The sequence below is a fragment of the Hylaeus anthracinus genome, unplaced genomic scaffold (assembly GCF_026225885.1).
Source record: "Hylaeus anthracinus isolate JK02 unplaced genomic scaffold, UHH_iyHylAnth1.0_haploid 11982, whole genome shotgun sequence".
Classification (NCBI taxonomy): domain Eukaryota; kingdom Metazoa; phylum Arthropoda; class Insecta; order Hymenoptera; family Colletidae; genus Hylaeus; species Hylaeus anthracinus.
In genome coordinates, this window is record NW_026534330.1 from 10,176,773 (window position 1) to 10,298,668 (window position 121,896).

Sequence of the window (121,896 nt, forward strand, 5' to 3'; positions counted from 1 at the left end):
TGAGTTAATGTCTTCTCAAAATCATATTTGGGTAGAATGAATAATCAATTCAAATTTAATTCTAATTGTCCGACTACAGTGGAATAACTGTAGCGAGCCAACAATGAAATATTTTAATGCATGTTTCTTGTTGGTTTATGTTTGAAACAATACAAATTCATGTGTTTAAAAAACGGATTATAAATACATTTAGATGTAGACACAAATACATAATTCCTTTTGATAACAACAATTCCTCGTTTACATGGTGCGTGAATTTCTCCTGAATTACGAGATATATTGCATATACATACAATGTAAATTGAAGAGGACGATAAAGTACGCTATCACAGGAATTCCAGGCTAATAATTAGGGGCCATTAAACAATCCGGCTGGAATGAGCAAAGCGATCTCATTTTCCAGTGTAATTGTAATAAACATTTCTCGATCACGGTTTGAAATTTAGGTAAATATGAAGTGGAAATTTAGAACAACGATTATATTAAACATTACATGATCATATTTCACTTGAAATGATTTGATATTAATTATAGTCTGACTACTATTCTTATTCTTGAAAATCAACCTTGTCTCTGAATTATAACGTAATTTGTAGGATGATCTTAAAAAAGAACTCAAGAATATATTGTTCAAAATATTAAATGGCATTGTCTATTTTCAGAGGTGCTAAATGTAGTTCAACACTATTTTCGAAGCACCTTATCTAAAAATGGATGCAGATACTACATCACGACAAAAAGGATAGCACGTTGTCTCTGGGAAATTTATAATCCATACAATTTTCCGTGTAATTATGTTGCTAGTTGCTCTGTTTTGTGCGAATAACGAACAAGCACGGTGAAATTAGTTTCCCCTTCGCTGTAGACGGGAAAATATCGAAAATATAATTAGTGACGTCGAAATAATCCTGCTACCTCCATGATTGTTATCTTTTCCTCATCTTCCTGTCTTAGTCTAATTAGCATTCCACAGAGTTTCTTTCAACACGAACAAAGTACAACAAATTAGTTATTTAACCATCTTGAAACCTATTTATATATATTTTTAATTAAAGATTATTTCAAATAAAATAGTTCAGGTGAAGTATAAGTATGTAGATAATTACTATAAAACATTTCTTTCTTTTCTGCAGAAAAATAATAATATATGAATAATATTTGAAATATTATTGGTGGAAAAAATAAATGTTCAGATTTTAATATGTGGGAAGCGTCTTCCTTTTCGTTAATATCTCATATTAAACTTCAAAGGTTAATTGTCTAAAGCAAATAAACTGTGAAAATAAAATAACTTTGGTTACTTGTCAGCATTCCTTCGTATTATAATTAAAGTGGTTTAGACCACACATGCATTCATTTGCACGTGTGACGACTGATAAATAAATAGCATACTCGTATAATTTATACGAGTATGCTATTATACTTAAATCCATACACCACGGTAATTATAATCGAATAATTGATCTGAAACAGAATAGGAAGTTTTTATACGATATGTTTAGTGTACTTAAACATCCATTACTTAATAAATATTTACAATTAAATTACTATCCAGTATATTACATCGAAATATGAATTAACTTTAAAATATATAGATAAGACTAAAATTTCAAAAAACAATTAATTAACTCATTTCAACAATTAATGATTTAGAATGCAAAACATTTAAGAACTATAGCGAAAATTCACTTTCTATGTCAAAATTTGATTTAGTTATTCCATTAAACATCAATTTTAATTCAAATTGAAAGTAAATAATTACACAACTTCTTACTTTTATTTTTATCTAATTACGCTCTTGAATAAATATACGAAGAATGATTTACTTTCTTCTGGGTCGAAACTTTTGAACCATAAGTTCTCCTTACAGAGGATAATGTAATATTCGAAACATATGGAAGAGTTATAGTGCTTTAAAGCAAGAATGAATGTTCCACGAGGCATTGTAAAACTTTCAAGACTTGGAATTTAATACTATGCTGGGAACAGTAAGCGTAGGCATTAGAAAGCATTAACAAACACATGGTTATAGTTCGAACCAATTATTATATTTACCACTGTGCCACGCGTAACAAACATTTAGCGTTATCCTATGCAATTTCGTGTCTGCTTAGTTTAGCCAGCAAGTTAATATTTCGCAATTGCAAATTCGGTTTATGTGTGAAATTTACTATTCCGGGAGTAGTTATTCATTTCTTTAAAAATTCGTATAGTTAAAAAAATGAAAACGTGCAATGAAGAGATGTTGATGCATATGAAAAAAGTGTCATATAAATTTGATTACTTTTGGCAACATCGTATTGCTTTTTATATTTCACGTTTTTACAGAGCACACTGCGTTGAAAATATTGTGCAATTTGGTTAGAAAGACCAATTCGTCTCGGCTACAAAAAAAAACTTTGCGCACTGGCTTTTTAGAGATAAAAGTTAATTGGAGTAGCTCGTTTTAACGAAAAGTGTGAAAAATAGTAAACATCAACCTATCGCACTTTTGATATAAAACCACAAGTGAATGAATGATGATTTAAGCATTCCTCAATTTAGTCACAATTCAAAACATAACTCATTTGAGGTAGAATTATTCTGACTTTGCTTAAATTATTTTTACTCCAAATAGATTTTCTACCTTCGTACTGGTACGTTTTCCTGTCACTTTTATTCGGTCCATACTGGCACTTTAAACTTGCAAATGGCTATGCCAATCGTTTGAGATTGCCTTTTCTTACTTGTGAACATCATTAAATTCCAGGTTCCTTTTTCTTAAGTATCGTTTTTCTACCACAGTTCCTTTCCTCCGAAAGTACGTACTCCTCTGACCTATTCTGCATTTAAACACGTTACTAGAACCACTATCCATCAGTTCCTTGTCCAAACTTTTCTACTTCCCTCATTTTCTTTAGTTTCCATCACTCTGTCTTATATTTCTTTTTGTTAAACCTCGTGGGTGGGGTTGAAAGTAGTTTTCCCATACTAAATTTTTCAAGCCACTCTGTATGTACATTGAAACGTAAGTACATGTACTTTAATATTATCGTTTTAACCAGTTTATTTAATAGAAAATTATGTTAAATGCAACTTGTGTAAATTTAACATTTTAAAACTAATGAAAAATCTCATAGTAACCTATATCTCCAAAATTTGAATTCAACATAATTTAAATAACATAATTGTAAATATTAAGCTACATTTATATAGCAATTTGATTTCAACATAAAATATGTAGATACATTCTTTATTTTGAATACCAATTTTTATTTAAGAAACAACGGACGTAAATTTGTCACACTTTCATTCGGTCATCTATATTTTTTCCTACACCAGAATTTTCCTAATCTATAATCTTTGTCTCCGCGAAATATATTCACGTGAAATTTGGCCCAAGAGTTTATGGGCGTACTGTGCTTACAGATCACGTTATCGTTAGCAGTGAGTCTAATTTATTCTGGCATCATTCCGAACCAGCCATTCGCTCGCATGAAATTAATTTCCTGCGTAAAGCACATCGATCCCCTTATCCCTTCCAGAAAGAACGTTGCATAGCACACGAGGGAAAAGATCTGATCGCCCGTTAACTCTTGAATGACTTTTGTCGATTATGAGTCTGACTCCAGGGGACATTTGAAATTCTCAATATCGTATCTTTGAAACTGGAAAGAAAAGTCCTTATGTTTGACGTAGGTGATCGAAGTTGACGATCGTAAACGTGGATGGTATGAGATCCAAAAGTTGGTGTAACATTATTCTTAAAATGTATTCTAATACCATGGAATTTAAAAGCAAGATTTAACTTTGGATCATTTAAAAGAACAATATCAGAGGTCAGTGGTAAGTAGACCTTGGTGGTCATCTGCAGTTATCTTTAATCCGCAAAATCATATTCACCATTATTGTTTAAACAATAAATATTGTTAATTAATTCAACTATCGTCAGAAATTAATTTTTAGCTATCACAACCAATAGATATAAAAAAATAGAAAATTTTTCATGATTAGTACAGTAATATTTCCAAACATGAAAAATATTAAATTTTAATTGAACTAATTAAGTATTATAAAGCCTTGTACTTTTAATAGTAATACGTCATATTCTGCTACAAAGAGAAAGACTGTGCTTTTCATTTTGAATCTACTAATTGGATTCATTAGTAAGATTTGTCGAGTACTTCTTGTCTTGGACGTGACGCGATTAATTGTTTGAACAATCTCCAATATTAAGAGAATTCAGACTAAAGTTACCATAAAAGAAAAAAACCTTAATGGTAGCTTCTTAACGACAAACATTTAGAATGGAATAAGAAAACGTTGAAATTGAATTTATAACTAAGTGAGGAAGCAATTGAAGAGGTGGGATCTTAGTGAGACACTGCTTGAAGAGAAAAGTAAGAAATGAAGCAAAAAGTAATAATGATAAGGAAGAAATAGTTTCAGCCAACAAAGTTTGGGGAATTCAAGAGAAAAGTAATATTGATATAGAAAGGACAAGGTCTGTATAATAAACAATGAGTTTGTTATAACAAAATTTGCCGCCTAATTTCAAGGGGTTGCGTGGGTGCGAGAGTTAACGAGTTTCGTTCGTTCAGAATTAGTCTAAGAGAGTTCGGCGTCAAACAACGCCAGTTTTCCCGGAGTTGACCGAGGGGTTACCTTTTCACGGTGTGAAATTCAATTTCGAAGTGGGAAAAAAAACGACGAATCCAATCCGCTTAGACGCCCATCGGGAATGTTGTTCGGTCCAGGGACAAGTTGCATGTCATTTAGAGGGTCGCTCAAGGCCGCCCCTTGCGAGCGAGTAGGTTGTATCCTTGTGCCTCGCACAAAGGCGCCAATTCGAAACCAATTTATCAATAACATCAATAGGTATTGATACTCCAGTAGATATTTCATGACTCTAAAAGCTGGGAGAAAAAACACTTAATAAATGATATATCATAAGTCTTGGAATCCATCGGGTTATTGTATTGTGAATGTTTTTTCTTCTTTAGAAATATTCTATATGGTATCTGTAATGTCTGGGTACACATCTTCTTTCGACAAAGCCATATTTAATCTGTGCAGGAAAAATAATTATATTTATTTCGTGCGTTCAGGCTTCGATGACACCCTGCATATATATATATATATATAATTTTACAGTTCAAGTATCGAAGTTAATAAATCGATTAAAAAATTAAGATTTATCCTTGTATTGTAAAATTACGCTTTGTTTTCTTTTTTATTGAAATATGTATTTATGTAAATATTTAAAAATGATTGTTGAATTTTGGCTGCGACGATTACGTGTACCCCTTAACATGCAAATTCTATTTTATGGGAACGTTGAAATCTGTCTTCGTCTAAAGGCGCCTCTTGTACACGTAGCGGCACTGGGGACGTTTCTCGACGACGTGGTGGCGAAAGAACGCTTTCAGGGTGAAAGCTTCGAGCACGAACGTCGTCGTGGGGATTAGCGAGATTAGCTGAAATCTGAACGGCATGTGTTCTCTCTCTTATCCGTCACGTTGCGTTGGACAGACAAATATGGAAATGGAACACGGAACGGAATAATGGTTTAAGTCATCAGAAAGAAAAGCGAAATGGTTGCTTCCACCAATCTGGAATCGTTACATATGGATGATGTCTACATCAAGCACTTCATAGCACGTGTCAAATTAGTTGGTCGAAAATCAGAGTCGAACAAATCGTAATCGTGGAAATGGTTACATTTATATGGTTGCATTTCTACGATTGAGACAGCAGGGTAATTACACAGTAATTTTCAATGATTTCAGCTAATTATACAATTATTACACGGCAAACATGTGGTCCAATGATTTATGAATATAATTAGATCACAATTACATTGTTTTGTGACTACAACGCGTGTAATGTAAACATATTACATTTTAACCAACTTTATTGAAAATGGTAGATTGTTAGGATGTTATTATTAATATTTACTATCTTATGTTTTCAATAGTGACAGCCTTGGCGTTTATTTATTTGTTACATTTTATATTACAGCTATGACTTTAATCAATTTTTACTTATTTATATTCCTCTGTAATACACAATTAATTATTTATTACACTTCATAGTACATCTACCTGATCTACCACTACATTCAAGTTTTATTTACTTATATCCTTCTGTAACACTCGATTAATGTTTACTACTTCGTGTTTCGAGCATTGATAGCTTCCCTAGAAATGCAAAAATAAATCATACTCAACTCTTTACCGAATTATCCTAATTGAAGCAACGGGTAAAGTTATAATCCCCCGGTCGCACGTGACTTGCGTCGATGGTGAATGAGTTCACGGAGTCGTAAATAGCAAATGAAGATGGTGGGTCTGGTGGTCGCGGAGGTGACAGACCTATTGAAAAATTGGCGGTACGAGGAAATTCGAGCGTAGGAGAAACAAAGAGAGTGAAAGATAAGAAGACGAGCAACTGGAAAGGGAGCGAAAAGAAAATTCAAAGAGATCAGTTTTGCCCGACCGCTGGGAAAACATGCTTGCGTACGGGGTGAGAAAGTTTCCAAGTATCCAGAAGTTCGAGCTTTCCGAGATTTCGCGAGGTTTGACCGGAATTTTGATTTTGCCAGGAGTACTGCTCGTCGGAAGAAGGGAGTCCCCTTCCGCGTTAATGACAAGGGTAGAATAAACAATAAAAAAAAAAGGAAATTAAAGAATGGTGAAGCCATACTCTGTCCAACTTAACTACAATAAATATTACCTATTCTTTTCTTGATGTACACTAGTGGGCCCTGTTGAAAATATGATTCAAAAGCCATTTGTCTCAGAATTTAATTCAAATTACTTAACCACAGCTTTTGTCATTGCTGATCTGAAAAATTGACTTTTTTAAAATTGTTTTGAAGCTATTTAGTTTTACATGAATTATCTCCAATAAACAAGGTCCTAAAGATTGGTAAGTAATATTAAATGTAATATACAGGGTGTCTCAGCTTTAGTGATACAGCGATCTAACTCCAAAACTATCGGCTGAATGCAACATTTCAAATACGGAGATTGCATGGTAAAGTGAGGCTCATGTTACAACGAGAAGGAATTTTTGTTAACTTTGTTATTTAACGAGATATGATGGTCAAGTTTCGTTTTTCAAATGGAACTATATATTTTCTTTTATACCATGCGATGGTACTTTTCAAGACGAATTCATTAAGCTTTAATGTATTTACCTGATTTTTATTAGTTTTCAAGCTATAACGCTTCAAAGTTTACTAATTTTCAAAGAAAAAACTCGGTTCGACCCCGGGCGGTCCCATTGATGCAGTAAGCATCATGGGGTTCTTGAAATCAAGGAAGGAAAACGGGAAAGGTATAAACCTGTAGCGTCGAGAATTTTCTAGGTAGGTAATACTTTGTAATACTTTGTATGTAAATGAGATGGATGAATGAGAAACAGAATTTATTTATCAGGAAAAATAAATAAAGTATAAGGTACTAATTGCACTGAATATGTTTACAAATACTGGGCCAAATCTAAAGCAAAATGTTTGCAATGACCACGTTAATTAATTCTTGAATAAATTCTTCAGGAAATATCAAATTGTAACAACAAATAATTAATTTACTGTTCTGTATCATAGCGTGTAATTTATTGAACGTGATAACTTCTGATATGTGAAGCTCCATAGATAATAGCGTACACGCATCCCTATATAAATATCTTTGTTCATTAATTCGTTCTACCTGTCTAGGAAACGCGTCATATTTACCGGGACAATTAGTCACACGAATGACGGTATTTCTAAACTGTTCCCATGCACTTGGTCGATATTTTGTTTTCTTAGATATGGGAACTATGTAGAGCAAGGAGGCAGAATTTATGGCCCCCTAAAGTATCGACGCGACCTTTCAGAACATTTTATCAATTACCGTGAGAGATAAAATTAAGTGGACATGTGAAGGGTATGGTTGTTATTCAAGGTTCACGGAAATTTACTCTTCGTTTAAATGAAAATTTTAATTGTTACATGACTATTGAACGAAATTTTATTTGACAATTATGTAAATAATGTTTTCAATTACAAATATTTCAGATCCCTTGAGAATATGTAATGAATATAATTTGAATTTGAATCAGACATGGTATTTCGATTAAATAATCATTTCCACTAATTGTTCAATTAATTATGTTCACAAACGTGTGTATAGTTTTCATTTATAAATTTAATTACACGGCGTTCATTCCCGTTAAATGAAATTAAAACCTCGCTTTGAAGAATGATGGTGTTAAAATGAACCATGCTAAAATAAAATGTCTAAGATTCAGCTTTAAGTAAAGAAAGACAACATGAGTCAAAAATTTGTACACTCATTTATGGGTTTTGAAAAAGTTATACTTAAAAATATTACTAAAACATGGAAGAACCCAAATGCAGTCTAGTATTTTCGAGTAAATTACAACACTCTTTGCAAAGTGCTTAAAAATACTCTGTACAGAAACTCTACTTAGAACATTAGACACATATCTTCATGCCCTGTCAACTGCAATGTTTGTTAGCAGTGAGAACTCGCCAATTATTAACCAGGAATGCATTTTGAATTTCAAGAGGCACTTGGGGTTCAAACTTCTTAACCAGCGAAGTAAAAGTCGCGCAATAATGAACCCCTGAAAATGTTCTCAATTAATTCATCGAACTTCCTGAATACGTTTCTAACTTTGAGAATTCGTCGATCTCGGTGGCCGCACTTTGTCCCCATTGCACTGCTTGAGCGTCAGATTGGCATCGCGGAAATTCTTGTTGAATAATTACCGCCTGCCTCGACGTCATATTAAGAATAGAATTTAGAGACGCGATAATAGAATATCGCGAATATTCTAATTTCATTTCATTTCCGTAATGGAATTCCGTCGGTATGGAGTGTAAGAGAGGTTCGAGAATGAACGTAATATATAAATACAATAAGACAAAGAAGAACAACGAAGCATCCAAAAATGAAGGAAAATAAATATTTGTGTACAAAAAGAAAGTTATGAATGAAGTAAATAAAAAATCAGAGGAGAAAAATGATAAAAGAACTGCCATCACAAAACATTCGAAACAATAACATTTAAGCAATAGAATTCGCAATACATAATTTTATGTTTAATTAGGTCATCTTGCGACGAAATTAGAAGAATTTTAAGAAACAGAGCTATAAGTTTTGACAATTGAAGTCTTAAAGTAAGCTTTCAATGCATCGACATTTTCCGAAAAAAAGTGAAACAACTAGTACATTGTGCATTAACTTGTCACGTAATAATTCCAAGAAAGCTCTGAATTTCCATATGAATATTTCGAGAAGCAATTTCATTTGCAAGGTTCCGTGAAGGATTACGTGAAGAGACATGCAATATTTAATAGCTAGAACATACGTTATCAAAGCACGAATATTGCAGTATATTTCAAATGTGTTCATTTTCATTCAGAATTCATAATCAGGCATACGTGGATATTCATGATTAAATGGAAAAAAGCGAGGATGGTATTATATTTTCGAACAGGAACCGAAATATGGAAATAAGCATCTGAAACAGATGGAGAATAATTATATGGTTCCCATTGTTAAAAAAATTTTTAATTGTAATTCGATAATTCCCTTACAAAGTATGAAAATAATGGATGTCTTGTCATTAATTAAATGCATGTATTTGAAAACAAATATCCAGGTTTATACAGGTTATCTATATTAAATTAGTAATACAGCCATTTTAGAAAAGATTGAATAATATACTAATGGCTTAACATGTACGGTTATTAAGATATTAAATTTAATATTTCGTGTAAAGTAATATCGAAATTATTTATTAAAGTGTTATATTTAATTCTTTAATTTATTGAGTTTCTCAACAATTAAAATAAATTCGTGATGCATTTCATTATTTTAAAACCTACTTACCCAAAAGAATATTAAAAATCAGTATTCTTGTCAAATAAAATGGAAATGATAAATAAGATTACACTTTTGTAAAACCAATTCGTTTCTTAAAAATGATTGCCAGTAGAAAATAAAAATAGCTGTATACGAGTCAAACTAAAAGAAATACTATGTGGAAAGATAATCGCATTAATATACGTTATTCGATCGCGTTGATGAAATAAAGTTTGATTGAGAAACGCTGATCGTAAAAAATAAATCAACGTAAAGAACTTCGGTAAGGGTCAAAGGTCACGAATGAAGTTCAGTTTACGGTCTTCGATAACTCGAGCAGAAAGCCAGTAAAATAAAATCTGGCGCCACGATGCGACGGATGTTGTGCAAAAAGTTTGACTTCTCCAACGTGATTAACATATTTCTAAACAGAAGAGAAATGCTAATATCGTATTTCATAAAATCTCATTTTGAGGACGTGTTATTATTTAAACATCCACAAAGAGAGAAAGTCCAATGTAGGATAATGTAATCAATAGTTGAGTATCTTTCAGTAAAGGAGTTACGTAAAAGAGATAACTAGTTACACTCGTTTAAATTTTAATTTTCATTCAATGTGTTTGTAGGGATTCGTAAAAACCTTTTTTATTGTTCAGTATAAAGTTTCGTTTAAATTGGCGCAATTGGTTTTTTTTCAGTTCTTTGCTTCGCTTATATATCAATTTTAAAAACTGAGCTCATCGCGCCATGTTTTCGAAAATATTCTATTTCAATATTCAGTGTTGAACGAGTCGTTTTGAATGCAAAGTTGTTCAAAAGCACGTCATCGATGAAAAAAATAACGGAATACACAAATAATAAAACTCAACCCTTTAATTTCTTTTTATTCTCTTTCGTCACAGAGTAATTACTCCTCTTGCTCTACATGCTGCATGTAATCACACGGTTAATATTTATATACAATTATTTTTTTATTTTTGTTACCCTATAAAGTCTAGAAGTGGTTGAAATAGAATTAGAATATTTGAATATAAGACTACTTTGGTCCTCGGTAAAGTATAAACGATTCTCTCGCCACTGTTCATGAACTTTCACAGTGATAAATTATTACCTCGTATTTAATATCGCACTTGAAGTAACTGCGCATTAAACTGAAATAATAGAATTTTCGAACGTTCAGGGGAACTATAAATCATGCGAGTCCTTAAATCCGAATTGTCTGTCGAAATTAGCGAAGTGGTCCGTGCATTTAAGGCGCGTTGCTTTAATTGAGATTTATAGACGCAAGAGGTAGTTTATTACGTCGCTTGTATTTGAGCTGGGAAAGGTCAGTGTAAACAGTGGAAAGTTGTTGGTTGTTTAACATGAAATATATTGAAATTTCGTCCTCGTGAAGTGTAGAAATCACTATAGGTACATACATACATGTGCATATTCGAAGCTGCTCTCTTTCTGTTTCCAGCTTCATCTTTTTCTATAAGCTATTTATAACGATTCTTTATTAAAAGTATGTATTAGTAAAACCAAAAAAATGTCTGAAATTTTATTTTATGTTTAAAATTTGAACATAAAATGACATCGATGTTTCTAATAGAACCATTAATTTTTTGCGTAAATCCCTCGTTTTTATAATTCCGGATATACAAATTTGTCATGAATAAAAACGTAGTTCTTTCTGAGCTACTTTATATTTTATGTTAGGAAGTTTATTCCAGGAAGTATTCCAATGTTTTATTACGAACGTTTAAACATTGTATTACCCGATTTTTTATTTCCTAGAGGATGAAGCAGCTGCAACCGATTAATTATTTTCCATTTTAGAAATCATTATTATAAATATAAGTATAAATTAATTTTTTGTATATTTTTTTTTTAGAAGTAGTGTAATTATTTTGTATTTAAATTTGATAATTCATTATTATGATTAAATATAAATCAATCTTTCATACATTCTCTTAGCAAAAATATAAAGCAGGTCCAAGTTTTTAGAATCACCGTGTATATTTGCAGTCAAACTTGCACACGAATGAACTTTAAAGCGAATGAAACAATCCATCGTTATCGATGCTGAAATATCCAAAATGTCATGAATAATGAGTATGAATAATATCTTCGAAAAAGTAACATCCACAAGTAAGCACTCCTGGACGTCATTTCAAAAGATTAAATTTTCCATGTTCGATTTTTTTCAATGTGCTGGGTGTTTCACCATTTTTCTACAGATACAGATTTTGTCGAGGAAGTTTCAAAGAATGGGGTGATATTTTTTTATTATAGAGCGCTATGTCGTTTTATTTTGTACGTTACCAGCAGTCTACGAAGCCTGCATTTGTACGTGACCTGCACGATACATTAATTTTGTAGCCTTATATTTTTTTATACTGTAGTTTTATATTCTCTACAGCAGGGATTCTCTACGGGCGCCATTTCCTCCTTCAGTGGCCCATGCTGTATTCCTTGGGAGCCACGAGCAGAAAATGCAAATGAATTGAAAACCACAATTACTAAAGAGGCCATAAAAATATACGTTTTCCAATTGCTGGAAAAGTATTATATTTGTAAGTAGTTCGTTTAACTTTTTGATTACCTTTATCATTCTAATGTAATTAATTTTCATTCTTCTATGAATTCTTTTTATCATTGTATTTTGCTTGAAAGAGACTTGCAAATAGAGAACGTTTTTCTTTTCAATTTAAACAAAAATTCTATTCATGATTTCCACAACTTGGTTGTAAATGAATTCTTCATTAAAAACAAATTGAAATTCCTTCTTTTTCTTTGATTTCTATCGTGTAAATACATTAGATGTTAGTGATATTATGAATATTAATTTTTACCTTTCATTCATGAACAAAGAAACTTGGACTTAAGAAAGACTGGTCCCCGTTCCAGTTTCAAATAAAATTCTTGTCTCATTCTTAGCGATGTACGTCGAGTGACTTTGCCAGTGTTGGTCCGATATGCCAGAACACGTGGAAGTACAGTAATGGGAAACGTCTTCTGTGCCGAGAAGCTACTTCCAAAAAAGGTTGAGAAGTAAGGCCTATCATTATCATTTCCTGTTCTAACACGACATCCCAAAGCCGTTTAAATGCAAATGCGTTATAAAGCCGACAAGCTTTTGAAAGCCTCGCTATTAGTACGTGAACATCGTTCTAGTTTCAATCCCGATTATAGTACAGTCTTCTCTACTGCGGACATTACTGCATTAGGAGATATTTTGGTGTAAAAGGTGCAAGAAATTCACTTTTGATTTTCTTGGGGATTTATTGCCTTAGAAATGTGAGCCTAAAGTATCGAGAAACGATTAATAAAAGTAACATAATTGACATAATAATTGACATTTCATAACATAACATTTTTCTTCAATTATTTGAAGCACAATGTTTGTAATGGTTTGTATTTAGGGGGCACTCTTCACTTAGCACAAATCATTTAGAAAATATTCGTTCAGAAATTTTGTTAAAAAACCTGAGTTTTCTTTTAAAAAAGAAAACTGTAACTGTATTCTGCAAATATGTTACATGTATACATGTAAGTAAAGAATGATAATGTAGGAAGGTAGAGCATTAAGGATAATTCAATTTTGCTTGAACGTTTTCCGATATCTCTAATCATTTCAACGATGCAACTCAGCCTTCTGACACTATACATAGTCGAGCAAAACAGTCAGATGATCGACTATCGATTCTGTAGTATGCTGTATTATACTGTAATATTTTATGTTATACGAATATTAAATACGAATTAAAAACAAGGGTATGCACTGAAAGACTGTCATTTTGTTATGAACTACTGAACAAACAACCACATGCAATTTCAATAAAAAATTTTTATCTGAAATCTTAAAATGTACAGTTGTACTTCATATAAATCAAAATATTTTCTGGACTATTGTACTATTTTAACAAAATATCAAATTGCAAAGTGGTATTATATGATGAATATACAAAATAATTAAACAAAGTCACATTTTACAAACAAAGTTACATCTTAAGAATGCAATACAGAATTTTCTATTAGAATTAAAATACCAAAAATCTAAATACGGAGGATGGAGGTATGTACAAAGAAACGTTTGATGAATGGCATATCACAAACTGGATGTCTCGAAACACTATATTCGACGAAAATGTCAGTTAATTAGTAGCCCTCTTGCTAATACTACCTCTAGGCCTGATCCATCAGCTTTATGAATCAACTGTTGCGTTGCAACGCACTGCAAATGATCATCAAGCTAATACCTCAGAGGCGGTCTAGTGTTGACACGAAACACGAGATTCCTTTGCTAATTAATCATGCAAAGGAGCATTCCATCGACACCTTTAATCTTCGATTAAACCTGCCTTTCACTCAACTGAACATTCCCCCTTCAGTTCTAGGTTCAGATTATGGTCACGCTTCGCGTCGGTGAGGGTTGTTCGAAGGGAGGGGTTCGATGGCTTTAAGAAAATCTCATTAAAACTGTAATTACAATTTCGCTGGGGTTGCCATTGCAATAATAAAGTACTTCTCCGCAACGCGAAACATGGCAGTGCGCTTTCCACTTCTTCGCCTCGTCCAGCCTTTTTCCACCACCTTTCCGTGCTTTCTCGCGCACTTGGGAAGTTTCCGACTCCCTGTTTCTCATCGTTCATTGTTTTGCTCTCCATAGTAGTTTTTCCCGGCTCGTTTCAGCCCCTGTTGGCAGCTTTGTCGAGCGAAATGACTCGTGCTCCTCCGATATTTGTAGTTAAACGATCACGCTCGCGCTCCGACCGGCAGACGACGGAATAAATAAATTACAATTTGCTAGAGCGTTACTGGCGCAGAGCACTGACGCGGAAATGAAAAGCCTCGTTCATATTTCGCGCGAACACCAAATACGATAGGGGGAGAAGATCGCAGAGAGCCAAATGGAATAAACAACGGATATTTAGAGGACTTTAATGAGTTTATATCATCATCTAGCGTTATTTGGGTGATATTTTACTTGAATGAAGATAAGGAATTATTTATCGATCGTTGTTTGTTTGGCATTTGAGTTGTTCGTTACATTAGTGAATCATAATCCATGCGAGGTACCCTATTCTGTTATTAATTATTCATAATTTGTTGTACGTGATGATCAATCGACAAGATAATGTTATTTACGAAATGTATTGTACACACGTGTGTAGACAATATCGGGTGTGCACGATGAAACTATGTATAATGACTTCGAATCAGCATCAAACCTTATTTGAATAAAATTTTATTTGAATAATTATACCTAATAAATTAATTGTTGAAGTCTTGATAGGTTATTCGTTATTTATGTTATTATATCTGTGCACGTAACATTAGGATGAAAATTGACATTTGAGTACTTACACCAAAGACCTATGAAATAAAAGTTACCCAAGGATGTATTCACTTTTAATTAAAATTAATTTTACCGATTCGAATAGTCAACGACAGTTCGATCACTATTTTATTTACATTTTGAATTATGTCTGTAGCTCAAGTACTTTTTTAAGAATAATATTATGTGATATTACGTACTTATGGCATAATACTTGACCCATATCTTGTACAGTTCAAGAAGCGGTATTATCGATAGTTTCATCGATCAGGCATCTCTTGAAATATGCTCCTATTGTTCGGTTTTCTACATATTCTACTTATACATGAAGTAATGCTGAAAAGTGTATAACATAAATTTTGTAGGATTTGCAATTTATTATAAAATACAGAATAGTAGTCCAGTTTAGATCATATCTATACTCCAACATTAATCATGTTTGAAAATCATAAATGAAGAGATCAGATGTTTATATAAAGCATGTTTAAATTTGAATTAGGCATCGAAATAAATAAATACAGAAATACAATAGATCATTCTAGATCCGGTGAGGATAATTCTTAATCACAAGATAAACTTTTAACTTACAATGCTATTGTAATAAATTCTAAATTCAACAATTTTAAATATTACAAATGTCTGCAATATCAGCAATTTGAAAATTCAGAATTATACAAATTGATACTCATAACGGTTGATTTCCAAGCTTCCTATCCTTATTCCCAGACACAATAACACTTTTTATCCAGCTTGAAGATCGTGTACTTCATTGTATCGTAACAGACACGTACCATTTGTGAGAACTATTGCGAGCTTCGTTCCGAAAGTACACGAGAGCGGAAATTTCTACAAGTAGGCCACGATGACAGAATCTTCAGGCTGTCAACAATGAAATGCAACAAATTCTGGTGTTAGGAGCACCGACAGCTTCGCATCAGCGCGAGATAAATTGTCCGAGATATAGGAAGCTACCCATGTAAAGCATATACGTATGTAATTCCTTATCACTTCCATTTGACACATGATCAGCACGGTGAAGATTTTACAACTAGAACGTGTATGTATAGACGGGCACGGGAGAAAACGTTACTCAGCCACGAAGCGACTTTTAAAAGCGACAGCAGTGTCAACCGTCACAGCATGCATTATTGAGCTGAAAATAAACCAGACACACTGGGCGAGGCAAGTAGATCACGAAGAGGTATGGAACCTCGATATTTGGTGAGAAATTCTAGACTGATTATTTATCTATATTTACACTCTACTATATTCATGAATGCATGCAGCATTCTTACGAAACTAATTACCAAATCTTTCAACACTAACCTTGGACAATTCTGAATTTTATAATTTTGAATATTGTGGACTTCAGTGATATTCAGTGAACTAACTACAGTTAGTTACTATTTGAACAAGAGTACAAATTAAAATTTTGAAATGAAGTAAACAAGTAAATATTGAATTGATTAGTTGGATGAACCACGGATTATTCAAATAAAATTTTGCCTATCTCTGATTTCAAGGAAATAACTTAGTTACGAGAGAGACGTGTGTCTGTTTGATTAAAGGATATATCGAGTTAAAAACTTTGAAATTTAATTTCAACTAGAAATGGTATAGTTAACCACTGACTGATCCTTTGAGAAGATTTGAATAATTAATAATTATAATGGATGGAATAGATCCGCATTATGTGGAATTTATAGACAAGATGTTCTGAAGGTGAAATTCTTTTTCGTTGTTTATTTAATTCATCTAAAATTAACGAGAGAATGACGTACGTCATTATATCCAATGTGCTCTGAACTGATGGCTTAACTTGTCTCGGCGCTAACTACAACGTCACGGCATCAAAAGCATATGGCACACAATGGAAAAACGTTAATGGCTGTGAAATAAACTTGAGAATGACTTTAGAGGAAATCGATAAGTAATTTTATTTTCTGATGGTAGCAGCAAATTTAATTCACTGTGCAACTTCTTCCTTCCTGAATATAATATTTATTCGACGTTTCAAACTCCTGACAGGACCATTTCACAATAAATTAATTCTAAACTTCGTGTCTACGGTGTAATTTACTGAATAATAAAAGATTCATTATTCAGTAAAGATTTAGATTCATCTTTAGAATTCTATAAAAAAATTCGAAATTAACATACAAAGAGAAATATATACATTTAACAAATTGAGTTTGCTGTTATTGATACGAAATAAATAAAATTACTTATGAAACAGTCTAATTTCCTGTAAAGCTAATTAATTCATACGAATAAATAAAATCGATAATTGTGGAGTTTTGGCGATATGATCGTCCAAAAATTTCGTGATCCACCTACACCACGGCAGAAGTTTTGACTGTATAATTGAAAGGATAATTTCAAGCGATGATTTTAGACGAGTTCGGAGTGAGAATAGTTTGTTTCGGATTGCGATAAATTTGTATTTAAACTCAGTTTCGTCTCTGTGCTCTATGATTAGGGAGTTGCAAGGAAGTTGGGGTTTACTTAGATAACAAAGGATTCGGATCACGTCTTCCAAGGATACTTTCTACGTTTCCCCGCTTCTACTAAAAATTTACAAACTTCAAAGTTTCCTGTAAATCTAACACTACTGATCTCAAATTTCAACACGTAGTTATTCTAACGAATACATAAGGATTATAAAATAATATAAACCTAAAAAATGAAGATATAAATATTCTATTACTTTAATTTTTATATTATTATTAACTATATGTGGTTACCACCAGTAATTTATTTTTCAATATATTTTGCGCTAATCGCGAGAAACCATTGACTTTTTGAAAATAAACAGTTGATGCAAATGTTTGTCACAGATTAGTTACATAAAATTACATTTTCATGACGGAGCACGTAACAGCTTGAATATAGCTGATAATAAGGATTACGTACTGCACTTCTATCTATTACAGGGATGATCATGGCGACAAGCTTCAGGATTAACGAACCGAATTTCGCAGAGGTGCATTGAATATTCAAGGAGATTATTCAAAACTTGGCGTTCAATCTACCTACGAAACACGTTCATTAACAATGATAAATTCTTCCCATATCAAACATCAATTGCGTGACATAACGTGAGATATTATTCATAACTTCGAGACAAATTAAACGAGACAATTGTAAATTCAACAAAATCGTGTTCATACATGTACAAATTATAAAAATTCATGTCAAGAACTATGACTACAAATAAATCATGAAAATTGCCTGGAAACTGGTAAAAAAGAAGATTATCCCTTAAATAAAAAAATGGTGACTCTGAAGGACCACGAGAATCACTGTACACCCACCTCCGAATGATTCATTCGCGTTTCACGATTGTATTTCATGTAAAAATTGATTTTATGGAGATAACACGAGCACGAGTAAATTTCGCGAGACTATATCCAGAGCGCATAAAATTTGGATTTCATGAAAGCGTTCATCGCAAGAAGCGAGTTGAATCGCACAATCTCCTATGTAACATTTCCAATTTAAGTCTATCTTTCCCCCTTTACCGTCGGTCTATCTGACGATAAATTTAGTTGGCAAACGTCGGACGCGGGGAATGCGAGCCACGTACGTCGTAAAATTACAGCATCCGACGAAGGCCACGACAGAGAAAGGGGAGAGCAATCGCTAGGGGTACGAGTGAGGCTTCAATGATAACATCCTATTGTGATGTTTAGTCCTTCTGGGAGACGTTCCGCCGCGCAAGCGGAAAAATTTCATCACGCTCTCTACTGTTTGTACACCATCGTGTATAAAATAGGAGCATCGATATTTTTGTTTGTTTTATTTCTAAACTTAGAACTATAATGGATTTGACACCATCAGGGTAGAATCTTGGTTATTGTAAGATGATCTATTGCAAACTCGATTCAGTATCAGTATTTATTTTAAATGCCCCTCGTTTCCCCGTTTATTGCATGGTATTCTGAGTAGGGTCACTAGTTATTGAATTGGTTATTTGATTAATAAAAGAACCTTGATATTTGCAACATGAACTACTGGAAGTACGAATATTGCAATCTTAATTATGGGATAGATCTCCACTTCTTACAACATGTTTAACTACTTCGACCTCAGCTACAGCAACTTCGGTTATTATAATGTTAACTATGAAATGAATCCTCGCTTATTGCAAGTTTATGTTGGAGTTAGTAATGAGGCTACGCTGTGAATGACTAGACATCGAATTGGGTACATTGATTATTGAAAGAACCTCGATATTTGTGAGAATAACTCTTGATTTCTGTATATCAATAGTCAGACCATATCATTTTTTTTAATATGGATTATAGCTGTTGTAATTATATATAGTCTTCTCATCCCTTAATAAGATGTAATATTATATATCAGTAGTAATCAAACATTTTCCACATTAAATCTCCGTTTAGGTTTCCATAATTCCATTCATGGAACGTACAAATTTAATTTAAAGTCATCAATGAAATATTCAAAATGGATATTACTACAGGACGAAAGCTTGATTAATGAGTTTTAACCGGAAACACGTTAAATCGAGCGTTATCATAATTTAGATCATCGGTGGTTGATCATTGTGGAGCTGTTTATGATGTTCATTCGAACGGAGATTTATGATTTCATTAAAAGGTCGATTATTCGATCAAGAATTTGACACACTTCCGCCGATAGTACCAACGTATTCCCTGGTGTACAGCAGTGGTTAGAAAGTATTGATCGGCCCCCTTTTACGAAATACCAATTACTTGATTAACTCGATCGTCCTTGGTGTCCATCATCGTTTCGGGAACTGCTTATGCCCGAAAACGAAGCGACTCTTGACAGGGAGTTCCATAAACAACATGTATTCCCGTTTCAGGCGATTTTCTTAATGAAATTGGCACATCGAAAATATAAATCCGAAGCACATACATCCAGTTTCGCTGAAGATGTTTATAGAAAAAGTATTTGAGTGTCCGAAAGGCACGAGAACAAAGAACCAAAATTTCAAGGTCGAGAACAATCTGATAATAAACTTAACGATTGGAGAGTCGTGGATTACTTTGGTTATGATTCCAAGGCATGTCAGAGCTTTTAAATTACGAAGCGCCTCATCCATCGTCAATATCGTGTACACGGAAAAGCGAGTGTCCTTCTGAATTCTTCAGCACTTCCGATAAAAATAAAATCGTCCTTATTATCAAATATGCAAGCAACTCATCCTGAAATATGGAACTTCCTGGTATATTGCTTCGCTCCACTTTTATTTCTCCCTAGATCCGAGAACTGTTCCACAGCATCGTTGGAATTTAATTAATACTCCGACATCTATGGCGGTTCGACTATGCACAACGACGTATTTATTGTTCAAATTACAAACAAACAGAAAAAGTAACATATAAAACACAGCAAGGAACGGAAAAGAAGAGATGACGCTAAAGGGACTGGTCTTTACGACAACAGAAGGAAACCATTTTAATAATTCTGCGCTCATCAAATGTCCAGGGACACGAAACAGGTTTCATATTTCTTTGGAATATTTTCAAAACAGTTGCCTTTTTTTAAAAAAACGTGGAACGTCTGCACCAGTATAAAAATAATATTACGAAACAAAAATTAATTTCTACTTCTCAGTGCACTTTATAAACAGAAGCATTTTTTTTTAAGTTTTCTAAATATATTTTTGGACTTTGCATTCCTAATTTTATGAAAGTTTCATGAAAACATCAATTATGCAATAAATAACGACTAACAGAGTTCTTTTGTTACTCGATATTACTAGACAATATATAACAAAATGTTAAAGAAGAAAAGAGAAACGAAAATTAATATACACAAATAAAAATGAATAGATAAAAGTAACTATTTGGAGATGAGGTATATTTGTACGTTGTTATTAACCTAAATTTTAACGTTAACGTGTTAGGAAAAATTCCTTAGGCCTTAGCAATCTCAGAATTTACTTGCTTTGTCCAATGAGGAGAATTCCAATCTCGTTCGAGAAAAATGTCTTTTAATTAAATAGGCCGTACGAATCTTGCGCTGAAAACGTTCTAGAAGCTGTGATAAGCTCCACGCGACACGTTCACGATGAAACAGGGGAAGATACCCCTGCCTCGTGGCTTTTAAATATTTTACGCAAACGAGTAACACGAGAACAAGGGGGGAAAATAGCTACGAACGTCGTATGATTTTCTTCTCCGGAGAAACGTCTGAATTTAGCGTTGTCGTGGAGTAGGGCAACCTCAATTTGCGAGAAGCTCTTATAAAACACTGTGTCTGCAAACCATAAGTCTCGAGTCTCCGACTATAGGGGCGGTTCTTGCGAAACGCCCGTTTAAGTTTCTGCTAGAAAATACAGAAAGGAATGCGACGGTAAATTCGTCATAGTCTTCTGGATAAAGCTAGTATCATCCTTGGCCGCGTCGTTCAGAGATTATTCGAATCAATAAAGTGATTTTTAACTATACAGTAAACTTGAAAATATTAATTTTCTGGCTACGTTTCCCGAATTTCGAGCGAAAAGCAATTCAGTTGCATACTGTCGGCTATTAGTTTCATTCGTTCAAGTTGTGAATTAAAATTAATTACGCGTTAATTGCCCAGCAAAAACATTGACCTAAATAAAGACAGTGGCCATTAAGCACTCTGAATCCTGGTTCACATTTGGTGAAAATATGGGTGTGCACGCGGTAAAGATGGAGAGGTGTCATTTATTATAAACTCCTATCGGAAACTGGGATATTTAATAGAGAAAACGTTTTCCGTGGAAAATTATTTCTGATAAAGGGAAGCTTTTACGCTATCGAAATATTTTGAGGAACGACGAAGATTTTTAAAAGGTAATCGTGTATGGATGGTTGTTTGTATTATTTATATTTACATTTGTACGATCGCAATATTTGATATTCTGCGAAACAATCAGATAGAGTTTAAACTTCGCTTCAAATGTTTTATAATGAAGAATGTCCAAGTAAATATGTTTTTGTTTATTACAAGAGCAAATATTTGCAATTCAGTTGCTACCAATATGTAGATATTGCAGCCAATAACATACGATTCCCCTCAGGTGTATATGAAAATACAAAAAATTCCTCAAAAATAAACAAAGCGCAGTTGTGTTTCGAGGAATTTTTAGAAATTGAAAAAGGAAAAACTAAGTCGTACAATAATAAATGGTTAATATTGAATTGCTAGAATATTAATAGAATATTCACAAGCTGACATTCACAAATTTTTGTTCACCTTTAAATATAAAATCATTTATTATTGCACGACTTATAGTTATTCTTTTTCCAATTCGTGAAGAAGCTTCTCTTTTTAAACGTTTACTCCAGAATTTATAATAGAAAAAAGATATACAAGAACACATAAGAATTTTAGAAAAAATTTAATGAGCAGTGCTTCATAAAAATAAACTGTTCCGATGTAATTTTACAAAATACTCAGTGTTTCTAAATTATAATTGTCCATTTTCTGCATGAACCACTTCTGCAGCTAGGTACCAGTGAAAATCAATCTAACGCTTTAATTTCGGTGTCAATTATAAACACTTCGTCTCCGATCACGATTTCGGCTGCCTCTGCTCGCGACTAAAGTCAAATCGCGCAACCTACAATCGTTGTTCGCGAAGGTAAACAGAGATCGAAAGTGGAGGATACAGGTCGAAAGATAGGACAAGAGAAATTGCCGGTTGTCGTTGAGAATGGCTCGAGATAAGCGAACACCAAGGAAATAAAAGACCGTGGGAAGGACACAGAAGGATGGACGGATCAATGGTTGGGTGTCAGAAAAGGGAGAAAAGTCTAATTTTCCGCGAGCACTGGGTCAAACGGACTTCGTCGAGCGGTTAATAAGATCAATTGTACAAGAAACATGAGAGACCCAAGTAAACGATGGAATGAAAGCATGTGAAAAAATGCAATGACGCGAAATTAAGGCGGAAAGATAACAGAGTAGGAGAAAGCTAAATGCGACGAGGGAAACAATTTTTCTTTGGCCGCTACAATCGAAGTGAGAGGGTTGCTTGGGGGTTCGAAGCTCTAGTAAAACCTAATTGAATGTGGAACTTGAATGACTGAATCTAATTAGGCGCGATGAGTGTTTCAATTAGGGGCGAGAACGATGTAGTTTTAATCCAATGATTCGGAATCGATTGGTGTTACATATATTTCAATGTGGCTTTCGATAATTGTCCTCTCCCAAAAAGGGAGTAAAGAAAAAACTCTGTGATCGTAAAAGCTTTGTGTTCTTGAGCTGTTAATTTGAAAAGGTATACAAAAATACAAAACTTCGTTAAATTAATTATTTCTACCTTTATCTTAAAAAAGAAATAATATTAGGAATCATTCAGACATCTTGGGATATTTAATTTTGAGAAAGATACCTAAGGTCGTTTGTTATTTTGCATTCATTTTACTCACGAACTTGGAGTTAAATTATGTTCGGAACTTGTTAATTCTCCAGAAGGCTTGGGACTATGTAAGCTGGTCCGTAAATACTCCGGAGAGTACTAAGACTGTGAACATAGCCTCACATAATAATTCTTCATATAAAGTAAACGAAACACACCTATGAGATATTGTGAAAAATATTAAATATAAAATTATATTAATCGACGCGAGTTAAACGAAATACTTCTGTCGAAATTCTAACAAATAGTTTTGAGAAAATGAAAGGCAGTATTCAGAATACAAATATCCTTCCATTTTTCAACCAAAGTAATATTTTCGCGTCGGCAAACCAAAATCACATGTCAGTAGAAGACGTCTAGAAATAATATGGCATCATCGATAAGCAAATATATATATAACATTTTCGTGTGTTCTATTTAGATAGCATTTTCCATTCTGTCAAAAACACGTAGCCACCCCTAATCCAATTTCTTTCGATGATCACGTTCTCAATCAATGTCGATAAAAGGAAAATAAGAAGAAATCGAATACACGTCAATCAACAAATTGTGATAAATTGAATCCGACTGGACTGCGGAAAAATGATTTAGGGTTTATAAATCAAAACGATACGTGAGGAAGGTTAGAATTGTGCGGGCTTCGTTTTCCCATGACACATTTTTAATTATCATTTTTAATCAAATAATCTTATATTTTTCTTTCTTAAACAGATTTGGAGTCATTTTGAAGTCGTCCATAACTTAAATTAAGGATGTAGTGGGAGTAACCGTATTCAAAACAAATTATTTGTACACATTTTCCTTTTCTAAATCTTTTTCAGTGAAATTTCATTTGATAAATTATGTAATTATACGTATCTTAATATGACTACATTAAAAAGATTCTAACACTACTCATAATTAGATGTATACTAATTTATAGTTAGTAAAGAACGCATCAAAAATTGATTACGTAGTTTATGCTTCTAGTATAAACATCAACTCGATAAATCTCCAAGTACATTTATTCGCGATAAAGCAAACACAGTATCACTTTTCCCAGAACAGAATGTCCCTTCCCAATTAAGCCGTATTCCCTCATCGATAATCGATCATGCCACGACGAATCTCAACCCACGTCAACTTCTTTCTTTCGTTTCAGTGGCAGCGAGGAATCGAAAAGCGAATACGTGCATCGCGCTCCCTTTGATCTCGCCTCTTTGCTGGAAATAACGCGCGTTATCCGAGTCTAAGAGGGACTTCTTTGAATGTACAATGTCATTGTTACCAATGACAGCGTCTTCGAATAATCTCGTGCTGCGTGAATGTCTAAATATTGGAGTCAAAGGTGGACAAAATTCTTATCTGGACACGGTGATCCATTATAGTGTAGGTATAAAGAACACTTCCTTAGGATCCTACCGTTATTATTCATGTACATGATGCGAAGAATAAGCATCTTTATACAAAAAGCTTGTGAAAAATAAATATAAAAATGTTATCTCGGTAATATGAGATTTAATTTGTAAGTATTTTGTAATCAACAAAAGATTTGTAACAAAAAATAAAGAATTTCTTGTTTATTACTTGTCCAATGAAAATAATTAGACGTGGTACAGCTTACCTCGATATCAGTCTAATTCGATAAATTTCGCAAATAATTGTTGTACAGAATTTCTATTCGTGTTCTATTTTTCGAATAAAGTTTCAAATACTCTGTGTAACGTTTGCAGTACCCGCAATTCTCTAGAGGGAAAAATCAGACATTAAGGAGAACCGACAGTAAATCAACAAATTTTTAGTGGCTACAAGGGCCAGGCTGTAAATGGATTGCCTTTTGCTGGGAAAATCTTATTAACGGATAACCGAGGGCGTAATGGAGGTCAGAGACAAAGGTATCGCGATGAGTATTAATCAACCATTCATTCTTCTTACAATAGAGAACAGCTTTAATCTGAAATATCAACATACTTTAAATAGTTTTTGTGCTTTATATTAATAGTGCTGAAATTCGAAATTTACTTTTTACAGATAGATGTTTAATCTGAGAGATAGTGTATAAAGTAAGGACTAATGTTAAAGAATTAGTTTCATGTAAAATGAGAAAGTGCTTTAGAGTGTGAATACAAGAGTATATAAAATATCAATGATAGAATACGTTTCATAGTGTTTAAAATATAAGACATTTAAATAAAATATAACTTTATTTAAATGTCGATACTCTATTCGTAGCTGTGTCGTTTGATTTCTGTCCCCCAAAAGTGTTATAAATTTGTATTACGGTATTTTTGTGTTTGTTAAGAGAGATAGCAAATGAATTGCACTTTTTAAAATACTTTTAGATAGAAATTTGAATATCAATACGTGTAACGCCGAGGATGTAAGGTTTGAAAATACTTTAAAGTCCGTTTTCCTGTGGAAACTATCCTACGACAACACGATCAAAGGCTTAGGCTACCAATTGCTTTGGGACAAGACAGCCTCTAGATTCCGGTGACGTATACAGTGAAGGGATATTGGGGATGTTTGGATTACCGGACTTCCAAGGGTCAGTGTTCCCGCATATTGCACGAATTAATCACTGATTTCATTATCAACACTGCCTTCAACAATATTTGCATAAAGTTATTGAAACTGTTTGTTGCAGCCAGGCTCGCACAGAAAATTCAATTTTATCCATTTAGATCCTGTCCCGTATTCAGCGGATGGTCATCATCCTTTCAGTTTCATAATAATTTCAAATTTACTAATAATAATTTATAATTTTTCACAAAGGATTACAAATGTAACGTTTGCGCGTAATTGTTGATTTTTCTGATATTTTTATTCATAGCAGATTAATTTATTTTGCTGTTGTAAAATCTGATATAATTTCTCTCTCTCCATCGAGAAAAATATAAAATACGGAATAATTAAGTTTCGTTTAATCGATATCATTTCTTTTTATCCTGGCACGAATAATCACGGAAAATGTTATTACAGCGAGTAAACTTTTGCATCATTTTTATCGACGCTTCTTTCGTTCAAATTATCGGATGGGTGGAATGCAATTTTTAGTAGCTACTGTTTGCGATGTTGCGAAATTCGCTTGACGACGTCGACGTTTTCAATTATGCACCCGCAGATTATTTATGCTACTCCTATATAAGAAAGATTTCGACAATACCAACAATCTTTATATTTAGTTAACGGCTGTTTCTTGTTCACTCTATTGTTCTTTAATAGAAATTTGTATGATGCAAATGTACAAAAAGATTTTATTCTCTTAACTTTTCAAGGATGATTTTCCTACGTGTTTGAATTATATTGCATATATATTTTTATTATTTTGTATATACTTTTTAATGTGGACAGTTAATTTCTTAAATTATTTCTATTATTTTCACTATTATTTTCACCAATAATTTTTTTTCTATATTCTGTCGCATTTCTAAATTATTGTACTTGACCCATCAACTCTTTACAAAGTTTTTAATTTAAATTTTTTACTTAATTTCTGTCGAGGATGACTCAAAAAAGATGAGTCGAAACATTGATAATATAAGTTTCCTGTTTAGGCCTGACAATTATTCGTAATTTATTTATTTATTACATCCACAATTGTACTTTTCCGTAAATCATTCTCAATCCACAACCTCGTACATTCCCTTTCTTTTAATGTATAATTTATGCATCACACATTACGCGTTTCACTATAAATTCTTCACGGTACTCTGCGGACCATAATTTATTCCCATTATGATTCAGCATCTGAATAAATTGAAATTGCTTTGGGAGAACTCACCACTTTTCCGAGTAAAGAAGGTCACGATACAAACGAATCCGTAAGGTTAATTTATAAACGTAACTTGGAAACTCTTGGAGGATTAGTGAATGTTCTTCTCGCAATTTATTACTATCAATTAAAGCTAATATCTTTTTCAGTGCGATTATTTAACCAGGATTTGGAACTACAGCTCCAACGTTAACTTCCACTGCGAACTGTGAAACGTGAATTAATGTTTAAACAAAGTTTCTTATATTTGCAGAAACAGCGCAACAGAGTTACAAACTTTTGGGTTCAAATTTTATCCGTTTCTCCTCCGTACCTAGGTGTATGATATCTAAGGTAAAGTGAGAAACCAATAATTTCATCTCTCGCGTTGCGCGCAAATCACTTTTTTCTTTAGCCCGGTTTATGTAAATTGGAATGATATATGTGTTAAGCTTTGGGTATAACCATTTTTAAAAGCTTGTTTTCATTAGAATATATAATATTGCAGTTACGATGCTTGAAATTTCTTGGGGAAGAAGTATAATGTACGTTTGTATTAATAAAATGCGAAAATAATGACAAATACATAAAACCGATACAGGCCTAAATGGTTGTGCATATTTATTAAATAATATATATTTGTATATTTTTTTTGTATTTTAGTTTTTCATAAATTTATCAGCAAAGGCGTCAATAAAATTAACAACCCACAAGCAATATCATCTATCAGTCCATTGCAGTTGAAAAACAATGAAAGATTGAAAGGTTAACATCATATTTAATACGTTTTTATGATTATTGAGCATTCGTCAGAATCCTAAGGCACAAGTGATTAGATTCTCATTACCTCTGTCAACAATTTGCATCCGACACGAGATCCGAAATCGAATCTTCATAATATTAGGTTGTCTTCGTTTCCGTAAACTTTCAAGATTTAGCGTCAACAGAAGTTTTCTTTTCCAAGTAGATCTTCAATCACCATTACAAAGTTCTGCTCATTATTACGTTAAGATGCGATTTAATTATCATAGTTAATCATCGATTAAGTTATTCTCTTAAGGTGTGCATCAAGGTTACTATAATAATAATGTTCATTTTGCTTTGCTCTTGCAATTTTTTATATATAAAAACTTGTTGCAATAAAATTTAATTATTATTATTTCTACCTTGGCTTTCTGAATTTTTAAATTTTATGAGTTCAAAGCTTTATTAAAAAAATTATGTGTATACAGTGGTTAATTATTTCTTCAATCATTGTTTACGTAAATATACAACTATTGCATGATATTCCTTTGTTAAATACAAATTTTGTGCATTTCTTATACGGTGAAGTCAATTGTCCGAAGTTCAATGAACGAATCACATTTTAAAATAAAAATTAGGTCATGAGTTTGGTTAAACTTAGCCTTCCACTTATCGTTTATATATTTTCTGCTACACATTGATTTCGACATGCTTTGTATATTTTTCATTAATGTAACAAACCAAATTATATATCAAGAATCAAAGATCTCAAATTTCAAAGATTTAATGAAATAAGAAATATAATAAAGGAAAATTTGATTAATTTAGTCGGTTACTGTAAACCTGAAGGTGTCGCATTAAAACGACGATTTAGAGAGGAAGACCATTACCCATTCACGCTCACGCGTTCTAGTATTCTCTAATCCACTAACACAGATATTAGAATCAGTCGCACCACAGCCATCGAACACATTACTTCGCGTTACTTCTCGCTCAGTTAACAAATTGCATTTCTACCGTGAAATCGTTCGATTACTTGTGGTTTTGCCGGACTAAAGCCAATCAGTGAACAATTGTGCAAGAATCCAACGGAGATGCGCCTAGTAGATCGGTTTTAAACAGAGCACACTTCAACTACTCTAGAAACGGTCGATACACGCGCTGTGGGAAGTGTCTAAACTCCAATTAATCGAGTGGGAAATGGGAATTAGTTCACTGTTGGTGTGTGAAACAGGAATGCGCAAACAGGATAACAAAATTTCTCTTGCTCTGCTCAATTCTGAGATGGTCTACATTTTTTAATACATTTTGTTGTATTGCTGTTCATTCGTGCTTGATAATAAATAATGATCAGAGTCATCGCAAACGTTTAAGGATATTTTAGTCTAGAGTGTCAACTTTCAAGCGTTATTTTGAACTTTTTTATTAATCGTTTCTATTTCAAAATTGCCTTGTTTGTTTGAAAAGTAATTTCAGACAATCAGAGTTTAAATTATTCGTCCATTTTAAACAATAATATTTATATTTATTTTATCTCACGTTTATATTATATAAAGTTATTAAAAAGTTTAATAATGCAAAATTCAATATTCCATTGCTTGATAGTACCAAATAATCTATAACACAATTTCGATTATTTCTGACCCGTACGAAAGCAAAAAACGAGTTATAGTCTAATTCTAAAGAAAGTCAGAGTTCCAGAAAATCGATGAAGCGAAGAGCTATGCTTGTTTTTCTCGGTAGAATGCAAATAACGTCAATCAGCGAGTGCGAACCTTGGCTACAGTTTGCGAAAACAGATCGAATGCCGAACTTTATCAAATTCTCAAAGAATGAATGGTTTTCCTTTGTTGCGGAAGCTAGACTTATCACTGAATAAAGCTTTCCAGGCTGTTCGATGACCAATAACTTTAAAATTTTGTAGATATTACGACGCTACAACTTTTTATCATCAATATTTATTTAAATTTATTTATCTACGCAGCATGTCTGTATGGCTGTAAATATCAAATACGAAATCATATTCACAGCTTTTTGCGTTGGGAAATATGGATTTGTGGATACTGGATCGAAAACTGTTCTATAAGTATAACATTTAGAAATTTGTTACGCATGTGATTAGTTATATTTTCATAGAGAAAATCATAATTTATGTTTCCAAGTTGGAACATTAAATACAATAATTTGTAACAAATAATGAATTACCTATCGACACCCATTTTTATTACAACATTATATGTTCCAAAGTACTAGTCACTATTATTAATAAATATTTCCAAATTGTAATTGCCTATCAAACAAATGCATTCAAGTTACTCCATTATATCAAGTTAATTACCACGCACTAACTGAAATTTCTGAAATATAATTATAAAATGCTAACGCGTATACGGTAGTCTGTATACAACGGCATATCTAAACCAACACGAGCGTGATTTCGTTAAAGTAATCTTTAATCCAGCGTTCGAAAACAGAGTGAAAAGGGTGTTCGAAACAGCAGCTAATGTAGTTCTCGTTATTGTCTTATCTCATTTTTAATGCTAATTAGTTCTCAATTCAGCTCCCTTCTCTTTGTAGAAGGGAGAAGGGAAGATTGAAAGTGAAGTCCTAAGCACACAGTGTCCCCAATGATTCGAAACATTAAGACGAAAAGTTGCCGGAACTCGTGGGGTCAAATCTCTGTCGAAGGGAAACGCATTTTGCGTTAATGGTATCATCCAATCTCGTGTTTCTTAATTCTCTCGTGCTTGCTCAGCTGTAGATTTCACGTTGCTATTGGCAGCTGTTGTCGACTGCTGTTTTTCACGTCGACTTGTGGGAAGGTAGCGTAAAAAGTACAAGAGGTAGTATCTTTTGAGGCTTTTCTTAAGGTATCGTTTCCGGGTGAAACTCGAACGCCAAGCGTGCAGAACGAATCGCTTTCTCGGTAATACGTAGCAGAAAATTTGATAAATTTATGGTGGGAATGTTCCAGACCGCGTCGCCATCGAAATCAATTGTATGAGATCGAGGGCAAGAATTGCTTCAAGCTTGTGGATAATATTAGCTGATAGTTTGGGAAAGATCGAAAGAAATACAATAATACGTTTAGTTTAAAAATTATGTTTTATTTAAAAAGGACAAAAATGTCCATAGAAATATAAACAAGAATTAACAAGACACTACGACTATCTAAAATATACGTTTAATGCTAAATAGTATTTATAATTATTGTTAGATGTAAGAATGAGTTACTCTAACTATAAACCACATGTGTATGTAAATGGTTAACATGTAACTCACAGTGGTCGCTAATGGTTTACCAGCTGATGCGACAATAAATAAATAGAAAAACAATTGTGTGATTTGGGATATGTTTTACAAAATAAATGTTTTCCAATCATTCCAATTCTGTTGAATGTAAGTAATTGAATGTAAGTACTTTACCTTCACATTTAAGACCATTTCATAATGATAGAAAAATTCTTCAGGTAACGATATCACAACATCCCTCGCAACGTGCATTTTCAACAAATAAACTGTTAACATTCAAGGGGACCATAAATTTCAATGGTCGGAATGTCTCCGAAATGGAATGCTCGAGAAGATATCATCTTTCAATCTGTAACTTTCGAAAACGTGTTATCACCTCGAACTTGGACAGTAATGTTGCTTTTACGAATGGTTGTGATATTACTTCTCCGAAGTGTCGTCTCAGTTTCTCGTTTTTGAGAGTGATTGATGCTCCAGGATTGTTTGAAACGGTCTTCGAACAGAATTGGGGTTTACCGTCTGTCGTTGAGACAGATTCTCCGCGGAGTTATTATCACTGCTTCCACCATTGCCAAATTGCTATTACATAAATAATTATAAAGTTACTATCATTAATTTCCTAGTCAATCTAAACAGTAGTTCTGCAGTAGATTTTCATCCCATTGAATATTATACCAAGAAGCAATATAATCTATTATCAAGAAAAGAGTTTTTATCTTGCCAAAGTATTCCACTTATTATTTTTAGTATTTCATTTCTTTTGTATAATATTATTCACTACCAACTTTGTCAGTTCGTGCATTCAATTACTTTAATTTAATGTTATTCATTGTAGCCTTCGGCAGTTTTAATTTTTCTGCATTTATAACAATCATGGAAGTAAAATATTTTCGCGCTAAGGAAATTGTCGACAAAATGTTAATTTCACGGTCCCATAAGATTGAGAATCATCAAATATATGATTTCGAGGAAATTGTCTTAATAGCACCTTTAAAGTACCAAGGATGTAGATCAGGATGGCATGCGTAGATTTAGGTCAGCTGTAAATCACTGTTCGTGGCAAATAAGAATAGAATTTATGGCGTTCGATTACATTTCCCCTTCGGTAAGAGGGTTGCACCCTTGACACGAGATTACCTTGAAATTTCTTCATAGAAACGTTCTTTAACCTGTGTGTTACAATGAAGAAAATTTTGCGAATTCCAAAACCTTTATTTGTTAAATAATAATTTCACTGAAGTATGTATATTTAAATTTGTCTGTTTCTTTTGCTACAATTTTGAAACCAATTACATTTGTCTTCAATGCAATGTTGGTTTATTGTATGCAAAAAACTATCAACAGATCTTTAATTTTGTTATATTTTTGTAACGAGGCAGACATTTTTCTGAATATATTAAAAATGAAATGTAGCATTTGTTTCAAGAATTTATGTAGGAATCAGATGAAGAAGTCTTTAGGGAAATAAATAAAGAAATATACGCCTCTGAGGAGTTTCTCGGAAGATCGTTGATGAAGTAGATTAATTACATCTTCATTTATTTAAATATTCGTAACAACTTTAATTATAAACGTTATTGTTCGAAATTGTGACTGCTTCAACAATCAGGTCATAAAACAGACTAGATAGAAACGTTCAATGTTGTCTACTTTGTTGAATCATGAAAAGAGATCCATAATGTATAAATTATTAATTACAATATATTAACGCATCCATAATACACATTCTAGACCTGTTTCCATTATATATTAATATTATGCAATATGATTACAATAAGCTATTTCTTTTTTGAACACCCTAACATTAATATGTATATCTTGTAAAATTAAAATCTGCCGTGTCAATGGCTGTGGAACAATAACGAAATGGTGCGAACATTCTTCTTTGCAATTTATAACATAAATATAGTACCTTCTAATATTTTCTGCAACTAATTCAACAAGTTGCTGTGACGATTGCTATTTTTACGTACTAATATGATACTTTTTCTTATGAAAAACTTAAGACTCCAAAGTAAACAAGTACCGAGTCGAAGAAGTTAGACACTAAAAATAAGAACTTGTGTTTGCTGAAAATATCGGAAGCATGAAGTTTTCTCGGAGAGCCAAACGAGCTTAGCTCAATGCTTGCTCGCGTTCGATAAAAATGCAAACGAACTTTGGCACACATTTTCAAGCAGAATAACGTTATCTGAAACGTAGGTTTCGTCTCAGAAGTTGGAACCCTTAATTAGAAGATACCACTGTTCATTGGGCGAGAAAGTTTTCTCCTGAAAGCTCGATTAATATTTCATCAGTTCAACAACGTATCCTCAGTACCAACTTCTTGTACAAAAATTCTCTTGGACTAAAGTAAACTGCTGTTTTCCGAGAATCTATATGTTCTAGTTTAAAATGTCAGATGTGACTAGCAAGCTTTCGACAAATCCAAATAAACAAAGTTGAAAAAGTTTAATACTTAAAATTCATACAGCGTTAAACAAAACTTTTCATTGCAATTTTATATGAATCTGTTAAATTTTTAATTTTTTTATTAGTTGTTGTTTAGTTCCATATTTTATAAAAAAAAATTAAAAATGAACTTGTGGACGTGTCTTCATTTCCATTTACATAATTCTGTCACCTCCCTTTCTTTTCCACACTTGAGACTTTGAATGTTTGCTTTAAAATTTGAAAAATACTATCATGAACCATCATTGGTTCATGAGCTGCTTAATTGTTAAAGTTTCGATCATTAATAGGCTTTCTGTGCACAGAGTTGGATGTTTTGTTAACGAAGGAAAGACCAAAATTTTAAACAAGCGATATGGACTTAAAACTTTGTTATATATGTGTCAAGTCTATCTCTTCTTATACCCGAAACAAAGTTTCTGGATTAAACTGAGTACCTTGGAACGTTGCAGTCGTACTATTGAATCCGTCTAAATGTACTCTCAGCTTTCCACCGAGTTTTCCTCTGTGTTTCCGAGGAGGAACGACGCTGTCACTTAAATTCATAATTCTGAACGCGATATCCTCTCGGTAAATAGGTTAAATGAGGGAAATGAGGCTACTAAACCCTACTATGTTCAATTTTTTTAATTTTTCGCAGTTCTCGCCAATAAATAGTAATTACCAATCAGTGAATGTAAACTACACTTATAAAGATGAATGATATTTTTCATTGAACAATTTCACTCATGTTCTAGTAACGTGACGATAGGTCAAATCACTTCGATAGCCAGCAATTTTAATTTACAGCTTTCATCCAGCTTCGCGAGTTTAATCGAACATCAAGCAACGATGCAGACGTTTTTGATTGCAATCCCATTTACAGACTTGCCTCTGCATATTATCAAACGATTAGTATGATTGCTGTTCCACTTGAAAAATTCGGTCATACTTGAATGGAGATTCAGTCGTACAAAATCTTGGATAATTAATCAGGATCATCGAGTGTTTGGATAATTTGAGTGCGTCTTAGAATTCGATGAGAAATAATCTCGAATAGATTGAAAGTTAATGATAGAAATCTTCGATGAAAATTCAGATTTACAGAAATTCTAAAGGAAATTCAAATATTCTTTCGGGAGCTTATTTTAGGTGAATTTTTAAGGACTCAACTAACTCTATGCACCTCTCAATTATTAACTATTGTTCAATTTAATTATATCTATTTTACAATGTTGTTAATTTCATAGTCATTTCGTTCGAGAGCATTACTGATAACCAATTGTACATGCTTCAAAGTTACGTTGGTGTCCAATATATTAGAACGTCGCTGTTTGCTTTGCGATGTTAGGAAACAGGAAATTTAGTTGAATGCATCCCCGGCAGGTGTAAAGTTTGAGAACTAAAAGCACGTAATACGATGCAGCTTCGTTGAAATTTCAAAGGTGAAATTAATATGTGTTCCTTTGTTGCGTTGAACTTTCATTGAAACCAACCGAAAGCGAAATTCTGCACAGAAGCAGTGGAGTAACTTGCGAAAGCGACAACAATAACAAAATGGAGGCTCTCGCGATACTCGAAATGACGAATTTCAAACGACTTTAACAACCAGCGTTTCTTGAGCTGTAGTAATTACAGTTGAAATTAACGAACGTTTCTTTTTTAGATTCCATTTAAATACTCTCTTTAAGCTCTCGATATTTTAATTCTGTTGAAAGAACAGTAGCTAAATAGCAATCACAATTGGTAATAATTAAAATATTATTATGATTTTTTCTGTACATTACTTATTGTCGGTCTAAAACGCATGCAAATCTCGAATAAATCTGTAAACATATTTATTAAAAGAAATATAAACAAAAATTAACAAGACACTATAATCATCTAAAATATACGTTTAATGCTAAATAGTATCTATAATTATTATTAGATGTAAAAATTAGTTATTCTAACTATCAGTCATTCCGTATTTAATTTAATTATATTATGACTCATATATGTATATAAATGTTGAACATAAGTCTCCAAATTTCAATTTTTCTTGGAAACCTCGAGGTTATAATACGTCATGACGCTCACGTGTAGTGAAGCAGTTCCACTCGGCAATTGAAACGCAGTAGCGCAGAATTTTGAATAGAGCGAGAAGAAGACCGGCAACTTGATAATATCTCGTGAAACGAGAAAGATAAGCCACGTTTATCGCACTTAACATGAACATATACCGAATAAATTGCAGGCGATTAACCGTACCAACTGGGAAATCTTCTTATTTAACGTTGCTCATTGCGTCCATTACAAACTAATTTGAATGAGCTTCTTAAATTCAATTACAGTGAATTGTGTACAGGAGTTTTTAATTTCAAACTTAATTTAAAAGTTCGGAAGACATGCTCATAAATATCATTTGCAAGATCTGCAGCCCTATTGTAATCTGTCCTGCAATTCATTCATGAAATTTCCTCGAGAAACAGCAAGTTTGCAATTAAGGCGAGTATGCTGCTGTAACAAACATTGCACATTAAGGGAAGGTCCATGTAATATAACTTGCATCGCTAAGTTCTGTATAGCCATTATGTTTTCGCAGGAAATTCATTTTAAAACTCATTGTGAATAATATTCATGTCAAACATTAGATACCTATACGAATTTTAACTATGTAGAAAAGAGAGAATTATTTTAAAAAGTCGATTAATATCAGTCTATTCAAAGTGACGTGTAAATACATAAATTCTAATTCTTTTTATTAAATTACAATTACTTAATCTGGTATAGGTCTCTGTGGATCGTAAGGAAAGAGTGTACAGGTAATTTAAAAAATAGTATATTTCGTATCAATAAGCGAGAACCAAGTGTATGCTATTTTATCCTTTTGAGAAGATCATAGCAGATCTAATTGATCTTTAGATAACATAAAGCACACAAACGATATATCTTCTGTCTAGTGTACAGAAAAATTGAAGTGTATGTAACATATAAGAGGTATCCAATAAAGTCAAAATATATTTCTTATATAACTTTAATAATTATTCAATTTTAATTGAACGTTGCTCAATTGCTAAATCCTTCAATTCGTGTCATCACAAAAATTAAATTTACAAATTAAACTACATGACCATGTATACTACGATTACTAATGTAATCATGCATGAAAGACCTCCTACAATCAATACGTTACGACTAAGTATACCATTAAATAATTAGGTAGATTGATTATCTGATTCTTTAACTTTAGGACCAAAGAGATAACTGGTTACCTTTCCCATCTGTATACAAGTGCACGGATCAGTGTAACTCGTTAAATCGTTGTAAATATTCCAAATATGGCATAGGAAAGTGTTATTAACAGTGTTTAATTCGCAACAAAACCAGAATTTTCCGTTCCCGAATTGAAATGGACCCGCAGTGACTGTGTACAGTGCGATTTTTTTTTCAGCATTCCATAGAAATGCGTACCTCGACGTCAACGAGCGTAACGCGGCACTCGAAAACTTTGCACAACGCGCGCGAACGTATGCACGATGAAAGGGAAAACGCCCATGGCGGCGCTTTCCGAAATTTTTGTTCGGTTCTATCGAGTGGGTATCCACTCGGCGCGTGTCTACGTTGCAAAACTTTTGTTACGGTTCTTCTATTTTCTGCTTCATGACGGGGTAATACAGTTTGTTACCTGAAGCAATACACAGTTTCAGCCCAGTGTTATTTCTCTTTCAACTGAGATATGAAAGCTTGGCGAAACAACCGCATCGGGTTTCTTCGAGGTTTACGATACGCGGTAAAAATTTGTAACACGCATTGCGAAATTGCGCTCGTGAACTGCATTTTTACCGTAGATGTGATCGAACAGGTAAACGGGATTAACCCTTTGCGCTATTTATTAGGTTACCTCTGGCGTAAACCATTTTTCCCTAAAACTCTCAAAGGGGTACTCCTTCTTTCTGAACTGAGAAATAGACTTTCTGGTTGTTTTCGATCTTTGAATTATTTCTACCAAATTATATTACAAAAAAACTTCAATATTGTCAAAGTTAACGAGTTGATATTGTGCATAAATATAAAATACACTTCTAAATATGGCGTGAATTGGGTATCTTAAAAACTACTATTTTTAGGGGGCAATTTTCTTACAATCAAAACAAGATTATTTACTACAAATATTAATATATGTTAAGTCTTAAATCTAAAATTAAAAATAAAACGGCTAAAGTATTATAAAGGTAAAAAGAATAACACAATAGAACAATCCACTTCATAAAAGATCATCCTTCGCGAAATTGCGAATACCATCGTTCGGATCGGATGACCCTGCAAGGTGAATATTTTCTTGAAGCTTTGGTCGTATGACCGATAAAGAAACGTATAAATCGTAACCAGGCGTAAAATGCAAGGTATCACTGAAAATGGTTCTCGTCGTACAAAGGAAAAAATAAAGAAATTGATACCTTTTGTTTCTTTGCTTTATCCATTATTTCCCTTCACGATTCATAAATCTAGCACAAATAAGAATGCAGGATGAATGTTTCCTTTCAATCTTAGTGTCTGTTAGCAAGCAAACAGTGTTACATCGAAAATGGAGTGGTGTTTGTATGAGATGAGTTTGAGGAAATAAATACAACATTCTCTATTGATCGGATCAATTTTGAACGTTACATGCGAGACTGAAAGACGAAATGAAACGTAAATAAAGACGGCAGCAGTCTAAAATATAGTTTATTAATCTCTTCAGAATGGGAATTTCAAACGAACTTTATTGCAGTGAAAATCGTGAAAAATTAACTGTTTACGCAAATTAAACCAATTGTCTACAGAATTAAACTCCATATTTTTAAAATAATTCTTAAGTATTCTTACTTCAGAGAATTATGAAATAAAGAATATGAAATAAAATGTAACAACAAATATTCTGTATAAAAGTATGCGTAGATATTCATGATTCGCATATTTTATAAGTAACGATATTTCAGACCTGTCTTCTGGATAATTGCTGAATGCACATAACAGATTTTCATTGCGCGGTATATGAATTGCGTGTAGTTTAAAAAATTGCACGTCTCCGGGGTTAGTGTAGCTCGTTACCGACAAAAACAAAAACGACGAATGAATAGCGCAGCGATGATTTATGTTCATATTCGAAAAAGGAAGGAAAAGAGCAGAGAATTTGGGAGGAAAGGAAAATTGCTGGTAAAAATATGGCCTGGTCTGTCGACTGTCAAACAATGGCGCCATCGTATTCGTCGTCGAAAAGGCACCACTTCTGGAATTGGCAAACCGCCTAGTTCTAATGTATCACCTTGCCACCATTGTTTCCAGTTCATTATGGATAAACAAGAAACGGCGACGCGGGGCAAATATACAGTATACTTCGATAACATAAAACATGTCGATGAATAAAACGTAAATCGAGCCTCGTCGGTTTGACACAAGCGTGGCCCCATTTTCACAGGAAAATTAAAACAATTTTTTAAACGCACAGAGTATTTTAAGTAACGAATGATATTTCATGACGATTACAATAAGAAAAGTTTCGAATGCATTCGAGGCTTAACAGAAAGTTGTAACAAAAACTACCTCGCGAGAACACATTGAGCGGAACAAACAAATTACGCTCGTTAGCGAGAAAGAAATAAGGGACAGTGAAGAGAATCTAACCGCTTGAGAATTAAAGTAGCGACGATAAAAGCTGGGACGATTAAACTTGTCATGCCTGTCATTCACCCTGAATACAGTGCACCGTTGCATACCAAGCTGCTTTCTTCCTTTCATATGGAAAGAAGATTGGAGACAAGAGAGTAAAAGTTGCCTCCTGTGTGAACTCTTCTTATCGTCTCCGTTCTTCTCGTGCCAGCTGACACCTGAACCCAGGGCGCTCGACTCGTAAAGCTCATGATCTATTTACAGGATCTTATAGATTCACAAAGCTGGTAGACAGCGCGGAGTGTTGTTCGAATAGCTTCTTTGAAATTACCTTAACGCTATTCCATTTAATCACGATAATAACATTCTCGAGTAATTTAATTTTTGAATGAAATCCTGTTCATATAAAACTTCATAATATTATAATGAGCATCACAATGCTAGCTAAAGTCTACTCTGCCGACTTTAGTCGATGGATAAAAGGCGAGAATATAATCGCGACAACGATACAATCATAGTAAGTCGAGGGACTTATCGTAACCTAAAAACTTTGTTCACGAGTAAAAAGAAGTGATATTTCACCGATAAGGGTGACGCATGTCCATGCTGCAAGAAGTGACTCCATATACTCAGCTCGACCTTAAATGAAATCACGTGACTCATCTGATAAAAATTTACTTCCCACGAAACTCCCAGTTCCTGTTCATTTTAACGCTAACCGACCGAAACCCGACATAAACCCGATATTGACAACTAATCGTCCGTGACAAGTATTAGGTTTTGCCAAAAATAACTACTTCTTAGGAAATGAAAATCTATATTTTCAGTACGAGAACATGAAGTATATGTGTACTCTTTTCTTGTTTTTTCACTGTTTTATTAGGTTGATCACATAGGTATACCTTCTAAAAAAGAATTGGACAATTATTGACATTAAAAAAGTATTAATTTGTAACAAATTACTTTCAGAGTCGATTGCGAGATATCTTTTGATATTGAAATGTATGTGGAGTGTACAAAATAATGTTAACACCTACGAGATGCACGAGATTGTGTATGTAATTGTAGAATGTGGCTTGAGCCTTCCATTAGAATGGCTTCCAAATCCTTGACAGAGCATAGCTAACTTTCTTAAACTTCTCAAAGCTAGAAACTCACACCACTCACCAAAACTACTCAGTGGTTCTTGATATTCAAATCAGGCGACTGTGCTAGTCAGAGAAGATGGCGAAGTTTGTTTTGATGTTTCATAAACAGGGACTTCTCTAGTTCTGCACGTAAGCCACAATCACATTGAAAAATGATATTATCATGATTTCAAATTCGGCGCTCGTTTGAAACGCAAGGGAAACTTTTCTAATTTGTCGAATCGGAAATCTCGTTTGCTAGAATTCGGTGCTTTTATTAAACCGGGGATTTGTCTTTGAACGTTGTCAGGATATCTTGGATCTTCGCCAGACTTTAATCACGTTGGATCGTAATCCTCAATTCACGCGTTATTGGAACGACGGCGGGAGTAAAAATTGTAAATTGACGTATTTCCACCGGGGGGGGGGGGGGTGCAGTCACTTGCATCTGCCCGCTAGTCTCATAATCCCGTCAGGAAGCCTTAATTTCCATTTGTTTGAGACACTTCGTCGAAACCTGTCACAAACAGATGTTTCGATCGTTTTGTTTCCATCGAAACGACCCATAATGAATTCCTTAAACGCTGAAAAATATGTACTGAAGTTTTATTTCGGTGACAGATACGTCAGAAGCCACACTAACTCTACTATATTTTCGATACAAATATTAACGATTTAAACTGAAAATAAAGAAATACATTTTCAAGGAAGCGAAACGAATATTTTAAAGGTTAATTTGGATTTTTAAAATCCTTATATCAATAGGAATTCGAATTTAGAATTATTACAATACTGTGGTCAAAAGGGACACAATTATTGAAATGAAACATATCAAAGATTAAAAACATTGATAAGATCATTCTCGCAAACTTCTGGTGTTCATCTTTTATACTTCCAAGCCTTTTACTGATGTTTCTTCACCTTTTATTCTCATATATCCTGAAAAGTATGTCGTATTGATTATGCCGTTGGAAAAGAACTTTTCTCGAGCACGTTTATTTAAAAGAAATTAACGAAATAAGTGAGGCTCATCGTCGCGCATAATTCGATGTAAACGAATTGATTCGACGGTAATAATGTGCGCGAAATCAATAGTTGGTCAATCCGCATCTTCGTGTATTTTGCATCTCTGCCATCATTTAACTTCGTTTAATTTACCGTAATTCAAACATCTCAGGAAATCGTTCTGAAGATTTTATTTTAATTAATACCGGTTACACGATGAATACTGTCCAATTTTCCTTTGAAAAGGAGCAATTTCAAAGAACGTATCATTATGACGATACGTTTCGTGCAGAACAAGTATTTTCGACATGTTTTCTTGTTATATACTGCGAATTTTCAGGTTAAAAATACGAGTACTATTGAATGAGCAAGACGGTGTGGCCCGCACTGTCGCAAAGAGCTTAAAGAACTATTATGCTGAACATTAACATTATGTCATATGAAGTGAATAGGTTGCTAATAGACTGGAACAAGGAACCATAATAACTTGTCACTCAATATGATGGACATTACAATTACCAGAAAGAATTTATTTAATTGGTCGAACGTTTTATTATAATTTGTTGAATTTAGTGTGTATGGTGCTTTAGTCTTAGAAGTTACTATCTTGCTTGTTTGGGATGATTCCGTTGAATGAACTTAACAGAATCGCAAAAGGAATAGAAATTGTTAAATTATAGAATTTTCACTTCTTTATAACATCAAAAAAAAATTAAAATATCATAAATTGTTGAATTGGCAATTTTTTGAAGTGAAATGTTACTTTTCACCAAAAAATTGTGACTGATCTCTTTAATAAAAAGAAATTGAATAATAATTACGATGGTTATCAAGTATCCGTGGTTCTAACCATTCATTTATTGAATGGTCATGCCAAGTTTTAAATCGATTGGAATAGTGGTTTACGAGATATTTTGCCAACGCCGTGGAAAAATACAGTTATGAGAAAAATGTATTTGAAGTTTCCAGCTGGCAGTGAACGTGCCTCAACGGAACTAAAATAAAATGTCTGTATCCCCTTTATTCTGCGATATTTCGATGAACGGTTTTAGGAGAATATTTTCAAGATTATTAACTTTACAAGAGCTTAAGAGAAAATCGATTGTCTCGAATCGACGAACCAGATGCTTCCTTAAATGCGATTTTGTTCTGTATTCTACTGAAGTTTTTATTTGATACATTTATTTAAAAGAAAGTATTCTGCTCAAGTTTTTTACTTCTCTTTATTCTTGAAGAAACATCAATCGAAACTCATTTAAATCGATCTTAGTGGCCATGTCGAATCGAACTTCCTAAAACCTTTGTGGTCGTACCTGGGATTAAATCGGTTCCATTTTCCACTAATTGCGGAAGTTTCATATGTCTACATGCAAAGAGGACAAACTACACGGGAAATTCCCGTTTTGTCTCGTGGGCAATTTGTCACGAAAATCCTAATTCATCAAAGAACAAAAAGTCCCAAATGACGATATCGGAAAACCAACCAGATGTAATTCGCTATTATATCGCGTTCTCTAATTTGCATTATCCGCGAACATTACACGCCCACGCGGAGATTAAAAGGCCATCATGATCTGTATCACGTAGTTCTATCCCAATGGACGTGAATAGATAATACTTATTGTCAGAACATTGCAATACAGTATAATGGGAAAAAATGAAAATGAAAAAAATGATAAAAAAAATGATGAAAAAAAAAAACTTCAGCCTTTTACGTTGTGAAAAAATTAATGTTTCAGACACTGTCGAAGAAAATAATATTATATATGTGGGTGGTTGTTTCGCAATATTGTCATAAACAAATTTTGATCTCGAAATCCTATTATACCAATCTTTCTATACCACCTCTAATTGTAATTGTGAATGTAATAACTCAAATAAAAAAAATATTCTATATGAATTCATATTTTAAATCAACTATTGTCCTAGATTTTCATATATATAATGGTTTCATGTCAACAACTGAGTATCTTTCAAATACACTGTACCCACGTGAACCTGAACAAATGGCTGAAAAATGTCGAAACCTCTCCTGCGACATTCCCCCTTTGAAATCATTGAAACGAGAGTGATATTTAGGTGGAACATAAAACTGACTCTGAACATAAAACAAAAAGAATAAGCGAAGGTAGCCATTTTATCGATGCCCAAGGCGTCGAAATACTTAGGCAATGGTCCCTGTACGAGTCCATTGTGTGCGATTCCGAGACTGCATAATGCTGTTTCCCCTTTTCGAGCAAATCTCGCCATAGTTATATTACATAACATTGTTCTGTTTCTCGCTTGATGTGATTACCTTTATGGACAGTAGTGTACATGCGTAAGTACTCAACCCGTGGACTATTACGACCGCAATGCGCATTGTGTCGAATTCTTAGCGGAAAGCAATATTGTACGATTGGTTGTGGTTCCGAGTTTCAACGTGAATGCGGCATGATTATTATATCGAGCTCGCGGTCAGCATTAAACAATTAGTGAAAGTCCTGAGGGAACAGGAAGTTCTGTACTTTTACAGCCTTATGGGCGTCTTTCTAAAAAATTTCTCGCAAGTTGTTGCAGACTACAGAGTTAATATAATATTTAACAATTTTATAAGAGCGACATAATTTTTCTTCTTTTAGTAGTTTAATTTAGCAATTTTTTATTTCTGTAACTAAATGTACAAATGAAAGTTATTGATTATATCATATAATGAAAGTAGGTGATAGAATTAAAATAATTGTTATTAGGTTTAAAGCAATTCACAAAAATGTATATACGACTATGTGACTTCACAGTCGCGTGAATCTATAGAGAGTTAACATACTGAGACGTCTTGGGGCTGATCGCATATTGAATGTGTATTCATGCGATTCCATTCACACGTGTGTGCACAATTACATTCAAACCATTCCAACTGCAGTGTTCAAATGGAACCTTGCGCATTGGCTGCAGTTCTATACGTCACATATGAGACGCATTTGAGATCCTCGCACGTTGATTACGTGCTTACATGTACGACGCACGAACAACACCAATATCATTATTTAGACCAGAATCTCGCATATTGACAGGAAAGACGCAGGAGGGTTTTTGTCTAACTAAAGCTAGACTGAAGTAACCTTACATACCAAATCAACGTTCATTCTATTAACACGTTGATTGCCAGACTGATTCACATAGAAAGGTCTGTATGATTAAAATTTTGTCTCGAGACAATTAGAAACTATAAAACCTAACATTTGTTGCATTACTTATTTTTTGGTTCTCATCAAAATTTACGAATTCTCTCCAGATTTGTTTTCATCATTATGTAGCTTTTTAAATTAATCGTTGAAGTTCCTTAGTCAAAAGCTCTGTCACATATATATGGATGACGTGGCGTTCAACGTTTTAAAAAGGTCATGAAAATTGCCTCGAACCTGGAAAAAACAAGACTACCCCAAATGGTGTCCCAAACCATTACTAGCAAAACGATATGTCATTTTCAATTAGTGAGCAATGCTTGTCTCTCTTCTTACGTCCATCACCTCCTACCCCTCGCAACACACCAAGTCACTGTTCCACTACTGAAACTTTAGCCCTGGTTAACCCTGGATGGCAGAATACGAGAAAACTGTTAGCAACTAACGACAACCACCCAGACACGATACTTGCCAAGCACTGCGCGAAACTATGTTCCCACGATGCACGTTAAATTCCAACCGCTGAAACCATGTAATTAGAGTTACCGCAATGCTCATCCGTGTCTGCTTTCCGGCGACTGTGTGTCATGCGTGTATCCAGACCAGAATTTGTAGAACACCGATGGCACTTGGAATCGAGACGTCTGTTAATTACCACGAGTTGTCGTATCCGCCTTCGGTGTCGGTTTCCGTTTCGTAGACATTCACCTTGATTGACGGTAGATCTCATCTCCATGATGACATTTCGAGACGATTTCAAAGCCCCGCGACGGAAAAGCGGGAACCCCTTCGCGGGTATGTGCCACGTTCATCCGACGGAAATCGCTTCCGTTTCGTGGGAAGGGGATTGGTTGGGGGTTTGCGTTCCAGGTGTTGATCCACGAAAAGTAGAAATAAAGCTTCCTCGGGTGTGAAGAATCTGTTGCGATAAACTCTTCGGTCGATGATGAGCTTAATCTTGAGAATCACCAATTCTCTGCTTTTTAAGTAAGTCACTTGTGAATAAAATTGGAGAAAAATTAAATAAGTGTTTGTGTACAAAGATTGATAGAAGACAAGATTATAGAGATTTGGAACAGCATTGAGAAAATTATTTATTATGGAACAATTTATTAGAACTCGAGTGTTTAATAGTCTTATCTACATTGCTGTTAATACTTCAATTGCTGATCTAATTGCTATTAATAATTCAAAGATCAGTTAATACTTGTTGTGAATAAATTATTATAAGGTGCAGTCATTGAAAGTATTATATTTTTAACGTACCAACCATTCCATCCTGAAACAATATAACAAACGATTAATTTAAAAGAATGATATATGGTATAGTATTATGAGTCGTGTGTCTTGACTATACGTAGAATATATTTACATCATGAGACACTGAAGTTGCATAAATATATAGAAAATAAAATATACGGTACATAGAAAAGACAAAACATGCTTTAATTTAGGTACTTTTCTGCTTTTTCATCTATGGATATAAAAATATAAATTTGCATAAACATTCGCGGCTACTTGTGGTGATTAGTGTGAAGCACAATACCACGACGCGTGTATAAGACATACGTTGAACTGGATATAAATATTCAGATCTTCGTACTAATTCAAGCTGTTCAGAATTTCAATTCTAACGAAGACGTCACTTACAGAAACATGCTTCATGGCAACTGGCACGCTCAGAACGGGTACCTTGGAAATCTTTGCCGAGTATGTCACGTCCCTTCAGCGAGTATCTTCAATTCCACAATCTAAAAAGGAGGCTCGATTATGGTCGTGGTTCTCTGGCCCGAGTACTTCCCGGCAGTGGCACGAACAGAATATATCGTGTCGATAGCCCTTGTAATTGTTATTCATCGAACGTCATTCCGTTTCATGCATCGAAACGTATGCATTGAATTCAAGGCAATGTCAGTTCGCGTTTCAAACATCGAACTTCAAAACACGCATTCATGAGAACCGATTTGAAGGTGAAATGATATTCCATTTTTTTATTCAGAATGAAGACTGGTACTTAAAGTTGTTCCAGTTGAAGTATGTCTTTTCAACAATAGAAATTCTATTACTTTATGACACTATCTATAGTGATAAATATTTTTAATATTTTTGGTGTAGACGTTTTGCAGTACTTTGTAATTCGAATTTTTCAGTCACTAATCGTTATAAGTTTAATATCATGCTCGTTATTATTCTTCTATCAGATGACATTATAATATTTGCATTCTTTTAAATAATTCTTACTCTATTTGAATCTAAATAAACGTCACTTTGCACTCCATTTCTGTCACCATACCTTTACGGAAATAGATCTCCTTATCCTGAGAAATGAAACACGAATTGTAGCGCTAGAGTTGCACAAAATCCTACGACGACATTTGAAATGTAACGTGACGTCATAACTATTCGTCTCTTCCCACGAAATTGAATTTTGCTTTACAAGACTGGCGTGTCCCATGCTCACCTAAACTCAACGTTTCAAAATAGCCGAGCCGAGAGATACTCTTTGAATACGAAACGGCTGTTTTTATTATACTGAGAACCACCCGATTCAGTTTCAATGTACGATAAAAATGACTTTCATTTCGCTTTTCGATAGTATTGAATCCCAATTCAGTTGTTCATTCAATAAGCTACGTGACTTCTTAACAAGAAGGAAAAGGAATTAAAGTGCAAAAGGTCTTTTGAATATCTGTGAAACTCGTTAAAATTATTGATTTGAATGAATAAAATTAATTAAATACTGAAATTAAAATTTCTTTTGCTTAACTATAATATTTATTATTCATTTTGTGTTTTGACCTCGCTTCAGACTCTCTTCAAAAATAAATTGAATGAATAATCCACATTTAATCTACAAATAAAAACAAAATGTAGAAAGGTGACCTCATATGTAATTGAAAAATAAATATTATATCCAGAAAAGTTCTTCTAACTAAAGTAAAATTTTAAAAATTAATACAAAAGAGCTCTTATTAAAATAAAAGAGATCATAATAAAAGTGAACTGCATAAAAACAAAAATGTCAGTGCATTCTTAATATAGCTGAATAGCAAATAAATCGTGTAAGCTTTTCCTGTCACTAGCCACTGTATATTCAATCGTTACTCAAATGCGTGTCAACAATCAGACTCGAACAGAAATACGTCAATAGTTTCAGCAGAGATCCTCAGCTTTTCTCGCCATTAAAACAATAAATCTTTATATAATACATTACGAATATTTACGAGAAAAGTTACGAGAAAAGACACCCCAAACATATCATAAAATTCGAGGGTTGTAGCAACTTTATCAGATTTCATGGAGTCGGTGATGAAAGATCGGATATATGGACCGAACGTGGACATTAGAAGTTAGAAACTTTTTAACGGTGACTTCACACGCGAATATTTCGCTCCACGAAGGGAGAAGTTGTAAGTACTCGCTTGCACGAGAGTTTATCGCGGGAGCTCTTTAGCGTGCGATAAAATCCCAGCAACGCAGTTCAATCTATACGTCGAAAGTATTCGGAGGAAGTAGACTTTTTATCGAACTTGTAATCGGAAATCTTCGTACCTTTCATGGCAATTTTGATACGTGTTGATGATTCACCAAGAACTTTTAAAAACATATTAAGGAACTGAAAAATATTGTCACTTCTGTGGTATTGTCGCTTTCATCCTACCCTTTCGATTTTTCTTCTCGATTTTAGTGTATATTCGCTTCTGAATTTTCCTATTTTTTGTTTGTTAATAAAATATATTTAATTTAATTAGCAACGTAATGTTTTTCATTCATTTTACACAGTCTTACCTTCTTCTTATCGTATGTTTCTTAAAAATTCATGGATTTAGTTTCGTATGATCGACAGAGCACGTATTCAAATAATAGTGATGCCGAGGGGTATATTTCACCTGTAGAGTGTTGTTCCTTACTATAGCAACAGTTACAGAGAGTAATGGGAGTCATGTTTAGCTAATATATCGCACTTGATTATGGGATCATATGGGTATCAAGTCAGATGTGTCGTCGACTCTAAATTACGCAGGATGCTTTGTATCTGTTGGATATAAGTAACAAGCGTTTGCATATTCGTTAAAAATGTTATGTATAATACATTAAATGTAGAGACAGGTTACGCGAGTACAATTATTCTGCAATATACTTGATTGATTTGTAAAAAGATAACTTATACTCTGGGAAAGCAATGAATTTTGTGAGATGTATCCTCTTCTAGATGGTCTTCTATTTTCCTAAAGAATGCTATCCTATACTTCTTATTATAACGATTACATTCATTAAATTTTAATTAAATTGGAGGAAGTTGCCTATGTGTAACAATAGACGAATCTATATACTACATATTATAGCTAGAATAGTATTATCTTTCCATAATAACGTATCGACTACATCTATCTCACAATCGATATGTTAAACCATAATACGGTTTCATCAACTATAATTAAACAACCTATTCGTTACATTCCTGTTACTCGTTACCAAGTCTCACCACGTGGAGGTTGCTGTGACTGGAGACCCGGAGATAGAAGGAATCAAAGTCAATTTTATTGATAAGCTTACATTCCACAAAAAGATCCGAATATTTGACAGTTCTTTACAATCATTTAAATAAAGTAGTATATTTATCATTAGTAACAGTGCAATTGCCTGTCGTGCAATTATATTTTAATGGAAATCTAATCCGATTAAATAAATTCTGAAATAAGCGAGTGGAAGTTAAAGATAGGATAAATTTTAATCGGATTACAAATGATAAATGGGGACAGACTATAGAACTTCATTTTCTACGTTTATTCCATTGAACAGTCATTAATTATGCAAGCCTTTATTCATTTAATGTGGGATGTGGTTTCATTGAAATTTTAATTTTGATTGTTTGATTGAAGTTGATTATTTTTTATTCCTTATTCGAAACTATCGAATGGATAGGATATTTGTTTATTTCTGATGGAAACACATTGAATATTTAGACAGGTTTAATTCTTGCTTTTAAAGAAAAGCAATGCTAGAGCTTATATTTAAGTTGAGTAATTATTTTGTTCAAGGTCTAAAACAATTGTTTTCTATTTTTAATATAATACTGGAACTAAAAAACTAGAAATAAATTTCTCATCAACTATAGAATCAATAGAGAACCATTATGCAATATTAATGTTGAAATAAATACATCGATAAACAACGTAGTAGCCGATATCGATATGTAAAAAAAAAACTGTTTTTTACCACAACAGGTGGAATACATATCGGTTCTTCATAACTGTTTCAGCGAACGCTTTTACGTAATCGATTGAAACAGTTCTTTCTGTAAAAGTTTCAATCCTCGGCTGTAACTAACGTCGGCGTCGATGTTGTCGCGGCAAGAGTAAATCGATAAATCAATCGATTAAGATCCCTTTCATCGCGACAATTTTTCTGAAATTCCACGGCAACGTTCATGTATTGCTCCCGATAAAATATTTTTGCTAGAAATAGCTACGGTTTTCTTTCATGTCGCATTGGAAATTATGAAGCAAACTTAAAGCCAGCGCGAACCTTGTATTAATCATGTGTGTATGCGTGTGTACAGGTTCATAAAAATGATTCGCTTTACGTAAGCGCCTTGAAAAGCGTGCCTAAGAGCAATTTACCTTACGTAAGATTGAAATTGTAAGTACCGATAGGTAAATTACCATCGAAGGTGCGTTTACAAATTTTATAACGCCGCTGGCGACATTGTAATTGAATATGAGCTGGGAATCTGATACTTCGTCGACAAAACTGTGCACCAAAAAGAAATCAAAATTAATAGTGTTCGTAGGTAAAATTGGGTTGATCTATAAATAACATCCATTTTTTTCAACTTACAAATTATTTTTAAATATATCATTGTACAGCAATTCTTGATTAATAGTATAATCACCGTCGTTGATTATCGCGTACGTACCATTATGATACCATCACTGTATAAATTGTATAAATATATGTATAAATTTTGTTGTTGCAATGCACTGCTGTATCACAATATATTCTGTACAGTATTAGTGACTTTCATCGTATTTTACATTTGTTATCAGTTATGATGAAGGTGTACCAAAACGATAGCCTCATCTTTGAATTGTGGTTTTAATGAGAGACAAGAACAACGAAACATATGGGTGAGGCTATCATTATGGTACGCATTGTGGGATTACATATCTCATCAAGATTTAATTCAGGCAATTAGGATGTCAATGTCGGTTAGATATACAACCAATCGCCAATCAAATCAATTCCGTTTCTCTGTTGCAGCAAACTTGTCTCAGATTTATAAACGAAATTAATGCTGAAAATTGCAATTAACAGGTTCTCGAATAATTTAAGCATCGATTATATCGATCCTCCTACCTTGAAATCTTATCCTTGCGATAAATCACTCACAGTTTTTTATGTAACGAGCGTCACTTACCGCCTTTAAATTAATTCCCGAGAATTCCACTGGAATCAAAAATCCATCCGAGGATTTTTTTTCCATCTTTCGTGAATCTTTTAATACTTACATAAACGACCGGCAGTCGACATTAATTTTCAGCTGTCAATTTTAAATAAGTGCCAATTATGCTTGATTATACTATAAATCCGTTCGTGGCAGTATTCACTTATATTATTCGCCAGCTGAAAAATATTCTCGATGCTTTTGCTGAAACTATTCTCGCTGATAGTAACGATAGAGTAATAGTAATAATGCACAATCAGCACTAATATACTTTACATGATGATATAATGCAATGAAATAGGGCGAGTAATAAATATTCTGGACGGGATTCGTAATTAATGTAATCTATGTAGGATACGTTTCTGCATATCAAATACGTGAGCGGTTTTCAGTGACTGTTTGCATGATAAAAACTAGACAGTACACAGTGGGTGTCGAAGGGCACAGTATTAGCAAGTCTACGAAATACATCTTCCTAATACTAAGTTCAGGAACACCGAAGAATTGATATAATCGTAGAATGTATAATATAATACGTTGAAATTAGTTTCATTACTCCTGCTGTACATAACAATGTAGTACGTTGATTTTTATTTTATCGTGTATTATAAAAATAATAAATATCACATACATCCAATTAAGCTATGTTGATGCATTTTTCATGACAAATATCTGTAAATAAATATTGAATAGAGTTTGACACTAATACACTATAGCGTTGCATTAAAAAATGCTTAAACTAATAATTTCATTATGATACATTATCGTGAAAACTGTCATTATAATATTATTGTATAACGTGAATAAATATCTTTTGAAATCCAACTTAAAATAATCATTGAATTCGAGGTCTACGACCATTCCGAGGATATCAGCGGTATTCAAAATCATGATTCTTGAGTCGTTATTAACGATTCAAATAATGGATATCTCGGCATATATCCAATACATTAGAATTCATACTGGCAGAAGCACGTCTAGTAATCGATAATAATTTCCGTACTTTGCGCACGTGTTCGTCAACAATGTCAACTTTACCTATGTACGTTTCACGGTCTAAAATGGCGAAGGAGATTCTTTGCGCATTTGCAAACTGCACTCATTAAATTGCATAAAAACTGTTCCGAGAAATAGAATGGAAATTTTAAAGATACTTATCGATGCAATTCTAGGCGAAGGACTCGTAAAAATTACAGTCGTAATTGAAGATAAAATACGTTTACATTGTTTAAAAATCATTAATTACTAACTAGACTAATCGACGTAGTCCAGAATAAGGAAAAATGTATCCTGTGAGTAATAAGTAATTGTTTCTCAGAAACTAACATTTTTTTTTTCTAGACATACCGTTTTATTTTAATAATTTAAAAAATGTATTCGGTATCACTTGTTTTATTATATGCATACAGATAGTGTTAAATTAATATTATTAATATTTTGTACAATTGATGAATTGATGTGTTGTTCTTGATTCTTGAGACACAATTTAAGTATTCTTCAATCAACAACATTTCAACTAAGAATATTACTCTAGTTACAGTTGGAAGAATGAAAGTATTTCTGAAATATTTATTTAAATAACACTCCTCAATATTTAAGGATGAGTAACAATGTGCTGCAAACATAGGTAATATATGAATAGCATCAAAGGTATATTCAACCAACACTGCCTCCTCATGAGAATGTAATATAAATATAAGGATTATTACATTCAAGCGAAAATAGTTCCATTCAGTTGCATCAAAGGCATTCGAAGAAGCTTCAATTCTTCTGTAGATGGAACTGTGGGTCGTTCTGGAAATAAGTATACTATCCATATAGTCTTCTCGCTGCACGAGCAGGTACTTAAGAAAGCCCTTTATGTCACGCTAGATAACCAGCACCGACACGATCTTTCTATGGTTCTTTCTACACTTGGTGTCTTGTCGTTGCACGCCACACCCTATTGTAATTTGAATAATTATTGGGAATGAAGAACAAATCTGTGAAGTAAACGAGGGTCATTTGAATTAACAATCCAACGTTGAATGGCAGAGACATCAACTGTACAATTGACCATTATCTCTGAAGAATAATAAATTCGAGTTATCAATATTTTAATATTTTAATTATGTAATAAATAACGCAAACTCGCATTGACCAAACAATTACATTGAATTTTTGTTGGAAATGGGCTTTTAATATGTTCTAGCGTAAAGCACTGCTTCCAATTTATAAGATAAATACGTTGAATGAAATTCTACATACAAAATATAATAAGCTATTTTTGTATATAATTGTTCATGGGCCAGTATGGAACTAAAATTTATTATATTAATAAATAATTTAATGGAACATTGGGTATAGATAGCAATTGGTACGCCTCATTGTCATTCAAAATGAAAAGAAGAAAAATTAGACAGGAGCAGTGTCGTCAAGTCTTTTCATATTTCACTCTTCTTAACGATAAAATATTGTTTAACGAACAAACTGTTTGTCGAGTATTTTCGAGCTACCAAGTCCAAAGCATTATCCATGGAGCCTGTTTACGTTGATCTATTGATCTTATGGAAGATGGTTTAACTTGCATATGAAGGCCTTGTTAGTTATACTACGCTCCCAAGAAGCGAACACTAGCTGTCAAATTCTCAACAAACTTTGATTAAGTTTAAACTTCTCTGAACATTATACCAACACTCCTTGATAAACATACGAGCCTCCACGTTCGCGGCAATATTAGTATATATAATTCTGTTTAATTCTGTATAATTCTGTATAATTCTGCAGCTTCTTTGATAATTAATTAAGGATGTCTCGTGATATTAATAACATAGACAATAAATGTAACAATAAAGCCTAAATTATGGTTTTTCTATAAAACTTGAATCTTATTTATTAACAATGTATGGAAATATAAAAAGCACATGCTAAACTTATACCAAATGTATTCACTTATGCAAAATAAAATATAAACATGATTACGTTACATTATGAAATATATTCTGCATACACTTTGCATATGTTTTCCATATCAACATGAACCATAAATGCATAAAGTTTGCAATTGAGTCCACATTTTACTCCTTTTCCAGTCCCAGTACCACTCTTTATTTTTTGTTAAACGAAGTGTAAATGAACCGTGTAATTTCAACTACGTGTTTACATCTAGTACATGCGGGACACTAAACTAGGACACGTGGATCGCAGACGCAATGTATCGTATATGCTAACATTATTGTTAATTTATGTCAGATACAGGTTTTCAAGTAGAAACGGTATTATCGTAGGGGTGATTTTATAAACACTCAATGTTGATCGTAGATATATAAACACACTGACATTTCATATTTCAGTACTTCTAAAATCACCTAGATAATAAATTCATTAGTTGGTACTACAGATTCAGAAACGTTCATTTCCATATTACAAAACAAACAATTAAATAATTTTCGTGACAACCTTGACAGTTTCTGTTATTTTATCGTAGGTAGACATTTCAAAACAGTATTTTGAAAGCGATAGTCGCGATTGACTTATCATTGATTAATGAATGCCAGTGCAACTATTTTGCGATGTTAGTCTTAACGGAAATAAGAGTTTTATGCATTTCAGTTTCTTCGATAATATCTCCTTCTCTACATCAATTCAGATGATCTCTTTGAGACTTGAGTGTGGCTATTGAGTAGGTCAATTTTTCATATGATCGATTTCGAAATTTCATTTATCAATTTCTTATGAAACAATTATTTAGCTTTATTGTTGGTTAGATTCTTTATATTGTTATCGAATAGATATATTTATTTTCCAAACCTTTTTTTCAATGAGTGGAGAAAGACTATCGGTGATACGTGTTTATCTTGTTATGAAACAATTATTTAGCTTTATTGTTGGTCAGATTCTTTATATTGTTATCGGATAGATATATTTATTTTCCAAACCTTTTTTTCAATGAGTGGAGAAAGACTATCGGTGATACGTGTTTATCTTGTTATGAAACAATTATTTAGCTTTATTGTTGGTTAGATGTTTTGATATAGTCTAGTACAGGCTATACTAAAGTAGATAAATAATTATATAATTGTGAACATCAAAACGTTTAACATTTAATAGAATTAAACAATGACTAATACTTTTAAATATTTTATTCACTCATACGGAAGAAGAACTATCTCCACTGTGTTAAAATAAATAAAACGACCGAGTGTGTTTACACTCGGACAATTTCAAACGACTGATCCAATTCCAACTTTGACAGTCGCTTCGTTGCACTTTTCGTGGTCTATCGGAATCAAACAGGTTAGATCCACTTTCATCGGCAAATACAACTTTACCCCATTTTTCTTCCGTCCAGACAATGTGATCTTTCGTAAACCGAAGTCTAACACGTCGATTCTCTGCGGAGATTAAAGGATTCCTTCGTGCTAGCTTTCTCAATAAGTCAGAGTTGTTCGTTCCTAAAAAGACTTCTGGGTTTTCGAATAACCTCAGACATAGTTAGAACATTTGTAGCATACGTCGATCTTTTTTTTTTGTAACAATCTTACAGAAATGTAAATTATTATGCAACGTTAAATATTAAGAAAACAAAATGTTTATATTCTAATATGTTATTTACCAAATCAGTGCTTGCAGGTAAGAATCCGATACAATAATCGTCACTATATTACGACGTGACACAAATATACATTTAAAACTAATTTCGCTCGTTATGACTTTGTGAAATAATCGTTTACTCTTTGAAAAGATAGTTCCTGGACAATTTGTTCCTTTTCAGATTCCGTTTCTATGCATATTTTCAAAAATCCTTTGATTGAATATTATCAATGTCACGCATGATCCTTTGTAATCTGTGAGTGGAAAATCACAGGCATTTGATCGATCAAACCTCATCGTATCGTTCAATCACTCGTTAAAGTGGTTTAGTACCATTAAAGTAACCGCTTACAAATATCTTATCAATGAGCTCGCACACGCTCACAAGCAAACATAAATATTAATGAACAAACATTGCGCGATGCTTCTGAATGTGAGCAATTTACCTTTCCTCGAAGGTGGCGAAAACCTGGTTATCAACGTTATCGTGGAGGCGTGCGCGGGATATTACGAGGGCACACTACAGTGCGGGCCAAGGAAAACGGTGACGTTTGGGAATTTTTCCTGATGATACGGAACATCTGATACAATCACTATTTGCTGTATACATTGAAATTACATACGAACAGTATTTTAGCTTATTTTCGTTGAAAAAATGTTAATCCGTATAAAAAGTGTAATTGTTTTCGTACCACAGTGGTCTGAATGAAATAAAATTGAAACTTTTAGAAATTGTATATCGTTGTCGTATGTAAATTAACAAACAATTTTTTAAAAAAATACTTTAAATACTAATCTCATTAAGATTAAGTTAAATCAAATTTTTTAAAAATATCTAACAATCATATTCACATTCAAATAGATTAGTCTGAATCTGTAGCCAATGGACAAGCGTCGATGCATCGTAAATCAAAACCATTAACCTCTTCGTACACATTCCTAGATGTAGTGAGTATTATTTCTCTTTTTGATACGATTAAATGTAACGAAATTGAAATCAAAAATTTACTAAAAAATACAATTCGTATTAAAAATTCAATGGCTATCAGTCTTGCAAGCAGTATTTATATTCACTGGCTACAAACACAGGAGTTTGTTTATAGATGAAGTGATCTTCAGGTCTGCATGATAGTAAACAAAAATGTATATTTCGATCAATTTTATTTTAAGGTTCATGAAATTTTTACACAATACTAAAAACATGTTAGACTTCCGTTACTACTAAAAAGATCCTTTATTATTAAAGAAGTAAAAATGAAACATTACAGGTATAACAAACAAAAAGTTCATATAAAGAAAATATTTTCACAAAAACTTGAAATAAAATTGGAGTGCACAAATAAATCTATGTGCATTAGATACTGACGTTATTTTCGTGAAGTAAAATTGATGTTCTAATGAAAATAGCACTAACAGTTTCGAGCAGCGGTATATCGCTTTTGGCCCTTTTTGCAAGTGTCTGGAGGACCGATATATCGCTCTTTGGCCCTCGAATGGTTAAGGGACAAAATTCGCGTCCACTTCCGACCTGAAATCCGGGCTACGCGCGCTGCTGCCCGCGAGAAGATGAGCCGCGCGAATAATTACCGCGAAAAGCCTTTCGCCTTTGTCGGGAAATAACCGTCGCTTAATCGGCAGCCAATCGGGCCGGGGGAGTGTTCGCGTCCCGGACCAATGAACGACGCGCCGTTATCAACTCAGCCGGACGCAATATAACTGATGCCGGAGTCCTGGCGGTCGCGCAGAGGGTCCGAAAACGAACCTGAGCGGACTCTTTCTGCATTTTCCCCGGTTGTGACTTATGCCACGCTGCCCTCCTTCGTTGATTCGCCTGAGAGGACGCCTTTTGACGGTGGTGTAAGCGCGAGCAGCGAACCGTCGGAAGCCGGACGCGATCGTAACGTTCTGTAACTGGCGCGACGCCGTATCAGTCGGTCGGCTGATCGTTGAACTACTCGGCTGTGTCGAGGAGTGACGGCGTTTATCCGGCAGCCCGAGGTTCACCGAGGTCCGGCGAGAGGTTCATCGACGACACTCACCCCGGGGTCGACCTGTGTGACCCCTACCAGGAACCACCATGCAAGCTGGACCAGTGATCGTTCTTTTGGCCGCGATCGCCTTGACCGATGCTGCCACGATCCGACATGCCAGCGTCAAGGCCACGGACTGCGATAGGTGAGTGAAAGGGAAACTGAGAAGGTGCACCGTCGACTCCCGGCGTTCCTTCCGCGCTTCAAAACGAGGTTTCGCGGCTCCTTTAAACGCCGCGGAACGCTCTTGGCCCAGAAACTTTGCTCTTTCCGGTTAGGCTGCTCCTTTGTTCTGCGTCGCCATGGATTCGATATTCGGAAGCGGTCATACGGTATCTAGTCGAGAGATCTTCGCGGTTTGGACCTCCCGAATGAGCGACGCCGATGTTTTGTGTTTACCTTTTCTGGAATTGTGGAGAATGGAACGCGGGGGTCGGCAACGTTTTTGTTGATCGTGGGTTGGGTTTGATGAATGATGGTGTTTTCTTTAACATGTTGGCGAGGTTATAGTTATTTTTGGAGGCAGTTAGGTTAAAGTTTGAGCTGTTTCTGAAAATGGCAGTGATGATGTTGATGGTTACAGTAGGAAACGAAGTTGAAGTTGTTCATAAGAGCAATATCGTTTAACACATTGCTGACCAGTCACGAGTTAACTCGTGTTTGCACTTGCATTATCTATTTCAATTTATGAAACCCAGGGCGATATAGAATATTGCGAAAGCTCTGGTCGTCGTGTTTAGTCCTGTCGAGTTTTGATTCATTTTGAACAATAGAATATACTTTTCTCAGTGTTTAGGTTTATATCACTCAGTAGTTTATATCACATTCAATTACGAAATAATAGCCGGTGACATGAAGTCGCTTCTGTGTAAAATTGTGGATTAACAATGCGTTAAGATGAAAGTGCTTGTCAGGGGGGTCAGTGGCCCGCAGTTTCACCGATTAGACTTAAGAACGGACTTAATATTATTATACGCTTGTATCAGCTTTCATCATCGACAGCGTGTACGTTTACAAACAATATTTTTCTTTCGTCTCACTCAATGAAATAGTATTTTATTTACTTATACAACGAATTTATGAGAATATACTTGAATTGCTGTTTCGAAATTTATCTTGAAATTATTAGATAAACCTGAAGCACGGCTGAAGAAAATTCTGATATGAATTTGGATGATATATTCTACAAGAAATAAACATAAATTTCATTTATCAATTAACTTCACCGATGGAACTTCTGCATCTATTATTCTATTCACTCTATACATAAATTTATTAAGAGAATTCGTTATAATGCTTGTAAAATGATAGAAGTACAATAGCAATAGATATTCAAAGGATGAATAAATATTTCTCTATATGTTTCGACCTTGTTGCTATGTCTTCTTCAGGAAAATTCCATCAATAAATAATGCAATCATTAGATATTGTGCAGACAAGAAAGTACTGGAATTAACTTATCAAAATTGTAGATAATGAATTCATTTAAACTTTGGAAACACAAAGATTAAAAAATGACAAAATAACCAATATGTAGTAAATATACAGATTTTTATTAATATATATATATATATTAATTATTAATATTAATATATATATATATATATATATATATATATATATTAATATAAAAGATAATTATTAATAATCGGATCTAGCAATCAAATTCGCATTGATTACTAGATACATCTGATTATCAAGTGACAGTCATAGGTGAATTAATTTAATGTAATCTGTTTTTAATCGCAATTGACGTTAATTATAAACCATATCGCTTCAATAACGTACAATTGTTGGCGCGTTGCGCATTCGACGTTTATTTTTGGAAACATGTAGAAGTCAATGCATAACTCTGCATTTCCATTACAGATAAACTAACATTTAGAGATCATTGTTTTGCATTACATGCAGTAAAGTTATCAGTGACATTAGTGCCTACGATACGGAAATTTCCGAAACCCCAGATAAACTCCATCAGAGTCACTTTGGGATTATTTGTTGTTAGTGTCCCTCAGTGATGCACAACCTTTTTTGCTATTGGTGAAGTCAAATAAAATAATGTATTTGACATACAGAAATGAGAAGTATAATTCTTTTATTGATACTGAGAGCGATGACATCGAAAACATTTTAAATATAACGGTATAAAGTACATTATTTAAAAATATATATTATGGAGTATTTATGAAATATTAAGTAACTTTTTACACACTAAGATAGTTTTGTAGAATATGCTAAAACGTTAAAATACATCTTTGATATATGATAACAAGTAAGTCGTGAAATTAATTTCATTCATCATTAGAAAAGTCAAACAAACGAAATTGAAATTATGTTAGACGTACTTTATATCTGTATAGTAAATTATATTAACCGAGAACGATTCGCTATATTTGACACACGCTACTAATCGAAACTATTTATGATAAATTAACGCCAACAATTGCTGTCATAACGTGAGAAATATATAAAAGGGAGAGAAAATAGCTTAAAATATTATAAATTACGTTAATTATGAGTTATCCCAAACTTCCACTGTTCATTTCATCAGTATTGCAGCTAGCATCTTGAAGGGTCAAATGACACTCTGAAATGGATCAACGATATCGATGACAATACCAGTATGTCATTTGATCACTGAAGAAGCTGCAATGCTGGCGAATCAGAGTATCTTATTCAAAGGTCACGGTTTATTCCTGAAAATATCAAGTAGTATCAACCATGAAGAACTAGGCCTTAGAAACTTAGAATATCTCACGATTAATGTAATTAAGGGGAAATCTTAACCTGCAATTTTATTATTTATCATTGAAACAATCTTGACAAGTAGTATGTGTCGAATCTAGTGAAATATTTTCGGTTAATATAATTTAATATATTAATATAATGTATGTAATAATGGCAAGTATGTGTAAGTTCGTTTGTTTAACTTGTTTTAATGATATAATAATTGAAATTAATTTTACGACCATAGTAGTCGAAGATAATTAATCGTACATCGAATCTTGGGTAAGGAGAAAATAATATGTTATCACATATTAAAAGTGTATTGCCCCTTTCAGCATATTAAAAAAAAATGTTCTAAGTGTATAAATAGTTACTATTTCAAGAACGCGCCAAGAAAAGAATACAATTTCGAAGAATCTGTTATTCACTCCATTGTTCGGTAAAAATAGAATACTCGGTGGTGTATTATATATCCTTTCTTCCGGCATCATTTGTCTTGTCAGAGGCTATGAAAAAATTCGATAGAATCCAGTTTCCTGCTCTGCGTTTGTTTACAACTCATTAGATGCAGCAGTCAAACGCAAGGTTGCAATCTAGAGTTCTATTCATTGTGAGTGCGGCTTAGTTAGTCCTTTTATGCAATCGTTTTGCGCATCCGCACCTACCATTATATGCCTCGTTTTTTTGCGCGCATAAGGCGGAATGGGAATCCAAGTAAAAAAACGTTAAGTGAGACGGAACTCGTTGAGACTGTAATGATAATGTGATCGGTAAGATTGCAATCTCCCACAGTCCTGGACGAGAGACTTGCGGTAAACCGGAATGATCTTTGCGTGAAAGGATAAGCATTGTTAAGTCGAATAAAGATAATTATGTTTAAATTAATGAAGTGAAAGTGAAAACCATGTTATTATATTACATTGGAACTTGGAAAATTCGCTTTGTCTACAATATTCTGCGAAATATACACGAATATTTCTAAGCATTTATTCGTAATTCACGATTCAACAATATTATATAAATATTAATGCAAACACAAAGTAATAATCTCATTTTCCAGATTCAAACAATCTTGCATCTCCAAGTAATGTTCGATTCTTTCTTGACCAGTTATCCAAGTCACGATATTATATTCTTCGCACTTAATGCATAATGAAACAATTTTATATTTATGGCTAAGTGAATCTTTTACTCCTAAATAATTGTTTTGAATTTCCTCTTCTAACACTTATGTCAGTAATCGTTAACGTAGTTATTGAATATAATCTTAGAGTGTAGTAATAATGGCTGTCAATGAGTATGAGTTAGAATCTTTGAAGTTAGTATGGCTTCTGATGGTATAAAGAGCTCTAATAGGTTGTTGCATGCCCCGAAACCTGCTTGGCGCGTTTAATTAATATGGACAGCTCTCGTAATGTAGCCCGAGCACGTGTATTTAACCATTCATGCTTACATACAACTAGTTGACAAAAGACTTGATATTCGCCACACTGGCTCATTGAACGTTATCAGCCACTACCGAGGATAAATAATTATCGTTGACCGCATGCCTCGGTTTATCGAGGAAACCCACGAACTCGACAATCATGCATGAAAAGTTTCCGCAATTTTGCGCATAAACTATTAAACATACCATTTTCAATCAAAGTATAGACATATATATCATTGCAGGTATTTGTTTAATATTGTTCATTAAATACTTCAACTGCACGTTTCAGTCCTTTTCATAAAATAATTGTATAACATATCATTTCAAAAAAAGAAGAAATTTTATTTTTTATCCTGTTGGTTATCGTATTAAATGATCATTTTTCTTTACAATTTCCGACATTAGAAAGTGGCTTTTGTTTTTTCTAAATTTGTTCAATTTTATAGATCAACGTAATAGATTATCCCAACGACATGTATCTATTTCGATAACAAACCCATTATCGGAATGCGAAATTCTCGTGTATTTTTTATTTCCGCAAGACGTCACCTTTTCCAGAACACCGACTCACCCAAAATTCATATTTATCGATTTCAGACTCCAATTGGATGACATTCTGTTTCTTACTAATCTTATTTTTACTTGCAATATTTTATGATTCTGGATTTTAACGTACATTGTCATATCCTTATCATTCGTGATATTTATTCGTATCACTCATCGTTGATAATTTTTTATTCTCATTCCACAAGTATTGAGTTGTTATTTATTTAATAAAAATTAAAATATAGAAGCATAGAAGCTCACTTGAGTAACTATTACTCAAGTGAACTTTCAATCAAGTAGAAGTTCCGGAAAACATCTTATTAACCATTGAAGAATTATTATATTAAATTTATTAAACAAATTAAGTAAACCATGTATGGTCCGTGAATATTTAAAAACACTAAATGAAACTTTATCTCACTTCTTTTTCATTTTGAGAAGATAGAGAAATTGTTTAAATAGTATTAAACATCACGTATTTTACACTATTCTAATCTGAGGATTAGACTAGTAAACTAGAGGATTATAAAATGTCATTTTATAAATATCGAGTTTTACGTCAATAAACCTTAAATGTCTCGTTTAAATATTAATCTACAAGTCCTCTCTAGGCAAGGATAGAAAAAATCGATAAAGAAGAATGTTACACGCTTTATAAGATCTACTTTCCCATGAAATTATTTTCCAAACCATTCATCGATGTGTGTACGTACAACTCTGCAATTCTTTTTAATTGGAACTTCATACATGTTTCATTTTATTCCTGTAGCTATTCTGCTGCTGCAAGATATTGTAAGAAATCCTCTTGCACCATCTTTTCCACAATTATCATTTTTATAACTTATACAATGAATTAAAGATATCTATAAATTGATTCGCTTCATTTTAAAAATACACTTCACTTGCGAAATATCTGAGATTTTACGCGATGTAACAGTTTTTAATTTTCGAGGATCTGTGTCACCCTTCACTTGTTCATCTCTTGACGGACAAACTATTATTTTTAAAGCAAACAGAAATTAAAGCATCGAGGGAATACTGGGACAAAATTTGTTAATAGTTTTGGTAAATTCATATACATTTTTATAATACTGCGTGAAACTCTAGGAATCCTTGTACTTATATTATATCTTGTATTTTAGTATGAAAAAAATGTTTTAAAACAATTGAAATAGATTGTGTAAATATAGATAATATATCTTGCAAGTGAACTAAGCGTTTAACACACTAACAGTACGTATATGGTAATGTAGGATCACAAAATAACATAATATTAATGAGGCGGTGATCATAAATGATGCTTAAAAGAATCTATTCAAAGAACAAAAAATCAACAATTAGCTGAATTGTAGGATTTAGTTTGCAAAAGGGTTATATTTTTATAAAATATCGCATTAATATTTGTCTTGGTTATAAATAGTAGCTAAATATTATGTTTACACAAAACAATTCACGATATATCTTTTAAAATAAAGCTGTTTAATACGCTAAAAATATTTCAGGTGTTTCATGGTACTCCATCTATTCATCCATATTATTATACAGGATAATAACAAAAATGTGGGACCTTTTATCAAAATAACTTCTTCAAGTAAAAATATACGAAGTAGTCTTTTGTCATTTTGCAATCTGAACCTTCGTTATCTAGATATAACTAATTAAAGTTAACGAATGTAACTGTCGGGGCGAGCCATTTATATCCTAGTCCAGCTCTTCGCACCCTGACCATACGTTCGCACTCGAACAAACCTTCACTGCTTATATCTCGGTAACGAAGCCTCAGATTGCAAAATGGAAAAGAACTTTTTGATTCATTTTGTCACGAGAAATTGATCTCACGAAATTATTACACATTTCTATTAACACTCTGTATGTTATGTTGAAGTGACACGCAAATTTCAATTGTCACAAGATTTCCATCTATAAGCCAAATCATTAGATTGGTTTCCTCATGCAAGCACGCTCTTACAAGATCATAGCTTATAGAATTCTATCCCCCTTACCTTATCAGTTCCACACCACAGCTTCCTAGAAATTCAAAGTCCGAAATTTTCAAAGTGAAAGAATATAATATTGGAACATCGAACTTCTCCCTACCGAGAGGTAGGAACTTCTGAAAAACTTCTCAATTCGTTTGCAAAGATGAGTTCCTGGTGAAAGTGTCTATTTTTTATTTGGTGCCAAGGGAGTGATGTTTCCTATGGAGGTACAACCATTTCGATCTCGTATAATGCCGCCATAAAAGCGGCATTACGATCCCGATGAAAGTCGGCTTGTCGATGTTCCATAAATTGGGGGCACAGGTTCATGTCAAGGCAAAGTGGCTGTTGATAACCGTGCGCAGCATTCTAGTTGCAGATCGGATTAGAAGCCAAGAACCTGTAGAATTCGTGTTTAGCTTTTTCAAAGGGATAGTTACGTTCTGAGAATGAGACTGTTAAAAGGCTCTTTTGACGTAGAACTTCAAAGCAACTGATTTTTTGCGATACCCTTCCATAGCATCTTAAGACTATCTTCCTAAAGTAGTAAATTCATAACCATAAAATCAGAATAATTAGAGAAATTAGAAAGTAACTGTTTGAATTAGAAGGCTATCATTAATTTTTTTTTTTTTTTATTAAATGAAAGATGAAAGATGAAAGATATGATGTGGCTGCTGACGACTTTGGACAGATGCAGATCGGACGGTAATCCAAGAACCTATAAAATTCATATTCGAAGTTCCTTCAAAGGGATCGTTGCTATCAAAGGACACTGTCGAGAGGCTCTTCTGGTGTAGAATTTCAAAGAAATTTATATTTATAACACATTTATATAAAGTTTCACGTCTGAAGAACATTTCCTTATATTGAATTCAAATTTGAAGAATCAGTATCAATAGCAGCATAAACACTGAAATAATTGATCTACACAATTCTGTTCCACAACTAACAATCAAGGTATCAACTCTAAAAATTTGATATTTCCAAATATTAAAATATCAACTGATTAAATTTGACATTCGAAGTAGCTGAAGCTTTTGTGGTATTCGCAGCAGAGTGTTGACATTTTAGTGATAGGATTTCAGTGGATTTTGCTCGAGAAACACAATGGACACAAGAGCGAGTATTAAATTATACTTTAAACTTTGATGTACGTCCATCGATGTGCTTGAAATGATGAGGGAAGTTGCTACGGACAGTTGACCTTCCTATACACAAGTATTCGAGTGGAGTAAACGCATCAAAGGCCACTGAGAGGATTTGTAGGACGATACTGGTTCGTCTAAAGTCGGCAAACAGTAACAAACTCGTGCAGAAAATGCGTGAGCTTACCGTTTTCGATTTGAATGGGCCAATGTGAACGATGGTAGAGAAATTTCATGTCGATAAAGATTGGATACCTAGAGTTTTATCTGAAAAGCACAAAAAACAATTAGAATATAAGTAATTAATTATTGTTTTGTAATGCATAAATCATTCTTGAAAATTAGCACAAGAGCTTACTTGGTCACTTGTTCTTGTCTTGTTCTAAAACTAACCTCCATCAGTCAAAATGTTATCACAATTCAAATTTTATTCTATTGCCTTATTATATTATTATATTTTATCATGTTATATTACTTCATTTGCATGTATTGTCTAAGACTTCTGTTAATACGCCTATACGAATTTGGGGAGAGCTTCAATATTTACACCGCCAGTTTGACCATCTATCATGCAAACTGTGTGTTAGCTACGAGATGAGTTTCCCGCACATGTACTCCCGTTTCTGAATCGAAGCCTGTTAGACCGATTGCACGAACTTGGCGACATATCGCGCGGAAAGAAAGGAAACGTGGATGCGAGAAATAGAATGGACCAATTTTATTGCTAACGCTACGGTGAAGATATCGGGGAAAATTATTTCGCAGCTGTTGGAAACCATAAAAGCGAGCAGAACTATACCGTGGTCGGAGCAATAAGCCAGTATTTGCAATAAAGAGAGGATCCGGTTACAGAAAGTTTTGAAATGATAAAGCTGTTAAATATCTAGGGCGAAGATTTTGGAATATTCGAAGGATCGGAAAACTTCGTTCAGAAAAAAAGTTTAAAGTATAATAACATTATATAACGTTCGTGATATATAAAAATGGTAAAAGATTTTATGAAAGTATTGGCAACTACTGCTGCTTTATAAAAATCCTCTTCTTTTACGGAATAATTGTTTTAGTATAAAAATTTAAGTTTAATTTATAATCTGTGACCGATTTTTATTAAAGTCGACAATTTCCTTGTGATTAGCTTCTCGTCAAATATTTATATTTATAATTCAAATTCGAATTTTCATTCAACAAGGAACAGTTATTAACAGCAAAATCATAGTCACAAATTCAGACATCATCTTTGTCAAGAATTCGTTATGGGTCACTAACCGTTCCAACGTGAGTGTGTGTTCGATAATATTTTTTTAATCTGCTTTCGACGTTCTTAAACGAGTTTATCGCAATCTGTACGCATGATTATCAGTAGCATACTTATACTTATCACAGGGATTACGGATGTTTTAATTGCCAGCCAGTCTGGCAGAAAATATTGTAACCGTCGCGTCGTACGCGCGTATACAAACATTACATAAGCCTCCATGTTGTTTTCGTAATCCCCATAATTTCCAAGAAAGGCGCAAATCCGTCATTAAACGTACACGCTGCCAGAAAAGTTGCGATCTGGCCGACTTCTGCAACGCGAAAATATGTTTCTGTGCGAATTTCCAAAGTGTTGCACACCAACTTTCGTTATTATTCCGAGTTTGTCCCCCGAGGCATCGTTCCAATAAATCATCCGTAGAAAGGTCTTCGTAAATGCCAACAATTTTATTCTGTACTTGTTTGAAGCGAGCAGATTCGCGGTGGAAATCAGTGATGCTCCGCTGGCTTCAGCAAACCACAATTTCCTCCAAGAGTTCGGTCCTGATGGACAGTGTGATTGTATAGGTTTTCCATCGGTTGAAACGTTCTGACAATACATAGGTACACAGTTCACGCCATGTTCTTCGTGTTTTCAACAAAATGAAGGCGCCCTCTTGCGATCGTCAGGTCGTGAAAATTAAGATGATTACAACAAGAGTACTTAATAATAAACATGCAATGATAATGTGGTTATTTTTAAATTAAAATTTGTATACATGTCTGATGTCAGCAATTTAAGATATACATTATCTTTTATAATATGTAGAATTTATCTTACTTGTTTCTTATTTGACATTTCCTTGTCGCTGGAAATGAATTATATATAGCATTGAACATATTAATAGAAATAGTAGAGAAAAAATGTAATAAATAGTCTATTTTAGCAATTTGAGCTTTGTAAAATTAAACAGCAGTCTGTGATCCAAATCAATATGTGAACAATAATTTGCGTTTATTAATATTCAAGCATCCAAACGATTTGTTACTAACAAATTTTGCCTGTCTGATTCAAAAAAACAAAATTGTCATTCAATAAATAATAAATTATAAAAAAGTATTCATAAAATAAAATTGATGTCAAATGTGTTAAACAAAAAGAAAACATTCCAAACAAATCAATTTAATCTACAGTATCAAATAATACTTCAGAAATGTATCTTTCTTCTTATTTTGAAGAATTGGAAACACGAGAAGAAATCGCGTTCTCGAGCCCCCCGAATGAGGATAGTTAATGATTCTCTCGCATGTATAACGGGGCGAAACACGAAACTCCTCGCGGGTAAGATAATCGATAGCCGGATTCTCTGAAAGAATCAAGGGGAATCGCGTTTCTCGGAATCTCGACATCACGTAATAAGAATCTCACCAGGTATCAGCACGCTCGGACGAAATTCGTGGCAATCCCTGGGAATACTAGCATTCCAAAACGAAGAACATTCAAGAGAAACGTGATGGGGGTGCACCGAACGTCGGGAAATCGCCAGGTCAAAATACAGGCTACGGAAATTGAGTGGCGAAGAAGACGATAAAGCAGAAAAAAAGGGGGTGAAAATCTTGCAAGCTCTCGACGCTGCCAGATTGCCAGTTTCCGCCACCAGCGTTGGCCATCGCTATCAGTAATCCGTGGCATCCGCATGGAAATTTTTTTCGGTGCCACGTCGAGTAACATTTGCACTTCGACAATTTCACGATGCTTTTAACACGTTGGATATTTTGAAATTCTTCACCGACATCGATAAATCTGAAATGAAATTTGTTAACTTCGACGAACCAAAAACTGAAAGCACGTAAACGGTTGATAAGTTTCAGTTACGGGAATAATAAATCATTCCTCAATTATCGTTGACATTGAATCTTGTATACAGTGTATAATATTTTTCATATATTATTAAAACGTTCTGGGATATTTATTGGTCAACTTTAGGTATAACAAACATTTCTAAAATATATGATTACTTTACATCTATATATTTCAAAGTAAAATACAAAGTAAAATATTGTGTTATAATACACGTATTATATAATTTATGTATTAAGTGTTTCTTTACTTTTATTTAATTATAGATGTATTATATATTTTGTTTATCTGTAGATGAACAATTCATTGTCGAAAACGTTAATATAATCCACATTTCAAATTTTCGATAATGTTCATTGTGTTCGACGAGATTATGAAGTTTGATCATTTTCTGAAAATATTATAGCTATCGTTTTCAGAATTTATTCAATCAATAATATGTTCCCGAGGGGCTAAATAAATTAATGATGGAGTATGTAGCAAGACACAAAGACCTCTTAGAGCAAGGAATTTTCCATTTAACACTCGCCAAGCTTTTACATCATGTTTTTCACGTTACGACTTATAAGCTACTGTCACGATTATGAAGACAGAGTGAAGAAGCCGAAGAGAATCGTCTGAAGAAAGCAAGTCAAAGAGATTGACAAGTGCGATCGGCTCTTCAATTGACCCGTGAAACCTCGGAATAGTTCAATCTCGTACCAACCAGACGATAAGCCAGAGTGGAAAGGTCAAATTACTTCGATCAATGAATCAATTCGATTTATCACGCTGAACTCGATTCATAAAAAAAGAGTTAGTCTCGAGAGGAACTCTGACGTTCCATTAACGATCGAAGGCGAAGTGAGAAAAACATTATAATAGGAACTACCGATCAAATGTAAATCAAAAGTAAAACTAAAGTAAAACTAAAATTTGTAGTAGTTGTAATTACTCCAAAATAGTCTTGGGATTATATTTCGTAATATCAAAATGCACCTATCACAAATTCCCCTTTTTTTCATTTTTCCCATTTTCCCCCTTTTTCACATTTCTCCCCCTTTTTTTGTTCCACTTTAAACGGTATTGTAACTAATAACTTAGGCGCAAATAATTGTAGGATTTCGCACAACACGAATATCGGGTAATTTACAACCTCCCACGCTTTTAGCCACTTGATGTTGATTTACGCGAGTTTGAATCGACAGATTTTTCATCTGTCGCTGGTCGAAATTTACGTCACGTTAAACCGACTGACAGACGTGACCGACTGGTTCCGCGGTGTGTTTTTATTTGAGCTTATATGCCTGCAATGTTTAATTACAATATACAACTACGAATTTTTAAAGCCACGGTTATTAGGAAAAAGCTATTTTCGTCGAAAAATACGATTTTGATTGAACATTTTTATCGTGGAAATTGCGAAACGTAGGATTATTTGTTAAATTTCTATAGAAAAATTTCGAAAAATGATGTTCCCTCAGTTTTTGTCTCGAATACGATCGATTTTACTTTATAATCAATAGATCTACATATGTTATCTAAAATGTAGCCATTATTAACAATTTTCATTTGTATAAAAATGATAGCAGATTGAAGATAAATCTTTTTCCTCTTAAAATATAAGATAAAAATTATTATAATTATGCTACGATATCTAACCATGTTAAAAATTACTCCAAACTTAGTTTGCTTTAAAGATATGAAACGAGCTGGATGATATTATATTATACCCTAAACATTAAATACTTTCTGTGAAAAGATCCTGGAATAAATATTTTTTCCTTTAAAATCTGAACAACACAATTTTAGACATATAAGATTGAAGTACTCCTGCTGAACGCAAGTCTATTAGAAATCCTAAATACTTTAGTATGATGTGTGATTGCTGAAACGATGCACAAATTTAATTATGTCTCCCCAAAGTCATTTGCAATCTGCTCTGTAATCTGCATATCAAAGAACCCATCCTGCTGAAAGCTTAAAATGATTTTCGTTTCGAGGATAATTCTATCAATGTCTTGATTCCCTGATTAAAGTTAGAAGAATATTTTAAGAACCGTTTGCACGAAATGAAGTCAGAAAACAATAAAAATAGGATTCTAATTACAAATGAAACATCTAAGTGCTATTTAAATACAAGAACTGATATTTCTAATTTCTCAACCCTATCATTTAGGTCTTTTTCGAGAAAACATAGAATTATTTTTCTTTTTAGATAAACGTTTGTTCCTTATTCTCAAGAATTTTCCAAAAATCTACTCTTAAACTGTACCGTGAAAAAGATTACGACTTGCTGTTCCATTGGTTTCCAATTACACAAACTCTCGTTGTTAACGGAGTTTCCGAGTCCATTTCACAGTTTATAGTTTCAATCCTTGCCAATGGGTTTAACGGTTCCGGGTTTACGCGCGGATTGTCCGCAACAACGATCGAGAAATCAATAACAGGCAATGCCGAGCACCTTAGGCTTGTAGGTATTATCCTTGAGTAGTTGGTGAACGGACGGATCACCGCAGGTCTCGCCCTTTATAGCGAGCTGAGCCTTTGCTTTACGGTTAATTTTACAGCTTACGAGCTGTTTAGAAGACCTAGCGTTTTCGTCCTCCCGTTCATAATTTTTTATACCGTCAAAGTAAGGAATCTCTGGAATCCCCGATTCGGGAAAACATTAAATTATTTCAAATTCCTTAACGTCAGATTCAAGTTTTTGCGTTGGCTCGTTTGACAATTTTAAATTGTGTTAAATTTAGACAACTGGACACAACTTTCTGAATTATTTCAATTTTACATAAAATTGGTATAGTTCGTTTAATTGGAACACCGATATTCACGAAGGAGCACTATTTCGTTAAATAACTAAATAAATAGCTGTGTGATTCGATTAACCAAAAATGAGGAGTGTCAATTTTAAACAATTACAGTTATTCCTTTCCTTGTAACGTAAAGCTAAGGAAGTCTTGACTACCCACTTGAGGCATTGGCAATCCAAGTAGAAACACAACTCGACACTTTGCAACAGAATCAGATGGTTCGATGAATCTGCGTCATTTTGCAACGAATAACTCGAATTCCTATTAATTGTAGGTCCTCTGAACTTAGATTGAACTTTGCTTAATGGAGCAGTCGTCCGTTTCGCGATGTACGAGATGCTTTCATTGGGGAACCCAACTAGTATAATTTGTTTTAATTTATCCTTTGAGGGTTATAAAGCAATTCTACCGAGACGATTAAGCTTCGAGTTTAACGATTTAGAATGAATAACTGCACTTCGTGTGCTGAACGTTTATAGACTTTCCCTTGATTTTCGTTTTACGTCGCTCCGATTGCCGTCACACGGAGTGGTACTGTGTCAATCTTCGTTGAACATACTTTATGAAAATATGATTTGTTGTTAGGCGAACTTTGTGGCCCTTAGAAAATTAGAAGCCAATTTATGTCAGCTGTTGAAAACATAATTGAGGGAAAGAACTGAACTAACTTAGAAATATATAGAATGTTAACCAAGGAGATTTTGTCAGGAATTCAAAACGTTAATTTTAATTTAAAATTGTTCACTTATCACTGTACTTACCTGTTTCTACAAAACCAACATTATTCAATAAAATTAAAGTATTATTTCATTAAATATATATAATTGATAGACTAACGTGATAAAAAATATGAGTTTTAGTGTCCCCTAACCGTTGCTTCAAAAAATTGTTTTGTCCTCGTTAATTGAAACTTTTAATTATTTACGACGTTACTATCAAAACGTCCATTATACGAACTCGAAGAGTAAACTCGTTAGAAAAATCTATAAAAGTATCCGAAGTGTTTTAATAAACCGGCCTGCTCGAGTTCCTCGCCCTTTAAGCGCGGAAACGCCTACCATTCAACCCCTTGACAGTTTGTTTTATCGCCACCATGCATTCAGCTACCTCAGAGATTTGTCTCTCGGGCATTATTTTGTCTTATTTGCATATTATTGAAATATTTGTCTTAGTAAGGAAATGCTTCTCTTATTCCAAATGCTATGCCACGAACCACGACATAGGAAACAATCTTGAATACTCTCGTGATTTTTTAAAATCAGCATGAATTACTGCGAAACAGTCTGTCCTATCCATCTCGTGAAGTATTTCTTCCTTCTTACGATGCAGTCGACTGTCGAGAATCTCATTTATTTCCTATCGAAGAAACTACGATTTATACATTTTATGTAATCACTGTACTGTATACAATTTTGTATATAAATTTTTTTTAACATTTTTATCAAATATTTTCCCTGCATCTGTTGTTCCCCTTTTTGTAAAAAAATTCGATCAGGATCGGATCGCTTGGCAATGAATTTAGTCTCTCCCATAGCTCGATCCGTATCTCATTTTACGATTTATCTTATCAGTTTGATCCCAAAGTGCCTTCTTCTGTTCAATCGCCTGCGAGCGATCGACCTAGCAATTCTCTAGTTGTTATTGATCTAAGAATAACATAAGAAAAATACGTTTATCCCGGATGAAATTTCTTTACAAGTATTTGAATTACAAAATAGACGACTCGTTCGAAGTCGTAAATTTAAGTATGAATCAGCTGTGATTTATTTACTTTTCTGTACAAATTACGCCTGCAAATGATTAAACGATATATGTCTATGTATGTGTGCAATGGAAAATAGTTTTTAGTTAATAATAAATGTTCTAATTGCACAATCATTTCTGCTAATCAATTTGTAGTTGTACGACAGTATATTTATATTATATTATTATCTATTAATTAATGAAAACTGATAAACTATATGGAAATATGGAGTCTTTTACAAGATCGTAATCTTAGGAGCCCCTTATCTGAGTTATATATCTAGCGTATAGATAAAATAGCGTGGGCGTTGGAGTGTTGATTAGGTCGATTGAACGAACCTTCAAGCTACCTTTTTTGAAGAACCACTCTCCCTTCAGGCTGATGGGTGATATCTACTTCACGAAAAAACCTTAATCAACCGAGGGTTGCTTCCAAATATGTGTGTATCATCATTAAGAAAACTGAAAAAAAATGACGAGCCAAGAAAATATGATAACGGAGAGAAGGTTTTTTAACGAAGTTTTCTTTTTATATTTGAGATCCACTATAGACGCGTTTTACATGAAACTATAAATATTACCTAGTTTTTAAGACGTTACACTAGGGAAATCCCTCAAATACGTAATGTTCACATAGTAATCAGATTTGTTTCTTTCTTTTAATGAGTACAAGAAAAAATGCTACGATTAACGATGTTTCACCGGTTGAACGATAAGATAATAAAACGAGAAACAGGTATCCTCTAAAAAATTCATGGTTCTACTTGGGAACGGTTTGCTACGCCCGAAATATCCTTGAAATGGTCCAAGGAGTGCGTCCTCTATGGAGAAGCAACTGCCCCGAAATGGGGACTTCGCGATTTATTTTATCGTTGTACCCCTCTGAGTATCTCATATATTCCCTATACCCTGCTTTCGGTACCTCACTTTTATACGATACCATTTCTTTCACGTTTCACGAAACTCGAAGGTTTGTGTCTTGTAATCATTATCATCTTGCTCGTCGAAAAGTGTTACGTAGAATTATTTATCTAAATTGAAAGTGTTTCACTGAATCAGAATTTTTCTCTTGAAGATAAAATATATAAATATATAAAATATCAATGTACTAATGTACATGTTGCGCCGTTTACAGGATAAAACATTCTTTATTTCAGTTTCGATTCTTTTTTTATATCTGCGAAGTTATGATTTTGCATAAATTTTCCAAGTTTAATAATTACAAAACCAATGTAGCACTTTGTATTTTATAATATTTACTGGTTAAGAATTATTCTCAACAGTCTAAATCCTTTCACAGTTTAATCTGCCAGACACAGAGCCAAAGTGTCGGGTACCGAACTGTTTGTTCTGTCAGAGACACGAGAAAGGCGATGCATTTGAACAATTTAGTGTGCTATAGACACAAGATGAATTGTCTTACATATATCATTTTCTTTCTCTCATTCTCTCTCTGTCTATTGAATTTTGTTTAATGTCCAAAACGAAAACCTAGTCTGCACCTGAAATAAATATGTCGCCATTTATCAAAACGTTCATGCAAGATATACTTTCTTTGACTGTTCTCAAGTTCGTCTCTTTTATATGAAAAAATCCCTAGACATTCAAGACTATCTTGCGTATTAAATTTTATAAAACATTTTTCATCTCAGAGTTTCGATGCTCTTCTGTATATTTTTTTGGGAAATCGTAGAAAATGGAAATAAGAGAAATTTAAATTTAGCGAAATGAATAATTCATATCGATGCATACACGTCTGTCAGAATCGTGGAATCTGGATCGTTCGTAATAATTTCGAAGATGTCTATAACAAGACCTCATCAATCAAAAAAGATTTCTGATTCCTGCTCCCAAGACATCGACGATAAAACATATCCGAGCGGAAGAAAAACCATAATAGGGTGACGAAGGTCGACAACCTAAACGGGCTCGTTATTTTTTCGGCTGACCACGACGAGTATGAAATCTAGGGTACGTCGTGATTACGATAACGTCGAGCCCCTCTTCATCTTATGGCAGAGATGGGCTCAGTTTTATTCGAATAATAAATAACAAATGAGATCAACTCATAGCAATTTATTCATGACATTTTATACGATCGACCAGTCAAATTTTTATTTGTGTACATAGATTATAGATTTATACTGAATCTCAATCATTTTTTCAACCGATTCGATGTTGGAGATTCAATGAAGGCAATAGTAACATATTCTTCTTGAGTCTTCGCTCTTCATACATTGTACGATAAGGTGACTCAGATAAGCTGAAAGATCAATAGATAAAGTAAGTATATTTGAAAACAGAAAGTGGAAAAGGTGTGTTTACCTTGCTACTGTAATTGCGCAACGGTGAGAATTCAGTTATCGATAAGGCACTCTTCAGATATATTCTTCGGAATATAATACGTACAATTATTCCTTCGTCTGTTGATAAGCACATTCAAAGTACTGTAGATTGATAATGTTTATTTTCAGAAAGCACTCACCAACAAATAGCTACTATAATCATACATTATTTTGAATTTTTGATTTGACGTTTCCAAATAAATTTTTCTAAAGTTTATTCATGTACATACTTATAAAAAGACATTTATTTGGTAACATCGAACGTATCATTTCAGTTAGACAAAATTTCTTTAAAAGACGTAGACGGTATGAGTACTCATGGGACTGACAGTATGTTCATCAGAAGTTTAGGGTGTTCTCTATGTGTTCTTCTGAAATGTAACAGCGAATGTAACAGCATAATCGAAAACTGCGCCGTTAGGAGGTTACAACCAACGCCAAATGTTTCTTTAACTGTTCGATATTGGCATCAGCCCCGAATTAGCTTTCAACAGTTTCAACCGTAATTCCCTTTCGTTTGCCGAGTTTGCAGAACAGTAGGCGCCGTTACGACTCCGTTTTCTTGGTTCCTGTCAGGCGCGTGCCAAACCCGCATAGACTATAAATTTTCCTGGCTGCGTGTACTCGTCCCTCCACGTCTTGTACACAGGATGTTCTGTCGCGTGAAGGCTATTTGTCATAAAATTTTTATCTCGATAAACCATCCTCAAAGTGTATTTTACCTATGCGTCCCGTACAGTCACTTGAGTGCATTAACGTGCGCTGTATGAGTCGCGAGAGAATAAATCGATGTAACGATGCGTGATAAAAAAAATAGTGTCACGCTATCCTTTGGTCCATCCTCTATGAAACGTATGAATGTGTGTGTTTCTTTTTTTTCTATTCTTATGAGCATATTGTAGGCGGTTCCTGTTCAGATAACATTTGCGACACTGGACACTCGTCTGGATGACACTATGGAATCTACATTTTTGCTATTGAGTGTTTTCGAAGCTACACCGCGTTTGGGAAATATGAAACTGCAAATGTTTTGTGGAGGATGGACATGTTTTTAAATAGTGCGCGCAGCTTTATTTTACCACGAATATGACGGATAAAATGTCAGCTACGAAACTAAATCTGGGGAGAAAAGGACATTCTACAAAGCGTATAAAATAATATTTAGCGATATTTTAATTTAAAGCCACCTTTTGATTTAACAGTAATTAAATCATTAAACAAGGAATTCAGAAAATGATAACCTAATTAGTACCTAGTAATTTTTATGAGCATTTTAAAAAGTGACTTCTTGAAAGTTATTAGAAGTAGTACAACAAAGCGTAGGAAACTATAATATAGAATCTGACGAGCAAAAATTATTTACACGATCTTGTGATTAATAGGAGCCAAAGTTTTCCTTTTTCTCGAGATCACGATTAATCATTCTCACTTTGTTTGTTCACTGAACAAGATTTATGATTCAGGAGAATTCTAATTCTGCTTTTCGACTTTCAGTCCGATCTACTGTACCGGGGAATTGCTGAAAACCATACAGCTCTTCTGCTGTCCGGAAATCTTTCCAGACAGCAAGACGTTCGTCGACCTCCATCAATTAAACGAACCTGAAGTGACTCTTGCCAAGTAAGTATCAATCGATTATCTCTCAAAGTGCACTTCTAGACATTAGTTTCCTCTTAAATCGCAATGAAATTAACCGATATCTGAGTGACTCGAAACTTGAGAGCATTACAGAGACTTCATACCTTTGGTGAACAAATTTCCATTGAATGGAAATAAATAATTGATGAATAAACTGCGAATGTTCATGAAAATTTATATTTATATTTATATATACACAAGTGACGAACAGAAATCTATATTTTTGTAAAAAATATATAATGTTATTAGCCATAACATTGAATAACATTGAACAAGAAAGTAAAAATATTTATCTAAACTTTACAAAATTTGAACTGAACGTAACGCCAGTTCAGTTTTGTTAAAGAGAAGAGAAGAGTGAACATCACAAAATCAGTCAGGATTTGAAAATATTTTTAATAACATCATGCATTTTATAATTAAGTAAATACACGCATATTTTATAAGTAAATATTTTAAATCAATTTTTTCCCCTTTAATTTGGCTTTAGTACGATTTCCATCCTATTCTACTATTTCGAGTCTCCTATTATTTGTTTCATGTCGAGCCATTGTGTTCTAATCTTGTTGGAATTGCTTTTATATAGATTAGTTCTATGGAGTAATTTTCTCGGGTAGCTTTAGGTCTATTGACAAAACGCTTAATATCGGCTCGAACAGATTTGACTCGCAGACCTGTATGCATCATGGAGGACATTCAGAACCGTAGGTAGTGTTATTGATTGCATTGATTCAACTTTTGTAATATGTCTGTTAGCTGCTGTTGTCCAATAGTTCGATGCTATCTGTCGAGACAAGCTTCACGATAGCTTTATATTGAGTATTTCAACAGAAACAGACCACCTTGATAGGCTTGCCATTTCATATGATGGGAGTATTGTTTGTAAAAGTTTCATATAAGTATCTACGAATCGGTTATTTTGTAAATAACATGAGTGACGTTTTTCTATAATAAAGAAAATTAAAGTTACTCTTCTATTAAACATCACTCATCTATTCGTCCAATTACTGCTTAATCTATTCAGCTGTTTGTAGATAAGCTTCCATTGATAGTACGGGAGCAGCAATCCTCATTGTAATTACAATAATTACATCTAGGCTAAAGGTGCTTTTGGCTACTCCGCGATCGTAAATTAAGCTATTAAATTCTAATTACTGGAAATTAATTACTAAAATACTACTTATTGAAAATAGTGATCAATCACTATCGAAACAGTACTTTGTACTTGCCTACCGTTAGAGTCGGTCCCAATGGTATTCTCAGAAAACAGTTTGGTCGCTTTTACCTCGTGTATTGCTTATCTCTTCTGCGATCCACTTTACGCGAGACAATGCACGTGAAAAAGCAAACGCCACGTTCAGTTGCCTAACGTTAGATCCTTTCGTTTCTACGAAACACGGGAAGTCAAACTAAACCGTATTCTTAGACCCGCGATCTGAAAACTGTTGTAATTTACGATGGCAGCCAAACGAAATCACCAAGAACATTTGCCAAACTTGTTTTTCAGTTCGTACAGTGCACAGTGCACTGTGCAACGTACACGATCATTATCAAATTCATAGCGTTCGGTCCAAAATATAGTTGTCATTTTCTATTAAATATAGTTATACGACCGACTTATATTGTGTGTAAATTTTTGCAAGCAAAAGAAATGATTTCTTAATTATGATACAAAATAAAAATTATTTAAACAATCTCAAAGAAATATTAATATACTCAAAGCTTCTTAGCATCCTCAAAAATAGTTCAATTTATGAGATATTTCAAAGTATACATTCATATATTAAATTATGAATTTCTTACATTACATAGTTTTCATAATAAAAATTCTTCAAAAGTGGGGAACAAGAATTAGCATTAATTTTTCTGGAATAAATTTCCCAAAGAAGACTATATTCTTGCCCAATTTATTTGGCGAGTCCGTTTAAGAAACTATTCTCGCTAAATTTAATACGAAGCGAGGCACAACGCGTTCGAATTTTGGTAGGATGGCACACTCCGGACCATTCGAAACTTCCTCGCGATAAATTACTTACTGGTTCCGTTCGGGCGTTTATAGTTGCCGTTTCACGGCATACGGTTACGTTCACTTTCGTCCACCTTTATCGCAGCGATTTGGGCCCGCGAATGCGCACCCTGATTCGATCTCGTGATAAGTATTGCTCGTAAATATCGAGGGGTTACAGTCTAATAGAAGTTAAACCCGTCTGACAACGAGCAAACTTGTAACACGTACACCTGTCCCCTTGGAGGAACGTCGACCGCCATCGTTGCAGGTTGATTGCGTTGTTTTGCGTAGACCAATTTGCTTCCACGCTTACGTCGCGTTGTAAAAGCACGCATAGGTGTAAATCAGGTAAAACGCTCGGAGCAAGCCGTTTTACCTTGATCAGGATCTTTTCAGGAAACTAAACCTCTTCACTCCTTAACTTTTTTATTCGGAGTAGTTTTAACTAAATAAAAAATTACAATTTATAGTTTTTATTTATTGCCTCTTCTTCCTGGTTTCCGGTTCTTCAATTCAATTTTTGGGGAATATTTATATTATCGATATTTGAGGTGGTTGATGTGACTTTGTTCTGATGAATCCTGAGAGTATTAATGTTACTATTGTAAACTGATGTCAGTTATACTGACTCCTTCTTATCCTGTACCACTGACAACTTATTTTGGAATCATTTCTAAAAAAAATTACGAATGTTCCCTCATCCACCAAAATTTATAAATACTTATTATATGAATTTTATTCAGAACGTACACATATTTTTCTTTACTCAGTGATAACTTAACAAAATTTGTGAAATTTCTATGATTTTCAAACAATACAAACATCGTCATAGGTACAGGAAATTTGGCGCTTTCATGAAATACTTTCAAGTTCTCCGAAGCTGTTCGTTCATGCGCAACAGCAATCGATTAATTGCCGCGCTGATTTCTGTTCGTATTTGGTACAACCTCGACATCAAGTGGTACGAAGCGAGCGTCCTCGCTGTTTGATGTCCCATGATTGATTAACCGACCAATCCTGATTTTGTTTATCCACGAATAGCTTCCACGACTTGATGAGAGCAACAAATAACAAGCCGAACCGAACGCAGTTGCTCGAGTACATACATACAAATTTCGAGTCGGCGAACGAGCTAGTAAACTGGACGCTTCCGGATTGGAAAGAGCACCCGTCGATCCTCAGACGGATCCAGGATCCGAAGTATCGCGAATGGGCGAAGGATCTCAACAATATTTGGAAGGGACTGGCCAGGAAGATGAACGACTCCGTGGCAAAGCATCCAGAAAAACACAGCTTGATCTACGTGAAAAACGGTTTCATCATACCTGGTGGACGTTTCGCAGGTAAACGTTACGTAGACTTTTTGAGAATGTTCGGAAAATTATAAATGATTTGGTGTAATTTTTGTTCATTTCAACTCCAAAGCTACAAAGACGGTCACTTTGATCAATGTACTTTCAACTTCTTTCTAAAGTTACTCAATTATTTAGAATGCTTTCATCGCAATTTCAGGGAAATAATTATTGCAATGTTAGTTTGTTCTTCCTGGATCTAATTACATAAATATAATTGTATATGTGTTTGCGTTGACCGATGGTAGCTTTAGTGTTGGTTGAATTAGATCCATGTTATTTGTTATTGGAGCATTTATTTGAGGTGCTGAAATTAAAAAATCAAAAATATAATGTAGCTTCTATAAATCTTGAAGGCACATTAATTACAATCATTAATATAAGAAAGGCTCTAACTTCCAATTATTGTACATAACTCTCTAATTGCAACGAAAATTACAAAATACGCAATTATATCCTTGCGTGACGGTGCCTGTTGTTTGACACACATTTTGTTGTCATGTGTTAAATGTTCAAGGTAACAAGAAAACGTAATTAACTATCCATTTAATAATGAATCGATAATGTGAACAACCTGTTTGAGTACAAATTATACAATTTTTAAATTAATTTCTTGATTCTCGAGATAAATCTTAATTAAATTAGTAGTTCCTCTGAAATAAAGATTAATTTATATATTTCTTGTTCGATAATTGCATGAGGATAAAGTCAGTCAACAATTTAACAACAATGACAGAATGACGTAAAATGATACATTCGAAGCTTCGCTTTTTTCAACGTGCCCTACATTTTACAACAATTGACGAATGTCTAGACATCTCGATATTTGTTTGCTTCCAACAGAGTTTTACTACTGGGACAGTTACTGGGTGATCGAAGGCCTGCTATTATCCGACATGTTTCAAACTGCCAAGGGAATGATAGACAATTTCTTGTCCATGGTGGAGAAATATGGATTCATACCAAACGGTGGCCGAATTTATTACCTTATGAGAAGCCAACCACCCTTATTGCATCTTATGGTAAGTCATACTTTCCCGATATTTATTTTTCAATTACTCTTTTCCATTGCCATTTACATTTAAAAACTGGTGCATCACTAACATACAAACTTTATATTTTTTCGTTCATATCTTTTTAGAATTTTCGGAATTAATCAAAGTTTTAATGTACAATTACTGTAATTGTCAAGCACACTTACGATCTGTCCAAATAATAATAAACAAAAATATGAGGCTACGCATTTTCGTATACATATACATATTCATACGTTGTAATGGTCATCAGGTTTGGATGTTAAATTATATAATATATGTACACATTCATTGTAATAGAGACCAGATAGAGAACCTAGAAGTTTGGTAATTTAACATATAATAAGAAAACGATGTTTAAATATTTCTATTTAAATTAAAATTATAAATGATTGAATATAAAGAAATTTAATTTCTGAGACCAAAAGAGTTACCTTTTATCAATTTTATTCGAAACGTTTGAACAATCACGTTCGAAGCCGTTTTTCCTGAAAAATGTCGACTCGAAGACCAATTCCATTTTTATCTCGAAAATGGACCATTTCGATTCACGTTGTAAAATGAGTTGCTGAAGAATCGACGATGAACGGGAAACAGTTAGGTAATCGAACAAGGTTACGGCGACGAGATGGAGCTGGAATTCCTAAATAATCCGGTTACTTAGAATTCCGTTTATTTCGCGCGTTCCCGGAAGTTCGGCAGATCAATTCGGAATGCGTTTCAATCGAGTTTGGATCCCCTTGACCACGGCACGGAATTACTTAGTGTGTCCCCTGAAATTTCAACAAGCTCGGTTGATACATTTACGGGTGTATCGGATCAGCTGTTTCCTGGACGGGACAGGAATTTTAAAATTCCCACGAACTTTTCCTGGGTAACTCACCCACCCGAAAGTTTTCGCGTTTTCCTTTCTGCGAAGTTCGAGTGCCGCGTGCTCGAACATTTACGCGCGATCGAGCTCGCGGCTCGATGATCGCGAAGTATGTATGTAATTTTCAACGGAAATCGATATATACGACTCGGACGGAATACGTGGCTCGCATAACTTTGTAGACGTCGTCGAGAAGAAATGTGTGACTTGGGAAGTAATCATCTTAACACTGAAGATCAATGTGATCAAATTACTGAATTTATGTTGAAATAAAAAATACTTTCTTTTATGGGAAAATAGTGCAACTGTGCAATTCTATTTTTCAATTATTAACGAGTCCGAATTTCTATCCTTTTCAATATATATAGTAAATATTAATTGTGCTATCTAAATCTATTCATTTGCTTAATATTTAATTACTTCATATTTGTCATTAAAAATATACAATAATCTTTTCTGACATTTTCATTTCTATAACTTGAATATTTAAAAGTTATAGTTAAAGACATGTAAGCCATGATACATTATAAATACAGTAAATGTTTTAAAAGCTGCTAACACGTTTGATTTTTATTTAACAACGAGCATTGCACTTTAAATTAAAATTAAATTTCACACAATGGATTTGATTCTATACGCATAAAAGTACGATTCCGATCTATACCACAAACTGCTCCTTTTATATTTTGTATCACACATGGATTCACCTTTTTCGAAAGATTCTCGAGGATGACATTTGTACATTCAGTGAACCAGATATTCGGATGTGAAGACGTACTATGATGTGTAAGTAGGGACTACTGAAAAATGTAAAGCGCAGATACCGAATCGAAAGAACCACGAAAATCGTTATCATACAAACTCTTTCCACGTACACGAGAGAAGTATATTTCGGTAGTATGCGAAAATCCTTAGATTATTCCCAGGCTGCTCCAGAGACGTTCGCGAGTACATATGCTACCTCTTTGACAAATCCAGGAATAATCTCGAGCCCATCCACGATTCAGCTGCCTTTCCACCGTAAATCGCGTTTCAAAAGCTTACTTTTTCCCTGTACATCGTTGCATAGACGCGAGATTGTCGAGATTAAGGAAACATTCCAAAGAAATGAACCGGGAGCGACATATTCCTATGGTCACAGTGTAATCGCGACAGTTGAATCGAAAGAAGCAAATGATTAGAATATCTTAATTTGTAATTAATATATGACCGATGGCGGGTCTTTCTAGACCTATGAATTAGGTTTTTGCAGTCATATTGTTCCTGAATCATAGGAGAACTAAGTACGATTCATTTATGAAATAGGAAAAAATGAAGAACCTGATAGAATTAGAGGACTAAGAAATAACGAAATTGCTTCAGAAGAGATGTTAAAAGAATACAATAATAGAATCATAGACTATGATAGAAAAATTTAACACAAATGTTTGTGTACAGTATGAAATATTACGCAGGCGTTTTTGTATAAAATATTACTATCACTTCGTTTTGAGAAGTCGCGCAATTATTACGTAGATTTAATTGTTTTTATAAGAATAATAATGTATCTCATATGACGTATGACTTAACTATAACGATTTTATTTAAACTAGTTTGCCTATTATAAAATAATGAGTAAGGAGACTGACATCTTAAATCTAGCAGTAAAGAACAAAAATATACTCGATGAAAATTATAAAACCACATTTAAATACAATGTACACAAACATCAGTTAATTAAATGAGACATATTTATCCTTAATACATCAACAATCTCAAATCAGCTGTTAGGGAACAACGAGTTCTTCCGTGTCTTATTTGCATTGAACATGTTACTCGAATATTTTCCTGGAATTTATACACAGGAAACGCGGAACTCCGTTACACACGGATTGCAATATTCGAGACGTGGTTTCTGTTATTTACGAACGCGTGCGGGGAACGGTATTCTTAAGGTGACACGGAAAAGTTCTGATTTCACCAGAAACAGAGCTGTTCGTTCACAATGGTAACGTATCGAAACTTTTACCCCATATTTCTCTCGGAAAGTTCGATACGCGAGCGCCTACTCTCGAATGCAACGAGCCCTCTAATGTGTTTTCAGTAAGGATATTCGGTTGTATTTCGTCTATGGTTCCGCTGTTTGTTTATTCGGAAGGTATTGGGGTTTCGTGAAACGATCGACAATATCGTCCAAGTTTGCTGGACGCAGCCCTCGAGGTTGAATCTCTCTGTTTGTGTTCTTAGGTCTCAAAGTACTTGGATTACACGGGCGACTACGCTTACCTCCGCAGCATAATGCCGATGCTGGAAAAGGAGTTTGCCTTCTGGCAGGCCAACAAGATGATTGACGTGCATAAAAACGGGAAGAAGTACAAGATGGCACATTATGTTGTAGACAGCGCGAGACCTCGACCTGAAAGCTTCAGGTAACGTTTTCACTTTGCACTCGAACTTTTTCATTTCCTTTTTTTTTTGTTTATTAGCATTTGAGACCTTGTACAGAGAATGTAGGTTGTAGTTTTATTCTCTTTCATCTTTTCAAACTATTTCATATCAATGATCATTCATGGTTAACATCTTGTAACTCCTTTATGGAATACTAAAGCTGATATTTTTAATTAATGTATATATATCATATATAATATTAATATATACACATATATATAATATATAATATATATATTAATAATATATATATAATATATAATATATATATTATATATAATATATATACATTAATTAAAAATATCAGCTTTAGTATTCCATAAAGGAGTTATGAGATGTTAACCATGAATGGTTATTAATATATATTAATATTAATATATAATTTTCTTATGTGTATTATAATATACATGTATAATTATATGCATTTATTAGTACATATTATAAAGTATATAATGTTTTAATTATGTATATCAATATAATTTAAAGTCCACTATTAATTCAAATTAAATCGTAATTGTACAGTACAAGTATTGAAAGAAAAACCATTATTTAATATTTTGTTGTGAAGATATATTTAAAAATGGCCAACCTGCAACAAGCAGCTTGAGATCGTCTCATCTGAATCGCACCAAACAAATTATTCTGTTAGAAGACGTCAACATCTGCTAACGGAAAGATTGTTCTCGTTGTCGATAACCATTATAGATGAGGAAAATTTATTTCGATGACAGTTATCTGCTTATAACAGTTATCTGCGAAGGAAACTCTATTTCAGTCGCCCATAATAGCTGTCGACGAGAGAAATTTATTTCAATTGCTTATAACAGATATCGATCTAGGAAACTGTATTTCAATTGGTCTGAATACAGTTTCAAACGTTTTAGGTTCGGATGTGATATATTCAATTATCTTCTAAGAGGATAAGTGCTACTAGAATAATTAGCATTTCCTTCAGGTATTACTGTACACAATGGTAAGCCTGAGCCATCATGCCTTGCATCATCCACTCAAAATCGTGATTAGCTCGAATAGCTAATTACGGTTCAGACAAGATTTACTAGGTCTGCCGTTCTGATAAGTCCATCAGCAATATCTGGATGAGACGCCTATTGTTCTTGTGCAAGCTGTGCTCCTGAGAGACCAACTAATTTGTAGAAACAAATTCAGAAAGAAGAATAACCAAATCACCTGCAAATTTCATGCGTTACTACTTTTTATCCTGTATCTCTGAAATTATGCAAAGGAAGTTAAGTCATCCATTTAACACATTCGCGACCGCTGACGTGAATTCACGTCACTTCGAATTCTATTCCTGATTATGAAAATATTATGAACATCTTTTTATTTTATACACTACATGTTTACAACATTGATATTTCAAAACATGTTTTGTAACTTTTACCTTCGCTCTAACGATATAAATTTGCGATGTCCAGCTTCAGAATTTTATTATTTTCGTTTATTATTTGTGTTAAATTACTTCTTAACGAAAAACACAATAAATTGAATCGAAGGCATAACATTTGATAGTTTAACTAAAAATCAAAACTTTATCATTTTTAGCCCATTTTGTGCTTCTTTCAGAATTAGCATCTCCAAAGTAGAGTCTCTTAGCATCCTAAAATTTTTGAAGACTGGTTTACCTAGTGCACGTGCAACGAGAAGATGCGACAGACGCGAACAACATTTTTAATCTGCGAGCTCGTGTGTTCTCGTTTCAGGGAGGACTACCAATTAGCGCAACAACTGCCCGAGGAATCACGAGATTTCTTTTACAACAATATAAAAGCTGGCGCCGAAAGCGGTTGGGACTTCTCCAACAGGTGGTTCATAGGAAGGAACGCGAGCGAAACGCCCGGTTTGCTGAATATCTCCACGCAAGATGTGATACCTGTCGACCTTAATGCGATACTGCAGCAAAACGCGCGGCTACTCAGCGAATTTCACAAGATCCTGGGAAACATTGCGGTAAGCGTTTACTATCAAATTTATTTCGTTCGAGGATCTGTCTATAAACTTGTTGCGCGCGCCGTATTCCAGCTCACGCTTGGATTTAGTGAGATCGAACGATAGCATTTGTTTAACACGTTGGCTGCCAAGCTAAAACTCGTGAAAATTTCTATAAAGTTAGAATTTTGTGTTAAAACTATCGAAGGTTAAATAATTTAACATCTGTCGTAGTATTTAGTTTTTCAACGTCGTCTAATTCACGAATCCTGTCCAATTTTATTTTCATTATTGTCTTACAGAAATCCAAGGATTTCGCGAAGGTAGCGGCACAACTTCAACAAGGAATCGATAATGTTCTGTGGAACAAAGAAGAGGGTATATGGCTAGACTACGACGTGAAGAATAGTCGACCTAGAAATACATTTTACCCGTCGAACTTGGCCCCGCTTTATACGAGAAGCTACAATCGACATAAGCGCGAGGAGATTGCGTCGTTAGCTGTGAAATACCTGAGATTGCAAAACATTGACAGCTTCTTTGGTAAGTTTTCATATTCGTTATTAAAAGGGCTAGAATTTACCAATAATCAAAGTATACTTCCTATTCGTACAACTATATCTGTGAAATTAGAAAGGAGAGGGGCAATTCAACAAATGAACTAACTAACTAATATTATAAATTACTATATAAATTAGTTTCTGGTGGTACAGTATTCTTCTAAATACTTAACAATTAAGAAACTGTGCATTTTGGTTCGTTATTTTGGTCACAATAACTCAATATACATGTAACGAAGCTCATGACAGAATTAAAATTGGAATATGTTTCTTCTATAAAATTTTAGTTAATTTGTTACAACAATTGTATTCTCAATAATTGACTCCTCACAGACCGAGGATGAATTCTGTACATCTTTATAGATGCAAGAAGAAAAGAATTACCAGCCATTTTTATTGTGCGTTAGGAATAAAGAAATTCGCGAAAAGAAGAATACACTTTGAAGCGATTCGCATTCTAATTTCCCCACCGGGGCGCAGTGACCTTTTGTTCCTTTCCAGCGCTTTGATTCAATTTAAACTTTCGTCGGGTACGAAGTCGAAGAAATCTTTACCTTTTAAAGTTATTCTCGTAAGAATGAAATCGAATGGAATCCAGATAAGAGACAAATGTTTACCCACGTTTTCTGCAGCTGCTGGAAATAGGAGTGTTTATCGGTCGCAGAACATGCAGCATTGTTAAATGCCGTTTCGGTTTGCGAGTTGAGTACGTATTTCTGACAAATATTTTGTGTACGTGGTTCAAATCCTCTTCAGTTAAAACGTTAATATGAAAAGTAGAACATGTTTTTTAAAAATATCATTGCTCCACACAAAGGAATTATTTACAGTTGAAAAATAAACAGTTGACGAATAAAGATATAAAAATTGTCGAAGGAGTCAGAATGTAATTGTTGATCATAAACATATTTAACTAAGACTCTTCTCATCTATTAAAAATTTACAATGACGATTTGCAATCCACAATGAAAAAAAGAAAGAGTACCTCATTTTTATTATGCTCCAGATTGAAGTTTTTATTAACCAGGTCCCAATTGCAGATAAAAAGTTTCAAATACACACCTGTCTAAATTACACTCGTGTGGACCACTGTCGTTACGCCCTTGGTAGATAATAAAAATTGACTGCACTTGTTTCAACACTTGTCGACGTCCTTCACTTTGAATGCAAGATTCGTTTGAAAGAATTGCGAAATTTCTAAAGTTACTGCCTTTTACAAACAGAAGAAAGCGCGCCTTTGATGATATATTTTGTCTGACATGAATATCTCAATGAGTTCCTGAGATATAAGGTTTCGAAGTGCAGCATTTAAAATGTATGGAAGTTGATAATGGCGGTCGAAATTCAGAAAAGCGTTGTGACCCACTTTTTTCGCAGAACTATGCACGCTGTGGCTAGTAGTAGTAGATGTAGAAGTATCAGTAGTAGCAAAAAAGCTCTGACTCAGCTACTGGCACTGTCCAATGCACAGGTGAAAAGCCTGGGTTAGGTCAGTGAAGTCATAGAGTGAGAGAGCAATCAGTTCTATGCGATAAACCACTTTAAGGGGATAGGGGTACTTGCATAGTCGAGAAAAGGAACTCCTTGGCGAATTTTTATCTATGCTCGGTTGATATACAATATTTTATAATCAGTATTTCTCTATTCGAAAGATATATGCCTCAAGATTTAACACAAAAAATCAGAGTGCTATGATTTGGCTGCATTATAAATGAAAAAAACAGAGAATTCAATATAATAAATACAATATATTTCGTTCTTCTTACAAATGTCATACTTTATTTAGATTTAGATTTTTGAGGAACAATAAGTCTTATTTTGCCAATAACAATAAATTTACGTTTGTACATTACTAAAGATGAACGATATAATCCTCTTACTTAACTGAGAGTAATTATACATATATTGAGATAAATTAAATGCACTTTACTTTGATCTGCTTGAAAACGTCCAAATTTTAATTCTAATATATGACTCCATTGAAACAAAATTAATTCGTGTAAATAATCATTGTATTCCTTTACAAAACAATTTTAATCATGTTAATAATTTAATTCTACTGTAGCATGGAAAATGACTTTCAAAGTCAATATTAATGTATCAACATCACATTTACGTATGTTATTTCTATATATTCCTCTGTGAGTTAATTTTAGGGACTGTTTACATTTTCTCTTCGTAGGTGGTACACCAACGTCCCTAGTTCAAACGGGAGAGCAATGGGATTTCCCGAACGCATGGCCACCATTACAGTCGTTTATAGTAATGGGTCTTTATTGGACCGATGTGAAGGAAGCAATGGATTTCGCCAGTGAATTAGCATCTAGATGGCTCAGTTCTAATTACGCTGGTTACATGGACACGGGAAAAATGTTTGAAAAGGTGAGTTCTATAAACAGACTGTTGCAATGACCAAGGAGTGTCAAATCTAATTACACATTTAGTCAACTGTGAACCAATGATCGATACGAAAAATTTGACTGCAGTTAGTCTAGATGCACTTGCATAAGTAGATAATGCATAAATGCAAATCTTACGCAGAAGCTACAGATTAGTCTATCCACATTGAAGCAAAAAAAAAAAGATTCTCTTAAATGCAACGATGTCTAGCAGCAGAGGTCGCCTCTAATTTAGATCAGATTACGTTACTTTGATGACGATCTTTATCTCTACTAATTGTAAGTTTCATTCGGACCGGTTTCAAAAAAGAAAACCGGTTTCGTTTCTTCGCATTCTCTTCAAAACTAACAAACTTCCTTGAAGTATTTAAAATATAATTGTATCACGGTGAAATTCGGAAAATCTGCGAAGTTACGAAACTTTTAACTAAACTCCATATATGCTTACACTGTACGCCAAAGTTTAGATCAGTTTTCTGTAAAATAAAACTTTTCTAATTTTTAGATGCAATATCTAGTGAACAAATGAACCAGTGATGTTGCGATTGTGCGTCCCTGTATTGTTTCAATCAAAATTGACTCGTTATCTGCCAATTTGTTTTGACTATTTATAAAAGTGAAGACAGTTCATACAGTCGCTAGATCGCTTCAAAATGTTGTCATTTTATCAGTTTGCAGATGTTTAAAATTTATTTTGTTACAAATTTTTCAAAACATAATCCAAAGTATAATCGAACTTTTAGAGTCAAGAACTGAAAGAATCTCTCGAAGAAGATAAACATTAACTTTATTACTACATGATTAAACAGTTCACGGATTTTTAGTTTGTCTGAACATTTTCAGCAGCTGTTCTAGCCCACTTTTTATGCCACTAGAGTGACAAGTGCCTTGCGTAAACATTATCTTTGTGTCCCTATCGAATGGGTAACCCAAGATACTGTTTAAGATCGTAAAAGGGTTCTTTCATCGAATACCAGCCGATGTCCACCGCTTTTGTGAGGATGACAGAAGGGAAAGCAGGGCTGAAAGCTTTCAGAGAAACACGTCTAACTTTAACTGTCCAGTAATTCATCATGTTCTGCATCGATCTCCGTTTCTGATACATTGCAGAGATATACATTCCTCTCGCCTAGATGGATACCATGAAATGTAATCAGAATGATAGACGACATTCGAAGTATAATACCCGGAAAAAGTAATATGTATCGTAGGTCATGTACAGGGCGTTTAAAATATTCAGGTCAGAAAATTTCAAATGAAAGCTGCATTCCCTTAGAATAGATTTAAAAGTCTGGAACGAGGATTGTGGAAGTTATATCCTCCTTCTCTTCTAAATCCTTCGTATACAAACACTGTTGTTCTAATTAAAGGGTTTCTTCATTTGTTTAATCATATCATTGAACACCTAAATTTAGAAAAGAATTTATGATGAAATTGGAATTGAAGCTTTATCATTTACTGAATTACACAAAAGTTATTCAACAAGTATATATAAGAGCAACTTAATTCAAGACTACATTGAATAATACAGAGGGAATAGTCATAAACAACACAAATACATAAATGAATCCAGTTATTCAATTTTATTCTCGCACATAAAAAGAAGCTTTAGGATGTCACTAGTTTGACTGACGTACATTTGCCTTCGAGGAGAGGATCGCGGAGGCACAAGATAGATGTACAAATTCAAGCTAAAATATTCTCCCTCGGCAAAGAAACAGGGTTAACGGATCCGTTGTGGATGGAATGAATCACTGTCCATCATTTTTCACCAGCCTATGCATTTTCACGCAGTCAGAACCTTCGATTTTCCTCGTTTCAGTTTTCCAAGATACGTTTTCACAGTTCACGCGCGAAGATACTCGAAGAACCACCCGTAGGTGTACAACCGTCGAGTTTCATACTTCATTCCGACTACGATGCGGCGACGAAAAAGAAAATTTATGATACTTTTTTCCGTGCCTGAGGGGACTCACGTTGAAAAATACCAGCACGTTTTCGGTTCTTTTTTCACCTTTTCGCAACCCTTTTTTTACACCTCGAAGAAGACAGCCTGAACGATGGTGTGTTTCAGAATATTTTTTACTTCGCGAAGTTAAATCCGTTATGGGTATACACGTTTTTCATTTTGCCAAATTGAAAGTCGTTACGCCGCTTTTCCAAATCGTGGACCATTATTTATTTCGAAACACGTAGCAATTTATAATATCAATGATTGGATGGGATATTTGCTTTCTCCGTGAGTTGATACTATTTCTGAGAGTAACAAACCACCAGAAAATCAGAAGGCCAGAGCAACATAAATAAAGCTTTACGATGCTCATCTCCCAGTGTGCAGAATTAGGGAATTACGTGTGTATGAATAATTTTACTTCGGATGCATATTTCAGTATTTTAATGTCATCTATATCTCGCAAGCAAACATTAGCTGGATAAATTGTTAGCAAAATGTCAAGAAACCAAAGAAATGAAATTGACTATATTAAAAGTTATCTTATTAAAAAGAAACGAAAAAATTAATCCAAATTTAATGAATTTTTATTAGCAATTATAGACGAAAAATGTGAAAGAGTTTATTTACCCTGTGGATTATCAGAACAAAGACAGTGTTGTATTATAATAGGTTGCTTAATTATTTGATTTAAATAATCTTTCTATACGTACAAAAATATTCAAAGTAACAAACAAAATTATTGGTATTGCATGTACGTCCCAAAGTTTGGATCATCTTCTGGTTCCTCTTTTATTTTTCTTAAATAAAATAGGAGAGAGGATTATCGTTTTGTGCAAGAGAATAATTCTTACATTATTGTAAGTTCTTTAAAATAATACTTGAAGATGCGAGTGTCAACGTGGAGAGCATAGACATTAATTATTTAAAACATTCAGTACGTTATTCGAGAGTTGTGAAACATTGGGTATTCGTTATTGTCTCTGAAGAAAATAAGAGTAAGGAAAAGTGAAAGCGTTTCACGTGTCGAGGATTAACGCCAATCGATACTCCTCCTTCATTCGCTGATAAGCATACAGAATGAGAGACTGTGGCTATTGCGTAAATTTTAAACTGCCGCGGAAAGCGACAGGCAATTAAAAGTCTTAGCAGAACCATCTTCCATGATATACTGTTCTCGAATATGCTCCTAACAAATGAAACCAAAAAATCCAAAGTATTGGCAGCAACAATTCAGAAGAATTAGACTTATTTCCACAGATTCTAACCTTTCTGGTAGTTTCTGTCATTACAGTTGATAAATTAATAATGTAAACAGTAAATGTCGTGAAAGGGACATTATTTTTCATTCTTATGATACGATGTTATTTCAGTGAACTTTGCGATTACGTAGAAGTTATAAAAGATATGTTTTAATTCCTTAGTCGTTGGAATGACAAATTCTGTCTCTAATTAGACAGATGTTCACGCTCTTTGAAATGATCCCACTCATTTTCCCTTTGCTGAAAGTTCTCCGGATTAAAGAAGATTTAAAAGACTCCTCTGTAATTATAGTTATATCCCCAAGGGCAATAAGTCTCAATTAAGTCCGAAAAATATCGAAGAAAATGGTCCTGAAGGTTAACATTACTGAACAAGAAAAGTTGCCAGTCGGGAAGAAAGTTACCGAGTTTAATTTAAGTTTGTGTGCGATGTTATTGCCGTCTCAATATTTTCTTTTAAATGAGAAAGGAATATCCAGTTTCATAATGAATAATATTTCGTTGATGAAAGTTTTCAGCTTCATTTATATAAAAAAGAACGTACTACAAGCTTCCCATTTATTTTATTTTATTAATTTATTAATTTATTTTATTCATACTTTTGTTTTTCATTAAAAATAACTACAGGATATCCTTAAAATGTGAAAATATAGGGAGTAAGAAAGAAATTTTCCAAATTTCAGACAATGTATTTCCATTTCTTCAGAAATATGGAGATACTTAATCAAAAGTAAAAGTTTTCCCCTAAAAAAATTTTGTTTGTTATCTATTACAAACTTTAATTGATCGAAGACGTCATTTTTCTTATTCTTATATAAAATTATATACATTACACAATAAAACAAAAAAAGATTGAGGGGTTATCTTTATTTTTAAGAAAATTGCCTGTATTTTTCGGGGTACTTTGATTCATAACCTAATTGCAAGGTACTAAGAGTAAATATTAATAATAACAATATTTCCTCGATAGTCGTAACATTTACGTACATATGCATTAACTATCGCGATATTTTCCGGATTCGCATGAAACTCTATGAGTACTCAGAAGGCAGAATTACATCTTGATTCGATCCCCTTGCTTTTAGTACGCTTACTCGCAGATTAATCGCATTCATTTACTTTCAAACGAGAGGGCCCCTGAAAAGAGATGCAAACAGTATCTGAGAGGATAATGAATTTCCAAGTACCGTTCTTCCTACAAGTTCCAATCTTCGCTCATTACGTAACCAAAACTTCCGCGTAGAAATTTCTTTTTTTTTTCGAAAAACTTTGAACTGGATTTACCCTGAAACCCAACAACAACGCAATCGCGACTCTTTGTACTCGGCTTCGTCGGAACATTCGCTACGCAACATGAACGCGTAATACCGAGAAATGGAGAACGCTTGGGGTAAAACAATCTTTCCCCTCTTCGTTCAGAATTTCATTACGAAAAGGAGTTAAACTTGTCTCCATGCTCGACTTCGTAAACTTTAATTAGCCATTGTTCGTGCGACTTGGGCCAAATTTTGATTGTAGTCCTCGGATCAATAGGATCGTTAGAATTCAAGACTGAACCCGCTCTTGAACGTTATGCGTGGTAGGGGAAGCAGCCTGATACATTGACGTACTAAATGAAACTTTCGTTATTATTTATTGGGTAAAACAATTGAATTTGAGTTCAAAGTAATAGTCATATGTGTTATTTAAGGTCTTGTATAATCTACACTGTTGACCTAAAATTTGGAGCACCTTTTGATCTTTAAAATAGATGAATTATTGATGTTAAACTTGTATACTTGAAACAGGTAAATGAATTATTAATATTAATCCTAATATATTTTAACAAATGAACGAATAATCAATATTAAGTATATATATATATATATATATATATATATATATATATATATATATATTAAAATAGATAGATGAATTATTAATAGTAACCTTATATATTTGAATAGATAAATAAATTATTTCTTCGAATAAATGAGATATTATAATAAAATATAAAAAATTTGTAATACTCAAGCATCTTATTTAACTTTCTCTCAACAATAATGTAAGGAATTAATCTATAAGAACAATGTAGTTTAAATTGTCATCATTTATGTTTATTAATTCATAAACTTAGTTCTGGTTTAATTATTATTTATTATTAAGCTCTCGTAATTACAACTGCATTAGGTTTTCTTCTCCCTAAATTGCAAGCTCAAAAAGACTAATCCTCTTGTAAACTATACTACAACCTTCGAAGGTTAAAAACCACCCTACAAGCCATCCCAGCCATTCTTGTTGCTATGGTTACTTAAGACTGCGAACTGCATCAGGTTTTATTGTCTCTAAATTGCGAGTCCAAAAAGGCTAAGAATCTTCTCGTGAACTACACCGTGAGATTCGTTGGTTAAGAACCACTGATCTAAGCCTTCCCAGCCCCACCCACAGCAGAAATTAACGCGGGAGGGACCTGCCGATCTCTGGGTGGCTTATTTGCATCTCGGAAGCGGCTGCTTTTGAAACAAGAACGCACGATTACGTACTCTTATTACATACTCTTTTAATTGCAGTACGACTCGATAAGACCGGGCAAAGGTGGCGGTGGCGGCGAGTACGATGTTCAAACGGGTTTCGGCTGGACAAACGGAGTGGTCTTCGAGTTCCTTAACACTTTTGCATCCATCAAAGCGAGGGCGGTATCGAACGGTGGTGAACCAAACGTGGTCGTCGGACAATAGCAGGTACGAAATTCAATTCCAAAAATAAATCATCTCTACGAGTCGGTTAAAGTGAAATATGTTTCGGCTGCGAGAGCGGACCTCGAAATGTTTATTAAACCTTTGTCGACGCGAGGTCGCGTAATACAATTCGTATCGAGGCAAACAATTCGTGTTAGAAATTAAATTAAACATAATAAATTTCGAAATATTTCGTCTACCCACATCACAGGTTTCGTAACATTGTATCTTATATTCAATTTATTACCCTTTTCGGTGAAGGCTGCCACGATGCTTTTTGAGGGTTTTATTATATTTACCCTAAAGTAATTTTCTGCATGAAATGTTTCGTTTATGTACATAGTTTGATGCTGTAAAAAAGCCTCGATTTTATGAGTTCATTTTAATTAAATTTATTCCGTTTAAATAATGCCCTTCCTTTGATCTTGTTATACATTTCTTTTAAATTCTGCTGGTCTGAACAGTACTTTGAAAGAAAACTTTGAAGACTGTTTTAAAGATTTACATGTTTGCATAAGAATTTAATTATTTATTTCCAAGAAAGTAATTATATATTAGTATCTAATATTGATAATTCTATAGATTCCAAAATTCGTTCATTTATGCAGTGTTGATTCATTTTTCAATAATTACGGAAGAGTCTGTAGAAATTCAAACTTCATTATACAAAAAGTATGCAGGTAATCTAATGTGCTTGAATTTTTGTTTAGGTTTCATTGGTGACAATACAGCGCATATTTTCCAACGAATCTAGTCTACACGGAAGAACAGGGCAGCGCGTTTTATAAAACCCACCGTACGTTCGATGCGAGTCAAATCGTATTTTTTTTTTTTTTGTTAGTCAAACTTAACAATGTATACGTCGTTTGTGAAATACGAAAACAAAGTATAATTGCGTGTAACTCGTCAGTATTCTAATTTAATGCTAGTTGTTAACGATAAGTTAGTGCGATTAGAAGACTAGCATGGGTTTTCTATCGTTTCGTGTGGAGAATGACGCTGGCGACAAAACTCCGACGTTTTACTGTAAGTTACGAATACTTAATTTAACGTGCATTCCCAAAATAACGTAACTACCGAAAATCATGGACTGGCGTTGTGCAAGGAATTTAGGAAGACAATGTTTAAACAAAATGAATATATTTTTAATACACTGTTGAAACGTATTGTTAAATGAAACCCGTCAACGAAACTGCGTGTGCGTGACAATAAAGAAACATGTATTTTAGCATAAATAAACATGTGTGTAAATTTCAACATTTCCTAGTCCATACTGGAAGTTTAATTAACCTTTTGAGTGCTGTGGACGCAAGTTTCCTTTCGTCAATTTTTTCGATCTCCTGCTTTAGTCTCAATGATTAATGTTTTTCATATTTTTTGTTATATTTTTGTAGAATAGTTCAAATTCTTGAAGGTATTTCTTAAAAATATTGAATGGCATGCCATTGATAATGTTGCAAAGTGTTCATGAGATAAAATTTAATGTTTAATAGAAAATAGGATTAAAAATCTTTTGTGTGAAGTTAATATAAATTTCATAGATTGACTGCATTTTAAATATTAAATCCATACATTAATCCAAATTCAGTGTCTTAGAAAATTTAAAGTTTAGGATTGATATATTTATCGAATTTATTTACTATAGAATTTTTTTTTTTAATGTGTTATAGCACCAAACTTGGACGGAAATAAATAAAGCTGTAATTTAAATGTGAAAAATGAAAAATGCTCAGAGTATCGCGACTTCAAAGTCAACGAAGCGAAAGTTATCAGGAGCTCTCGATTCCCGTTGCTAATAACAGAAAACTTATGACAAGTATTGTTATAATCCTAGGTTAATGGGTGGACAGACATGTTTCATACCAGCTGTTCAAGTTTAAAGACGGAAGCTTTGTTAGTCTCCGAGATATTACTTCCGCAAGCTTGAAAAATGTAGTTTCGTGAAAAACGGCATTAAAGTTTCTGGTTTCCCCTGTCACAACGCCGTCTTCTTCAAACTCTCGTAACTTCGTCAATTCTTCATACGTCGGTTTGAAATCTTACTGAGGCATCCTCCAGAATTTATACTCTGAGAAAAATGTAAGAAGAAATTTTTTGGTGGCGGGAAAGAAGAGAAACCATTCGAAATTACCTAATTTAAAAAAAAATACTGAACCAACGAATTCAACAGAACATTGCTATGAACGTAAACGATATAAATAAAATGTATTTTATTTCTAGCAAATATTTACTGATCTAATAGTCCTTGAGTATCTTAACCGACAATCCATTACTGTTTATTAATATTTAATTGCAAATAATCAAGTGTTATAACGACATGCATAGATACATACGCATAAAGTAACATACATAGGCATTCATATCTACGTATGTATACAGAAAATTACATTTACATATAAAAACAGCGTAATTTTATGATCTTTGATAAACCACTCGTGAGATGAAAAAGAATAAAAAAAAAAAATATACATGTCGAATTGAGTAACCTCCTCCATTTCGAAGTCGGTTAAAAAGAGAACATCAGCCAACGTATCTAGGTACATACATACATATACATATATAAACACTTATACACGAAAAATTTTGCGACCAGTTTTTTCGCATGATTGAACTCAAGGACACTTCGAAACTACTTGGAAACGAATGGTCAACTTTTGACCGATAGCAAATGCTCCCATTCGTCATATTCAATAACATCCATGAAAGTAAAAAGCAAAGCGTGGACATTTCGAGGTGGAAATTTTACGACGAAGTCCAGGCGGACGTGTCGTTAGAAGTTTCACGCTCGACGCCTTGTGGTGTCCGTACGATCTGTGAACCGATGAATTGCCGCTCTCAGTGAAAAAAATTATTGGGGGTCTCGCTTCGAACCACTCGAAAGGGTTGATTTTTCTGAGGGTTCGATCCAGGCTCGCGTGAAATCGTCCTCGTGCTCGCGAGCCTGGAGCATGGGTCGAGAGCTAAACGCTCGTACAAATCGACCCTTTCAAGTGGTTCCAAGTTCCAACCGTCCGGCGTCGCATTTAGCGACCTTTTACTCGCTAGTAGGAACGTGTTTTCAAAAAAAAATCCGGCAAACACGGACAATTTATTGTCTGGGCTGGCTCGTCACATAGATGGGAATCCACCTTTAGAACGTGCTTTACGACGCCTTGAACCGATGTTAAATTACAGCACTTACCATTTCAAGTGCCATATTGCGTTTAAAATCCGTCAATTCGATCGGTACTTTGTAAGGCGGCGATGAAATTTACTGCACCGTGAAGGAATGGTAGGGAATTGCAAAATTTCATCGGAACAAAACTCACACCGTTGACTCACTAAAGTGCGTTTGCTCGTTTATTCGAGGAACAATTACAGTGAGTCGCATAAAAAATATTCGTAATCTTTACGGCTATTAAAAAGGTTTGTCTATGTTAAATGATAGGTTCGATGTTTTCAAATAAATGTTTCATAATAAATATGTACATGGATAAACTTTGCACCTTTATATATATTATGAATAATTTATTTGGAAACATCAAACCTATTATTTAATTTAGACAAATTCCATCAATAAACATAGAGGGAATGAATATTTATAGGACTAACTGTATATCAGAGGGTTGGTCTAAATGTTTATTGAGTTACAGATAGAAAAATAACGCTGTGAGCCATCAGGAAATCTCGTAAAACAACATTAGGCTAATAGTGGGAGGATGGTATAAGCAAGTCTCATAACTCTGTAACGCGATATAGTTTGAATAGCAAACGTGTATCGACACGAGTCCTTTCAAGCTGTCGTTACTCAAAGTTTGTTTAAGAAAAAAGTTACTTGAATTAGTTCAACTCGAAGGAAGAAGTAAAGTACGGTTGGATCTTTGTAACTCGAACCTCTGAGACAGTAGCTTCTACATATCGAAGTTTCATTCGTTTCTTTTTGTAAATTATCCATAATTCATAAAAAGGAACAGAAGTTAACTAGAAGTTGCGTAGTATTTCACAACTGAAATTGAAGGACTTTGAAAAGAATTTGTTATACAAAAATTGCCACAGAAGTTTCACGAAAGCTTATTAATAAATATTTCTTATTTTCATTTATATACAAATGACCTAAAGTATATAGATTGTATGTTCATTTTAGTATTTCTACGAAAAATGGTTTTATTAATTAAAGAATTCGTTGAAATGAAATAAATAATTTGAATAATATATTATTTATCTTATATATATGAGTATTTTAAACGAGATTTATGGTAGAAGATGTAATATTTATGCCAGCATAAATTGAGCCATTGATATATGTATACCCATATATTTTTAGCAATTATGGTTTGTAATAGATCCTGTAATGTATACTGTAATATATGACGTCATATTTTATGTCATTTCAGCACGAAAATGTCTAACCATTATTTATAGTTATGTTATATTTCCATCGTCATGAAACAGTTCTGGAACCTTAAACTATGGTCGTTGAGACCTCCTGCGGAGTGTAACAATTTTCTACTAAAGCACGAAATAGCCCGAACAGCATCCACCATAACCGCGATAGCCGTGTAGAAAACGGAGGATTACCGGGAACACTTGATACAGATGGTGTAATAGAATCTATAAAGTGCAACAGCAAATTTTTAATATAAGGAAAAATAACGTTCTCGGAAAAATCTTGCTTAGCTTGGACTCCGTGCAGACCACTTTCATTAATAAAGTCTTTTAAAAACCTTACGTTATTTTCGCTCAACCACCCTCCAATATTAAACTATGCAGCTATGAGTAATTCTAACGTTATGAAATTTATGAAAAAAATATCTCGTCGTCCATAGAAAACTAAAACCTCCACCTTAAAAAATTAATAAATCTTTACACGTGCTGCTGTCGAGAGCAAACACTCTCCGTGTTGACAGCCTTCCAATCTTTTCCTTTACGACTGGAACCTTCGCTATCGATTATGATTGACGACTTGCCCAGATACTTTGTTCTTTTATGGACCACTAGTACCGGCCACGGCTCCTTGATGTTGTCCCTGCTAATATAAATCTAATCTCACTTTACACTTTACACTTTTTATATCTAAAGATCTTGTTCCAAGTTCGCAGCCATTAGCTCGTTATTACTCGCGACGAAGGATTGTTCGTCACAAATAATACCGATTACCAGGTCTCACCACGTGGAGGTTGCTGCGACTGGAGACCCGGAGATAGAAGGAATCAAACTTCCTTCGATCTCCCTCTACATAGAGTATACATACGTAGATGCATACTCTACATAGAGTCGACGAGCTTAATACTAAGTACGAAACGATGAAAATCAAAGGAAAACAAAATTCCCTTCGATTTCCAAAGTCTAAGTCTGACTCTGCCAAACAATTATTTGAACTAAGAGGGTGAAGTTAAATTGAGATCGCGACACGACGCGACCATGAAACTGGACTTACTGAGTCAGTCCTGTTTCCTCTTGTTGGATCTGGACTCGAGAGGAAGACGACCGACGCCTCCGAACCAGTCTTCCACACCCTGCACCCCGTTGGGAGCCACTATAGGACCCGACTTGCACCCGTCTCACTGCGTTTTGGACTTACAGCACTGCGCCGGGAGCCTTGGACTACACTAAACGTGATGCAGGAAGTAGAGAACCGATCCGGAGGAGCCGATTGTCGTCCTCTCGAATACAGATCCACCAGGAGGACGGCAACCGACCTTTCTGTCCAGTTACACAGTTGGTCACTTCACTTATCACATGAAGTAATAGTGACCGAAGTGAAGAACGAAGTTGCGAGTCCAATATGGACCTACGAACAAATAAAATAAGTTGATTAATAATTGTTTGGTAGAGGACAGACACTCGTACACGCATGCCTTAAAACTAACTTAGGTACATGCCTTAAAACTAACCAAACCAAACTAAAGTACCCACAACCAATACCAAGCAAACTAAGGTACAAGGAAAAATAGGAGGGACACGAGACGCGGACGCGCGATCGCGAGATCCATATCGACCGACGGATCGTCGAAGAATGAGCTCTCACCCCTCGTATACCTGTGTCGAGGGTCGCGGCTCGCGCGTGCCTCTCGAAGTAGAGAAGGGGAAGGGTGAACAACAACCGCGTGACGGTCGATTCGACGACTCGTTGGATCCACCGAGAAAATAATTCATGAAACAAAATCATATTCCCCATCATTATTTAAATAATAAGTATTGTTAATAATTAATTTAACTGTTGTCAGAAATTAATGTTTAGTTAGTCAATCTAATATTGTGCTAAACAGTGCTAAATCAATTATTGACAGTAAAGAAAAAAAGAAATATTGAATAAATCAAATATTGATTTTCTTTTGCTACTGAATTTAATTTACATAAAATATTATATAAACATTTCCAAGCATTATTTTTAATTACGCATGCGATTATTAAGACTGGTAAAACAATGAATGGGTAGAATATTGTATAAAATTACTGTGCGATGTTTGAATAATGAAAACGTTTAATCAATGACGTTAACCATGGGAACTACGATGGAAAACCTAAAGACACGGTATTTAGTTCTAACAAAAGCCAGAGTACAAAGAGCATAATATCCTCCCAGGTCTGCTTATGGATGTCATCAGTAGGCTTCAGTAGCAGATCCTGCCATACACGTAACGCAATTAATTGTTTGAATAGTCTTCGATATTCCGAGATTACACGCTACATATTTCGACTCGCATATCTCCTTTAAAAGTATCGACTAACAATTTTACACGTTAGTATTCTTCTTGATTAACTCGTTGATACTTATACATTACTGTCTCCATTTTAATTTTAAGTATAATTTAAATTTTAATGATGAATTTACTGAAAGTGAAATTTTGTTCTTGTTTGTGATATCTTGAACGCTTACCAAAACAAAGTGACGTGATATATCTGAAAATGAAGTTAATTTAAATAAATTTGACAACAATAATATTGTTTTCACTAGTGTCTTGATCGATGAATGATCAGAAAAACACAATTTTTCATCAAGTAATAATCAAGGAATTTCTCACAGTGTTTTCTACTGGATCAAATTTTCTGCATCAAATATCTACACTCTTTTATTAACCAAAAGGCATTTTAGATGTTCTTAAACTAAACGAAAATTTAATTCAAAGAACGAATAAGGATTGTTAAATATTTTAGTTCGTTGCAGTTGTAATAAGTAAGATGAATATTTCTACTTTTTAAAGGAAGGCAATATTCATTATAAAAAAAACCGAACGAAACGATTCTACGAATGGAAATTTCATCGCGGCTACCGTACAAAAAATCAAACGAACTTTTATACTCTGTGGACAGTTCCATCGACGTTTCTGTCAAGCGAATGTCTTTTTTCTATCTTAACAATAGGAAAGGTAAAATGATTTGTTGAAATAATCCTCGTATTTTCATTTGCGAACCACGAACATTGTAGCATACACTTTTGTATTACACAATTTGAATAAAAGAATCTTATAGTCAACAATAATCTTTCTATCATTAATTTATCAACTTCTTCCTTAATTAGAATTTTAATGAGGATGGTATGAATTCAAATAAGCTAATGTACACACACATATTCCAGAGCAACAATTTTTGCATTGTATATTCTCATTAATTTCATTCTTTTATAATCGGTACAATTAATTATTGTCTGAACATGATAATATTAATACTGTTATCATATTACATCTTACATATAAATATTATGAAACTAAATTAATATTAATAATTATTGTAATTTTTTAAGAAACCTAGCAACTTTGTATCGAAACGTTTAAATATTATACAAAATTTGTTTGTATCGTCTATGCGTTTAATTATTAAAAAAGCATATAAATTGAACATTTGAAATTGTAACTATCCATAGTGAAATATTTGATTTTATAATTCAAATGCTGATTTATATTCAAGGAATAGTGGTCAAACAATTATTAATCTTATTCATTTGAAATTTTGTATCCAGATAAGAATTTTGCTTATATACGTAAAACAAAAGTATTATTCGCCATTGAACTTTCTTCTTTACAAATGTTTCTGGGCAATATTGTAATAAATGAATGGAAAAAGTCTTTTTCACGTTTTCGTTTTTCCGTAAAGTCGCGAGAAGAATAAAAGTGAAAGCATCGGTCTCTTAATTGGTGTTAGCGACTCGGTAAATCACTTTACTTCTTATGCTTCTCGCCATTGTTGTAGCCCAACTTGAAGAAATCTTTCAGCACCACGTTGAACGTTATGGTAACAATACCCTCCACCCTCATGCGCGTGACTGCAATTATAAAGGAGAAGTTATGAGACTCGAGGCTACCCTTCATAACACGGCGAAACATCAGGTGCGCGTAGCCTTCTACACGGTTCATAGCGGGTGGAAATCTCGGAAAATAAACTGTGTTCTCGAGTTAACGGCTTCATTCAAACCACTATATTCCGTTACCCTTTAGGACCGTGAAATCATAAAATGTCTGGGCTGTAAATCGTTCAGTGCGCTCTCAATATAGTAACACGGGGCTTCGAGCAATTAAAAACTGGGTCAGGTGGCATGCACGATCGTTTGCGCTTGGAAATGTCTCTACTTAACTTTTGATACTGCGATTTAACGTTTACGCATTCGATCGCGTGAAATTGACGGATCATCTCGGAACCAGAACATCGCTTTGATCTTTGAACTTCCTTATGTGAAACGTGTATTCTTTCTTATATTCAGAAAGATAAAAGATGACAAAATTGACCTTCCTCTGTGAAGGTAAGTGTTTATTGATGTATAAACAAACAATTACGCATGTTTGTATTTTAGGATCCTCTTGGAAAACATCCGAAATGACATTTTTAATAAAAGAATTTTCAAATAAAAGGATGAAATTATAGAATTTAATAAATGAATATGTCTAAAGTCGATTAATGATATTGTAAAATTACAAATAATTCGAAAGATGAAGGCATAGATATTTACATTATTTTTCAATTTATGCATGTTTACGTAATATTTATCTTTAATGATATTTGTAGATTAGATGAAGATATGATTAAAATATAATTATTTGATAGTTGATAGAGTACCTCATAATCTTTGCAAAGTATTAATTTTTAAATGAATACATTCTCAAAAAAGAAATTACATCACATAGAAAACACAACGAGTCCATCCAGTTCCATTAAGAAATACATTTTATAGAGAAACATTTACGAAATCTATTTTTCATAAAGTGATATAACGTTTGAAACAGCGTTAAAGAACAAGTCAAATTTCATTACTCACGAGCTGCAGCACCTAAGCGGAACTTTGAAGCTGCCAGGTTTTATTTTCTTTTTATGTGTTCCCGATATTACTTTGCCATTTTGTGATATACATTTCACAGAGAGGAGTTCGAAGCGGGATCTATACTTTTTATCAGTATAATACTTTAGCTCGACGTAACAGACAGTATAAAGAATTTGCTTATCCAAGTAATAGGATCTAAGACTCAAGATCTCTCAAGATCAAGTCTCGAAACCTCAATGGGAAAAGGGAGGCGTCAGTAATTTAACGAAAAACACTTTAAATTAAGCACTCTAAAATGTAAAAGAGAAGTATCTTCTTCTTCTTGATGTCTTTGGTTAAAAATTATTTCCAAGAAAACACATACATGAAGAGTAACGAATTTTATCATATGACAATTTGGAGGCTACTTTTTTTCTTTATCTCACATAATTAATTATTTTATTAAAATAAATTCAAAATAATAGAAAGAAAATTACAAATTAATAATTGTATAATTTGTTAAATTTTAATAAAATAGAAAAGATTCCTTACGTACAATAATAAATCGTTTTCTCGAAAGAAAGTAGAATTTGCCATGGCAATAATCACAGTTCATACAACGCGTAACGCATAACCATGTTATAGGGAAATCTCTTCTACATTTATCTTTTCCATGAAAAGTGAACTGAAAATATTATTTCTACGGAATGAAACTCCTAGCGTTTTGGTAACGTGGCAGCACAGTAGACAGCAAAAACTAATATTAAATGGATCAGTTGGCAGGAGCTGGAGAATTTGATATATGCAATAGTCTAATTCAATCAACTATTACAGCATATGCATGTTAATATGTCCGGCGTATCGACTGTCCTAAATACGCTAAATCCCCGCGGGTTCAATTAATTTAATGTCAGTAGTACGTCACAGTGGACCGATGTAAAATCGTTCCAAATATTGCCTTACGTTCTCTTCCGCCGCCAGAAGCCAATATCGCCGGGTCAATTAGTTCTGGTCTTCTACCGGTTAACCAGGCTGCAAATCGTTGTAACGTTGAAGAGGACTCGGGCACGTATACAGACACCCTACGGAATTTCTGTGTTTTAGAATTGCCATTAATTTGAGAAAATTAATTCCGCGATCGGAATGCTTGGAGTCTCGGAGTTGGCCCGTAAGTACACGTTTTAATTTCATATTGAACAGAAGCTGTACGTCATGAGGTAGCTTTTTGTTCCTACTGTTGTGTGATTTTGTATGTTCTGTTCTGTTTCGAAAGAACTAACAGATGAAACTGGAATAATCTATAGTTTACAGAGATGGTTATATTTTTGATGGAACAGCTCAAAAACGATTTTCGCGTTTCAGGAAAGAAAATTTTTCCATAAATGACGTTAAAAAACTATACTGGGTTCTAGGATATACATCACTATTTCCGTAACAGAATAAATTTACTGATTCGAATATCTTATCGAATAGATTAACAAGTCAGGCCAATAACGGAGAAGTCAGGCGCCTAACAAGAACAAAGTCATCTGATTTATGTGTATAATAGCTAACTTAGCAAGAATATTGTAATTATACAAGGAATTGTAAAAATTAAATTCCAACATTTTTTAAATAAATAAGTAAAAAAAAAAGAATGATGAATCATGTCGTGATTAACCAAATGATTTCGATAAAGATCATCTGATGGCTCTTGTGTTTAATTATCTGTAACTATCGTCAGAAAGATGATCCAAAAAATGGACTGTTCTCGGCCAATTGTATTTCGACGTTTAAATAAAATGGAAAAGGTGCAGAAACTTGGCTCGTGGATTTGACATCGACCGAGCTAGGAGAACAAAAACCAGTGGATTACTGTCTCTGCCTCCGTGCTGGCTCGACTTCGTGTTGCGCGTGAACAACATCTCCCATTTCTGAGTTTAATTGTTACAGATGACAAGAAATTGTGTCTTCACATGAACGTAAAGCAGATGAAGGAATGGGTAAACAAGAACGAACTGACAATGTCACGCGAAACTGTGAAAATGACTGGAAAAATTGTTTGGATGCAAAACCAGGGAGTTTTCTAACCAAGGAATCGCAATTAGCATTGTTAATAGTATCCGAAATTATTAATTTACCCCTGAAGGCGAACAGAGTACATAACGAGTGTTTAATAAACAACATTGACGAAGTTTCTTAATTAAACATCATTGATTCGACTTGATATCCTATTAAACAGTTCAAACAAATTTATTACTCAACCCGATAGCCTAATACCTTTTCTCATGGTGACCTGTTGTTAACGGCAAATGACACACTCCATAACCTCTGATGACGTCGTGTCCGAATATATCCAGGCCGTAAATCGACATTATTAGTTGTGGCCCTAAAACATCATTTGTTAAAGAAATAATGGAGAAATTTTATCTACTGGGTATCTTTCAAATATGTAGATTATTCCAATATATAAAATCCAACATCGAATTTTAAATTCGCCATAGATCACTTTTTCATAGAAGACGTAAGTATACCTTATTTTCCGTCCTTAATGAAGAAAGATATTTAAATTATCTCACGTTCTAATCATTATTCAAAAGAATGACTAACCACTCTGACGTAAGCACAATCATTTACATTTCAACTTCACCGTTAATCATCTTGAGAATATAAACATGCGATTGAAACTTATGAATTCTTTTAGTATTATTAAAATTTGTATATATTTATACAATATTAATTTTTAAGTATTTATAAAATTTATATTATGCTGTAATAATATTTAACACGTAATGTTTTATTGTATAATATTTTTTCTAACATTTTTTAATTCTAGGGGTTATCCTAAATACAGAGTTGAAACTTAAATAAAGTTTGTTTGTGTATAAATAAGTGTTCGTTTCGTCATTCATCAAGTAAAATAAATTTTATTAAAAATAGTCAAATCAGAAAATAAGATATTAGAATTCATAATTAGAAATAAATTGATCGAATGTTGAATGTGAAGTTGCAACAAAGAATTATAAAGTTGCCATGGATTTTAAATAACTTTTATTATACATTATAAATTTTAGTACAATTTTTAAATACAGAAAAAGATAAATATAATGTAATTCTCGCGAATAATCCATGCAAATAGCTCTAGTCAAATAGTCATCACCTTTTCAAACTTACATCCATGAGGATTGGTGCTTCTGAACGTGATCTCTAGGGGGAAATTCCAAACTGCCAGATTTCGTGGGTCACTGCTGCACTTACACATCTGCGTCAGACCCTCCTCGATACCCTAACGGAATTTTTATAAGCCAATAGACCGTCGCCGTGGGGCTGATATTCCCAGTGGGAAACCGCGCTCGCTGGTAGTCGCAGGGTTCGAATTGTAAAATAAAAAATAAAGAAAACTCACAGCGATTACACTCCATTCGGGTCCAAAATGAAATCCGTATTTGCAGTAGGCGTTATTGATGTCGTAGAATTCCGCGTGTTCGATTGAACCGGTGATCGATAAACAAAATTCACCCTCGACCGACATGACGAACTCGAGGAGTCTCGTCAAACGCAGCTTTAGATAAAGCACGAGCTTATGGAACAAGAAAGTCTTTCGAATGGAAAGATCATAACCAACGTGCGACAATTTACACTGTTCGGCCGCTTTGTATACGTTTATGAGAATCCGTCGTCGTGGTAACGAAGCATGCGCCCCAGTTTTACGTGGAACATGTGGTGTGCTGAACACTTGAATGAGTCCGTGGATGGGGGTAGAGAAGGTAGCGCAGAGAAGGTGTTCCTCTTAATATTCAGAAAGCAGCACTCAATTTATTTAATTGTCTCACGTGTTTGTGACAGCGTTGTCAGTTAAGGTCGTCTAGACGTCGCGACAATTATTATGAAAAATTCAAGAACTGATTGAGTCCCGTATGTCGTTGCAGAGTTATTTACTTTAATTCTTATTCCAATTATGTAGCTTTAGATTTAATTGCAAATTTATATTTATAATGAAAATTTAAAGAAACGATTAAGAGTATTTTGTAGCAAACAGAGTATCAATTTCGTGTATTAAAAGAATAAGCAATAAAAATAATGTATTTATATATCGAAACAAGTAAATGTCAAGAGAGTGTAAGTTCCTACACATCTTTCTAAATACGTGTACCGTTTGAATAATTACGAATAGTCGAAACGCATGCGCGACGAGATGATTCTTGTTTGAAACCCGACGGCTGATTTCCAATCGATAGGCTCTGGACAAGTTAGTGTTTCCATAGATCACTCGTCGTTTGATATCGGAATGGGCAATCTGTCTTCCTGTCGAAAGGGATAAGTGATCCATATCCGTTTGATCAATAATCTATCCTATGCATCACAGCTCAGAGATTACTGCAACTAGACGTGCTAATTAATCAAACGATTTCATCATTCTGATGACGCAGCTTTGAAATAATTACCTAAAAGATTTTGTTGCAAGCATAGTTTGAATTATATGTTTAAACTTTTACTGTTATACTTTAAACTCACCTTTAATGTTCAAACTTTTGATTATTAAAATATCGCGACGTCTCTTCTCTATTTCTGATTTCTATAATCCTGCAACTAATTAATGAAAATATTTAGTTATTCTGCTGCAAAATTATAACTAGCATTTCGAAAATTGTATAAATTATGATTACCTTCAACTGATACTTTGCTTTTAGTTAACACATGTAACGTGTATAGGGGTAGAAAACTTACAGCATTTAGAAACATTTCTTCAATGATATTATTCCCGACAATATAATGAATTTTCAATTAACGAAACAAGGATAGTTTTCTAAATTTTCTCAACTAATATACAGATTTCTGCAATGACAGCTGATGTTAATAATTGCAGAAATCGATACTGTCAACAAATGTTACTATTACTTGAACGTAACATACACTGCAAATAGGAATAAGTGCATTAGCAATCATTCTAATTTTCGAATTATTTAAATATCATGACTCAAATATTATATTCATTATGGGAAATGGGAACCAGTCTATTTGCAATCTTTTAATTATTCAAATATTATAAATCAATGGAAATATACCTCGTCTATTAAAGAATATATTAAAGTATCATTTCTAATATACGATTTATATTATACACATTCAAATTGATACACCCTTTCCCGCCAGTAACCTTCGATCAATAAAATACACAACACTCTTCTCGCTGCGAAATTCATTTTATTTGATCTTTAGTAATAACAGCGATCATACATTATATCTCATTAGTCGTATCTAGAAAACTGTATAATCAGAATGTTGGCTACTTGATGAACAATATATACACAAGACTTCAACGAGCGAAAAACGAGAGACACGCGCGTGACAGGAACACACGCAATGCTTAGGGTGCCATCGGTAGGCTGTACAAGACTTAAAAATGAACACGTTGGCACGCCTAAGTTGCATATCCGACCCCGTCGTCGCGCATGGAAATTACCCCTGTTCGATTTTCGCCAGGAAACGTCGTCAGTCGAACTCTCACGGCGCGATATCAGTCGCGATAAATGAACAAGGGCAGTCTAAACGATTCGATTAATCCTTTCCTAGAGTTAACGTGTACTAAAAACATTGCTAGATACGCGCTTCTCCCGGTTCGGTTTATCATTCTTCGACGAAACGGATGGTGGACGTGTTGAGGTATTTCGCGAAGAAAATAAATTTACCCAACACTGATCGTCAGCGTTGAACACGCTCGTTTCAAGCGATCCTCTCGACACCACAGACGTTATTTCGCGATCGGCACGATACGTGAAATCCACGTGCGACGATGTTCACGATTACAGAAATCTACCTGGAGAATTAAAGTATCGTACCCGAAACGTATCTTCATTCGCGATCCGCTATCGGTATATACGCAACTAGCTACGATAGTGCACGTCTTTGCGAACGATGACGGTCCTTCGCACTTCCTGGATGACAAAACGCGTTTACTTTCCGCTGGCAATCTCCTTCATGCGATTCAGAGCGGAGCCTGCCTTGAACCAGGATATTTGTTGATCGTTCATGGTGTGGTTCAACGTGATGGAGTCAACTTTGCCGTCCTTGTGCTTGATCTCCGCTTTCACTGGCTGCAAACGTAACGGAAGGAATCGAGCGGTGGTTAAAATCAGTTAAAGTGACTGTAATACTGTCCCAACATAAAGTAAACACATTATGTTGGATACAGTAGCTTTAACCAGGGACCCTGATGTAACCAGAATATTCTAGAATAATAATTCTTTTTTGGATTTAAAAGGTTTTAGTTGGAACTATTTTTATTGCTCGCAAATGTTATCTGTAGTTTTAATTATTTCCAAACCTCATTATCTTTGCGCATCTCCCTCACAAAATACATAAAATGACCGCAAATGAGTTAAATTTAAATACCAAAAGAATTTTTCTCAATGTATTTCTCTATATAAATTTTTTAAGTAACTGTTATTGTCGATCCCTGGTTCCAATTAAATTATAAATAAACGATCGCGATCGAGATATACCTTGCCAGGCGCCAGATCCTTCAATCCCAGGAGACTGATCTTGTCCGTCGGCTGAATCTTATCGTAATCGCTGGGGTTAGCGAAGGTCAAAGGCAACAGTCCTTGTTTCTTCAAGTTGGTCTCGTGGATACGCGCGAAGCTCTTGACGATTATAGCACGGCCACCCAGATGCCTTGGTTCCAAGGCAGCGTGCTCGCGGGACGAACCCTCACCGTAGTTTTCGTCACCAACGGCCACCCATCTCACGCCATTCTTTTTGTAATGTCGGGCTACGTCAGGTACGCCTGCCCATTCGCCGGTCAATTGATTCTTGATTTTGTTTACTTCGCCATTCTCGGAGTTCACGGCGCTGTGGGATTTATGAAAATGTTTCGAGTGTTATTTAGACTGCTGAAAGTGAATGCTATACACTGGTAGTAAGATTCCAATAACAATTACAGTCAGTGTAAGTAAGTATTCGTACAGCAACCAATTTAAAATAAAATTAATAAGAAAAGAAATGCATAAGAGGTTAAGATTAAAAATAATAAAACTTAATTTACGCAAATTCTACTCTAAAAATATGTAGGAATGTTGGTTAATTATTTCTTCCCCTAACATTTACTAATAAAATAAATATATGAAGTTTTATTTTGAATTGGTTCCTGTACGAATACTTATTACACTGACTGTAAGTATAGTCTTTATTTTGTTTTCCTCGTATAAACACATGATCCGACTGTTCGTTCCATGTTTTCTTAGTATACTGCTATTATTAAGACTTGTTATTATTAGCGTGCTTCTATTATAAAAGACATTCACGAATATTTCGTTCCAATAAATGGAGTTCTACAGTAAATTGTTAGACGTACCCAATGAACATGTTGTTCGAAATGTTGTCCAAGTGGCCACGATATTTGAGCCAGGGACCGGCGGCGGAGATGTGATCGGTGGTGCACTTGCCCTTGACTTTGATCAGAACAGTCATATCGGTGAGATCTTTGCCGTCCCATTTGTCGAAAGGTTCCAGGAGCTGCAATCTTTGACTTTTCGGGTCCACGTCTACCTTTACCTTACTGCCATCAGCTGGAGGTGAATCGTACGTGTCCATGCCAGGGTCGAAGCCACGGCTTGGGAGTTCATCGCCTGAAATATTAACGTAGAATATTTTCATTTTTCCAAGTGGCCAATTTTTGTGTTACAGATATATAGAGTATAATTACTTTCTACGATTCACAAGCATTACATTCTTCCTGTATACTATTGAAGTTCATATAATACGAAAAAGTAAAGATTTATACTAAGAAAATATATTGTGGGTGTGAAACAAAATCATGTACTTCAAGTTTTTATACATAGATAAACGAATTAGAAGATAGTTAAGTGTAAATGCAATTGAGAATGTTACATTCTTCGTGTATTAACAAGGAGAACATTTTTGCTAGATATGATTAATATTAAAATTTTTAAATTATTGAATTTCAACATAGATCTATGAAAAGCTCAACTGATAACACAGAAATTGATAGAAAATATCTTGTAACAAAATAGAAGATCCTACAGCAAACTATTCAACCTGCAATTTAATCTTCAACACTACAAACAATATTAATCAATTGTACGCAGACAGCACCGACGCGTTGTGAAACAGACGCCATGAACTATGACTCATGCGTAATTATTCGCGAATTACCGCACCGTAACTAGATATCAGACGCTTATCGTTTCCATCGTTCTACATATGCTCCTACAAAATTTCCAGCAATTAGTTGATTTCTTAGGGAACTTGATACTCACCGAATGGATCTTTTAGAAGGAATTCCTTTCCATCTTTGCCCTTCAATTTGTCCTTCGCGGGGTTGAAGTCTAATCGGCCAGCGATAGAAAGGGCTGTGACGAGTTCAGGGCTGGTGACGAAGGCGTGGGTCGCAGGATTCGCATCGTTACGACCTGTGAAGTTACGATTGTACGATGTGACGATTGTGTTCTTGTCGCCCTTCTTGATGTCTTGGCGGTCCCATTGGCCGATGCAAGGTCCGCAAGCGTTGGCAAGGACAGTACCTCCGAAATCGCGGAGGGTTTTCGCCTAAATTACAAAAGCTGTCTTTAACGATCATCCATAAGTCTCTTTGTCAGAAACTTTGTCTCAAGTCGAGCGTTCGTCTATTTCACGAGTATTACGTTATTATCTTATCTTCCCTAGTCCACGAGTTGCAACGATTAAATATCATGCTTGTTGTTAATGATGATACTTTGGAATGGCTAGTATAAACAGCCTTTATGCAATACCATTTGGTTTGATAGTAGAACTACCAATAGTTCTATCCATTATACATCGTGGTATATGTTTCGAATTAGATGAAGGAAAGGGAAATCAATTTATCGGTATAATTAGTTTCCTTCAATATTTGTCGCCAAAAATTTTAACGGAGATATTATTGATAGTTGAGTATATTTAAAAATAAATTCGGCATCGGTCGAAATGTCTGACAGTTAAATATTTAATTATACATTATTTAACTGGAATTTCTATTCTTTTATTTTATTTTAATCCGAAAAGTATATAGATATATGTTATTAAATAGAAATATCTATTCCGATTTCCGCAAAAACGATATTATAATACTTCTATAAAAGCATTTTCTCATTCGTCGAGTTGAAATCCGCTTTGAAAGCACAAAGTCGACCCATAATCAAATTTTAACGTTTCAAGACAGTCCTCGCCGTTCATAGAAACGTTGGGAGGGATGTATTAATAGAAAGAGAGAATACTTTGACGATGATAAGGAGACCGAGAGCTGCTCCCAGAGCTCACGTACACCAATTTTACGTAATATCCTTTCTCTCGGAAAGTTTACGAATACACCCAGCGGTATACTCTAAACAAACTATACCGTGCGAATGCCTGAGTCCCTATTTTTTCTTTTCACATTGTCAAAATACATCGATCCGAGCCAAATTAAGAATTGGCGTGGGTCGCAGTGTCATTACTAAGTGACATGTACCAATGCTTGGCAACGATTCAAAAACTGTGCAACTGCGAATTATCTACAAGCTTTCTAACCGAGCTACAGGTTGACATACTAAAAGGAAACTTACGATTCCGTCACGCTCGATGGTGGCGCGGATCTGCTCGGATCCGGGTGTGACATTGAACGCGGCCTTCGATTTCAAACCGTGTTCCATGGCTTGTTTGGCGATGCTCGCGCACCGGCCCATGTCTTCGTAGGAGCTGTTCGTGCAGGAACCAATTAGACCGACCTTGATCTCATTCGGCCATCCGTTCTTCTTGGCGTTCGCACCTGGTTGCAATTATCACGGTTAATATTTGATCATTGTACGCGATCGATACTTCTTATAATTATTTCGTCGATCTTCGAATTCGGATTACAAAGAATTTCACTTTTGTAACTATAACGCTATATTATAAATGGTAAATTATTTTTGCTGCAGAAATTAGTACTATGTGTACAATTCGCATGGATTAAACATTGAAAATATCTGAAACTTATACAAATCACTTGCCTACTCATCCCTAAACATCATATTAACTGATTTTGTATATATAATTTATATTATATTCGAAAATATTGTATGGCACAGTTTGGTTTATTAGTTTAATTTTTAGGGATAACTAGGGATAACTAAAATTAGTATGGAAAAATTAAAAAAGAAAAATCCTAATAGTGTAGGTTTCGAGGAAAACTGGTCTTTCTTCGTGTGCATAAATAAGTACATTCGCCCTAAACGATAGTGTCGATAATGTTTGAGTGTTGTTAAATGTTGTGTCATCAATTGTGGACGCCAGGTCGGAAAGGGTTAATAATGAAATGCAAACAATCGCTGTCTTCTTCGCGATCCACTTACCTAATTGCGAGATGGGATGAGCGAGATCAGGTGTAAACGGTCCGTTCACGTGTGGTTCCAGCGTGGAGAGGTCTAATTCTATGAGTTGGTCGTATTTGGCGTTCGCGTCCGCGGTAAGGAGGCTCTTGTGCTGATCCGCCGCTGCGGCGACTTCCGAGCGACCGGTTGCTTTCAAGTAATCCTGCATACGATAGTTGTAAGGGAAGATCGAGGTAGTCGCACCGATCTCGGCGCCCATGTTGCAAATAGTCGCCATACCAGTGCAGCTGATGCTGTCGACACCAGGGCCAAAGTACTCGACGATCGCTCCCGTTCCTCCTTTCACCGTGAGGATGCCAGCTACTTTCAAGATAATATCCTTGGGGCTGGTCCATCCCTTCAAGCTTCCGGTCAGCTTCACCCCGATCACCTTGGGGCATTTCAATTCCCACGGGATGTTGGCCATCACGTCGACAGCATCAGCGCCACCGACACCGATGCACAAGCAGCCAAGACCACCGCCGTTAGGTGTGTGCGAGTCGGTACCGATCATCAGCAATCCGGGGAAAGCGTAATTCTCGAGAATGATCTGATGGATAATACCGGAGCCAGGGTTCCAGAAACCGACGCCGTACTTGGCGCCGGCTGTCTTCAAGAAGTTGTAGACTTCCTTGTTGATGTCCTTCGCTCGTTTCAAATCCTTATCTCCGCCGACTTGAGCTTCGATCAAGTGATCGCAGTGGATGGTAGAGGGAACGGCGACTTTTGGTAATCCTGTGGGAAGCAATTTGAAAATGAGAATAGAAACGGACGGCATTTTGGGGGAAACGTAACAGACGTCGCGGGTTAAAATCACAATTTTGATCGATTTTCTAAGTCATTGATGGATTTGTGCCATGCATCGATATCGAAAAATATGGAAAATGTATATAGTAAGACTAATATTTAAATATAGTAATATTAATATTTCATTTTGTGCAAGTGTACGTTTTTCTGTGTTTTAATATATACGAAGAATTTGCACAATATGTAATATGATGAGTAGGTAAAAAGTAATCTAATTAATTAATAATGCATATATACATGTAAGCTTGTTATCATGAATGTAATATTTCCGAAGATTATGCAAGATGTGTTTGGAGTACGTGATTAAACTTTGCCATCGTACTCTACGCTCTCTAAGAATAAAAAAGGTTAAACGAGTATGAATTCGGAAAGTTCTCCATTTTAAAATATAAACATTTTTTGTTTCTGATAGTGTATAATGGATAAAAATTAGTTTAAAAAATTCCCGAAAATTATTTCGGTTTGCAACGATACAAGTATCGCACCGACATTTTGGAGACTGTGGAAGACGTTCAAAAATTCCCCACTTTTCCTAAAAATTCCTCAATTTTCTCACATTTTGTCACGATATTAAAATAAGTATACTGATAAGATTGGCTTGACTATGAAACTTTCAAGCTATGAATGATGTACTACGACGTAAGATGCCTTCAATATCTGAATGACATGCTCTACCATAAATATTTACGTCTACCGGAATGCAGGATTTATAGTATACTACTAACTTTACGCGTGATGTATGTATATTTACATGACTTTCTTTTATCCTTAGAAAGAATGGCATACGATATCAAAATCTGGTCGATTATTTGAGACACGCCCAGTACATACACCTAAACGATCTGTTTATTGACACGTATTTTCCTGGACGAAGCGAGTTACGTAAATTATCTTGCAATTATCATACGTACACAGTTCTTGATTATGTAATAGAAATATAACATAACGTTTCTGTATAAACTGGTCAGTCACTAAACATTAACTTATTGAAAGTTCATGAAAGAATCTAGTAATCTATATAATTATTCTTTATTAATAGGATTATAAATAATTATTTTAGATAATCTAATTTTAAATTCTTGATCTTGTAATCATAGTTAAGTACAATTTAAACAAGCAATAGTAGTAAGTCATTTGCGAAGTATTCGTATAAAAATTTTATATGAAAATAAGTTTTGTCAGAAAATACAAGAATTTTTAAACAAAATATATAGTACACTTCTTTCCCGTGGTATTTTACCTTCCTTACAATTAAAGAGCATATGTAAACGAAATTCAAAGTAAACAATGCTACTCACTCTAAGGAAACATGTTTATCGAAGAACATACCGTGCACTGTGTATATTTACATACATCGATGATATAGAAGGAAGGTCAAAATTGTTTTCGGCGAAACGTTGTCCACAAAAACTGTTTTAGTGATATTGAAGACCCGATATCGCAAGGTTGTTACGTACCAGAGCTGATGAATTGCAACATGGCCATTTGGGCAGTGGCATCTTGCATGGCCACGCGATCTGGTCGTAACCTAAGATAGCTTGTGCCACGGGTGATATCTTGCTTGCTGGGTTCGTCGATGTGAGAGTACAAAACTTTTTCTGAAAGAGTCAATGGCCGGTTCAACCTGCGACAATGCAACAATATTGATATACATATGGTGCTGTTTGCCAATGCCTTATTTATAAAAAGTATTAAAAGAGAACCAATATTTTTGTTTATATACTATTCGATATTCTATGTAATTGTATTATACAAGATGGCTCTGCTAAATTGATTACTTTGAACGTCTCACTTGTTTTTTACGATGGGAACGAATGTCAGAAAGGAATATTATCTGTTTGGAAGGAGCAAATATTTTCTAGTAAAATTTGTGATGTAATCGAATTATTTTTATTGGGAGTATGTACTCTAATTAACATTTCTTCATATAAAGACGAATTTAATGATATGTAGTACGTTGACCTCCAAATGATATTGAATAACAAAAACTAGTTTTATATGAAAGAAACTATATAGTATTTACTGATTTATATACGTTGAACTTGATGTTTTAAGTGTTTGCACATAAATAAGTTATTTGGAAATTAACAGAGATCGTTTCGAATAACTTTTGAATTAAAATGGATACTCATTTGAGTTTTCTGCAATTTCATTTCTTTCGCATAAAGACGAGTTTATTATTTAAGGTCATCTGAAGGTTAACTATGTACCTGGTTAAATTTGCCTTTTAGTGAGATACATGTATTGTACTGTTAATGAAAATATCTTATCTCGTTAAGACAAATGTCGATGACGCGTCGCGAAACGTACGACCTCGAGATAAAAATTATTTACTTCTCAGAATATTTCTTCTCTTCAAACAAATAATGTCTTCTCTGACATTTGTCCCAATCATAACAAGAAATGAGACTTAAAGTGACCAAGCTAAATGGAACATAGTGTGTAGAATACATTATACATAAATCAACATATGCTTTTGGAAGTTCTTGGCCATTTCAAGAAGAAATTGCGTTCTCTTCTTTTGAATATCGTATGGGAAAATATTCTTTTATAATATCCTCATACAGGAATAATATTTTTATAATGACTTATAAAGTTAGACTTTAGTCAGCCAAATAGGAAACAATCTATGAAAGAGAAATCAATTGACAGAGTTGATACCATACCTTTTCTTTACAATTTTGAGATTTTCATCTAATTTATCGTATGGAAGGTAGCTCGTCGAATCGAATTTGGACATCGCCACCTTTGCGGAGGCGAAGCTCAATGGGCTCACGCTGAAGCATCTTTGTTGGATGTCTGCCGTGAATATGGCTAGCCTCTGTAAATTAATTTTATTTGTCAATCGATGTATCAAAAAGTGTAATAATATGTAAAGCAAACTTTTATATGTTTTAGACTTTTAGAGCAATGACATGGTAAGGGTATTTATAAACATTTGAAAAAATTCATAAAATATGTATTATTGAATGTGTTATTGTATTGTATATTACAGTAACGTAAAGACATTATTTTTATATAATAATATTGAAGTAATATATAAATATTGTACAAAAATAACACTTGTAAATTGCTTATTATTACATTCTTATAAAATAAAATAAAATAAAATAAACTAGAATACAGAATATTCTATTCTAAATTTGAGAAGATAATGGAATATAGACTACGCGTATATATTTATCAAGTACGAATCACAGAACGCCATGGTAATATTCAAAATAATTTAACGTAGATAAATACGGTCAAACATCGTTAACGATAATAAGTGTTACAATATAAATAACATCAATTGCACGTATGCTATAAATAAACGCAATTCCTTAGTGTGAATCTATTGTTAGCTAAAGACGATTATATACTATACTCATATGAATTTCAATGTTATGTATCGCGTAAGAACTTGACATTGTATATCAATGTGTTTATGCACCTCGTTGTATACATGTTAAACTATGTTCAAACATTTAATTAGTTGCTTTCAATTACCAGTATGTATTCTAAATTTATTATCTTCGATATACGTTTACAATCTCTCAAGTTGTCCTGACACTAAAAGTGTCTCCTCGTGCTTATGCGAACGCAAGTAAGTCATAAATAAATTCTCCTCGCGGTATTATTTTTAAACATATATACATCAAACCCATAAAATATATAACTTCGTATATACATACATATAGAGTTACAAATTATGAAGTCGTCGAAAAGAACAGTCCAAAAAACCGATTACAATAATAGAAAAGAGTACGATGCTATTATGTATATTTTATCACGTGCTCGACTTGTCACGTATGAGGTACATATTACGAAATAGCACGCGAAGATTCACCTATACACACCGCTAGTTACGTAATTCGATTGCTCGCGAACATCAAAATTTAAAACGTCTCGAATTCCCTTGCAAAACCATCCGACGAAATGCAACGTGTCGCAAGAATACGTTTCGACTTCGATAGATACCGATATCATCGCTCGAACTGAAAACCCGTTATCAGTTTTAATTAATCCGTTCCGTATTGCAACGGTTTATTGCTTTTCTTTTAAACAACAAGAGGCACGAGTTTTGCACCGATACATATTTTCCGTTCGTCCGTACGCGCCACGCACTCTGATTCTGCGCACTGGCCATGGACATAACCTCGAAGTATTCCGAAAATGAAATTCATACATATAGATAAGCTCCGAAACGGATTATGTAACATACAAATAACATTTTTTGCATTTCTCTTTCACGATAATCCGTCGCAACGTTATCGCCACGATGTCTGTTATTCTTATTGTTACGTATGTGACGTTCCAGATACGTCATTGCTCCAAAATACCGAATCGCCTAATCTCAGCGACGCAGATCATATGCTCCATTAACGGCCTGGCTACAAAGTTCTCTCCGATTTGACAGCGAAAAATCTGACAACTATGAGATATAATCATGAGAGGATAAACTGTGCTCCAAAAATGATCGTCACTTAGTATTCTTAATGTCGGAATTATTACCCTTAATTCATCTTGAAGGGGCATATATGCACTAGTGGGAATAATTAAAGAACCACGTTTCTGGATCAATAAAAGAAATAAGCTAAACATGGGCATTGAAAAATACATATTTCTATCATAAAATATATTTTATATGTACGTTTCGGAGCGCCTTGAAGATTTTGGAATACCTTAGAAAGAACATTGAATTTGTTTAAAATTTTTTAATTAATATAAATATAATATTGTTTTCTCACAGTCATTTAAATTAACAGTCAAGCTATGCCCACGCTGACATAACGCGACCGACCTTGGCAACGGGGTCGAGTGATCTGAATTCGAATTGGGGCACAGTGTCCCTGCACCGGTTCGCAATTCCCACGTTTCGTGAATGAACCCCGAATTTTTTTGCTCTAATATACGCCAATCGCGATCATACCTGGCCGCCAAGAATTCGGGTGCAGTACGACATCGTCGACGAAGGTAGCTTCCAGTGACGTTGTCGTGAATCGTCCCGAAATGAGTTTGTAGACGAAGGGAAGCGCAGGCGCGGATGACAGAACAGAACAAATTATTCCTCTCGTGGCAGCCCTTCTCAAACCGGCCACTCGAGAACTGAGGAAATTTCGACTTGGCGTTCTCATGTCGATGCTGAAGAGTCGCGCATGCGCTTCCACCGAGCCAGACATAATTTGAACCTGAACGATATCGGAAGAAGACTTTGGCGCCCCCAACTTCCCTGCATCTCGAAGAGATTTCAACAGTTACCAGTTCCTGTGACTTTCACGCAACTGCAGACAAGTACGTGGTCTGTGATGGCGTTGCCGCCATTATTGAACCGGTCTAGTAGGTATACAGCCAGTGACAATATTTCTTCATCGACCAGGTTCTTCGGTGATGACTATAGCTAGTTTGTAGTTCCCTGACGCGGTCGCATGGCGCTCCCATCGTTTTTATAACGTTTCGTGATGGTTTCGTAGATAAGAAAAATTTCATTCGAATCACAGATAACTGATAAAAGCAAAGTCTAACGATTGGGAATGGCTTAGGTGGCTCTAAAAACTGTTATAGTGTAAGTGTCAACATCTTTGCTGATGAAAATTTAGAGTATCATGTGAAAGTAGATGTATACTCTTCGAAGGTATAAACTAATATCTTTAGAATATATAAGTAGATGAATAACGCATTAAACATCAGATTAGTATGAGTGAAGAAAGTAATAGTTACAGATATAGAGAAGTAAAGAGAAAAAATATAGAGTATACATAGAAAGATACACTTCAGAATTTGTAGGAAAATTAAATAAAGTATCTAAATTTGATTTTTTACAGAATACCTGCTACAATTATTTATCTTATTCGTTATTCGAAATTTGTATCTAATAG

General features: G+C 34.1%; 3 protein-coding genes and 1 long non-coding RNA gene across 5 annotated transcripts; 2 read left to right on the top strand and 2 right to left on the bottom strand.

Annotated features, from left to right (window-relative positions):
• The first annotated feature begins 16,276 nt into the window (after positions 1-16,276).
• On the top strand, positions 16,277-26,050 carry LOC128885876 (uncharacterized). 2 transcript variants are annotated; one of them, XR_008459690.1, is made up of 4 exons: positions 16,277-16,404; positions 24,708-24,938; positions 25,279-25,440; positions 25,888-26,050. It is a non-coding gene; the product is annotated as an uncharacterized LOC128885876 (long non-coding RNA). The 2 variants fall into 2 exon arrangements; XR_008459689.1 differs by lacking the exon at positions 25,888-26,050 and having other exon boundaries at positions 25,279-25,669.
• A 31,104-nt stretch (positions 26,051-57,154) lies between these two features.
• On the top strand, positions 57,155-96,931 carry LOC128885851 (trehalase-like). Its single transcript, XM_054140166.1, has 10 exons — positions 57,155-57,847; positions 77,003-77,128; positions 80,196-80,497; positions 81,350-81,528; positions 84,638-84,819; positions 86,560-86,806; positions 87,088-87,328; positions 89,528-89,727; positions 95,507-95,677; positions 96,385-96,931. The coding sequence occupies exons 1-9, from the start codon at positions 57,750-57,752 to the stop codon at positions 95,672-95,674; spliced, it is 1,743 nt and encodes a 580-aa protein (XP_053996141.1). The 5' UTR covers positions 57,155-57,749; the 3' UTR covers positions 95,675-95,677; positions 96,385-96,931.
• A 5,886-nt stretch (positions 96,932-102,817) lies between these two features.
• On the bottom strand, positions 102,818-109,910 carry LOC128885868 (B9 domain-containing protein 1). Its single transcript, XM_054140188.1, has 5 exons — positions 108,271-109,910; positions 108,039-108,150; positions 107,145-107,253; positions 105,849-105,967; positions 102,818-103,916 (listed from the first exon to the last, which is right to left on the bottom strand). Exons 1-5 carry the CDS (start codon positions 108,394-108,396, stop codon positions 103,813-103,815), a joined length of 570 nt encoding a protein of 189 aa, XP_053996163.1. The 5' UTR covers positions 108,397-109,910; the 3' UTR covers positions 102,818-103,812.
• A 139-nt stretch (positions 109,911-110,049) lies between these two features.
• Positions 110,050-121,121, bottom strand: LOC128885849 (aconitate hydratase, mitochondrial-like). The gene is made up of 9 exons (XM_054140164.1): positions 120,951-121,121; positions 118,705-118,859; positions 117,496-117,662; positions 115,214-115,966; positions 114,446-114,648; positions 113,144-113,432; positions 112,219-112,492; positions 111,368-111,716; positions 110,050-110,959 (listed from the first exon to the last, which is right to left on the bottom strand). Exons 1-9 carry the CDS (start codon positions 120,981-120,983, stop codon positions 110,819-110,821), a joined length of 2,364 nt encoding a protein of 787 aa, XP_053996139.1. The 5' UTR covers positions 120,984-121,121; the 3' UTR covers positions 110,050-110,818.
• Between the last annotated feature and the right edge of the window lie 775 nt (positions 121,122-121,896).

Coding starts and splice junctions, on each gene's coding strand:
- LOC128885851 (XM_054140166.1), top strand. CDS start 57,750: ATGCAAGCTGGACCAGTGATCGTTCTTTTGGCCGCGATCGCCTTGACC. Junction 84,820..86,559: donor CCTCGACCTGAAAGCTTCAG/GTAACGTTTTCA, acceptor TTCTCGTTTCAG/GGAGGACTACCAATTAGCGC. Junction 86,807..87,087: donor AGATCCTGGGAAACATTGCG/GTAAGCGTTTAC, acceptor ATTGTCTTACAG/AAATCCAAGGATTTCGCGAA.
- LOC128885849 (XM_054140164.1), bottom strand. CDS start 120,983: ATGTCGTACTGCACCCGAATTCTTGGCGGCCAG. Junction 118,860..120,950: donor CCCGAATTCTTGGCGGCCAG/GTATGATCGCGA, acceptor ATTAATTTACAG/AGGCTAGCCATATTCACGGC. Junction 117,663..118,704: donor CTCAAAATTGTAAAGAAAAG/GTATGGTATCAA, acceptor GCATTGTCGCAG/GTTGAACCGGCCATTGACTC.
- LOC128885868 (XM_054140188.1), bottom strand. CDS start 108,396: ATGTCGGTCGAGGGTGAATTTTGTTTATCGATCACCGGTTCAATCGAA. Junction 108,151..108,270: donor CCGAATGGAGTGTAATCGCT/GTGAGTTTTCTT, acceptor AAATTCCGTTAG/GGTATCGAGGAGGGTCTGAC. Junction 107,254..108,038: donor AAGCACCAATCCTCATGGAT/GTAAGTTTGAAA, acceptor ATGATGTTTTAG/GGCCACAACTAATAATGTCG.